General features: G+C 44.0%; 3 protein-coding genes across 8 annotated transcripts in view; all 3 read right to left on the reverse strand.

Moving 5' to 3' along the window:
• Positions 1–29,154: 29,154 nt before the first annotated feature.
• Positions 29,155–82,262, reverse strand: LOC121861590. The gene is made up of 6 exons (XM_042359474.1): positions 82,031–82,262; positions 80,689–80,723; positions 74,103–74,214; positions 47,961–48,033; positions 35,118–35,264; positions 29,155–29,722 (listed from the first exon to the last, which is right to left on the reverse strand). The coding sequence occupies exons 1-6, from the start codon at positions 82,118–82,120 to the stop codon at positions 29,610–29,612; spliced, it is 570 nt and encodes a 189-aa protein (XP_042215408.1). The 5' UTR covers positions 82,121–82,262; the 3' UTR covers positions 29,155–29,609.
• Positions 82,263–86,930: 4,668 nt separating this feature from the next.
• On the reverse strand, positions 86,931–131,704 carry LOC121861556 (protein stoned-B-like). Its single transcript, XM_042359427.1, has 11 exons — positions 129,424–131,704; positions 128,913–129,105; positions 128,276–128,448; positions 127,176–127,344; positions 106,205–106,329; positions 104,845–105,119; positions 103,601–103,787; positions 103,252–103,420; positions 95,357–95,528; positions 94,646–94,755; positions 86,931–91,047 (listed from the first exon to the last, which is right to left on the reverse strand). The coding sequence occupies exons 1-11, from the start codon at positions 131,702–131,704 to the stop codon at positions 90,525–90,527; spliced, it is 4,377 nt and encodes a 1,458-aa protein (XP_042215361.1). The 3' UTR covers positions 86,931–90,524.
• A 17-nt stretch (positions 131,705–131,721) lies between these two features.
• Positions 131,722–144,179, reverse strand: part of LOC121861557 (protein stoned-A-like) — an 88,340-nt gene continuing 75,882 nt past the window's right edge. For all 6 annotated transcript variants that reach the window (XM_042359429.1, XM_042359431.1, XM_042359432.1 and 3 more), the window contains exon 2: positions 131,722–135,593. In XM_042359429.1, the coding sequence (XP_042215363.1) occupies positions 131,722–135,570 (3,849 nt within the window). In that variant the 5' untranslated portion in view covers positions 135,571–135,593. The remainder of the gene's footprint in view (positions 135,594–144,179) is intronic.

The raw sequence follows: 144,179 nt of genomic DNA on the forward strand, positions 1-144,179 counted from the left end.
ATGGTCGTTGTAGTGCTTTTCTTTACCCGTTACACAACTCTCACCATGCTTAATAATATTAACTATCTTCATGACATTCTTATTGTTATCAGTGATTGCGGAATTCACGATGTTATGCTCCACCTACACACAGCCTGTTACTAGACTAACCCCCACCTCCTCTATTCCCCCACCCCCCCACACACTACAGTGGGCGACATCTGTTGGCCGGCCATAGCATTTCCCCCAGCTGTTTCGAAACTTCAGACTCAAGGCAATTCGAACCCTCACTGTGGCTGGGTAGTGGACACGACTTTGGTGCACGATAGTACATAAATGCCTATCTTATCTATGCTGCCTATATCCAGAGTTTTGACTAGAGAGTCTCGGCTGTCATTTCCATCCTGGCCCCGTCGCCACTCTTCTTTCGCCATAGGACTTTTGGGGGTTTAGGGGTTTTGGTGATGATGAAAAGTATGATGATCTAGATGATGGCTGTGCGTTAGTTGATTTATGTGGTGAGGCAGGAGAGCAATCTGCAACCACACGTCTTGGCTCCTTCTTTTCCTGATATAGTGGTACAGGTAGGTGCAACATCTGGGGAGGGAGAATTGCAATGGATGCCTGACAACCCAGTTGGCCTTAGTAGCTTGTCCATCTTACACTGTCTTCATCCGTCAGTGTAGTCGTTGGGTCCATGTGTTGTTCACCTCTTCTGCCGTTGGGGTCTTACTGGAGCTCTGTAAGCGTGTCTGTCTGATGCGGGACTCCACCACAGATTTTTCGTTCCGGGCTCACTCCCGTAGCCTTATACCTACCAAGGTTAATCCGCAAGGCAGTAGGGAAGTGGTTGGTCGACGCCAGGGTGTGTCCACATGCTGGTGTGCTTATGTGTAGTCCCTCTTGGGCCCAATGCTGCTCCGAGATCCCCTACTGGTCTTGTTTAGGGCCGCGAGGTACCCAGTCACAGTGTGTTGCCACAGTAGAAGTCTTAATGGTGAAAAGACTGTGTACTGGCAGGGAAAAACTTACGCAAGGCTGCTTCACTGTTCAGCACGAGGCCATCCAACGGCGGTAGCCGAAAGCGAGAGGAAGCAAGTAGTGACTGCACCTTAACACTAACATAATGCTGCCACACATTACACACACACACACACACACACATTTGTATCACTTATGTTACGTGTACATCATTTGTAAATCAAGAGACCCATTCCCCAATTATGTAATTGTATATTTTCAGCCTTCCGGCTGCCATGCTCTTTCAATAAACCGTTAATTATTATTATTTATATTATTATTACACACACACACACGCAGCTTAATGTCTTTTTACACAAGCTCAGTCGTCTTAACAATAGACATACCAGGGAAGGAAACGAACCTACCTGGGAAAAAAAAGGCTAAAATTACAAAGAAAAACAATAGACCAGTCCAAGAAGAAACGACCTACCTGGGGAGGGAAAAAAAGAGACGAAATAAAAGAGAAAACAATAGAGTAAAGAACGAGTTCCCCCATTCTCTTGGTCAAACATTACCTGAAAACCTCTCATATTTGTTCTTCGCTTTCTCTTCCATCTGGTTGTCCAAAGGTAAACACCCTCACTACCTGTCCTACCTGGCCTGCCTTGTCCTCCCTTGTCCTGGCCTGCCTTGTCCTCCCTTGTCCTGGCCTGCCTTGTCCTCCCATGTCCTGGCCTGCCTTGTCCTCCCTTGTCCTGGCCTGCCTTGTCCTCCCTTGTCCTCCCTTGTCCTGTCCTGGCCTCCCCTGTTCTGACCTCTTCTGCCTGCCCCACCTGTCATGATCTGCTCTACCTGTTCTACCTGTTCTGGCCTGCCTTGTCCTAACTGTCCTCCACTGTCCTGTCCTGCCTTCTTCTAACCTGCTCTGCCTTTCCTACCTGTCCTGGCCTGCCCTGCCCTACCTATCCTGGCCTGCCTTGCCCTACCTGTCCTGGCCTACCTTGTCTTACCTGTCCTGGCCTGCCTTGCCCGACCTATCCCAGCCTGCCTGTCCTACCTCTCGTGGCGCTTCGTGTCCAACCTGGCCTTGCCTTCCTTGTCCTATTTATCCTCCTCCACCACCACCCTACACCACCCTCCACCACCATCCTCCTCCACCATCACCATCCACCACCACCCACCCTACACCACCACTACACCACCCTCCACCACCATCCTCCCTCAACCAACCATCACCACCCCTACACCACCCTCCTCCACCACCATCATCTACCACCACCCCTACACCACCTCCACCACCTCCCACCACCTCCACCACCATCCACCACTCCTCCTCCACCACTGTCCTCCATCATCCACCACCACCACCCCACCACCCACCCTCCACCACCACCACCTCCACCACCACCATCCTCCATCACCATCCACCACCACCTCCACTCCACCATCCTCCTCCACCATCACCATCCTCCTCCACCACCCACCACCACCCTCCACACCACCACCCACACCATCCTCCACCACCACCACCCTCCACCACCATCCTCCTCCACCATCACCATCCTCCACCACCACCCTCCCCACACCACCCCTCCACCACCACCCTCCACCACCATCCCTCTCCACCATCACCATCCTCCTACACCACCCTCCATCCCACCACCTCCACCATCCTCCTCCACCATCACCATCCTCCCTCCACCACCACCCCACACCACCCTCCACCACCACCACCTCCACCACCATCCTCCTCCACCATCACCATCCTCCCACCACCTCCACACCACCTCCACCACCACCATCCTCCCACCATCACCATCCTCCACCACCACCTCACCTCCCGCCACCACCACCCTCCACCACCACCACCCTCCACAACCACCATCACCTCCACCACCACCCCACACCACCCTCCCTCCACCACCAACCTCCACCACCATCCTCCACCATCACCATCCTCCATCCTCCCACCACCATCCTCCACCACCACCTCCACCCCACCTACCCCTCCCACCCTCCACCATCACCAGAACTCCACCACCATCCTCCTCCACCATCATCATCCTCCACCCCACCCCACACCACCCTCCACCACCACCACCCCCCCCACCATCCCCACCCTCCACCTCCACCACCACCACCCTTGCCACCACCATCCTCCATCACCACCACCACCACCACCCTCCACCCACCACCACCAACCACCACCACAAACCCACCACCACCACAGCCCTCCACCACCACCACAACCTCCACCACCACCACACCCTCCTCCACCACAACACCACCCTCCACCACCTCCACCACCCACCACACCACCCACCACCCTCCACCACCATCCTCCTCCACCTCCTCCACCACCCTCCACCACCACCACCAGTGTCCCTCCACCACACACCTCACCATCCCTCCTCCACACCAGTCCTCCACCACCACCACCTCCATCACCACCTCCACCACCACCACCCCTCCACCACCACCCTCCACCACCACCATCCTCCACCACCACCACCACCACCACCCTCCACCACCACCTCCACCACCTCCACCACCACCACCACCACCTCCACCACCTCCACCACCACCCACCACCACCAGTCCCTCCACCCCACCCTCCACCACCCACCACCTCCACCACCACCACCACCACCAAACACCACCACTACCACCCCTCCACCACCACCACTCCACCACCACCACCCCACCACCTCACCACCCTCCACCACCACCACCCTCCACCACCACCACCCCACCAACCTCCACCACCAACCCCACCATCCTCCACCACCTCCACCACCATGCACCACCACCACCCCCCTCCACCTCCATCCTCCACCACCACCATCCTCCCCCTCCACCACCATCCTCCTCCACCACCATCCTCCACCCACCACCATCCCCACCCCCACCACCCCTCCACCACCACCACCCTCCACCACTACCACCTCCACCACCACCACCTCCACCCTCCACCACCTCCACCATCCTCCACCACCACCACCATCCTCCCACCACAACCACCAGTCCACCACCACCCTCCACCACCACCATCCCCACCACCACTCCATCCTACCACCACCACCACCGTCCACCACCTCCACCACCACCACCCCCACCACCACTCCTCTCACCACCACCCTCCACCATCACCACCAGTGTTCCACCACCTCACCCAGTGTCCCCTCCACCACCACCAGCACCTCCCCACCTCCTCCACCACCTCACCACCCTCCACCACCTCCACCACCACCACCTCCACCACCACCACCTCCCTCCACCACCACCACCACCACCAAACCTCCACCTCCACCACCCACCACCACCACCACCCACCACCACACACCCACCTCCACCACCACCACCCACCACCCCTCCACCACCCAACACCCACCACCACAACACCACCACCACAACACTCCACCTCCACCACACCACCACCCACCACCACCACCCTCCCACACACCACCCCTCCACCACCACCACCACCCCTCCACCCCACCAGTACCCTCCACCACCACCACCACCCTCCACCACCACCACCACCACCACCACCACCACCTCCACCACCTCACACCTCCACCACCACCAACCCTCCACCCACCATCCACCCCACCACCAACACCCACCACCCACCACCACCATCCACCACCACCACCCTCCACCACCCACCACACCCACCACCACCATCACCACAACCCTCCACCACCACAACCCTCCACCACCACCACCTCCACCCACCCCACCCTCCACACCCTCCACCACCACCACCACCCCACCACCACACCACCACCACCCACCACCACCACCACCTCCCACCACCACCTCCACCACTCACCCACCTCCACCACCTCACCACCTCCACCACCTCCACTCTCCACCTCCACCTCACCACCTCCTCCACCACCACCACCTCCACCCACCACCCTCCACCACCACCTCCCTCCACCACCACAACACTCCACCACCACCACCTCCACCACCACCACCTCCACCACCACCACCACAACACCCACCACCACTACCCCCCCACCCCCTCCACCCACCCTCTACCACCCTCCACCACCACAACCCTCCACCACCACAACCTCCACCTCCACCACTCTCCACCACCACCACCCTCCACCACCACAACCCTCCACCACCACAACCCTCCACCTCCACCACTCTCCACCACTCTCCACCACCTCCACCTCCACCACCACTTTCACCATCTTTTTTACCTGTTGTTAATTACTTGTACCTGTCTAGAGGCTTTTTGCTTAGTGTACAGTGGTGCCACCTACTCTAGTCTGAAGTGGAATATGTCAGCTTTGTGGTGAATTCTGTAAACAAAGCTTGAGGTGGATTTGGGAAAGTTTGTGTTGGATTAATTGAAGCTTGAGGTGGATTTGGGAAAGTTTGTGTTGGATTGTGTAATGTTTGTGGTGGATTTGGGGAAAGATTTATATCATTTCGTCAAGAATGTAGGTGTAGGCGACTCAAAATGTAAACAAACATAGATCACCTGAAGATTACTCCACAGTATATTTACCTGATTATCGAACTTCCTAACGATAGCTAAGTTTAGTTAGGTTAGGTTAGGTTAGGTTAGGTCAGGTTTAGTTGGGTTAGGTTAGGTTTAGTTGGGTAAAAAATTAGACCCCAACCAATATTTTGGGGATTTCTATTAGTTTGGCGTCTGAGGTTCATACTTACTGTAGGTATGTACGTGATCCAATTGTCACCCCCCCTCCCAGGAGCTGAGATACGGGTACCGAGAGCTACAGACGGACATCCAGCACGAGAGCAAACGTCTACATGAACAAAAGTGGGCCGCCTTGGTGTGGGAGGCAGCCAACAATTACCGCGATTCTGCTGCATTCTGGAAAGGGATCAAGCGACTGATGGGTTCCACCTCTAGCACGGTCCCTTACCTGCTCGACCAAAACAACGTAAAAATATTCGAGGAAGAAAACCAAGAACAACTACATCGGCGATATTTACAGAAGATCTTTACCATTAGTGAACAGGAGAACGAGGGCTTCAACAGGGAGTTTGAGGAGGACATTTTAGGTCAGTTGCAGGACCATCAGCACCTGCTCCAGCCGCTCCCACGGACTGACTTCACTAGACTGGTGGACGGAAGCTACCTGACGGAGCGCATAGTTCCTGCAGATGCGTCAGCCGTCATAAAAGGGTTTAATAACAAATCACCTGGTCAAAGTCACATTAACAAGAAGATCCTGGCGCAACTCCCCGACAACATGATAGAGAGTCTTGCTCATATATGCAACGCCTGCCTCGCCTCTGGATACTTCCCTAAGATGTTCAAAATCGCCGTTATTCGCCTCATAACAAAAGCAGGGAAGCCTCCAAACAAAGTCGAAACTTTCGACCAATATCGCTGCTAGAGGTACCTGCCAAAATCTTCGAAAAAATAGTCAACAAGCGATTGCGGATGTATCTGGAGGACGAAGACGTGCATAATCCCATCACTTTAGGTCCGAACACACTCCAGGTTGTAGATTCCACGAAGCTCCTCGGCGTCACCATAGACAACAAACTAAATTGGAAACCACACGTCAGTGAAGTTGTCAAATCTCCAGTTTCCGTCTCCACCTCCTCCGCCGACTCAAGTCCCTCGGAGTTCCTGCACCCGAGCTCCTCAGTGTTTACACAACATTCATACTTCCCAAGCTCACCTATGCCTCCCCTACCTGGTCTTCTCCCTAAATGCCACACAACGTAAACACCTAGAAAAAGTGCAAAAGAGGGCATGCAAGATTATTCTCTCCTTCCTACTCCACATATCAAGAAGCGCTCAACACACTGACCCTTTCGACTCTCACTGACCATCACCACGACCTCATCTGCAAATTTGGTAAGAAGCTTCTACACCATCCTCGACACCGGCTCCTACTACCACCTGAGATCCCTAGCCCGAGAATTGCTGTTCGACACCACAACCGCATCCAGCCCATACGTGCACGAACTGATCGCTATAAGAACAGCCCAGTCCCAACCATTGTAAGAATTATCAATAACTTGTAATAGACCAGTGTATTCACTCCCAGTAAATACTACTTCTTGCACTGTCACTATGTTGAAATGCACTGTAGTTTGAGCTTTTCCCCATCTAGTTATTATATATCTTATTTGTATCACTTATGTTACTTGTATATTATTTATAATTCGAAACCCATTCCCCAAATATGTAACTGTATATTTTCAGCCTTCTGGCTGCCAAGCTCTTTCAATAAACCGTTAATTATTATTATTATTATTATTATAATCCCCACCAGTTCGGCTTCCGCCAGTACCGAGGCACATCCACCGCCATAGCTCAGGCCTACGAGCAGATCGCCAATGCCATGACTGGCCGCCTGCAGTGCAATATAGTACTGAGGGACGTCAGCAAGGCGTTTGACAAAGTTTGGCACGCAGGGCTGCAGTATAAGATCGTACAACTGGGGCTACCCGAAAATCTGACGCGCCTGCTGTGCAACTTCATTATGGACCGCAGAGCCAAAATCAGGATGTAAGAACATTTTGGAGAAGATTTCTCACTATCGAGCGGCGTGCCTCAGGGCTCTTGTCTCTCACCAACCCTTCACACACTCTACAGGTACACGGCTGACCTGCCACCCCCAATCGTCGGCAGCGAGTACGTCATGTATGCCGACGATGTAACACAGATCGTCACCTGCCCAGGAAGGTCCACAGCAAGGATGGCGCGACTCACTGCTCGGGCAATAGAGGAAAATAAAATGGAAAATAAAAACAAACAAAACGAAATTCGAGGTCATACCCATAGCCAAATTCAAGCCGGCCCCATTGATGATCGACGACGAAGAGATTGAGTACTCTAAACAAGGCAGGTTGCTCGGCCTCATCATTTCTCGGACGGGCATCATTCCCCACGTGAAGGACAGACTAAATAAAGCCAAAGTCGCCGCAGCCAAATTAAAACGTTTTAAAATGATGCCTGAGAAGATACAAGTTCACCTGTACAAGGCGCTGGTGAGGCCTGTGTTGGAGCCCCCACATATACCACTCGTCCCACTCGGGAAGACTAGACTACAACAACTACAGAGCTTCCAAAACAAGTGTTTGAGGTCAGCCAGTGGCCAAGCGCCACCCTACCAGGAGACAGTGGAAACCATCCACCTAAGAAATAAAACAGAGGCCCTCAACTTCAGGTTCCATCGCCTAGGGAAGAAGGTTTGGGACAAGCTCCTGGACGACTTTCACAGCCCAGACCACATACGCGGGGAAGACATCAACAGAGGGAGACCCCACGCCTGGTGGCCCCGGAGTCTGCCCGCCCTACAACAACCCAACCCGCGACCCATCTATGTCCGCCACAGTGATCCACCTTAGATTAAAACTTAGATGATATAAATTCACATTTAACAAGTCACAATCAAGTGAGTCCATAACGTAATACAGTATAAGATGTTAATAAACTTGCAATTGTAAAATCAATCTAGCCATTGTCTACTAAAATAACTATTGTGCAACCTCATTCTAAATCCTAGGTTAGCTTAGTTAGCCAACAAACTCTGTAATATGTAAAACAAGGGGTGTCGTCCCCCTCTGTTTAACTCATTAAACTTCTTTTCCAACCTTTCCCCCCACGACTATATGTTGTGACTTCTCCATCCCTCATGTCTGGCTGTGCCTTGAGCCCCAGCATGCCTTCCATCCTTTCCCCACCTTAACCTAAAAAAAAAAAAAAAATGAATCCTGGCTCACACAACTTGGCGATTTATCTCCGATGAATGCCGATCTTGGTGTTAGATGAAAATCCATCTCGTCCACAACAATAATGTTGGTTAACTCATTCCCTTGGTGTAGCCACCAGAACACCCCTCCCCCTCCATCTCTCCATGCGGGAATGGTCTCATGATCCACAAGCCAGCTGCAGTTGTCACAGTGTTTGTGACACATGAAATACTGTCTAATATTTACGAGAAATTCACTGGTGCAAGTATTAGTGGCCATTAACATTACCTTCACAAAAGTTAACATGACTTAGGATAAGTTAATTCTTAAAAATCTAGCATAAGAGTTTCACAATTGGGTTATAAAAAATGGGTGGTCCAATGAGACGTCCTCACACCAATTTACCACTCACCGATATATTTCTACAAACATATAAAAACAATTGTATATTGTTGATTTACATTGTTCCACACACACACACACACACACACACACACACACACACACACACACACACACACATCTCCCTCCCGTGAAGGTATAAACATTTTCACACTGACACTCCTAGGGTATGTGTCGTGAGTATTTAGAAAAAAAAAGGTCAACCCTTGCTAGGTGAAGACTTAACAAATGCACTTGCAAGGTCTTGTACACCTGAGCTGGGCCCGGCAACAAGAGCACTTACCACCCTTGTCTGATGTACATCTTCTTCGGCTCCTGTAGGATTACATCTATCTGACACACCTCCACAGCCGTCCTTCTCGTGGTCCACTAGTCCACTGTCCTCACTCTCTTTCCGCCCAAACTGACCCACGATGACTTATGGCTTGGTATGTCGTCCTCCGAGCGTGAAACTGCCTTGTATCCTGTGTGCCACTAATACCACAAGTACCACAGTGTCATTAGTATCATAGTAACACAAGTACCACCTTACCACTAGTACCACAGTACCTTTAGTACACGTATACCAAAGGGCAAATTGAGGTAGGTCAAGGGTGTCTCGAATGTCAACAAAGATGGAGTTGACAGGTGTACCAAAAGACGTTCTGGTTATTCTCAAGTAAAACGTAACACTGTGGTACTAGTGACACTGTGGTACTAGTGACACTGTGGTACTAGTGACACTGTGGTACTAGTGACACTGTGGTACTTGTGACACTGTGGTACTAGTGACAGTTACTTGTGGTACCTGTGGCACTGTGCTATTTGTGGCACTGTGGTACTAGTAATACTGTGGTACCTGTGGAACTAGTGACACTGTGGTACTATTAACACAGTGGTATTAGTGAAACTGTGGTAGTTGTGGTACTAGTGACGCTGTGGTACTAGTAACACTGTGGTACTAGTGACACTGTGGTACTTGTGGTACTAGTGACGCTGTGGTACTAGTGACACTGTGGTACTAGTGAAACTGTGGTACTTGTGGTACTAGTGACGCTGTGGTACTAATGACACTGTGGTACTAGTGACCCTGTGGTACTTGTGGTACTAGTGACGCTGTGGTACTAGTGACACTGTGGTACTAGTGAAACTGTGGTACTTGTGGTACTAGTGACACTGTGGTACTAGTGAAACTGTGGTACTTGTGGTACTAGTGACGCTGTGGTACAAGTGACTGTGGGTACAAGCACACTGTGTATAAAGTGACACTGTGGTACTAGTGACACTGTGGTACTTGTGGTACTAGTGGCACTGTGGTACTAGTGACACTGTGGTACAAGTGGCACTGTAGTACTAGTGACAGTGTGGTACTAATGACACTGTGGTACTAGTGACACTGTGGTACTTGTGGCTCTGTGCTAGTTGTGGCACTGCGGGACTAGCAGAACTTTGGTGCTTGTGGTAATTGTGGTACTGTGGTACTAATTAAACTGGCATTTTGGTATTTGTGGCACTGTGGCACGTCTGACACTGTGGTACTAGTTAGACTGTGGTACTTGTGGCACTGTGGTACTTCTGGCACTGTGGTACTTGTTTCACTGTCGGACTAGTGACACTGTGGTACCCGTGATACTGTGGTAACACTGACACTGGTACTAGTGATATTATGGCAATAGTAGCACTCTGGTAATTGTGTAACTGTGGTACTAATACCATAGTGTCACTAATACCACGGTGCCATAAATTGAGAGATTTTAGAATTCTGATGAGATAAGGTTGAGACGATGTTGTTGGCGATGTTAATTTCCGCCGACCCTCTTTGATGTGAGTGATGGAAGGTGCCTCTCTCTCTCTTCTCTCTTCTCTCTTCTCTCTCTATCTCTCTCTCTCTCTCTCTCTCTCTCTCTCTCTCTCTCTGATACACAAAAGTACAGTAAGTTGCTCCAGGGACAAGAACGCGTGAGTGGCGGCCTCTTCAACTATGGTGTTCATCCTTACGTGAAATTATTCATCACGTCTTAGTGTATGTTAATACATCTTAAGGTTGAGAGGCAGACAGACAGACAAGCGGAAAGAGACAAAGGGAGAAAGACAAGATGATGATAATGAGAGAGAGAGAGAGAGAGAGAGAGAGAGAGAGAGAGAGAGAGATCAGGGGCGTTTTGATACAAATAACAGCTATAATCCCTTGGGACTCAAATTAATTTGATGCTAGCAACCACCACCATTATCACCATTCACATCACCATCATCACCACCATCATCAACACCATCACAACCACCATCACCACCATCACCAACAACCCCATCACCACCACCAACATAACCACCAGCCCATCACCATCAGCACTACCATCACGAGCACTGTAACCACCACCATCACCACCACCATCACTTAAAACCGCTAATTTCATCTCAATTTCCGTTTCTTCCATGGCAGCTGAAAGTAACTCTGGTGGAGAGAGAGAGAGAGAGAGAGAGAGAGAGAGAGAGAGGCATTTAGTTCGCTATTAAAAGCACACAATTATATTGGGTAATTTAGTTTTATCACCAGTAAAACTTTGACAACAAACCAAGCTATGGAGTCACAATTTGTAAAACAAACAGAATTCCCCCAAAAAACAATCCCAGCTAAAGCAAAGAGGAGTCTTCCTGAGCTAAAACACGGAGAATCCCCACATCTAAAGACATAAAGTCCACGGGAATTAATCTTCAGCTAAAACGAGCAAAATCCCCGGAAAAGATTCAAATAACCGTAGCTAAGGCAAGTAGAAGTAAGCCCCCACCCCAGCAGCTAAAAGTAGAAGTCCCCGCTCACCCACGCAGCTAAAACAAGAAAATGCCCCCACCCCCCTTTCACCTTCCCCACAACTAAGGCGAGTGGAGTGCAGGTGGGGAAGGGGTTAGGTCAATGAACCCCAGCTAAAACGAGTAGAAGTCCCCAGGATCGTAGGTTGGTACTGGCCCAGGTACAATAACACCACAACACAGGATGGTTAATAATAGGAAGTCACACAAGGTTGTTCCTCCGCCTCGGAGACTAACCGACCCATCACAAACAAGTCTCTTTGTTACACCAGTCAAACTGATGATAATATTCACCTCCTCTCTCTTATTCTCTTTATCGTGGATTCTTCTTCTTGTCTTTCTTCGTCGTCGTCATCATCGTCTTCTTTTACTTCTTACCATATCCATTATCATCATCATCATCTTTATAAATTCTCCTATATTTGTTTTTCTTTTCTTGTGTTGTTTATTTTACATATACATATTCCCTTATCAATCTCTCTCTCTCTCTGTCTCTCTCTCTCTCTCTCTCTCTCATTATCCTTCCTCGCCTCCAATAGGATATAATGATTCACTCTACCCAGTTCCTTGGTAGTGTCCTTCACCAAGTAGAAGATGGACAGTGTGAGGCTGGGTGGGTAAAACTCATGCTAAAAGGACTTCACTTCAGTGTGTCATGATAAACTATTGGTGGGCAAATACAGGAGATATGAAGAGGTGTTAGGCATTGTAGGTGTGTGACAGACAGACAGACAGAGATATAAAGATGGAGAGAGAGAGAGAGAGAGAGAGAGAGAGAGAGAGAGAGAGAGAGAGTACAGTATTATGCGTCTTCCAAAGCTTCTGAAGCCCTGGGGGTGTATGTGTATGATGAAGTGTAGGTTATGGTGTAGGCTATGGTGTAGGTGAAGATGTAGGCTATGGTGTAGGTGAAGATGTAGGCTATGGTGTAGGTGAAGATGTAGGTTATGGTGTAGGCTATGGTGTAGGTGAAGGTGTAGGTTATGGTGTAGGTGAAGATGTAAGTTATGGTGTAGGCTAAGGTGTAGGTGAAGGTGTAGGTTATGGTGTAGGCTATGGTGTAGGTGAAGATGTAGGTTATGGTGTAGGCTATGGTGTAGGTGAAGGTGTAGGTTATGGTGTAGGTGAAGATGTAGGTTATAGTGTAGGCTGAGGTGTAGGTGAAGGTGTAGATTACGGTGTAGGCTAAGGTGTAGGTGAAGGTGTAGATTATGGTGTAGGCTAAGGTGTGGGTGAAGGTGTAGGTTATGGTGTAGGCTAAGGTGTAGGTGAAGGTGTAGATTATGGTGTAGGCTAAGGTGTAGGTGAAGGTGTAGGTTATGGTGTAGGTGAATGTGGTTTCAGCCACACACCTTCACCTGCACAATTAACACCTTACACTCAGGCTCCCTCCTCCAAATGAATAGTCCTGAGGCAAGAAGCTGCTACACCATAAACATCCTTAAGGTTGACAATCCCTCTTGAATGCCATGACCAAGCAGGACATCTCGCTGGTATTAAAGAACCAATTAAGGTTATCAAAAGATGTCTGATAGCGCTGGGAATTAATGTTAAATTGACCAGATAAATTGTTGACGAATTTTGGTGGTGGTGGTGGTGGTGGTGGTGGTGGTGGTGGTGGTGGTGGCTGTGGTGGTGGTGGTGGCTGTGGTGGTGGTGGTGGTGGTGGTGGCGCTGAGACTCTACCCTTAATGTGTTGGCGACAAATACTACAAATATCACCAGAGACTTTATAAAAATCATTGACCCGGATTCTTCCATATTCTTAGTATGTAAAATCTTCATAAATTATGACAAATATACCTGTCTGATAACTTATGACGTAATATAACCAAAATATATCACCTTTACTATAACAATTATATCAATACTCCTCAATAACTCTTACTAAATAAACTTCAATATAATTTATTGGATATTTTTATTATTAAACTTAAGTCAACAATTTGGGTATATTTATGTTATGTGAAGACTGAGGAAGGTGTAGCGGGGCCGACCATTGACTGAGCTGAGGTCATTAGTGAGAGATGAGGAGACTTTTGTTCTGGCGGCCTGTTGATCACTTGATGATTACTGGTGAGACAGAATTAGTGTACACCTGAGACAGAATTAGTGTACACCTGAGAGATAATTAGTGTAAACCTGGGAGAGAAGTAGTGTACACCTGAGAGATAATTAGTGTACACCCGAGAGATAATTAGTGTACACCTGAGAGATAATTAGTGTAAACCTGGGAGAGAATTAGTGTACACCTGGGACAGAATTAGTGTACACCTGAGATAATTAGTGTGCACCTGAGAGATAATTAGTGTACACGTGAGAGCGAATTAGTGTACAAGTGAGAGAGAATTACTGTACATGTGAGAGAGAATTGTGTACACCACCTGAGACAGAATTAGTGCATTAGTGAATAGTGTACACCTGAGACCTGAATTAGTGTAGACACCTGAGGACGAGACAGAATTAGTGTACACCTGAGACAGAATTAGTGTACACCTGAGAGATAATTAGTGTAAACCTGGGAGAGAAGTAGTGTACACCTGAGAGATAATTAGTGTACACCCGAGAGATAATTAGTGTACACCTGAGAGATAATTAGTGTAAACCTGGGAGAGAATTAGTGTACACCTGGGACAGAATTAGTGTACACCTGAGATAATTAGTGTGCACCTGAGAGATAATTAGTGTACACGTGAGAGCGAATTAGTGTACAAGTGAGAGAGAATTACTGTACATGTGAGAGAGAATTAGTAAACAGGCGAGAGATAATTAGTGTACAGGCGAGATAATTAGTGTATATGTTAGAGAATTATTGTACAGATGAGAGAATTAGTTTACTGGTACTAATAGGAGTCATTACTAATAGCTGCCAGTGCTAATCGATGCAGTCCTAATAGGTTCAAGACTAATAGGTGCCAGTCGTAATTAGTGCCAGTACTAATAGGTGCCTCTATTAATAGGTGCCGGTAGTAATAGGTTCAATTACTAATAGGAGTCAGTACTAATAGGTGCCAGTACTAATAGGTGCCAGCCCTAATAGGTGCCAGTCCTAATAGGCGCCAGTCCTAATCGGTGCCAGTACTAATAGGGGCCAGTGTTAAAAAATATATTAATAATTAGACAATAGATATTATTTAGATGATTTAAAGGAAGGGAGCGTAGTCTTTGTTCAGATTGGTGGGGGCAAGTTGTTCCACACCTTCACACCATGATATTTTATGGAGGTGTGGGACTGAGAGGAGCGCATGGCGGGGTGGTGTCTTAAGTTATATCTAGTTATTCCGGAACTGGAAATAATTATTCTTAATCACTCGATAAACAGGTTTATAAACAAATAGGGCACAGCAGTATGTGTTAATATCCTCGAATTTTAACATTTTCGATTTAGCTTATTTTTCGTTAGTGTGATTTTTTTTTTCAAGTTGGCCATTGTCCGCACAACTCTCTTCTAAGCAGTGACCAGGGGTTGTGTTTTTGTGGAGCCGGGGGCCTCCATAGTGTGTGACTGTATTAAGTGTTGGTAAACAAGATCATCATAGATTTTTTTCATTGCTGCAAGAGTGAGTGACTGACGCGTGTGATACAGGATAACACACTGTTTATTGACCTTTACTGTGAATGACTTGGATGTGGTTTCTCCAGTTTAGGCATTTAGCATTGGCTCACGTTTGAGGACTGTATTACCAAGGTACAGGGGGTCCAAATCTGGTGGTAAGTGTTTTATTCTGTGAAAGATTGTGTAGTGTTTTTTCTCTCGAGATTTACGGTCAGTTTATGACATATTACAAAGGTCCTGACTTTAATCAATTCAGTGTTCATAGTCCATCCAGGAAAGGATATCTGAGTGACTGGCATAGTGATCACTATCGTCTGATAATTAGTTGTGTTTGACGAGTGTGCTGGAGTGGACTATATATATCATTTATGTACAACAAGAACAGTACAAGACCGAGAACTGAACCTTGAGGGCGCAATACTAAATAGGTGAGTAATCAGATCGATGAACATTATAGCAGACATACTGCTTCCTGTTAGACAGTTGAGGTAAACCAACTGTGGGATAGGCCCCTAACGCTGTAATGTCCAAGTCATTACTAATAGGTGCCCATACTAATAGATGCCGGTGCTAATAGGTGCCAGTACTAATAGGTGCCATTCATAATAGGATCCAGTCCTCAAAGGTGCCAGTGCTAATAAGTGCTAGCACTAATAGTACTAATATGCGCCAGTATTAATAGGCGCCAGTACTAATAGGCGCCAGTAGTAATAGGTGCCAGTACTAATAGGTAGAGTACTAATAGGGACAGGACTAATAAGTGCCAGTAATAATAGGTGCCAGTTCTAATAGGTGCCAGTACTAACAGGTGCCGGAATTAATAGGTGCCAGTACTAATAGGTAGAGTATTAATAGTTAGTGTACTAATAGCTGCCAGTACTAATAGGTGGCAGTATTAAAAGGTAAAGTACCAATTGCTGCCAGTATTAATAGCTGCCAGTGCTAATAGGTCCAGTACTAATAGATGACAGTAAAACAGGTCCAAGTACTAACAGGTGTCAGTACTAATAGGTGCCAGTACTAATAGGAGTCAGTACTAATAGGTGCCAATACTAGTAGGTTCCAGTACTAATAGGTGTCAGTATTAATTGGTGCCAGTACTAATAAATGCAGTCCTAATAGGTTCCAGTACTGATAGGTGCCATTACTAATTGGTGCCAGTACTGATAGGAGTCAGCACTAATAGATGCCAGTACCAATAGGTATCAGTACTAATAGGGGCAGTCCTAATTGATTCCAGTACTAATAGGTTCCAGTTCTAATAGGAGTCAGTACTAACGGATGTCAGTACTAATAGGAGTCAGTAATTGTAATCGCCCTTAAGGCGTTGGACACGAAGAATATAATTCGTTCAAAAACCTGTCAACAACAATTATTACGACGTAAGTGAACATCATTTTGATATAACATTCCTTAACATAACGAACTTAGCACAATAATACAACTACAGTGGGATATTAAACACATTCCTTAACATAATGAACTTGACACAATAATACAGTGGTGAGATCTCGTATATGCACTAATGTTCCGTAAACAGACTTACGTGTCACGGGTCTAAGGAGAGGGAGGGGTGTTCCCTGTGCGGCTCCAAAGTGTTTTCTGACCCTCATAGCAGAGTGAACTACCGAGGCACCAGGCGGCATCTTGTTCTTATTAACAGATCAGCAAATTCCAGCGTCTCGGTCATGTAAACAACCGCCCGGGACCTCCACTCACCACCTCTCTCTACAACTTCACTACTCAGTCACCGCCGAAACTTAAATATCTCCTGGTTTTTCCTCATGGGCGGCAACAGTAATAATAGGTGCCAGTATTAATAGGTGCCAGTACTAATAGGTGCCAGCACTAATAGGTGCCAGTAATACTAGGTGCCAGTACTAATAGGTGCCAGTACTAATAGGTGCCAGCACTAATAGGTGCCAGTAATAATAGGTGCCAGCACTAATAGGTGCCAGTACTAATAGGTGCCAGCACTAATAGGTGCCAGTACTAATAGGTGCCAGTACTAATAGGTGCCAGCACTAATAGGTGCCAGTACTAATTGGTGTCAGTACTTAGAGGTGCCAGCACTAATAGGTGCCAGTACTAATTGGTGCCAGTACTAATTGGTGCCAGTACTAATAGGTGCCAGTACTAATTGGTAGAGTACTAATAGGGACAGGACTAATAAGTGCCAGTAATAATAGGTGCCAGTTCTAATAGGTGCCAGCACTAATAGGTGCCAGCACTAATAGGTGCCAGCACTAATATGTGCCAGCACTAATTGGTGCCAGTACTAATAGGTGCCAGCACTAATTGGTGCCAGTACTAATAGGTGCCAGCACTAATAGGTGCCAGCACTAATTGGTGCCAGTACTAATTGGTGCCAGCACTAATAGGTGCCAGTACTAATTGGTGTCAGTACTAATTGGTGTCAGTACTAATAGGTGCCAGCACTAATAGGTGCCAGCACTAATATGTGCCAGCACTAATTGGTGCCAGTACTAATTGGTGCCAGCACTCATAGGTGCCAGTACTAATAGGTGCCAGTACTAATTGGTGCCAGTACTAATTGGTGCCACCACTAATAGGTGCCAGCACTAATAGGTGCCAGCACTAATATGTGCCAGCACTAATTGGTGCCAGTACTAATAGGTGCCAGCACTAATAGGTGCCAGTACTAATAGCCAGTACTAATAGGTGCCAGTACTAACCCAGTAGTACCCACTAGTATCGTAATAATTGGTGCCTAACTAGGTGCCAGTACTAATAGGTGCCAGTACTAAGGTACCAGTACTAATAGGTGCCAGGTACTAATAGGTGCCAGTACTAATAGGTGCCACTAGTAATAGGAGTCAGTAATAATTGGTGCTAATCCTAATAGGTGCCAGTACTGCCAGGGTGCTAGTACTAGGTGCCAGTGGTGTCTAGTAGTACTAATTGGTGTCAGTACTAATGGGTGCCAGCGCTAATAGGTGCCAGTACTAATAGGTGCCAGTACTAATAGGTGCCAGTACTAATAGGTGCCACTAGTAATAGGAGTCAGTAATAATTGGTGCTAGTCCTAATAGATGCCAGTACTAATAGGTGCCAGTACTAATTGGTGCTAGTCCTAATAGATGCCAGCACTAATAGGTGTCAGTAATAATTGGTGCTAGTCCTAATAGATGCCAGTACTAATAGGTGCCAGTACTAATTGGTGCTAGTCCTAATAGATGCCAGTACTAATAGGTGTCAGTAATAATTGGTGCTAGTACTAATAGGTGCCAGTACTAATAGATGCCAGTACTAATGGGTGCTTCTTGATAAGTTCCAGCACGAATAGGTGAAAGTACTAATAGGATTCAGCCCTAAAAGGTGCCAGTAGGGAGGAGGATTAAAAAGCTTATTTTGGGGAGGATGTGCCGAGCTAGTGTACGGCAGTTCCCGGCAGTCACCCAACGTCTAATGTTTGAGGCAGAGTGAGGGATACGCTTCCAGACGTGACGTCGACACACCATAGAAAACGGAAGTGGTATTAGGGATCACTGCTGCAGCTACGTCAAGGTTTATGAAAAATTTGCTAGTGTAGCCTAAGTCTAGTATCCTCTGAGAGGGATACTAGAGGAGGTCCTATAGCTCTCATTTACTAGCTCGGCACCTCCACCAAAAATAGGCTTTTCAATCCTTTAAAGCCTTTATTAGATACGTAGATGGACATATAGATAGATAATTGGACAGACATTCAATAAAATTATCTTCGTACAACAGCTGAGTTAACAGAGAGCATGAACATACATACATACATAATAATGATTGTCCCTCATGATAACGAGGATGGCCGGCCCAAAAGCCACCTAGGCGTGAATTTGTTTAAGGTGTAGAAGCTGTCGCCAACACAACAACCACACCCTAAGTTAACGAGCTGAGTGACCCAGTGTCAAGGAATAGTCCGAGAAGACTGGATAACTCGCCAACTACACTGCCTAACCATTACCCCGGAATACGATCCGCAAATCGATTAACATTAAGGTTCCTAATTACTGCTGGGTAGATAGAGGCAAATGGCATAAAAAAAATTTTGACCATAGTTTCACCCTGCCCGGGGATCGAACCCAGTTTCGCTTGCTTGCGATGAGAGCATGCTGGTCATTACACCACAGATCGCCACATATAGAAATCCATACATGTAGTACAGTAGGTAGCTATCAAACAGGGAGGTACTACCGCCTGGGAAGGTATTGGAAGCATAATTTGTTGTCTAATGGTAGACCCTGCTGCCATATGGCATCACGAAAATTGTGACCAAGTCCCAGGTTGCTGATCTGACTTTCTGCCTCATTTACACACAATTGTGGGGTCTCAATTGTTTCTTTTACTTTGTCAATACAACATACATATATCGTCTCTCACTATTGATATTTTTTTAATTTTTGTATTTCTTTATGGTTCTTTATTATTATTATTATTAAATTATCAGTGTTGTTATTATTATTATTTAATTTTTATTTTTTTATTTTTTATTATAAATTTTATTTACTATGAACTAATTATTATTATTACGTCCACCCCCAGGCCCCGATGTGGGTCAGTGACCTGTGCCCGGGTGGGCTGTAGTGGATCTCTCCCCTACAACTGTGTAGCCACATTCCAATGCGACAGTACCCTAGCAACCAGCGAGCTGCTCACGGGGGAGGGGGGACACCACCTGCTACGTCTACCCTAGCAATGGAATCAAGCAACCGGCGAGTTCCCACGGGTTTACTTCCGGCTGCTGTGTATATAAGCTCTCAGTCTCTCCATTGAGATGCATTCTGCCCTACGTTCCTGAACACGAAACACCTCCTCCAAGCAAGCTCCTCGCTGTCCAGCTCTCATTCAGCCTGGAGGACAGCAACACGCAACATCTCCTCTAACGAAGCTCCTGCACAGATACCTCCTAAAGCACGCCACTCACCGAACGTGTCTTCTGAGCAAGCTTCTCACCACACGGCATCTCCAGCACCAGACTGTCTTGTATATAATATATTTTATATAGGAAAACCACCACCTAGAGTTTCCATCCATCCCATCCTGAGTGCTAGACAACATAACATCACGAAACCCTACAAATGGTGACCCCGGAAAAACGCACTCACACAGGATGGAGGACGGACGGATCTCTCTACCGACTTTCAACCACAACGTCGAGGACTGGTTAGATCATGTGGAAGCAATCCTCATCAGCTCACAAGCTACTGACGAGCAAAAGTACGGTGCCCTGCTATCCTCCTTGCCCACGGAAGTCGCCACGCATGTATCACAGACTCTTCCAAATCTCCAAAAAACAACAAATTCGCCACCCTGCGGGACGCCTTAAGAACGCATTACCGACGGACCCGCCCCAGTCTCCTGCAGAACCTATCTTCTATCTCCCTTGGAAACTCAACACCGGGACTTCTCTGGGAGGAGATGTGTAGGCTGAACTCCCGGCACGCAGACAGACTTCCCGAACCCATCCTGCGCCAGCTTCACACACAAAAGCTTCCCACACAAAAGCTTCCCACACAAGTACGTATCACCCTGTCCGCAGTAGATTACTCGACGACACCTGAACTTAACGCAACCGCGGCAGATAGAATATTCAACGAATACACTGCTGTGTGCCATGCTGCCGCAAACCACTCAGTGGTCACACCTCCACTTAGCCCCGGTTTCGTCAACAAGATCAACGCTCCTCAGAGAAGTAGCATTCCGCCAGACAAGCAAGACACCAGGGACCTGTTGCAAACTTTGAACCGCAGGATGGACACCAGTGAACAGCTCTGCTCCTCCATGCCTGCTTCTTCTCCTGTTCCTGCCCCACGCACTGTGTCCTACCAACCCCAACACTCCCGTCCTGCCCCAGACCCCGCCGCCAGCCCCCAGCACAATGTACCTACCTTCTGTTGGTACCATCAACGTTTTGGCACTAAAGCGAGACGCTGTGAGGCTCCCTGCAACTACACGGCGAAGCAACATCGATGGAGACTGGTAGGCGCCATAACCTCCGCCACTATCAAGCAGCACATCACACGCCTTACTTCTGACCTTGACCACTTCACTCCTGTTGCCCGTCACGACCTACTACAAACACTACGTCAGGCGGTTTCTGCATTCAAGGCTACGGCGCCACGCCAGCCTTCCCACCGCCCTGAACACATTCATCCCGCACCTCCTCCGCCAGTCTACCCACCATTGCCACTTAGAGCACCAACTCGCCCACAACATTTCTGCATACCCTCTTTTCATCCTCAGGTACCTACTGCTCCTGACGACCCCGCAGCCGGCCCTAATGACCCAGATACCCCACCCGGCCCCCCTCCACCTGCGGTGATAGAAGCACCACATTCCTCGCCGGTACAACCTTCTCCTATCCACAACCCTCCTTCTCCCTCTGCTTCTCCCACAGATCTCGTGCCTCCAGACAGAGTCGTCACCCGCAGCGGCCGACTGATCCACACCCCTGCCCGTTATGTCTCACATGTGAGATACAACCCTGCCAACAACAAGTCTCCTGCAGCGCCCGGAGGGGAGGGGGAGTATTGTAGTGGATCTCTCCCCTACAACTGCGTAGCTGCATTCCAATGAGACAGTATCCTAGCAACCAGCGAGCTGCTCACGGGGGGGGGGGTGGTCACCACCTGCTACGTCTACCGTAGCAATGGAGTCAAGCAACCGGCGAGTTCCCACGGGTTTACTTCCGGCTGCTGTATATATAAGCTCTCAGTCTCTCCATTGAGATGCATTCTGCCCTACGTTCCTGAACACACATCACCTCCTCCAAGCAAGCTCCTCGCTGTCCAGCTCTCATTCAGCCTGGAGGACAGCAACACGCAACATCTCCTCTAACGAAGCTACTGCACAGATACCTCCTAAAACACGCTACTCACTGAACGTGTCTTCTGAGCAAGCTTCTCACCACACGGCGTCTCCAGCACCAGATTGTCTTGTATATAATATATTTTATATAGGAAAACCACCACCTAGAGTTTCCATCCATCCCATCCTGAGTGCTAGACAACATAACATCACGAAACCCTACAGGGGTAATACCTGTAAAAAAAATGTATAATAATACACTAAAGAAATATGTGGTATGAGGAACTACAGAGACAACTATTTGGTGATTTAGAGTATTTTTTTAATATGGATATTTATTTTTGTAAGTCCCGAGGAGGAAAAAAGTATATTTTGTGGATTCAAAATGGGTTTGCTACCAGCAAACGCAGCCCGGCCCGGGGAAAGGACGCCACTTTTTGTTTTCGTTACGAAAAGGCGCGCTAGCGGGACCAGCAACAAGTGTGTACCAAGTATTTTGTGCTCTATTAGGGTGTGTTTGATAGGTTGAGCATAATGAGTGTTATGTGAAGAATATGATGAACGCGTGGAGGTAGTTTGTAAGCCAGAATAAGGCTAATAAAGGCATTTCTCTACAGACATTCATCCTCCACCACCCCTGAATGAGTTGGCACCGAGCGTCCACCACTTGTTATGCTGGTGGGTTAGGCTTATTGTCATGTCTTGTTTAGTTCCTACTAATGTGCTGTGCCAATATGTGATTATGACAACAGTTGATGCTTGTTTTGTATGTACAATGTATAATGACTAGTTATGTCTGATCTAGGTCCCAGCCTTTCCTTCCTCGGGTGATTTCTAGAGTAAATAAAGGAGATAATTACAAGTGTGTGTCCTATCCCTGCTATGGGAGCCCGCTGTTCTGTTCATGCTACACATACATACATACATACTGTTACGAGTTGGGGATTTAGAATATAGTTAAAAGTCTACCCAGATCCCAACAGGCAACAGCAATAAAAAAACAAAGACAATCGGACTATAAAAGGGTAGACAAAGGATGCGAGTTTTTGTTGTGTATAATAAAGTACCATAAATTCCTTAACAAAATATTCAGCTTTCTATAATTTACCCTTAACCATACTTAACCTAAACATACGCAACATTGGCTTAACAGTATATACATATTTATACAACATACAACAAACAGAAGCAAGTGGAGGTGGGAGGCAATATAAGATTACAAAATACTCAAGTGCAGTGCTGAGATGGCTGACGAGTAAGGCTGAGTATTGAAGAAGATGGTAGGTAGTCACTGTGCCATAGGTTTCCAGGATAGGAGATCCTAGTGTGGTCACTTCCCAGAGTGAACTGAACTCTCCTCGATCTGGAGCTGATGAGGAAAACTTGGAGGAGGTGACGCAACAACCAGGATATGGAGAAGGGAAACCCCGGAGTGGTAACTAAGACTAGTCATACTCGGGTTTCGTCCCTAGATGGCGTTGCTCGTGGTTCTGGGTAGGTAGATCATGACAATAGATGGCGTGGTTCGTAACAATACATACATACATACGAAGTTTGACACAAAAAAAACGAGACTGATGCTGTAACTCTTTTTATTTGCCAAATAAAGAAAATCACCTGTAATCGCCTTCAAAGTAGTTCCCTTCTTACTTGACACACAGTTGCACGCGATGCTGCCACAGTTCAAAGCAATTCCCCAGATCATGTTCTGTAAGGCTATTGAGGAGCTCCGTCGTTTTTGCTTTCACCTTTTACACCGACAAAAAAAAATGGTTCCTGTGAGCACGGACTTGATCTTTGGGAAGAGGTAGAAGTTGCAGGGAGCCACTTCTGGTGAATAGGGTGGGTGCTCAAGTACAGTGATGTTTTTATTGGCTAAAAGCTGCTTCACAGACAAAACGTTGTGGGCTGGTCACCTGACAGCATTTTTTGAATCATTTTTGCACAAACCTTTGTCATGTTCAATTCTTCCGTTAGAATGCGTCGAACACTTTCCCTGTCTAAATTAACTTTCTCAGCTATTGCTAGAACACCCAACCTACGTTTTTTTCTAATCACATCTCGCACTTTTTCAATGTTGTCATCGGTAACTGCCGTGTGTGGACGGCCTGGGCGGTCATCATCTTTCAAGGTTTCTCTGCCTTCCGAAAATTGTTTGTGCCATTCAGAAACACGTGCACGAGACATGCAATCTTCACCGTAAGCCTCAGTCAATAATTGAAAAGTTTTCGTCGCGAATTTCTTAAGTTTAACAAGAAACTTGATAACTCGTTGCTCAGTTTAGCAATCCGACATTTTCCGATGGAGCGTAAGTTTACATCTATACAGTACTTCAACACGAGTCCACTTGTACTGAGTGAAGCAATCTAGTTGAGCCTTGTTACACTGTGACATGTTAGAACATGGTCAATAATCGTCTGTTTGTCCCTCCCCTCCCACTCTTGGTTCCTGAGTTGTAGGGTCAGTCTCGCTATTTTTGTGTCGGACCACATACATACATACATACATACATACATACATACATGCATACTGTAGTCATAATATTAACTTTATCTTCAGGTATATGCTGTTTGTGTATTTATAATATTTCTTATTTCTGTCACTGAGTATGTTTTATCCCCTTCACCACTGATCGGCTCGTTAGTCGGTCACGTCATGTTACGCACTGTTGGCAAGTACTGAATGTATCTGAACCAGCTCTAGTGCTTGTCAAGTCTGAGTTTCAAAAAGCTTACACTCGGTGCCGTCACATCATTCTTTAACAGATTGTTCCATGAGTTCACAACTCTCTCTCCGAAAAAGTTATCCCTCACAGTTTTCTGGACTTGCGACTTCAACCTTGAGCTGTGACCCGTTGTGGGGCGAGCGTCCGCCCGCTCCAGGTAAAGACACTCGACTGAGTAATGCCCTTTGAGATGTTTATACACCTTGATTAGGTCCCCCTTGCCTGTCTGTAGTATAAGCTAGGCAATTGCAGGCGCTCTGATCTCTCAGGGTAGCTAAGGTGCCGAAGTGATGGCACCAGCCTGGTGGCCATCCTTTGGATATTTACAATCAACTGACAGTCCCTAGCATATCTCGGGGACCAGACAGTACTCCAGATGGGGAAGCACTTCACTCTTGAAGATCGTTTCAAGGGACGGGCCGTCTAGATTTCTGAACGACCTTCTTATAAGACCTAATAATTTAGTTGCCTACTTCACCTACTTTTCGCAAAGGCCCGAGAACTTCAGCTCATTGTCAACATACACACCTAGGTCCTTTTCACATTAAGTCTCAATTAATGCAGTTTCTTCGCCCCGCTGGGACAAATGGTACGCCTCTTTACCGTTGGTACGTTCCAGGTGCATCCTCTTACACTTCGTAACATTGAATTTTAGCAACCATTTCTTCGGCCATTCTTGAAGCTCACAGAGATCCTTCTGCAGTTATTCACAGTCTGCTTGGTTCTTAATTTCCCGAAATAACTTGGCGTCATCCGCAAATATTTGTAGGGGGAATGTATAGCGTCTGGCATGTCATTGATGAAGCAAACAATCAACAGCGGGCTCATTACACTGCCCCATGGTACTCTGCTTGTGACGAATACACATGATGATTTCGTGCCATTAATCACCATACACTGCTTACGGTCATGGAGAAAGTCTTCGATCCACGCTAGGCCACTTCCCAGAATCCCGTCCCCTTCCATTTTAATTTTCAGCCCTTCATGGGGTATGCTGTCGAAAGCCTTGGCAAAATCTAGATATACAGTATATTGTCGACAATGCCACCCTGTTCCAGAATTTAGGTCCAAACATCCAGTACCTTGAGTAATTGTGTTAAGCAGGAGCGTCCCAGCATAAAATCGTGTTGGTAATCCTTTACAAGGTTGTTTCGCAGTAGATGTTCCATTATGGCATCTCTTAGAATGCTCTCAAGTACTTTACAAACTATGCTGGTCAGGCTCACTAGTCTATAGTTATTCGTGGAGTGACGCTCGCCCTTCTTGAAGATAGGACTCACATAAGCCATTTTCCATTCACTGGGGACCTTTTGCTCATCCTCGCATTTACAGAACAGGATCTTCAGGGGCTCAGGAAGCTCGCTGCACAACTCTCTTAGCACTCTGGGATGTACCATGTCAGGGCCGAGACCTTTGTGAACCTTTAGCTTTGACAGTTTATTCCTTGTTGTCATGGTAACGTTTGTGTAGTTAGTCCGTTCAACACTTAATTATTCATATTATGCTATAGCGCCCACAAAACATGTGAAACATTTGAGTCTTCCAGTAGAGACGTCCGTTCTCTATCCGTTTCAGGATGCTGTAGTTCTTCCATTTTCTCTCGTATACTCGCTTAGGGACTCGGGTATTTTTAAATACCTTATAGGGTGTTCAGGACATTCGAAATTGTGAGCGAATAAATTTATTGTACAGTCAATGATGTTTACCTACCGTGATAGGAAATAGTCTAGATGTATTAATTATATGTTGGAGGTATCCTGTATTTTATGTGTAGATTATTTTGTGTTAAGAGATTACGTGTTGGTTACTCTTTCGGTCAGCTGTAAATCCTATGTTTCGTGTATTCGTACGTGGCGGCAGTTCGAAACTGAACTCCTACTGTTTTGATATATGAACATTAGAGAATCCGATGGAAACATAGAAAATGTTGTCAGTTTTGTATTATAGAGATTAGATAATTGTCTGAAATGTAAACACAAAACGTACTTATCGCTCGAGTTTAACGGAAAGTCTCAACTTATCTCTACCTCAGAACCTTCCACATTACTGCCAATAACAACTCCACGGCAGTACTCAGAAACTTGTCAACAAGGTAGCTATATTGCATATTCCACAATCACCTGTACTTGATGTACCTGTAGGAAACATATACACTGTAAATATACATAGAGTACGCTTGGGATCCAACAACAACACAGAGAACCTGAGAGATTGCTCTCGTTCATAGATCAGGACTTGTAGCACTGGTATTCCAAATAAATACCTGCTTTGCTACTCTGTTACATAGCCAAGAAAACGTGGCGGCCTTCACACTACCCTGTATGTTAACCCCAGAGACTCATACCATTGGAGATCACATACCAGAATACACACGCGAAATTACGACCCACGCACTACTCAGAGGTGGACCCATACCAACAGTGACACTGCCTGAGCTGGTGTTGTTTACGTCGCGGGGTCGACCATAGGTGGAAGGTGGACGTGTCTGGCGCACGTCCTTAGTAACCGACTGGTTCCCCACATAACCGTGTTGCTTCCAAGAAATTCACTTGCCAATATTTGTTTTCGGTGTCCCTAGCAGTTACTAGTACTGTATCACTAATTGCTGTTGTCATGGTCACATTGACTGCTGGTCTGTTTTAAACCTGCTGATTCTTATTATATTTCACGTCCGCAAAACATCCCTAGGAAGAAACGTGTTTTACACCAAGGCTCCCTCCGTAAGTCCGCCTTGTGAACACCGTTGCCAGTTCAATCTTGAATTAGTTTATGTAAATCAACTAAAGTAATTCGCCAGACCCGTGTCAACTGAGGGTCATCCTTGAATGTGTAGCAGTTGATTTGTTTGTGATTTTTGTCATTGCATGAGTAGCCACCTCTGGCAATTTATGGGGTATATAAACCCATGCCGAGGAGGAACAGCCTTCCCGGTAACGCTCCCTACTTTGTCTCAGGTATGTAAGCATGTGTTCCCCGCCAATATAGCCATTCAGTATGACTTAGTCAATTTTGTGAGTATCAGTGTTCATGTTGTAACAGTGAAATTGTCATTTACTCAGTGTGAGAATTACTAGTAACGTAAATGTCGCCTGTCGTTGCCAGACGAAAGATTGTTGTGATTGAGTCATCCTCATGCTTCCCGTAACGCTCCCTACTTTGTCTCAGATCCAGTGTGTGGGTTATTTGAACACCCCACCGGCTGCCAGGAGTCGGTGGCTTCCTAACAGTTAGCTGTAGTCGCCGATTCGGTAGGATTAAACTGATCCAGTCAACATCGTGGGGTTGGACCCCAGACTGTCACCACGTGTCCGACTACACCCGACCATAACAGCGGTCGTCAGTTGTTGAGTGTTCTACCCTGGGACACTCCTGGCAGTTATATGGTCCACAGTGTTTGTTGTATATGATTGGGGATAATTATCTGGAATATAAGTATCCTATATTGGGTAGTGAACCAATGTGAACTTGTTGGTATCAGCATTCACGTGTTGTGTGTTGTGAGTGCATCTCATATGTACTAACAAAAGTCTAGTGAAGGTATCAGATGTAAGTTTGTCTGGTAATGTAATGTAATGCCATGTAACACCAGTAAGGTTGTGAGAAGTAATAGTACAGTATCTAATTGAATTGCAGTTGAGTAAAGCCGAGTTGTATGTTAATGACATCTTTTTCCCTACTTTGATTTCATTTAATAAACCTTTTCTTAGAGTATATTAGGGGTATTTCTTTTTCCCAGTATCCACCTTTATTCTGTCCAAGTGACCTTGATACCAGAATTACAGTATCCATGTGCCTGGCCCTCGCCATGCTACCAAAAGAACTGAGGTTATGAAGTAACCATGAACTGAATATGTAGACAGAACAAATGAAGGAAATAAGACAGAGAGAAGTAAGAACATAAGGGTGGCCTCGGTGGTTCAGTAGTAGAGTCGCCGCCCTTACAATGGTGGCAGAGTGTGCTCCCACCCTTACACTGTCTTAAATAAATTCCAACAAACTGCACCACCAAACTGACACAGTTCCTTCACCAGAACAACCTTTTTGACTATAAATTTACTGCCTAATTTCTGTCAAGCCAAAAAAAAAAGAATTCTTGACCAGTTATTATTTGATAGTAGAAGAAACAAAACAACCAAATCTAAACTGTCCTTAATCTTCACTATCTGGGTTAATAAACAAACAAATATGAGCCAAAAATGTTCACTGAATGGAAAATAAAAGAAGTGTGATCCTACATTTTTATTTAGGGAATGGTTTTGGTTTGGTTCAGTAACATGGAAACATCCAGCTCATTAGAAAAGGTGAGATGTTTTGTTGGAAGTGTTAGTTAAACAAACATATCCTCTCACTGAATTAGGTATTCTGCTCTTTAATTTTTTTAGTAAAAGTTATCCAGTTTTGAAGAAGTCTTATATAATTTGAAATAATCTAATTCATACACGTTTTGGGAGTTAAATAACTTAACTCCTTTGTGTACATTCACTTATACAGTTCTGTATATGAAATATATTGCTATTGACTAGTTGACTAATATATCTACTGAATATTCAAAATTTTAACATTTTTGTTGCAGATAAAAACATTGTTACATTTCTTTTCTGTTTCTCAAGAACTTACCAAGATGTTTTTGAAAGAATCATCAACCCTGCTGACCTGATATGTCGTGTGAGTTGTCTCTTAGGTGGAGAAGGTTTACCCCTTGAGTAAAGCAGATGATGTTGGACCACTCTCAGGGTCAACAGATGTCAAAGGTTTGGTTCCGGGAGCCTGATCAATGTCTTCATATTGAGTGTGTTTGCGACTAGCTGTGGAAAAAATTTTTGGAATTATCCTGCAGTCAAAAGTAAGGGAGATCAGTACTGTATAAAGTTGAAACCAGAGGGATAAATGTTATCTGATATAGGTTAAGTCAATATTACGACTAAAAATATGACATTTGGAGTAAACTGGTTAAGAAGTAGTAAAGATGTTACCAACAGTAAAGATACTGATCTCTCCTATGCAAAACAGTATAATGCGCCTCTTGATAATAAGGAAAGGGATGTAGCGACCCTGTTGAAAAATAGAGTGCATGTATAGGTGATGGAGCGTAAGAGAGGCATTCCCAGAATATCATGAATAATGTCAAAAAATGGATGAGAAATTAGTTGTTCTGTGAGAGACAGATAGAGATAAGAAAATTAAACATAAGAAAAGGAAGGACACTAAAAAAAATCCTATACTCCAGCTCAGGAACTACAGAGCACTTTACTTTATCCTCTTCGCCACTGATCGGCTTATTAGCTGCTTGGGCAGTCAGTCACATCTTCATTATGCACTGTAGGCAGAATGTATGCACTGGCTCCAGAATGTATCTGTACTTGTGCCAGTTTTGGTCAAGTCTAGTCATGAATGAGCTCCCACTCGGTACCGTCACAATGCTTTCTGCTTGATTGTTCTAAGAGTTCATGACTCTTAATTAAAAAAAAAGTTTGTCCGGACAGTTTTCTGAACTTATTATGGCTTCTTCAACCTAAAGCTGTGGCCCCAGGTGGGACAGGCATCTGCCAGCTCGAGGTAATGTCATGGGCACATTGACGGCTAGTCTGTTTTAACTCTGTTGATTCTTATTATACTCCACGACAGCAAAACATGAATGGGTAGCTGGTTAGCTATCCCTAAGAAGAAACGCTCTTTTCCCTCCCCAACGTTTGCACCAAGGATCCCTCCCAGTAAGTCCCGCCTTCGAAGACAGTTGTCAATGCGTTTTTATTCCACTTTCTTCTGGCAAGCTCAATCTTGGATTAGTTTATGTAAACCAACTTTAGTAATTCGCCAGACCTTTGTCAACTGAGGGTCATCTTTGATTGTGTAACAGTTGGTTTGTTTGTAATTTCTGTCATTGCGTGAGATAGCCACGTCTGGCAACTCAGGGGTTTATAAACCCTGTGTGAGAAGGAGGGAGCTTCCCGTGAGCTTCCTTCTCCCGTTGTTCCTCAGGTATGAAGACAGTGTTCCCCGCCGATATAGCCATTCAGTTTGATTTAGTCAATTTTGTGAGTATCAGTGTTCATGTTGTAACAGTGGAATTGTCAGTCACCCAGGGTAAGAAGTACTATAAAGTAAATGTCGTCTGACCTTGCAAGACGAAAGATTTGTTTGTGTTTGAGTCCATGCTTCCTCCCGTGATGCTTCCCTCTCCTGTTGTTCGTCAGATCAAGTGTGGGCTCTTTGAACACCCACCGATTGCCCCAGAGTCGGTGGCTACCTATCAGTGAGCGATATATGGACGATGTCGTTGATTCGGCATGATTAACTTGCTCCAAGTCCGCCTCGTGGGCCTTAGACCCCAGACTGTCAACACGTGTCGGAGTACAGCCGACCACAACAACGGTCGTCAGTTGTGAGCCACCAGTGTCCTACCCTGGGACATGCCTTGAAGTTATATGGTCCTCCGTGTTTGTTTTATATGTTGGGGATAATTAACTGGAAATAATTATCCCATGTTGGGCAGTGAGCCCATGTATAAGTTGTTGGTTTCAGTAATAACGTGTTGTGTGTTGAGTGCATCTCACATGTACTAACAACAGTCTGTGAAGGTATCATATGTAAGTTTGTCTTATAACTGGATGTAATGAAATGTACCTAGTAATGTGTGAGAAGTAAGGTTGTCCACTTGGGACTGAGTCAAGCCACGGAGTTGATCCTAGTAACTGTAATGAAGTGTATCACCAGTAATGTGGGAGAAGGCAGAGTACCCACTTGGAATGGCATGTGAGTAAAGCCAAGGAGTTGTCAGGTGTCTATATGTAATGTGAGTAAAGCCAAGGAATTGGTCCTGGTAACTGTAATGTAATGTAACACCAGTAAGGTTGTAAGTAATAAGAGTACAGTATCTGAGTAATTTGCAGTTGAGTAAAGCCTAGGAGTTGCACCTTGGAGTTGTATGTTAATGATATCTTTTTCCCTACTTTGATTTCATATTAAAAAACTTTTTCTTAGGGTATATTAGGGGTATTCATTTTCCCACAGTAGTTCACCTTTATTTCCGTCCAAGTGACTTGATATCAGAATTACCATACCCATGTGCCCTAGACCCTCGCCATGCTACCAAAGAACTGAGGTTATGTAGTAACCATTGAACTGAGTAAGTAGAAAGAACAATTGGAGGAACTAAGAAGAACAAGAGAAGTATGAGTAAGACAAGGGGGGCAGCTTGAGTTGAGAAATACCCCCCACCCCCTTACAGTCGGATCACTGACTAAATAATGATCTCAGAGGTGTTTATAAACTATTATTAAGTTACTGCCAATACAGTATACTGGTTCCTTGCTAAGCACTGGCTTTTCTAACACGTTTTTGTCTTTACACAGATTTTTGAATGGCGATTGACCTTAATTAACACTCTTGATTATTAATGGACACACAGTGGGACAGTTCAAATTTCACTGGCTATGCCGGATGTTATCAGAGAGGACCACGCCCAGTGCTGTCAGCGCTGGCCGCCAGTTGGCGCGTGCATCGATGTTTACTGTACAAGTTTGGCACCCGTTTGTGAACACTGAAGCTCTCTCATGCATTCCAGCTATTTTGTGCTTTTTTGGTTGGATATTTAATAATTATGCCATATCCTAATAAAAAGAAACAAAGTAGATGTCCTCAAGATAAAGGCAAGTTAGTGAAGAAGCATCATGTGTTCACACTTGAAAAAAAATAGGTATCGTTAACTCAATGGAAGATGGGAAATCATTTACTGCTGTAGGATTGCGTTATTATGTCAATGAATCGACAGTGAGAACCATCTGCAGGTTTAAGGAGGAAACAAGGCGTGCATTTACCGATGCTTCCCCACGTTCTGTGACAAATGCTGTGCATGTACTTAAATATCCATTTGTTCTCAAGATGGAAAAAGCAATTTTCATATGGCTTCAAAGTTGTTACAAGGGGGTGCTGGTGGCAGAGTCGTACCGCTCTTGCCTTCACAAGCGAGATGTCACGGGTTCGATTCCCGGGCAGGTGGAAGTTGTTTGGACATACTCCCTAGCCCCCATTAGTCCCTGTTCACCTCGCAGTAAAGTAGGTACCTGGTGTAAATCGAAAGTTGCGAATTTGTATTCAGGGACAAGTTGTTGGAGCTTCCAATAACTTGATGACATAAACCATTGACTTTTCAGGCTTCTACGCCCTTAACTCATGAGACATAAAGGCAAGCATGAACTTAACATGCTTCCCTGTTGGGCACCGTAAACGCTTCTGCGCTTCACCTTACACAAGGATGTAGGGGGTGCCCAATAAATAAAAAAATATATAAAAATTAAACTTTTCATTAATTCACAGTGTTTCAGGCCTTTTTTTTTACGTATTGTACTGTATGCAGTGGTGAAGCAGTTAGCCCATCAGCCCTTGTTTTTGACTCATGAGTTGTGTTATATTGGCCCATTAATCACTATCAACAGAGAAGTGTTCTGGGAAGAAGATAAGGGTTTACATAAGAACATAAGAAAATAAGGAGTCTGCAATAGGCCGGTTGGCCTGTGCATGGCAGCTCCTGTCGAGGAGTAATAGTACTTTCAGAAAAGAAGACTTCGGGCATTGCACGAGTTGCATAATTTTATACGCTCTACTGATATTGAAATACAGTACAGTGATGGATTAATTGGTGCAGAGCACTTCCGGAATGAGAGATTTCCGGGTAATGAGAGGACTCTCTCAAAGCCGGAAAAAAATCCTTCATCCCTGGAATTTTCCTTGTACAGTAACAGAAATATGTTCTCGGAAGTTCCAGAAATTGCCCATTACATCATCTCTTGAACCCGGAAAAATGCCTCCCATCCCCAGAATTTTCCGGCTGTTGGAAAAATGTTCTCAGAATTTTCCGTAAAATGTACTCTTCGTAAAAGCGTTCCCAAAGCCAGAATTGTCCGGAAAATTCCGGCTTTGGGAACGATTTTCCAAGAAAATTTCAATTTCGGCTATTGGAGAGTTCCGGGTTTGAGGGAGTCCGGCTAACGGAGCTATTACTGTATTATAATTTAATCTAGATTCTAGAAGATTCAAATAAGATCGATATACTGTAGTTTTAATTGGTAAAAAAAAGTTAATACAGTAATATATAAAAATAAATTTCAATAAAGTCCTCTCTCTTATTATTTCTGTGCACAGGATATAGAGTACAAGTAAGTCCCCGTTTAACATAGTCCCAGACAACGTTGTTTCGTTATAACGTCACTACTCTTTAGATACCCATGATTCCAACAACGTCCCGACCGATTCATTATAATGTCGTCACGGACTACATTGTATGGCGCATCACCCTCTTTCATCTTGGTGCGCTACGCTTTCTCGCGGAGAGTCATAGCGTCCCCAGTCTTCGTAAGATTCCACAGCGTGCGTGCGTGCTTAAGTGTTTTTGCTCTAAATACTGTACTGTAACCATTCGAAATGGCTTCCAAGCGTCCGTCTAGTGTTAGTGATGCTAGTGTTGTGAAGAAGCAATGCAAGGCCATTAGCCTTGCTACGAAAATGGAGGTTTTAAACCTCCAGGTCTCAGTGTCTCACCACCCTCCTCCTCTCCACTACCCACCACACACTCGCTCCACCTCTGCCCATCAATAAGTACAGTACAAAATTATTTTGTTTATTTATCTTTTTGGGTGTATAATATATATTTTCTATAAAAATTCCATATAATTTATGTATATGTAATGTATTTTATGGGGAAAAGGGAGGCTGGGGAACACAACTGTAGAGTATTTTATAAAATTCTTATGGGGAAAATTGATTCCGTTGACGTTGTGTTTTTCAAGAACGTACCCATGACGGTAAACGAGGACTTACATTTGATTTTTTAAATATAAATTCATTCAGTACATGATTACATATATAAACAGTAACCAAGGATGACACATAAAATACTGCATGTATTTGTGATCATTATTTCTTATGTGGTCCTCATTCCAATGTTGATTCTTAAACCCTGAATTCCCCCTTATTGGCTTATATTTGCCACACGTGAGCCTGATTAATGTAGCTAAACTGTTTATACTTTTTCTTCCTAATATGGCCCACTACTAGAAAGTGCTTAGAAAAACTGCCTAAGTGCTTCACATTAATTCCCTTTGCAAATAGAATCGCTAGATTCTTTTATGCTAACACTCACATACAACAAGACTCCACCACACAAGCTCACTAACCAAGTACAGGGGTCTCTTAAATACTAACCAAAAATACCCTCAAAGCCAGAAGGTAGACTGTGGCCCCCCACCTCTCTGGCCCGGTCCTGCACAATACGGAAGAGCAGAAAGCTGGAGATAGGACGCAATACTAAGTTCATCACAGCCATTGCTCCCCCAAACTTCATTGATCCAGCTGAAATAACAAAGTTTGAGTGATATTATATAGACTTTTAATGATGAAAAAGTTTCATTGCAGGAGAAAGTGCCTCACTGAGAAAAAAGGAAAAAATATTACTGGGGGTTTTGGTTAGTTTACTTACCCTCTTAGCTCATGTAAAACAAACATAAATGCTTGTTTGTAATTGCAAAATAATCATAAATGGAAACATTTATTATTTACTGTGAAAATTTAAGTTATTGTAGATGCTATCTATGGACAATTGGACATTTAGAAAACTAAAAACAAAGTAGTACAGAACTGAAAGATGAGGCAAAGTAACACTAGACTTCTTATCCTAATGAAATGTATCTAGATTAACTTAAACTCAATGAACCTTCTTAACAACACAAATCTAGACTAACAACTGTACATAACATAATTCAAGTAGTACAGTACAGGGATTTGTACAATGCATTACTGCCTATCTCTGTCTGTCCATTTATCTATCTATTTTACCTACTGCTTCCACAGAATGTTATTAGAAAAACAATACATCCACTGCTTCTATGTACAGTAGTGTACACAAATAGACTTGGGAGTTAATTGACTTGAAACTTATGTACACTGACGCTTTCCCTGACAAGAGAACAATTTGAAACTCTACTCAAGAACCATCAACTGGATCTAGTAGGTGTTGTGGAAGTGTGGTATAAAAACAGGAGGATCGACCCTGAGGATTGTGAGTTTAATATAGATGGATCTGACTCATTTATGAACCTCTCGCAGCAACCTGTAAGAGGGGTGGGCTTATTTATGTTAGACAAACTCTTAGAGCAACTAGGTGAGGATGGTTTTGTAGAGTCGACGTGGTGTATAATTATACTGAAGAGACTTGCTCATTGTTGGGTGTATTTATAGATCCCTGACCTGCAGTTTATTGAACCAAGAGAGCTTTCAGGCCTTAATAGACTATGCAACAGCATTCAACTCTAGCCACCTCCTTCTCATGGGTGACTTCAACTATGGGGGCATCGACTGGAGGAAGGAGGTTACAGTATACTGTACCAAATAACTGCAACAATCCTGCAGAAACGAGAGCCAAATCCTATTCCAACATGCTAAAAATCCAACTCTGTATAGAGGAGATCAAATGGCCAAGCCTCTGGATCTCATCATCACTAATGAGGAGGATTTTCTTATTTATTTTTTATGGGGATTAGCCCTCCCAGGCACAGGTCACTGACCCACATCAGGGCCTGGGAAGTAGGGGGAGGGGGGGGAGGGGGGGTAAATAAATTGAACCAAAAATAAATAGAGAAATGGAAAAACAAAAACAAATCAAGAGTGAGAAATGATACACATGTAATGTTGTCAAAGAAAGAGAAACAATGGAGACCTGCAATTGTGTGCAAATGAGGCAGAAAGTCAGATCAGAAACCTGAGACTTGGTCAAAAAAATTCGTGATGCCATATGGCAGCAGGGTCTACCATTAGACAACACATTATGCTTTCAATATCTTCCCAGGCGGTAGTACCTCCCTGTTTGACAGCTGCCTACTACCAATTGGAACATTTAGCCCCTGCTGACACGAGCCATTGTGTGATGTTGTCCTTCACATTTGATTGTTACTTGGTACATAATGAGAGAAGGCCAAGGTTAAAATATTAAAATGACTATTATGACAGGATGAGGGAGGAAATGAGAGGTATTCACTGGCCTGGCTCATTGAGAGTAAAGTGAACTACTGTATTTGATTGATAAATGTATACCCTAGGACTGCAAAGAGATTGTGACACATGAATCATGTGGCGGTTAACAAAGTTGAGAAAAAAATATCAGAATTTCAAAAGATGGGTCGTGACTATTGATAAACAGGACAGAAGAATGTATGCTCGGTCTAGGAACGAAGACAAGTCAGAGTGCAGAAGAACTGAAAAAGATTTCAGAGGCACATTATAAACAAGGCCAAGTCAAACCCCCAAAGCTTTCTTTAGTTACACTAAATCGAAATTAAAGATGCGTGGGCATATCAGACCTGAGTTTTGAAGACTGTATTTATGCAGACTCAGGCCAGGAAAAGGTAGAGGCATTATTTTCTTTCCTTAAGTGTTCACAAGAGAATGTAAACAACCTCCCTACATTTGAAGAAAGATGTTTGGCACAGCGCTGATGCACAATGAGTTCTACGAAGAGTGTATTAGGAACAAGATGTTAAAGCTAAAGGTTCATAAGAGCCCTGGCCCTGATAGTGTGCATGCCAGAGTGCTAAGAGATTGGTGCGACGAAGGTGCTGAGCCCCTTAAAATCCTATTCTGTAGATGCATGGACTAGCAAAAGGTTCCTAGCGACTGGAAAATGGCATCTGTAAATCCTATATTAAAACAGGGACATCGTTACGGCACAAATAATTATAGGCCAGTGAATAAGACCAGTATAGTGTGTAAAGTACTAGAGAGTATTATACGAGATGCCATGGTGGACCATCTACTACGAAACAACCTTGTAAAGGATTGCCAACATGGTTTTAGGATTGGGTGCTCCTGCTTGGTTGACACAATTATTCAAGGTGCTGGATGTGAGGACAGAGGTCCTGGAGCATGGTGGCAATTTTCCATAACCACCAGCAGTTGCTTTATGTGGTGATTATTGGCAAAACATTATCATATTGTTACAACCCCTCTTTTTCACTGCTTACCCAGCTTCTACCACTGGTTACCAGCGGCTAGGGTCGTACGTACAGAAGCAGCAGATATCTCACAAGCGTTATCGAATTACCACTGGCTGTCCCGCCAGTCTCCGGTAATTTCCCAACAATCGGTATCGGTGTACAGATAACCAACAGGCAGGTAGATTCCCACCAGGTCACAGAAACACACATGTGAACTGTAGTCTTCTTTAATAAGCACTGATTCTTCACAACACTGTTAACAGGGTAGTTGCTTCACAGCTGGACTTCTCATTTCGAATATATACAGTAGTCGATACACTACCAGTGTACAATTTCTTAGTCTTTTCACTTTACATTGTTCATAACAATGTCTGGGAGATTCTAGAACGTTCTACCCTGATCGAGGCTTACAATAATAAGTAAATCATAAAAGAATGATGCAATACATTCTAGAATATTCTTACATAATTAATAAATCAATATATTCAAGAAAATTTCACCAAATTTGTCCAAATAGCTGCTGCATGGGACAGAAAACAATCAAAACGCCTAGTTTACAAAATTACCTCCTCCCTAATCCTTGTGTCGTTCCGACACACGTATTCACTATATACATAGTAATCCTGAAACTTGGCAGGTCTCTTCTTCCACTGCTGCTACTGACGTACTGAGATGTCTTCTGAGTCCTCCCTTGGCGCAGCAGCATTGGTCACATCCTCAGATTGGTCTGCCTCTCCTGTCACGTCCAATTCAGCTAAGAGGGAACAGTGCTCCTCTTCCTTGTTCATGGTCGGGTTCTCCGGATTGGTACGGCCTTGTGTTCTTCCAGGATCTTCTGTCTGGTCCTCGTCGGTGGTAGGTGACTGGCCCATGATACTGCCACAGATGGTTAACGTGGACTACCTACGGCTGAGCCTTCCTTCCTCCCCTGATCCTGTAGGTCACATCAGAAAGGCGTTCCACTACAGTGTATGGTCCTTCCCATGAACTCTGCAACTTCAGTGACTGACCCTTTTAATGCAGAGGGTTATACACCCAGACCTTATCACCGTGTAACAGACCTGACTTACTTTGACATCATGGTTGCACTTCATCACTTCACCCGAGAACTCCAGAGCTCCTCGAACTTGATGGTGAACCTTTGTCAACCTTTCTTGGAGGTTTTTTATGTAATTGGTGGTTTCTTCAGGAAGTTCTTCATCTGGTGGTCTTCCTGTCAGCAGGTCCACTGGCAGCCGCAGTTCGTGACTCAGCATCAGTTTTGCCGGTGTGTATACAGTTGACTCGTGGGCAGCTGACCGATATGCCATCAGCAGAGCAGGCAACTTCTGGTCCCATTCTGTCTGCCCCTCAGCACAGTACTTGGCCAGTTCTTGTCCTAAGATCCAATTAAATTTTTCTACCATTCCGTCAGACTGTGGCCAAAGTGGAGTGGTCCTAGTCTTCCTTATGTCCAACAGTTTACAGCACTCGCTTAACACAGCCGACTCAAAATTTCTGCTTTGGTCCGAGTACAACTCGTGGGGCACACCAAACTGGCAGAAGAACTGGTCCACCAGCACCCTAGCAACAGTCGTGACTTCCTGATTTGGGATGGCATAAGCTTCTGGCCACTTAGTGAAGTAATCCATGACCACACAGATGTACCTATTACTATCTGTAGTGAGTGGCAGAGGTCCTGCAATATCCACGGCTACCCTCTCCATTGGTGCACCTGCATAGTACAACTGCAATGGGGTACGCGTATGTAGCTTTGGTCCCTTCTTGGCGCAGCGGACATCGCATGAAATGCAACATTCTTCCACATCCTTACGCATGTCAACCGAGTAAAACCTTTGCCGCAGGCGACTCACGGACTTTTTCACTCCCAGATGTCCATTGGTTAAATTGTTGTGCATCTCCGTCAGGATCTCTGACCTCATCTTCCGGGGAAGTAATGTCTGCCAGAACCTGTTGAGGCCATTGGTAGTCACCCACTGGCACTGCAACAGACCATCCTTCAGCCGAAGAGCATCCCACTGCGCCCAGTAGTTTTTAGTCATAGGACTTGCTCCAGAGATCGTCTCCCATGCTGGCCGCACTGAGCTCTGGTTCATCCACTCAACCATTGGTCGCACTTCTTGGTCTTCCAACTGCAGCTTCTCAAGGCCTTCCTCAGCTACACTTCTTGGGAACTGCCTTTCTCCTACAATATTGCTGACAATCAGGTTTCACCACTCCCAGACGGGTATGCAAGGCATCGTTCACCTTGCGTAGCAATCGCACCTCTGATCTTGTGGGAATAACTACTGTCTGCCTAGCTGTAACCTTAGCACTTGCATGCTTCACAGTCTTCAGTGGTACTCACTTTCCTCTAATTCTCAACTACATCGAGCCAAGGTCCAGTTGACACTTACGACGTAGGAGGTAGTCCAGACCCAGGATGCAAGGGTCTGCTATATCAGCTACATAAACCTGTAGGGTTTCTTCTTCCTCTCCCAGCTTGAGGCTGATATCCACTGGTCCCTTTATTACTGCGCATTGTCCAGTTATCCCACACAGTTGCTGCGACATCTCAGGCAGTTTTCGATAACTAACCACGTTCGGCCCCACAAAAGTCTGCTCTGAGGTTGTGTCGATCACCAATGGACACATTTATGCCATCGATTTCACCTTCAATCTGGACACAGCTTACAGTGACTCGGTTGTATTTTGTCAATAGTGGGGCTCTGGTGAGACAGGCTGGTCATTGCCCCTCAGCACCAGCCATCTCTAGTGTCCCCGCCTTAGTTGGCTGCTCTTGTTGCCTTAGAATTCTGTGGGCACTTAGTCTTGAAGTCTCCATCTTCTCCACACAGCCAACATCTTCTCATCTCCATGTTCTCCTCGGTATTGCCCTGCTCTCGCTCTTGTTTCCGCTTGTACCGGTCCTCCCGTTTATGCCCAATCTTTTCGCAATATCAGCAGGTTTCTTTAAATCTCTCCATATCTTGTATTTGGCCCTTTCGTGCTTTAAACCCAGAGCTAGATTCCGGCCAGAAGCTTCGAAAACTTGACCTCACGTGAGATTCAGACTCCAGAGCTCTAGCCAAAGCTTCCTGTAAAATTAAAGGTTGTGATTGCTTCACCTGAATCTTGAGCTGCGTGCTGTCCAATGCGTCCACAAACTGGTCCCTCAACAACACGGCTAACAGATCAGGTGATGCTCCAGGGTACGCCCTATGAGCCATACTTTCCAGGTCTTGAGCCAGTTGTTGCAGAGTTTCATCTCAATTTCGGGTACGAGTACGGAATCTGGCTTTGTAATCCTTATTTTGGTGCTTGGTTCCATACCTTCGTTCCAGTGACATGTAACTGCTACGCTCTTCTCCTGCCAACTGGCTGAGAACCTTCATAGCCGCGCCCTGAAGACTCGTAGCTAATTTCACTGCACGCTGCTTGTCGTTCCATCCGTTTTGTTTAGCCAGTAACTCAAACTGTGCTTGGTATGCTTCCCAGGAGACCTTGCCATCAAATTCCTATGGTTTCTTCTTCACTAGCTCTCTTGGATAGTTGACCACTTCACTTGACGTAGCTTGGGGTCTGATTTCAGGTGCTCTGTAATTTAGCTCAACACTTCCCTTTTCCACAAGCTCATCATATTTTCTAGAATTTACACAACACGATGCATTTCACTCTGTGTGTGCACAAACAATGTTTCACGCACACCGTCACAATTTTAGAGGTCACTAAATCTTGGCTGATACCCTGCTGTTAGACATTTCTCCAGAGCTTCTATCCTGCTACTGACTTTCTGTAGCTCACTATTCACCACTGTTAGCTCCTATCGTACCTCTGTGATATCACCACTCACTTTTTGTTTGTGCTGTTTCAACATTTCACCCACTTCCTCTTGCACCTCATGAAACGCATCATTCCATCTGTTACACGTGACTTACAATGCCTCATCCCGTTCCTGAATTTTCTTGTCGATCTCTCCCTGCATCAATTGCAGTTGTTGCTTCTGTTCTCTCTGTTCCTGCAGTTCCTGCAGTTCCTGAATTTTTACTTGCAGCTGCACATTTTCATGGTTCTGCTTTTCTCATTGTGATTGTAGCTGTTCTTACAACCTTGTTTGTTGCTCCTTCTGTTCTTGTTGTGATTGTAGCTGTTCTTGCAGCCTTGTTTGTCGCTCTATTTGTTCTTCTCGTTGCAATTGTGCTTTAAACCATGGAAATCTCCCCTTGTCAGACCTGGTTTCTGGTCTGGACACCTTCACCTTCCATCTTGACTAATATCTCACTGCTAGGCTATCCCACTCCTGACACCAGTGTTACAACCCTCCCTTTTCACTGCTTACCCAGTTTCCACCACTGGTTACCAGCGGCTAGAGTCGTATGTACAGAAGCAGCAGATATCTCACAAGTGTTGTCGAATTACCACTGGCTGTCCCGCCAGTCTCCGGTAATTTCCCAACAATCGGTATCGGTGTACAGACAAACAACAAGCTGGTAGATTCCCACCAGATCACAGAAACACACTTGTGAACTGTAGTCTTCTTTAATAAGCACTGATTCTTCACAACACTGTTAACAGGGTAATTGCTTCACAGCTGGACTTCTCACTTCGAATATATACAGTAGTCCATACACTACCAATGTGCAATTCCCAAGTCTTTTCACTTTATCTTGTTCACAACAATTCCACAACAATAATCTCTAGTTGTTCTACTTGGCTTATTCTTGACACTCTGAGCAAAGCGATCAACTCACTCCTAGCCTGCTCGCTGGTGTGTATATACGCCTCGTCAGATGCCCCTCGAACATCTTAGCATCACCCAGAGATGTCTGGGAGATTCTAGAACGTTCTACCCTGATCGAGGCTTACAATAATAAGTAAATCATAGCAAAAAAAAAGATGCAATAGATTCTAGAATATTCTTACATAATTAATACATCAATATATACATGAAAATTTCACTAAATTTGGCAAAATAAGTGCTGCATGGGACTGAAAACGATCAAAACACCTAGTTTACAAAATTCTAATACAAAATTATGCCTCGACATAACAAAATGTACCCATGACAAGAGGGGTACTACTGGGCAGTGTACTGAGACCATTGTTGTTTGTTTCATAAACTATATGCCAGAATATATACACTCCTCCATTCAATTGGTCACAAACGATGTCAAGTTATTCATGGAAATTTATAGTCAAACGAACTGTCAAGTACTACAGTAAATTATCTCTCACCTTCAGGAGTGGTCAAAGGAATGACTTAAGATTCAGTATTATGAAATACAAGATGTACTTAGGTCTTACCAACAGTAAACAGGCGTATCACAGGTCCCAATAGGACGAAGAACAGCATTAACCAATACCAAATTTGAAAAGGACCTGGGTGTGTATGTTGTTGTGAAAAGTATTGTAATGTATGTACACTCGCAAGAAAAACGTTTCGAACACCTGGGCATGATGGATGTGGGGATGAGCAGAATGGGGCTTGTCATCTAGGAATAGTTTCAAATTCTTTGTGTATTTTTTTAAGATTGCATAGTGCTTATAGCATTTGAGTAGTTTTGGGTGAGAATGTACTTATGACTAAATAATTCTCTACTAAGTATTAAAATATTAAGTAGTATGTAATCTTAAAAAAAATGGTTATTTCAATAAGCAAATCAAGTAAATTAGCTATGAAATGACTAGGATACTGTATGTATCAACTGGTGGGAAATGGAAGATTGTACCTTCTAAACTACACTTTGTATGAATACCAAATTTAATGGAAAGCTCATTACAAAATTTAATAATAAGTTTACTGAATAAAACGATTATAATTTGTAGTTTAGAAGATAATTAAAATTAAGTGTAATAGTTTCCTGCCATTTTTACATGGCTAGAGGGACACTAACGGAGACGAGCCAGGGAATGCGTACAAGCAACACGGAACATAGGAAGTTGACGCATTCCAACTTTTGCCGAAAATATCTATAATCCACTATATGTTTTAGTATCTTCTAGCAACTAATTAGTACAACAACACAGTTTATTAATATGAGGATACCAAGACTCTCAATCATGATGTATCTACTATAGAACGCTACATGTCCAAGAAATCTCCACAATGAACATCTCAAGCAAAGAGTTTATTTAGGCTATCAAACCTGACTGTGCTGATTCAGGTGTCAATATATACGGACAATAGAGTCGGGATAATGTTTTGGTCATTACATTTATGATGGTTTAGATAATCTTGGATTATAAAAAGGTAACGAGGCAGGGGTCGACAACATCGGATGCCATGACTGATTAGTGACAGACTACTCCATATATTTTTTTAACTAAACAGTAATTTTCAATAATTCGTTCCAGTATTTGTTAGTGTATCCGTGGTATTTATTAGCTGCCATGGAGGGTCTCGTATTTTCATGTACTGTATTATGTGTTACCACGGCACCAGCAGTCTTACTACCAATGTACAGTCGGGATCAAAAGTCTTGAACACTTGACAGTGTTTGACATGTAAGTACCCGAAGATCTCAGGTATTAAAGAGAGTTTTATCCCATTTTGTGGTTCAGGCATAATATGTGATGACAAGTAGTGTTATTAGTATATCCCTATCATATATGTATAGCTTGGAAGTAGATGCTAGATATTGTTAAGTGTTCAAAACTTCAGACCCCGACTGTACATGCATAAATCACTATTCCAAATTCCCGACATATGATGACAACAAATTGAACTTTTCGGACCATTGTGAGAAGGCCTTATTAGAAGGGCATTTGGATATCTAGTTGCTTCAAAAGTAAGGTGCTCCCACACTTGCAGTTATGTCACATTGTCTGGTCCCCGAGAGATGGTAGAAACAGTTAGTTGATTGAAAACTTCTAAAGGAGGGCCACCAGACTGATGCCTACACTTTGGCGCCTCATTTACTTAGAGAGATTACAATGCCTGCAGTTGCCTAGCTTATACAGTACTATAGGCGGGCAAGGGTGACTTATTAGAACTTTATAAACATCTCAAAAAGCACTACTCAGTCGAGTGCTCATACTTTGAGTTGGGAGATGCCTGCTTCACTTGGGGTCACAGCTTAAGGTTGAAGAAACCAAAAAATCAGAAAACTGTCAGTTCAATTTCTCTTGGAACAATCTGCCAGATAAGGTTGTGACAGCACCGAGTATGAACTCATTTAAGACCAGACTTGACCAACACTGGTGCAAGTACAGACAAATACCATGGCATAACACATTTACTGTGGAAGACAAATACCACGGCATAGCACATTTATAGTGGAAGACAAATACCATGGCATAACACATTTACTGTGGAAGACAAATACCACGGCATAACACATTTACTGTGGAAGACAAATACCATGGCATAACACATTTACTGTGGAAGACAAATACCATGGCATAACACATTTACTGTGGAAGACAAATACCACGGCATAACACATTTACTGTGGAAGACAAATACCATGGCATAACACATTTACTGTGGAAGACAAATACCATGGCATAGCACATTTACAGTGGAAGACAAATACCATGGCATAGCACATTTACAGTGGAAGACAAATACCATGGCATAACACATTTACAGTGGAAGACAAATACCATGGCATAGCACATTTACAGTGGAAGACAAATACCATGGCATAACACATTTACAGTGGAAGACAAATACCACGGCAAACACATTTACTGTGGAAGACAAATACCATGGCATAACACATTTACTGTGGAAGACAAATACCATGGCATAGCACATTTACAGTGGAAGACAAATACCATGGCATAGCACATTTACAGTGGAAGACCATGGCATAACACATACAGTGGAAGACAAATACCATGGCATATTTACACAAATACCATGGCATAACAGTGGAAGACAAATACCACGGCATAACACATTTACTGTGGAAGACAAATACCATGGCATAACACATTTACTGTGGAAGACAAATACCACGGCATAGCACATTTACAGTGGAAGACAAATACCATGGCATAGCACATTTACAGTGGAAGACAAATACCATGGCATAACACATTTACAGTGGAAGACAAATACCACGGCATAACACATTTACTGTGGAAGACAAATACCATGGCATAACACATTTACTGTGGAAGACAAATACCACGGCATAGCACATTTACAGTGGAAGACAAATACCATGGCATAGCATTTACAGTGGAAGACAAATACCATGGCATAACACATTTACAGTGGAAGACAAATACCACGGCATAACACATTTACTGTGGAAGACAAATACCATGGCATAACACATTTACTGTGGAAGACAAATACCACGGCATAGCACATTTACAGTGGAAGACAAATACCATGGCATAGCACATTTACAGTGGAAGACAAATACCATGGCATAACACATTTACAGTGGAAGACAAATACCATGGCATAGCACATTTACTGTGGAAGACAAATACCATGGCATAACACATTTACTGTGGAAGACAAATACCATGGCATAACACATTTACAGTGGAAGACAAATACCATGGCATAGCACATTTACAGTGGAAGACAAATACCATGGCATAGCACATTTACAGTGGAAGACAAATACCATGGCATAACACATTTACAGTGGAAGACAAATACCATGGCATAGCACATAGTATTTATAGCAGAAGCAAATACCTGGATAACACATATTTACAGTGGAAGATAAATACCACGGTATAACACATATTTACAGTGGAAGATGAGTTATAGCAGGGATTCTCAACCAAGTGGGAATTCCCCCCAGGGGGGGAATTCAGGTTTTCAGGGGGAGGGGGGGAACTGATTCGGGAGCAAGAGATATGTTCGATGAGAAATCAATCACAGAATTTTGGCCCTTGATGTGCGATTCCTACCCAAAAGTGGCAGAAAGAGCTATCCGTGCATTGCTTCCGTTTGTGTCGACATATCTTTGTGAGTCAGACTTTTAAACTCTGTTGCAAATTAAAACGAAGCAACGTAGTAGATTATAGGTAGAAAATGACCTGCGTTGTGCCCTTGCAAGCACTCCTCCGCGTATCCCAGAATTGGCGAAGAAAAAACAATCACAGGTTTCTCATTGACTGTAATCTTCATCTGAATAAAATTAATTATAAATTTACAATATCCTGGTATTCTATTGAACTTTTTGTTTATTGCATTATGCTTCAGTTTGGTCTGTTAAGTAATTCATTATAAATTTAAAAAAAAACTATTTTACTTTTATTCAAGTTTTATAAATCCATCAACGTTTTCAATTGGCATTTAATTTGTAAAACTCCACTATAAAAATAATCCATGTAAAATTGTAAATGTATATGTACTAATATGGAAAAAATAAAGGATTTTCAGTATTATATGCATATTATTAGGAATGCACTTTTTGAGGCAGACAATCTTGGAAAGGAGGGGGGAATGACATTCTGACATATGGTGAAAGGGGTGCATGGGGCAAACAAGGTTGAGAACCACTGAGCTATAGCGACCATAATTACAGTGGAAGGTAATACATGTATTGTACATTTAAAGTGGAAAATGATTACCACAGCAGATCACATATTTACAGCACATAGAATAAATGTCAGAAAATAATAGGAGAGTCTGTGTTGTTCTTCACTCTCCACTATGTATTTAAAGGTCTACAAAAATTGAATGAAATGTGCAGTCTGCAAAAAAACGTTCTGCATCCCTTGGTCTGATGGCCTTTGCAACGATCTCTGACTGAGGCCATGTTAATTTGGTAAATGTTGGTATTTCTGGATGTGTGCTGAATTGTATAACCAGTATGATGTATTTTTTTTATCACATATAGTTAATACAGAGAAATTAACAGGAATCACCTATGTAAATGAGTGTTCGGAATTCTTGGTCCAGTGTGTCATACTGTATAACACCATAAAGGAGAAGATAATTTTTTTGTTGACTGTGCATTGCACTGATAATTATCGTTTTGCAACATTTCGATCTCATTCCAAACTAATGCTAATTAAGAAATGGTGACCACATAAAAATTGTATTGATTCTTTATCATAACCCTTATCAATAACCTCCAACATAATTTAGTTACCCAATACTTACTCATTAATAATGGCCAATACAGTGCGAGGTTCACAATGTCGAACACAATGGAAAGGAGGTTGATGCACATCGCCTGGAAGAGAACAAGTAAAAATCAACATCAAATTCTTCCGTACCAACGCTTCAGCAAAAGTGATATTTTTTGTTAAGACGTATATTGTTTATATTTGTAATATAAGCTAAAATAGTATCCCACATTACCATTTTATTTACCATTGAATCAATTTGTGTGTGTGTGTGTGTGTGTGTGTGTGTGTGTGTGTGTATGTGTGAGCGCGCACAGGGAGGGTAGTTAATGCATCTAGTGTGGTAGCATTATGTTAGTATTAAAGTGAAGGCAATGCTTGATTCCTCTCACTTTCAGATACTGAAGCTGGCTAGCCCTCGTGGTGAACATGAAAGCAGCTTTGCATAAGTCTTCCCCAACCAGTACACAGCTTCTTCACCAGCAGGAATCCTGCTGTGCCTCCTCGTGGCAACACACAATAATTAGGTGCCTCTCAGCCTCAGGGTACACCAGCAGGGGACATCAGAGCAGCAGTGGGCCCCAAGGGATGGCGCATAGGCATGTGGACACGCCCTGGCATCCACCAACCACTGCCCTGCTGCCTTGCAGATTAACCTTGATAGGCATAAGGCTACAGAAGTAAACCCTGAATGAAATATCTGCAGTGGAACCCTGTATCAGGCAGACATGGTTACAGATATCCAGTAAGACCCCAATGACGAAATAGAAGGAAGAGGTGACTAACACGTGAACTCAAAGGCTACACCGGCGGAGGAGGGAAATGCAAGATGGACAGGCTACGGAGGCGAAACCTAACAAACGGGGCTATCGGCAGTAGGGTGTGTCATACGGAGGCGAATTTTTTTTTTTGAGTTTGAAAAATCGGCCCATGATATTAATGATGTAGTTCTATGTGCAGAATCATGTGATATCTTCAGATTTGAAAAGTTGTCATTTTTTGCTAGGTAAATTTTAACTTGAAATCTTATGAAAATTCAGTATTCCCACCCTTTTACCAACACCACTAAATAGCTTATTTAAAGTAAAGTAAATGTATCAGGTTAATTTATTAGGATGAAATTGATCCAGAATAGTGAAACGAATGATCTTGACACATTTATTAAATTCAATATTCCTTTAGAAAACAAAATCATCAAATACAAAAACCGGTTTACTACTACGACCGGTGTTGCTGCACCATAGAGAACATGTCTTTCTTGCTTCTGTTTCTACTCATCACCTCCCTGCTGACCACCTGAGCTCGGATGTAGCCTTCCCTCCTCTCCTGGCTGTACACGTGACTGCTGGCCTCGCTCACTTGCTGTACACAACGTTCTATACTCTGGGTGTGCGAGGGCCAGGCAGGGACATGCATGGGGTTGTCCAGGAAAGCTCTGACTTGAACATTGGTGAGGCTGCAGGTAAGAGGGGGCTCACTGCCAGCCTGGATGTTTTCCAGATCTATGAGATCAGTGAGGGTCTTGGCACCTAGATTGACTTCAGGAGTCTTCCTGACCCTGAAGGAATCGTCACCAACTGATTCGTCATGCCCAGATCCTCTCATAAGTCTCATATCCAAGATCTTTTTGACTGCCACTCTTCTCTCCTCCTCATCCTTACTGCAGAGCATTGTCTGCAGAACTGCCTCAGGATGAGCATACCAGGAAGATCTCCTCACAGTCTGCTCCACAATCTGAACAACCTTCCTTGGCTGACTCCTCAGGAGCTCAAGCTGGAAGAGAACATGCCTCGGACCTTCGGAGAACGATGACTTGACCTTGGTGTTGAACCAATTTGGCAAGTAGACACTCACGATGAATTGGACAATAAGTCTCAGGTTGTGAAACTGGTTCCCTTTCAGATTATGATGAGCGACCCAAATTCTGCAGAACCTGAGAGCCGTTGTGGGCCACCTAGAATGTGAGACTGGACCTATCTGCAGGTAAGCAAGTCTATCAGGCATGACCCCAGTTTTGATGGCACTGCAAATCATGTAACCATAGTACTGGTCAGTACTCAGGTCGTCAAAGACAGTATGTGCAAGCTCAACGAGTGGAGGGCCAACTGAGATTTTTTCAAAGCTTGGATTTATGTCTAACTCAGTGGCAGAGTCCAGCATCTTGCCAAGAGGACCAGACCATCTGTTGTTTGAAAGAGTCTTGCCATCCAGCTCCTGGATCAGATGTCTGAGTGGCAACTCGTTGGTGTGGAGGTCACAAACAATCCAGACCAGCTTCCTCCCAATCTTCCGCTTTTATCCACTGTATGACCCCCCTTTGCCAATTCCTTCTTAAAAGTTCGTAAGTTAGTTCTGTCCCCTCCAATGGCCTGCAGGGTCTGGTCTATTGTTCCTCTCTGAGCCAGCGTCTACAATGTTAGGTCTGCCACTATCTCAGCTGGTTTCCTGATGTCATTCCTTTCTGGAGTGAAATAAATACTTCCCCTCCTGGTTCACTGCAGCAGGAGTAGTGTTCCTCCTTCACCATGGCAGGGAACAACTTGTCAGAATTTCCAACTTTCATGAACACTTTAGTGTCATCCCTTCTCCCATCAAAGAACAAACAATTGATTCCATTTTCTCTTATCCCCTTATCAAACTCCTCTTCTAGGTTACTGACAAGTTTCTCCTGAGCTTTCCTTACTTTGTTATGATCTATCACCAGGTGAACATCATCAGGTGTTATCAAACCACCGTCAATCCAGGCAGCTGTTGCTATCTCTGCAGTTTCTCTGAGACCAGTGTGGTGTCACATGCTGGCCAGAGCTCTGCTCGGGATATCTTTCCTATTTCGAATCTTATGCCTGGAAGGTTTGGGATCATTATTTTCTGGGTTAGGGACAAAGTCACCATTCTCCTGTTCAGCACTCGGATCAGCCATGGGGAAGTCATTAAACTCTGAATCAGCTTGACTCCAATCATCGGCCATTTTTACCTCACCCTGTGCCTTCTCAAGTCTCTTTTCCTCGGCAACTCTTCTCCTCTTCTGTCTCTCTGTGGCAGCCTCCTGTCTCTTGGACTCCGAAATATCTTGGCTAGAAATCATGAGAGCCCCTATACTGCCAGTCTTCTCTCTCTGTGCTTTGACAAATGCCAGTTCGATCACAGGAATCTTCAGTTCACGCTTGCAAATACAGGAGATGTGGGCCTCGGATTTATAGTCTTACAGTCACGATCGCATCCAAACTCAGGACAGAGAACAATTGGGCACTTGCAACAATATGTCAAATAACTGGTCCAGTTGCTGCTAAAGCTGTCCTTAACTGCAAGTTTTCCTCTCCAAGAGAGATATTCTTTGCCTTTTTCCCAACTGGCTAGCAGTCTCCTCACTAATCTCTTCTGACTTGTTATGACTGGAGGCTTGAACTGAGCGTTAGCTAGAGGTACTGTGCCAAGACAGCTTTTTAAATATATTTCACTGGCAATGTCTTTGTTTGTGTAAGTTCTTTGGTTCTTTTCACTGATTTGCCTGATTAAAACACCGTATCTCAAAGCATCTCTCAATGTAGGCAACTCCGACTTCAGGAGCTCTCTCCCAGACCCAAGATAGTGACTGAGATGGCTGGATTTTTGGTTCCTCGTCCTGACACAAGCAGCCATCGCAAATATTATCAACTTATAAATGCATCAGAATCTGAAACAGAAAAAATATTGTTAGTTGGGTTGTTAAAGAATGAAGTCAGAAAGCAATGTTCACTATTTAATTGTAATGCACTAATGCAGCTGTACGTTAGATTTTCGATAAATTTCACGCTAAAATTTACCTAGCAAAAGGTTGCAAAATATTGAAACTGAAATTATTTTCTGTTTATATACACTAAAATCTACCAAAAAAGTGATGGGCCATTAGTTTTAGCTGATCTTCCCTCCTATGACACACCCTAATCGGCAGTCCATTGCAACTCTACCTCTCCCGAGTCGTTGCAGCTACCTGCACCACTGGATCAGGAAAAGGGAGAGTCAGGATATGTGGTTGCAGCCTGTGCTCCTGCCTCACCACATAAATCAACTCAAGCATAGCTATTATCCAGCTCATTATATTATATTTCTCATCATCATCAAAACCCCAATACCCCCAAAAGTTCTATGATGACAGTCGAGCGGTGACTGGGACAGGCAGAGATGACTGCCGGGAGTCTTTAGTCACGACTCTGCACATGGACGGCATAGATAAGATGGTCATTTATGCACTGGAATCTTGGCAGCAGTGTAATCCGGTCTTTTCTGTGTGATTGAGCAATGAGCAGCCCATCGGGATACCAAAGCATTGTGTACACGATGGCTGCTCTTGCATATAGCCCTTAGTCCGACTGACTACCGAGGCAGACAAGCGCCAGCGCCGGAAAGACGCTGCTACCTCCCCTCCCACACTAGAAGTAGCCCTTCACATGTGTAACATTTGTGGATGGCCCTGCCAGTCCCGCATTGGCCTCTCGAGTCACATCAGAGCTCACCAACGAAGGTGACATCTCTAATAACTGATAGCATTGTATCATAGCTGGATGTCGTCATACTCGATTCCTAGTGACAGCAAAGAAGGTAGTAGTAGTAGTAGTAGTAGTAGTAGTAGTAGTAGTAGTAGTAGTAGTAGTAGTAGTAGTAGTAGTAGTAGTAGTAGTAGTAGCATTCACACATGGAGTCAAGCATCGTTGGAACTACCTGATGCGTACCATCCCTGAGATCCGACCCCTCCTCCACCCTTTGGAAGAAGCAATCAGTGTCAAGTTCATTCCCAAACTAGTGAAACACCACGACTTAACCCCAGTAGAAAGAACACTTCTTGCACTTCCACCAAGACTGGGAGGGATGGGACTAACTAATCCAGAGGAGATTGCTGACTCTGAACATCAAAATTCACTTAAGCTCACGGCAGCCCTCACTGACCACATAATAGCCCAGAATGCAACAGGGGAAGTGGACACCAGCGAAGTTAATAAGATCCGTAGATCCATTACAACAGATCGGCAGCACTGCCAAAATGACATGTTGCAGCAACTATTGCTGCAGGTTCCAGAAAATTTGACAAAAAAAGTAGCTATAGCGCAGGAGGTGGGCGCCTCGAACTGGTTAACTACGTTACCGATAAGGGCAAATGGTTTCAGCCTTAACAAACAAGAATTTACAGATGCCATTGCTCTAAGGTACGGTTGGCCAGTAGATGGTTTGCCCTCCCAATGCGTGTGTGGCTATTCCTATGATGGCGATCACGCCATGGTTTGCAAGAAGGGGGGCTTCATATGCATGAGGCATGACGAGGTAAGGGATCTCACAGCAAATATGTTGAAGGAAACCTGCCGGGACGTCATGGTAGAACCGACCCTCCTTCCACTGGATGGCGAGATCCTCCAACACAGGACTTCAAACACATCTAACGAAGCCCGTGTGGACGTCAGTGCTCGAGGATTCTGGACGCGGGGACAGCGAGCCTTCTTCGACATCAGGATTTTTGATCCCATGGCCGTTTGTCACCGTAACCTAGCTCTCGATGCTGCACATAGGAGGAACGAGAACGACAAGAGAAGGGCATATGGGGAGAGAATTCAAAATGTCGATCAAGGCAGCTTCACTCCGCTAGTGTTCACAACCTCTGGTGGGATGGGCCCAAGCGCAAGATGTTTCTACGCCAGACTCGCGGAGCTGATCTCCGAACAGAAGCAGCAGCCCAGAAGTTATGTCACAGCCTGGATGAGATGTCGACTGTCCTTCTCTCTCCTTCGGTCGGCTTTGCTCTGCCTCAGGGGAACGAGAGCTTCTGCCCCTACTCCGTCAACTGCTGCAGATATCGACTATGAGGCTACAGTCACCGAATGCCGCATCGATCTGCGGCTCAACTAATTTAACACAGATAGGATAGTTGCTTATGTATTAGGATATTTAATATTAAGGTAAATAAATGGTGGCGAAGGTGTGGCTATTGGGGGAGGCTGGAGGCCACGTTAAAAAAAAAAAAAAAAGTAGTAGTAGTAGTAGTAGTATTGTGTGTGTGTGTGATAATAATAATAATAATAATAATAATAATAATAATAATAATAATAATAATAATAATAATAATAATAATAATAATAAACAGTTTATTGAAAGAGCATGGCAGTCGAAGGGCTGAAAATATACAGTTACATAATTGGGGAATGGGTCTCTTGATTTACAAATAATATACAAGTAACATAAGTGATACAAATAATATCCCAGTAACATAAGTGATACAAATATTATATATAATAACTAGGTGGGGAGAAGCTCAAACTTCAGGGCATTTCAACATGGTGATAGTGCAAAAAGTAAGATTGACTGGGAGTGAATACACTGGTTGATTATAAGTTCTTGATAATTTTTACGATGGTTGGGACTTGGCTGTTCTTATAGAGATCAGTTCGTGCTCGTATGGGCTGGATGCGGTTGTGGTGTCGAACAGCAATTCTCGGACGAGGGATCTTGGGTGGTAGTAGGAGTCGGTGCCAAGGATGGTGCAGAAACTTCTCACCAAATTTGCAGATGATGAGGCCGTGGTGATGGTCAGAGAGAGCCGAGAGGGTCAGTGTGTTGAACACTTCTTGATGAGGAGTAGGAAGGGGAGTGAATAATCTTGCATGCCCTCTTTTGCACTTTTTCTAGGTGTTTACGTTGTGTGGCATTTAGGGAGGAAGACAAGGTAGGGAAGCATAGGTGAGCTTGGGAAGTATGAATGTTGAGTAAACACTGAGGAGCTCGGGTGCAGGAACTCCGAGGGACTTGAGTCGGCGGAGGAGGTAGAGACGGAATCTACAACCTGGAGTGTGTTGGGGCCTAAAGTAATGGAAGGGGGTGGGACAACGTCGGAGGAGAGGTTGATGTGCATAATCATGGTCTTGGTATGTGGAGATGTTCGGGGTACTTAGTTCTAACTACAAGGGCGAACATAAACACCTGTAGAGTTTTGTAGGTTCTATTCAACAGAAATATACAGGGGTGCGCTTACAAGCGCAGGTAGTTCCTACACTCCTATGTGGGTCAACTGACCTCACTCTGACCTCTCAGGCGACATGTGGTAAGTAGTATACTAGCAGCTTCCAGATGTCGCCAGGCACATTTATCTAAGCGTGTGGTGACATGAAACAGGGGCATTGCCACAAGCTACTGACTAGAGAAATAATGTGTATATATAGAGTACATACATGGTATACATACAACATACATAATATACATACAGTATGGTTGATGGTGACGTGGTTGTTGGTGGCCCAGTTTTGGAGACTGTTCAAAAAATCCTAAAGGGCGGTATAGTAGGGAGCAGAATTGTTGACTCTGATCCCAATGGTGGAGTCGTCGACATATTTCCAGCGAGAAGTGGTTTCTCTTAGGGCATCATTGATAAGCATAAAGAAGCATAGTGGTCCCATCTTGGTGCCTTGGGGGACGCCACAGGTGAGTGACTGAAAGGTGGAGACAGCCCCTCGGAAGCGTACAGCTTGGCGTCGGTCACTGAGGAAGTCTGTAAGCCATGGAATAAGACTTCTTCTAAACCCGAGGTTGATAGCTTTGTTGATGATTAAATTGTGGTCGACGAGGTCAAATGCCTTGGTGAAGTCAATGAAGGCGACAGCTACAGACGTTTTTCCAGATGGCGGTATATGTAGTCGTGTAAGCTGACACGACAGTGAGTGGTGGGGGAAATTTTCATATTACCAAATTGCTGAGGATCTACGGCGCCTGCAATATCAGTATAAGCCCAGTCAAACACAAGACTTTCATAGATTAAGTTGGGTATTGGGTTGATTGCAATGGGTCGTAGCTGATTTAAGGATTGTGGGCTGGTTGACTTGGGCTCTGGGGAGAACTTCTTGAAGAGTTTCATTGGTAAGTCAATGGGGGTGGTGGAGCGTTTTAACTTCAGTTTGTCCAGACGTTTTGCTATTTCAAATTCTTCTACTAAGTCAGTGGGAAAGGGGGCTAGTAGGTAAGCCGGGAGAGCGTCTGGCATATAGTAGCGAAATGGTTATTTGAAGTCAGGGTCCACAACTGGGCCTCTTCCACTGACACTGAAAGGATAGCCATCCTCGCGGGCATTCATGAGGGGGCGACCTATGCTCGCAACTGAACGCCGGAACCTCCTTATAATCAGTGACAGCACTTCCACGCTAGCGAGGCTCAAATTACCCTCCCCCTCCTCCCAACACACCCTAGCCGCCGTCGCCGGACTAGAACAGGGGATCATCACTACGGAGGACCATCACCACAAGGTGGAGCATCACCACAGGGGAAGCATCGCCACAGGGGGATCATCACCACAGAGGGATCATCACCAAAGGGAACATAAGAATGGAGGAAACTGCAGCGGGTGTATTGACCCATACTGGGCAGTCCCGTTTATACACAACCCCTATTGCTCATATAAGCATCCAACCTATGTTTGAAGCTATCCAGCGTATTCGAGTTAATGATGATATTTGGTAACTTTTTCCATTCATCCACAACTCTGTTTCCAAACCAGTGTTTACCTATTTCACGCCGAAATCTAAATTTGTCTAATTTAAAACCATTCTTACGAGTTCGCTCCTGGTTGGATAGTTTGAGTACCTTTGTAATGTCTCCTTTGTTTATCCCTGACTTCCATTTATACATCTCTATCATGTCGCCCCTTACTCTGCATCTCTCGAGGGAGTGAAAATTAAGATGCTTTAACCTGTCTCTGTATTCAAGGTTCCTAATGCCCGGGATTAGTCTTGTCATTCTCCTCTGGATTCTTTCCAATGATCCTCTATCCATTCTGTAATACGGTGACCAGAACTGAACTGCGTAATTCAGGTGAGGTCTCACAAGCGCTAGATATGATTTTAAGATGACCTCGCTAGTCTTGTAACTAACACTCCTTTGTATGAACCCAAGTACTTTATTAGCCTTGTTACGAGCAAAAACACATTGTTTACTTGGCTTAAGATTCCTACTTATCATTACTCCTAAATCTCTCTCGCAGTCGGATTCCACAATGGCATCGTTGTTCATCCGGTAACTGGTTTCCCTGTTTACATCTCCTATACTGAGTACTTTACATTTGTCCACATTGAATTTCATCTGCCATTTTTCCGACCATTCGAAAATTTTTTTTAGATCTTCCTATAGTTTTGCAGATTCCTCGTCAGATTTAATTACTCGTCCTACTTTAGTGTCATCAGCAAATTTACTTGTGTTGCTGTCTATGCCGATATCTATGTCGTTTATGTATATTATAAATAATAATGGTCCAAGTACTGAGCCTTGGGGAACTCCACTACTGCTGTTGCTCCAATGGGACTTAGTGCCGTTTATGCTCACTCGCTGTTTCCTGTCCCGTAACCACGCCCAAATCCATTTAAGGATATTACATTTGATGCCATGCGCTTCTACCCTTCGCATCACCACGGGGGAGCATCACCACAGGGGGAGCATCACCACAGAGGGAGCATCACCAAAGGGGGAGCATCACCACAGGGGGATCATCAACACAGGGAACATCACCACAGGGGGAGCATCACCACGGGCGGAGCATCAACATGAAGGACACATCACCATTGGGGGAGTATTACCACAGGGGGAGCATCACCATGGGGGAAGCATCAATATGAAGGAAGCATCACCATAGGGGGAGCATTACCACAGGGGGAGCATCACCACAGGGGGAGAATCACCATGGAAGAATCATCACCACAGGATGAGCATCACCACAGGGGAGCATCACCACAGGGGGAGCATCATCACGGGGGGAGCATCAACATGGAGGAAATGTCATAGCATCACCACGGGGGAGTATCACCACAGGGGGAACATCACCACAGGGGGAGTATAACATGCGTAAATTGAGAGTTACAAGTAAGTAAAGTAAGAATTACTTAGTAATAGAATGAAGTGAGGAAGATTTGGTAGCGTTGCCGATTAGTTATTTAGACTGTGTATTATATTCATAGGGGAAATTTTCTAAACACCAATTCTAAGTACACCTATGTATTAGTTAACTTCATCATTATATTGACGTTACTAGACAATGACTCCCGGGACAAACATGAAATGGATACTTTTCCCACCGTAAGTAACTCACCCTAACGGATCGCTCAGACAATGACTCACGTTTGACCTGAGGGAAGCCCAGTGGTCGGGGACCGTCTGCACGTGCTGCTGAAGAGAGTACTTTTCTATGTCTCCTGTGGGAGACTCTACTAGCTAGGACTCAGTGCTGAGATTGGTGAGGGAAGTCTCCCTCCACCCTCGACTAGAGACGAGCGTGACTCCTGTCTTCTTCTGAGTTCTGTCTCTCCCTGTCTGTCTCCGTCTGTTTCTGTCTCTGGGAAGGAGCTGTCGGCCCTTTCCCTGTTCTAATAATAATAATAATAATAATAATTCCTCGTGGAAGGAGCTGCAGGCCTCTTATATTGGTAGTGACAGGCCGGAAGATGTCGTCACTAATCTGGGTGTGTCTGACCAGGTGACAGGTGTACTGGCTGGAGGGAAGCTTCTTGAGTAACACGGTCATGTCGCCGGGTTAGCTAATGACGCGGTGGTGAGAATTCTGGTTCATAGTGACAGTGACCTCTCTTGGGTCAGGTCTTAATCTCACTTTAATTACGAAGGGTGGGTCAACTTACGAGGGTCTACACATCTGCGCTTCCGGTCACTGCTGTATGTGCTGTTCTTCTCTGGGCTGTAAACTGTGGTCTGATAACAATCATTACACCTCCCGCCAAGACCAAAGCTTCCATACCAGAGAACTGATGACACAGGTAGACAGGTAGTAATCAAGGTAACAGCATGTGTAGTATCAAGAATAGCCCCTGAGGTAATAATGCATCCTCACATTTTACAAACAATAACATCATATATACTGGTATGTATGTTTTTCTTCTGGTTTGGTTTGATCTGACAAAACTTACTATTGGGGCATCACCGCGGGTGGAGCATCACCACGAAGGAAACATCACCACAGGGGGAGCATCACCATGAAAGGATCACCACCACAGAGGGAGCATCACCACAGGGGGAGCATCACTACAGAGGGAGCATCACCATGGATGTATCATCACCACAGGGGGAGCAGCAACATGGAAAGATCATCACCAGGGGGAGCATCACCATGAAGGAAACATCAACACAGGGGGAGCATCACCATGGAAGGATCATCCACACAGGGGGAGCATCAACATGGAAAGATCATCACCACAAGGGAAGCATCACCATGAAGGAAACATCACCACAGGGGAGCATCACCATGAAAGGATCACCACCACAGAGAGCATCACCACAGGGGGAGCATCACTACAGAGGGAGCATCACCATGGATGTATCATCATAAAATGAGGATCATAACCACAGGGGGATCATCACCACGGGGAGCATAACCATGGAGGGATTATCACCACCGGGGGAGCATGACCACGGGGGGATCATTACCACAGAGGGAGAATCACCACAGGGGGAGCATAACAATGGAGTTATCATCACCACAGGGGGAACATCACCATGGAGTTATCATCACCACAGGGGGAGCATTACCACAGAGGGAGCATTACCACAAGGGGGCATTAACATGGAGGGAGCATCACCATGGAGTTATCATCACCACGGGGAGCATCACCACAGAGGGAGAATCAACATGGAGGGAACATCAAACATCACCACAGGGGGAACATCACCACGGGGGGGAGCATCACCAGGGAGCATCACCACAGGGGGAACATCACCACGGGGAAGCATCACCACATGGGAGCATCACCACAGGGGAGCATCACCACAGGGGAGCATCACCATAGGGGAGCATCACCACAGGGAGAGCATCACCACAGATGGAGCATCAACATGGAGGGAGCATCACCACAGGGGGAGCATCACCACAAAGGGAACATCACCACAGGGGGAGCATCACCCCAGGGTGAGCATCACCACAGAGGGAGCATCAACATGGAAGGAGCATCACCACAGGGGGAGCATCACCACAGGGGGAGCACCACCACAGAGGGAGCATCAGCACAGGCAGAGCATCACCATGGAGGGATCATCACCACAGGAAGAACATCACCATGGAGGGATCATCACCACAGGCAGAGCATTAACATGGAGGGATCATCACTACAAGGGGAACATCACCACAGAGGGAGCATCTGTATGTTATGTATCTATGCTACTGTGCCAAGTAGCAACCTTGTAAATAAGCTACTGTGCCGAGTAGCATTTATATATATAATTACGTGGCAACACTGCACGTGTTATGTGGCAACATTGCCCCGAGGCTGCCATATGGCAAGGCAGTCTCAGTCTGACTGTGTGAGCCGTGCATGGCACACGCTAGTCACCACTTGTATTTCTCCTATCCCTTAATAAACGGACTTCAGTGTTACCCGGTGTTTCCCTACCCATCACTGCATTCTTCAGGGAACACTTGTAACCATCATGGCGCAGTGACTAGGATCTGTGGACTTTACAAGTGTGTGAACAATGCCGACGGTTACATTTGCCGGCGATATGCGCGTCGACTCATAGTGTGTTGTGTTGTGTTGCGCTGTGTTTCTCCGCGATGTGCAGTGTTGGGCCGTCACAGTGCTTTTTAGTGACGGTGGCAGTGTTAGTGTCAGTGTATTAGTGTGTGTCAAGAGCTGAGAGTTGAGCATTGGCCTGTTTTTTAGTGGTACCCACGGAGCACACGGTATGGCATACCCTTATCAATGTGATACACATTCCGGTGACACTGGACGAAACCACCCCTGCCGCCTCCCCATTCAACGGCGGCTGGCGGCCACCACGGCGTGCATCTGCTGTCCAGACACACACACACACACACACGCACGCACTCACCACGGACAGAAACAGTGGACCATATATGGTTTTTGCTTGGTTTATGTCATATATATGTGTTGAGCTGTTGAGGCGCCACTTTATATAATGCTTAAACAGTGCAGCCCACGCACAAGACGGAAGGGTGACAACGTCAAGATGGGGAGACACGACTTCACCACCTTCTTCCTCCACTGGCGCAGGATTTCATCCTCAATTCTCCAGCAGGACGATACGCTACAATTCTGAGGTGATGGATCGGTACTGGACGAGCGACGAGAGATGGAACTTCAGAGGGAGGAGACACGAAGAGAGGAGGAAAAAGTCGCTTTTGATGCAATTATTACATTCTACGCTAACTCCACCTCACTCTGCACTAAGGCGCCAATATCCTCCTCCGTCACACCAGCATCTCCAGGTACTTTGCCTCCAAACAGCCCCAAGGCATCTGTTCAACCCCACCAAGGCCTGCCACCAGACGCCACGCTTTCAGCTGTGAGTGGAGGCGGTATGCTGACAGATTATCTAATGATGGTAGGACTTGACAGCATGCCTCCAAAACAAAACAGCCCATCCAACTGCGGATGTGTTTTGTCGCTGGAGACCCAGAGAGTTTTGGGAGCACACGCGTAGTGCCTCCATTCTGCTATCTTCAGTGACGGATGTGTCGACCTTTTGCAGGAGCACGTTATGGGTCGAACATCGAAGCTGCGCCGCTGCTTCACCAGCTGCAAGCAGGCGGAGAACGAATCCTTTGACGACTTTTTTTGCACGCTGAAGAGTTTTTTTTCAGAGGAGATCGACGTCTGCAGTGCACAGCTGGAATGTGAGGAAGCCCAATCAAGCATCGATCTTTGGCAGGTGTCAGGGTAAAGAGCGAAAAGTAGCTAATTTTATCCCGCTGGACGCTTCCTCCACACCCAGGTGGTAGTAACGAATGTCGGTCGTACGAGGCCATCAGTCCGCCACCGCCTTATGGGGTTCTACCTGCTGCGAGAGCTACCCGCACAATACAAGAAGGCGGCAGAGGGCGGCTAACAACGTGAAAGGCTGCTGCACGTTCTTCCACCCTCCGCCTGGTGCTTCCTGTTGCAGCTGTGGAAAGCAGCATGGGTTCCTCAAGAGAGGCTGGCGTCACGGACAAAGATTGTGTCGGGATGGCCCGGCGGCCACTGGCTCCAGATACAGACAGGTGCCCTGCACGAGGTCAGCAGGGTACAGCCCGGCGGTCGCTATGGACACTATTTACGCGCGCCGCCAACCCAAGCCCAAAAGCCCGAGACGCAGGAGGAAAGCAGCGACTTCCTCGGGTGGTTCGCGACGTAAGAGTCTTCCAGATGGGCCCACGCAGCCCCAAACAGCAGCGCGAGTCACATCAGAGGTGAATCAATCACACGCCCCAGGACTACCCTTCCCCACCATCCGCGTCACACACGGTGATGTGTCGGGTCACATCGAGGATATGACTTATACCCGCTTTATTACCACGGTGGATACATGAACCTTCCAGAAACTGGGCTCGTCAAACGCGACCTGGGGACCACCCGCCAGAGCTGCAGTACTCATAATGCTGACGGTTCCCAGATGCTGATGCTGTGGGCCTTTCGCGGAGATCAACAGGCTACAGGTCGTGTCACGGATGGATCGACGCAGCCTACCTCGCTACACCCTTTGGTTAAGGAGCACTGCGAGTTAGGCGTGGTACCAGAGACTTTCTCGAGCAGATCAGCGTTTCCGGTACACCGCCAGCAGGGTGCGCGGTGAGTCACCGAGAGCGACGCGCCTGCACCGCCGCGCCAGAGCTGCCCAGAACCCGGCGTCCACCCCACCCGCACAGGACGCCCTGCTCCAGATCCTGCGGTCACCCTGGCGTTCCTGCGCGCACGCCAAGGCCTTTGGCGAATGACTGGCAGACCACAGGACCCGAGAGCTGGGTAACCGCCGCGCCGTTTCACGTGCCCAGGACGCCAAGGCCGGCGACGACCGTGTCTGCCTCTTCAGCTGCTGGAGACAGTTCTTGTCCGCGTCTTACAGGACCTGACGACGACACGTCGCTGGGACAGTGGCATAGTGATGGGCGTCACGGTCGTGATTACACAGGATGCCGAAAGCGCCGTGTCTGGTGGAGGAACTGTTGCCAAATGTCCCACACTTTCGTTGCTGGCTCCCCCACCGAGGACGAGTCACCCACACTCACGAGAGGATCCGCCAGTGCACCTCGACGCTCGGAGCGACTTTTAGACTATAGTCCGCCAAGACAAAGACTATGGAGCGTGAGGGGGAGGAGATGGTGTTAGTGTATCTATGAAAAGCACAAAGCAAGTAGCAACTTTGTAAATAAGTTACTGTGCCGCAGTAGCATTTATATGTATATAATTACGGGCAACACTGCACGTGTTATGTGCAAACATTGCCCTGAGGCTGCCATAAGGGCAGCAGTCTGTCTGACTGTGTGTGAGCCGTGCATGGCACATGCTAGTCACCACTTGTATTTCTCCTATCCCTTAATAAACGGACTTCAGTGTTACCCGGTGTTTCCCTACCCATCACTGCATTCTTCGGGGAACAACACTTAACCATCAGCATCAACATGGAGAGGGCATCACCATCGAGGGACCATCACCACAGGCAGAGCATCACTACAGACAGAGCATCAACAGGGAGAGATCATCACTACAGGGGAAACATCACCACGGGGAAGCATCATCATGGGGGGATCATCACCGCATACAGAGCTTCAGGATGGAGGGAGCATCACCACGGGGGGAACATCACCACGGGGACGCATCACCACAGGCAGAGTATCACCATAGAGGGATGATCACCACGTGGGCGCATCACCACGTGGGAGCATCACCACAGGCAGAGCATCACCATGGAGGGATCATCACTACAGGGGGAACATCACCATGGGTGACCCTCACCACAGGCAGAGCATCACCAAGGAGGGATCATCACCAAATGCAGAGCATCAATACAGGGGGAGCATCACCACAGGGGAGCATTACGACAGTCAGAGCATCACCAGACAAAGCATCACCATGGATGGATCATCACTACAGGGGGATCATCACCACGGGGGAGCATCAACTGTAGGGATCATCACTACAGGGGAGCATCAATATGGAGGATCATCACAGTGGGAATATCACCACGGGGGGACCATGAAGAGATCATCACCACAGTGGGAACATCACCACGGGGAACATACACAGGCGGACACACAGGCAGAGCATCACCAATGAGGGATCATCACCAAAGGCAGAGCATCACCACAGGGGAGCATCACCACAGGAGCATACACAGTCAGAGCATCACCACAGGCAAAGCATCACCATGGATGGATCATGGAGGACCACGGGGCCACAGGCATAGAATCAACATGGAGGGATCATCACTACTTGGGCAATACCACAGGGGGAAGGGGGCATCACAATGGAGGGATCATCACTACTGGGGGAGACATACACGGGGAGCATCACCACAGGCAGAGCATCACCACAGGTAGAGCATCACCATGGGGGAGCATCACTATAGGGGGAGCATCATCACAGGGGGAGCATCACAGGCAGAGCTTCTCCATGGAGAGATCATCACCACAGGGGAGCATTACCACAGGAGCATCACCAGAGGCAGAGCATTACCACAGGCAGATCATCACCATGAAGGGATCATCACCACAGGAGCATTACCACAGGGGAACATCACCAAAGGTGGAGCATCACACTGGGGTAGCATCACCACATGCAGAGTATCACCACAGGAAAAGCCTCACCGTGGAGAGGTTATCACCACAGGAGGATCATCACCACAGGGGAGCATCACCACAGGGGAGAATTACCACAGGGGAGCATCACCATGTAGGATCATAACCATGGAGGGCCATCACCACTGGGGAACATCACCACAGGGAAGCTTCACTACAGGGAGAACATCACCATGGAGGGTTCATCACCACAGGGGGAGCATCACCACAGTCGAAGCATCACCTCAGGGGAGCATCACTATGGAGGATAATCACCACAAGGAGCATCACCATGGAGGGATCATAACCACTGGGGATCATCACCACAGGAAAGCATCACCACATTGGGAGCATTACCACAGGGGAGCATCACCAGAGGCAGAGCATCACCACAGGCAGAGCATCACCATGGAGGGATCATCATCACCACAGGGGAGCATTACCACAGGGGAAGCATTACCACAGGGGAACATCACTATGGAGGGTTAATCACCAAAGGGGAGCATCACCATGGAGGGATCATAACCACTGGGGATCATCACCACAAGGAGAGCATCACCACAGGGGAGCATCACCATAGAGGATCATCATCACCACGGGGAGCATTACCAGGGGAAGCATTACCACAGGGGAGCATCACTATGGAGGGTTAATCACCAAAGGGGGAGCATCACCATGGAGGATCATAACCACTGGGGAACATCACCACAAGGAGAGTATCACCACAGGCAGAGCATCACCATGGAGGGATCATCATCACCACAGGGGAGTATCCACACAGGGAAGCATTACCACAGGGGGAGTATCACCACAGGCACAGCATGAAGGATCCTCACCACAGGGGGAGCATTACCACAGGGGGAGCATTACTACAGGGGGATTATCAATACAGGCAGAGCATCTACATGGAGGGATCATCACCACATGTGAGCATCACCATGGGGGAGCATCACCACATGCAGAGTATCACCACAGGCAGAGCCTCACCTTAGAGGGGTCATCACCACAGGGAGAACATCACCACGGGGGAGCTTCATCACAAGGAGAACATCACCTTGGACGGTTCATCACTATAGGGGGGGATATCACCAAGGAGGGGTCATCATCACAGGGGGAGCATCACCATGGGAGGAGCATCACCACAGGGGGAGCATCACCAAAGTGGTAGCATCACCTCAGGGGGAGCATCACCACAGGGAGAACATCACCATGGAGGGATTATTACCACAGGGGGAGCATCACTATGGAGGGATCATCACCACTGGGGGATCATGACCACAAAGAGAGCATCACCACAGGGGGGAGCATTATCACAGGGGGAGCATCACCCTGAAGGGGTCATCAATACAGAGGGAGCATCACCGCAGAGGAAGCATCACCACAGGGGATCATCACCATGGGGAGCATCACCACAGGGGAGCATCATCACAGGGGGAGCATTACCACAGTGGAAGCATCACCGGGGGTATTATCACCACAGGGCGAGCATCACCCTGGAGGTCATCACCTCAGTGGAATCATCAACACAGGGGGAGCGTCATTACAGGGGGCGCACCACCACAGGGGGAGCATCACCGCAGAGGAAGCATCACCATAGGAGACATCATCACAAGGGGAGCATTACTACAGCGGAAGCATCACCACGGGGGGGGAGAGACACAACAAGGTTGAGCATCACCAAAGGGGGAGCATCACCACAGAAGAGATTCACCACATGGGGGAGCATCACCACGGGGAAGCATTATCACGGGGGAGCATCATCACGGGGAGCATCACCATTGGGAGAGCTTCACCACAGCGGGAATACCATCATGGGGAGTAACAGTAGGGTGTGTCATACGGACACGGAGGCGAATTTTTTTTTTAGTTTGAAAATCGGCCCATGGTGGCTAATGATGTAGTTCTATGTGCAGAATCATGGATATCTTCAGATTTTGAAAAGTTTTCATTTTGCTAGGTAAATTTTAACTTGAAATCTTATGAAAATTCAGTATTCCCATCCTTTACCAACACCACTAACAGGCTTATTTAAAGTAAAGTAAATGTATCAGGTTAATTTATTAGATGAAAAATGATCCAGAATAGTGAAACGAATGATCTGACATTATTTATTAAATTTACGAGTCTTTTAGAAACAAAATCATCAAATACAAAAACCGGTTTTACTACTTACGACCCGGTGTTGCTGCACACCATAGAGAACATGTCTTTTCTTGCTTGTTCTCTTTACCATCACCTCCCCCTGCTGGACCACACCTGAGCCTGGATGTAGCCTTCCCTCTCTCCTGGTTGCACACGTGACTGCTGGCCCTGCTCACTTGCTGTACACAACGCTCTATGCTCTGGTGTAAGTGAGGGCCAGGCAGGGACATGCATGGGTTGTCCAGGAAAGCTCTGACTTGAACATTGGTGAGGCTGCAGGTAAGAGGGGGCTCACTGCCAGCCTGGATGTTATCCAGACCCTATGAGATCAGTGAGGTCTTGGCACCCAGATTGACTTCAGAGTCTCTCCTGACCTCTGAAGGAACTGTCACCAACTGATCTGTCATGCCCAGATCCTCCTAAGTCTCATATCCAAGATCTTTTGACTGCCACTCTTCCTCCTCCTCATCCCACTGCAGAGCACATTGTCTGCAGAACTGCCTCGGGATGAGACATAACAGGAAGACTCTCCTGCCAGTCTGCTCCACACCTGAACAACCTTCCTGGCTGACTCTCAGGAGCCTGCTGAAGAGAACATGCCTCGGACCTTCGGAGAACGATACCTGACCTTGGTGTTGAACCACCGGCAAGTAGACACTCACGATGAATTGATAATAAGTCCTTGTGGCCAGTTGGTTCCTTTCAGTTTATGATGAGCGACCCAAATTCTGTAACCTGAGAGCCGTTGTGAGCTACCGAATGTGAGACTGACCTATCTGCAGGTAAGCAAGTCTATCAGGTACGACCCTAGTTTGATGGCATCGCAAATCATGTAACCATAGTACTGGTCAGTACTCAGGTCGTCAATAACAGTATGTGCAAGCTCACGAGTGGAGGGCCAACTGTGATTTTTTTCAAAGCTCGATTTACTTTCTAACTCAGTGGCAGAGTCCAGCATCTGCCAAGAGGACCAGACCATCTGTTGTTTGAAAGAGTCTGCCATCTCAGCCCTCCTGGATCAGGATGTCTGAGTGGCACCCCTGTTGGTGTGGAGGTCACAAAATCCAGACCAGCTTCCTCCCAATCTTCCGTTTATCCACTGTATGACCCCCCTGCCAATTCTGTGTTCGTGTTGCTGGTGCGTCCTCCAATGGCCTGCAGGGTCTGGTCTACGTCTCTGGAGCCAGTTCACAATGTTATCTGCCACCATCTCAGCTGGTTTCCTGATGTCATCTTCTCTGGAGTGAAATGCCACAAATATTCCCCCTCCTGGTTCACTGCAGCAGGAGTAGTGTTCCTCCTTCACCATGGCAGGGAACAACTTGTCAGAATCTCCAACCTCTATGAACACTTTAGTGTCATCCTTCTCCCATCAAAGAACAAACAATTGATTCCATTTTTCTCTTATCCCTTATCAAACTCCCTCTTCTAGGTTAATACTGACAAGTTTCTCCTGAGCTCTCCTTACTTTGTTATGATCTATCACCAGGTGAACATCATCAGGTGTTATCAAACCACCGTCAATCCAGAGGCAGCTGTTGCTATCTCTGCAGTTCTCTGAGACCAGTATGGTGTCGCATGCTGGCCAGAGCTATGCTCGATATCTTTCCCATTTCTGAATCTTATGCCTGGAAGGTTGGGGATCATTATTTTCTGGGTTAGACAAAGTCACCATTCTCCTGGTCAGTACTCGGATCAGCCATATGGGGGAAGCCATTAAATCCTGAATCAGCTTTACTCCAATCATCGGCCTTTTTACTCACCCCTGGGCCTTCTCAAGCTCCCCTTTTTCCCTCGGCAACTCTCCTCTTCTGTCTCTCTGTGGCAGCCTCCTGTCTCTTGACTCCGGAATATCTTTGCCAGAAATCAAGAGAGCCCCTCATACGGCCAGTCTTCTCTGTGCTTTGACAAATGCCACAGTCTGGATCACAGGAATCTTCTGTGTCCATACGCTTGCAAATACAGGAGAGGCCCTCGGATTTATAGTCACGATCGCATCCAAACTCAGGACAGAGAACAATTGGGCACTTACAGGCATCATGTCAAATAACTGGTCCAGTTGCTTGGCAAAGCTGTCCTTAATCGCAAGTTTTCCTCTCCCCAAGAGAGATATTCTTGCCTTTCTCCCCAACTGGCTAGCAGTCTCTCACTAATCTTCTGACTTGTTATGACTGGAGGCTTGAACTGAGCGTTAGGCCAGAGTGTACTGTGCCAAGACAGCTTTGGGTCATATCATCACTATAATGTCTTTGTTTGTAAGTCTTATTCTTTTCACTGATTTGCCTGATTAAAAACAATCAGATTCTCAAAGCATCTCATCGTAACCTGACTTCAGAGCTCTCTCCCAGACCCAAGATAGTGACTGAGATGGTTGATTTTGGTTCCTCGTCCTGACACAAGCAGCCATCGCAAATATTATCAACTTATAAAATGCATCGAATCTGAAACAGAAAAAATATTGTTAGTTGGGTTGTTAAAGAATGAAGTCAGAAAAGCAATGTTCACTATTTAATTGTAATGCACTACGCAGCTGTACGTTAGATTTTCGATAAATTTCACGCTAAAATTTACCTAGCAAAAGGTTGCAAAATATTGAAACTGAAATTTTTCTGTTTATATACACTAAAATCTACCAAAAAAGTGATGGGCCATTAGTTTTAGCTGATCTTCCCTCCTATGACACACCCTAATACCACAGGGTTGAGCACATACAAGAAGAGCATCCCCACAGGGGATGCATTACCACAGGGTTGAGCATTACCACAAGGGGAGCATCACCACAGGGGGAGCATCACCACAGGGAAGCATCACCCCTCTTGTCCAAGTTTGACTCTAGTGGGGGCAATGAGAGTAACATACGTACACTCGAACCATATTCTCTTGCCCTCCTGGGTCAGTGCTGGAGGTTAGTACAGTGTCCTTTCTGGACGGGGGCCCACTCTATCACGAGGCAACACACGCACGAACACACACAGTCATAGTACAGCTGTATAGATGATATTATGTATAAATATTGTATATGGCATTTTATACTCTTCATTATCTTCATTATATATGAACACGAAGAAAAATTACCATAGGTTGTAGTTACGAAAGTATGAATGGAACGTCACAAGTGGAGTTCCCCAAGGCTCAGTACTTGGACCATTATTGTTTATTATATACATAAACGACATACAGGTAGATATCGGCATAGACAGCAACATAAGTAAATTTGCTGATGACACTAAAATAGGATGTCAAATCTGACGAGGACTCGGCAAAATACAGGAAGATCTAAACAAATTTTTCGAATGGTCTGAAAATGGCAGATGAAATTCAACGTCGACAAATGTAAAGTACTCAGTATAGGATATGTAAACAGGGAAACCAGATACCAGATGAGCAACGATGCCATAGAGAAATCCGACTGCGAGAGAGATTTAGGAGTAATGATAAGTAGGAACCTAAGCCAAGTAAACAATGTGTTTTTGCTCGTAACAAGGCTAATAAAGTAATTGTCATACAAAGGAGTGTTAGTTACAAGACTAGCGAGGTCATCCTAAAACTGTATCTTGCTTTGTGGAGACCACACCTGATTACGCAGTTCAGTTCTGGTCACCGTATTACAGAATGGATATAGAATCCTTGGAAAGAATTCAGAGGCGAATGACAAGACTAACCGGCATTGGAACCTATAGAGACAGGTTAAAGTATCTTAATTTGCACTCCCTCGAGAGACGTAGAGCGAGGGGCGACCTGATAGAGGTGTATAAGTGGAAGGCAGGGCTAAACAAAGGGGACATTACAAAGGTACTCAAACTAACCAACCAGGAGCGAACTCGTAACAATGGTTTTAAATTAGACAAATTTAGATTTAGGCGTGAAATAGGTAAACACTGGTTTGAAAACAGAGTAGTGGATGAATGGAACAAGTTACCAAATATCATCATTAACTCGAATACGTTGAATTGCTTCAAACATAGGTTGGATGCTCATATGAGCAATAGGGGTTGGGTGTAAACGGGACTGCCCCGTATGGGCCAATAGGCCCGCTGCAGTTTCCTCCATTCTTATGTTCTTATGTTCTTAAAGACTTCCAAACCACCCAGTGAGTCCACACAACGTTTACAGCGCTTCCACCACACCCCATCTATATCTTTTATTTCCCATCATTCGCGTAACTATATGAAAAATCGTGTTTAATTTAACTACATATTTCAAAAACCTTAAATTACATGTGGGTCAGTCACTCATTTGACACACTTATAGAATAATACTTTGACCATCCCACCTGGGCACATGGAGGCCCACGGTAACTCTCACGGGGCAACATACGCACGAACACACAAGTTATGATATGAACCCTTCCAGGCTTCACTATCATTATCATGTTATGTTCATCGTGCTCTGTGGTGATGCTTCCCCGTGGTGATGCTTCCCTGTGGTGATGATCCCCCTGTGGTGATGCCCCACCTGCCCCACTTGTGGTGATGGTCCCCCGTGGTGATGGTCCCCGTGGTGATGATCCCCTGTGGTGATGATCCCCTGTGGTGAGTATGCCCCTGTAGTGATGCTCCCCCTGTGGTGATGCTCCCCATGTGGTGATGTTTCCCCTGTGGTGTTGCTTTCCCTGTGGTGATGATCCCCTATGGTGATGTTCCCCTGTGGTGATGTTCCCCATGTGGTGATGTTCCCCCTGTGGTGAAAAAACCCCATGTGGTGATGTTCCCCCTGTGGTGTTGCTCTTCCTGTGATGATGCTCCTCCTGTGGTGATGCTCCCCTTGTGATGATGCTCCCTCTTTGGTGTTGCTCTCCCTGTGGTGATGATCCCCTGTGATGAAGTTTCCCGATGGTGATGCTCCCCCTGTGGTGATGCTCCTCCTGTGGTGTTGCTCTCCCTGTGGTGATGCTCTTCCTGTGCTGATGCTCCCCATGTGATGATGTTCCTCCTCTCCTCGCCACCCTTATCCTCCTCTACTCGCCACCTTTATCATTCACCTCCTCGCCACCTTTATCCTACTCTCCTCGCCACCTTTATCCTCGCCATCTTTATCCTCCTCTTCTCGCCACCTTCATCCTCCTCTACTCGCCACCTTTATCCTCTTCTCCTCGCTATCTTTATCCTCTTCTCCTCGCCACCTTTATAAGAACATAAGAAGAACAGGAGTCTGCAATAGGCCGTTTGGCCTGTGCATGGCAGCTCCTGTCGGGAGTTACTACCGCCTTCTATCATCCATGAATCTATCCAGCCTCCTTTTAAAATTTTCAAACGTTCCAGCATTTACTACAAAGTTGCTAAGCTTGTTCCACTCGTCTACTACCCTATTTGTGAACCAGTTCCTTCCTATCTCTCTCCTAAACCTAAACTTATCCAACTTAAATCCGTTGCTACGGGTCCTATCCTGCTCGGATATTATAAGAACCTCATCTATATCTCCTTTATCTTTCACCCACTTAAATACTTCTATCATATCTCCTCGCACTCTTCGTCTTTCTAGGGAATGCAAATTTAGTTTCTTTAACCTATCTTGATATGGAAGATTTCTAAGTCCCGGAATCATTTTCGTCATTCTTCGCTGCACCGACTCCAGTGAATTGATAACCATTCTATAATAAGGGCACCAGAACTGAACCGCATAATCGAGGTGCGGCCTGACTAGAGCAAGATATAGTTGCAATAAGACCTCTGCACTCTTATTACTCACACTTCTAGATATAAAACCTAATACTCTGTTTGCCTTATTTCGAACATTAACGCACTGTTTTCTAGGCCGTAGGTCCAGGCTTACAAGTACCCCTAAGTCTCTTTCACAAGTCGACTTCTCTAGGTTGATGTTGTTAAGGCTGTATACATTGACAGTATTTGTTCTTCCAATATTAAGTACGCTGCACTTGCTGGTGTTGGATTTCATTTGACATTTTTCTGACCACTCCTGCAGTTTATTTAAATCCTCCTGTAGTGCATTTGCATCCTGCCCTGAATTAATCTGCCGCCCTCCTCGCCACCTTTATTCTCCTCCCCTCGCCACCTTTATCCTCCTCTTCTCGCCACCTTTATCCTCTTCTCCTCACCACCTCTACGTGACTCAAAACTCTCCATAATTAAATATAACCATCATTATCACTTCACTAAAATAAACACTGTAATAAGTGTTCCCATCACGTTAACCATTGAGCAAGACTTCACCATTATTATTAAGTCACCTAGAATGTTTCCATCACTGACCACAACCATTAAATATACGAGAATATCACCATCATTATCATCAATATAACTTTCACTATCACCATCACTAATTACAATTTCAAACTCCAGAGTATCACAACAAACATCACCGATATAATAATAATAATGGTTGCCCCTCGTGTAACGAGGATGGCCGGTCCAAGGGCCACCCAGACGTGAATTTGTTTAAGGTGCAGAAGCTGTCGCCAACACAACAACCACACCCTGAGTTAACGAGTTGCATGACCTAGTGTCAAGGAATAGTCCGAAAAGACCGATGTAAAGGCCTGGGACTTAGGGATAGAAATCCCTTACCAGACTAATCAGGTTCTTATTTAAGGAAAGTCAAGGACCATGGTTTTCTGAGGAATAACAAACAACCGTTTGAGATTGACATCTCTTTACTATAAAAAATATAACACAAAACTCTGACACCACTCAACAAACATCAAATAACAACGGGAGTCAAACAATTAAGGCAGTCAACAGTTAATGGAGTCAAACAATTAATGGAAGCAAACAATTAAAGGGAGTCAGCAATTAATAGAATCAAACAATTAATGGGAGTCAACAACTGAAAGAATCAAACAATGAACAGATATTTCCTACGGCAGTGGCCCTGGGGGAAGGTTCTGGAACAAGGTGATCCACACTCGGGGTAGGGAAGCTTCCATTCAACTCCACACTCGAGCGACGTCTTGAAATGGCAGGAGAACACCGGGGCACAGACGGAATGAGATGAACTGACGGTCGTGGTGTGTGGTAGTGGTAGATGACCAGAGAATTGACAGTCGATAGGTGAAGGTCTGGGAACACAGCCCACGAGTCCAGGACCTATGATGAGATCACAACCAGACGGGGTAGCTAGATAGTGACTGTATGGCGGCTGGGTTGAATCTGCCGGTGACCCAGATAGTCTCTGCCGTTCTCACCTCTGTCCAACCGCCCCAAGTGTCGTCCGCACCAGCAAACGAGAGAGTTAGCAGCGGTAACGAGCACGAAGATCGTTTCGGCCCTTACAATGGGAGAACTCGCCCACTGCACTGGCCAACCATTACCCCGGAACAAGATCCGTAAATCATTAACTGCTGGGTAGACAAAAGGCAAATGACGTAAAGAAACTTGCCCATAGTTTCACCCTGCTCTGGGATCGAACCAGAGCGCGCTCGCTTGCGAGGCGAGTATGCTGACCATTACACAGTTATAACCTATAAATAATACTATCCCCATAAATATCAGGATTAAGCTAACACACTATATTAAGACTCACCATGAAGGGAGCCTCCTCAGACTCCCGCTGGTGTAGACTCCAGATGATGGTGAAGAGGAAGAAGCTGTTGTAGACGATGAAGCTCTGGGGCAGACACCCACACGGGCTGCTCCTGCAACACACAGAAAGGGAATGTGAATGGGATTTTAAAACGTTTTATTTACTCGGGAGTTCTTTTGCATTGGATTTCTGTCTTTTTGTGTTGTTGCTCTGATTTAATTTATATTGAAAAGTGGCGCTCAGCAACTAGAAACCAATTAAATTTATAGGCACGAAATTAGATGTTAGTTGTTCGGGTTCAATTTTGATCTGAGAGTCGATTCAGGCCGAATATGAGAAAGTGTTCTCCAGTCTGACCCTACGAAATATCACACAGGTTTTCTTCGGGGATTCCGGTTTACACCTGTACTAACACTGGACAATGAAGGTACTAGCAAAGAACAGACCTGCTAGTAAGCTATTAAGTGGTAGAAATGATAAAATAACTTAAAATGTCGAGAATAGTTTTGGCCATAACTGTATGTGTGTGTGTGTGTGTGTGTGTTAATTTAACAGTATGAGTAAGGTTGGAGTTCTAATTACTCGTGGTCAGACCGCATTTATGGATGTTTTCTTCTGATATTTTTTAATGCTTAAAAGGTTTTTTTTTCACTTCACCTACTATCCCCAAGGAGGAAGTTGAAAAAATACCAATGCTCAATTAGTATTCTCATTTAGCACAATCTGTGGGGCGATTTCAGATACAACCGTTACCAAATTCTTGCTTACCATTTGATATAAAACAAAAATTTCCGCATTTCCACCTTTCACATTTAGCACTTTCTCTATCCACTTTTCAGCTGACCCAAAATCACTACGAACCCAGAAAAAAGTTGTCATTGCTATAAATAATAACCTTGATGCATCTCCTTTCCACCTGGTTTCTTGTACATAAAAGGCATCCACCTTTCTACGGCCCAATGTCTCAACAACCATATCAGTTCTTCCAACTCCGAATTCAACTTCACCAGGTTGCTCCACTTCTGAATCTCGGGGCTCGTGGAGCACCAGTAGAGGCGGCAGGACTCTTGTGGATGACTGTACCTAGATAGTGAGGGTATACAATGTACCTAGACAGTGAGGGTATACAATGTACCTAGACAGTGAGTGTATACAATGTATATAGACAGTGAGGGTATACAATGTACCTAGGCAGTGAGGGTATACAATGTATCTAGACAGTGAGGGTACACAATGTACCTAGACAGTGAGGAGATACAGACTGTACCCAGACAGTGAGCGTATACAGGCTGTACCTAGACAATTAGGGTATACAATGTACCTAGACAGTGAGGGTATACAATGTACCTAGACAGTGAGTGTATCAATGTACCTAGACAGTGAGGGTATAAAATGTACCTAGACAGTGATGGTATCAATGTACCTAGACAGTGAGGGTATACAATGTACCTAGACAGTGAGTGTATCAATGTACCTAGACAGTGAGGGTATAAAATGTACCTAGACCGTGATGGTATCAATGTATCTAGACAGTGAGGGTATACAATGTACCTAGACAGTGATGGTATACAATGTACCTAGACAGTGAGGGTATACAAAAAATGTACCTATATAGTTTTATCCTCTTCCCACTAATCGGCTAGTTAGCCGCTTGGGCGATCGGTCACGTCTCTGTTACACTCTGTTGGCAAGTACTGGGCATGTACTGCTCCTGAATGTATCTGAACCTGCTCAAGTGTTGGTCAAGTCTGTTCTTGAAAGAGCTCACACCCGGTGCCGTCACAATACTTTCTGGCAGATTTTTCCAAGAGTTCATAACTCTCATTCCAAAAAAGTTACTCCTCACAGTTTTCTGGACTTGCGGCTTCTTCAACCTTGAGCTGTGACTCCTTGTGGGGCGATCGTCCGCCAGCTCCAGCTAAGGACACTCGACTGAGTAGTGCCCTTTGAGATGTTTATATACCTCAATTAGGTCCCCCCCTTGCCCGGCTGTAGTATAAGCTAGGCAATTGCAGGCACTCTAATCTCTCAGGGTAGCTGACGGGGTGACAGTACTCCAGACGGGGAAGCACCTCACTCTTGGAGATAGTTACGATATCTGAACGACCTTTTAATAAGACTTAATAATTTAGTTGCTGATTCACCTTCTCACAATGGCCCGAGAACTGAGTTCATTGTCAACATACACACCTAAACAATGGTAAACTACTGACCCCTAATACGATTGCTGGTATCAGGTTTTAAATTGTAAACAGGTTGTGTAACCTGATGCACGCTCACAAACCTCACGAAGAAGTATTACCAGCAAGAATATCGTCTCGTGACACCGACACTGGGAACACTTGTAACTAACAGGCAACAACAGTGAGTATATTAGGTACCGTTCTGCTACGTCTTCTGTATTAAATTATGAAGACGTGTAATAAGATTTACGTTCTGTTAAGACTGCCATTGAAATTAATTTGTTATTGATGTAAACTGCAAATAATAATAAAATTACGTTGAAATTATAAACCGACAACTGCCAGGTGATGGATCCTTGAACCCTACCACACCATGAGTCACGAGGTATATATAGACGACTCATTATAGTGAATGTAATTGACCTAAAAGAAATTACAACAAATTATTTTATGGTGATTTTATATTAGTTTGGGTGTATGCAACACCATACTAAAAGTCCTTCATAATTGGCCAATGGGAAAGCAGGAAAATTGGCAGATCCGAAATGGCGAATGTCCTAGGCTGCCATAAAACCCCCAAATTGCCATCAGATGAACTTCTTTTGCCCATCAAACCAAGTGTTAGGGCATTGCAAAGACGTCAAATAAAGTCAGATGTAAACATTATGACTTCATTACACAAAAATTGCCAAACTGGTTTTTAAAACCAAATACCCAACATAATAATAATAATAATAATAATAATAATAACAATAATAACAATAATAATAATAATAACAATAATAACAATAATAATAATAATAACAATAATAACAATAATAATAATAATAAAGCTTTATTCAGTAAACAATAAACAGGTTAATACATTGGTTTACTACTTCAAATGGATTATAATGTTAATAATATCAATGTTATGAAAATAATAATAATGATAAATACACCTCAATAAAAATAGGACTGTACTTATACTGATGATTTCAGAGACATTATATCTAGCATGGAATTAATTTGGAATATAATTATCACAAAATGTAGTATATAATAGGAATAAATTTCACAATGAGAATGATGTGACCATAATGCAGTAATATGAGATTTATAATACAAAATATTACACTGTGCAGTGATCCGTTAACACTAGGGATAAGAAAGTAAATAATTGTAATTAGTAATATTATTAAAATGATAAATATATATTAGTGTAATTTTGATGGCGGAAATAATAAAATTCATAATAGTAATAATGCAGAACGGTACAATTGCACATTACAAAGCAATAATACAAATAGGTAGTAATAGTAATACTATTAACGATAGAAATAATATCACAATAAAATTAATACCTGTAGTGTACTATCAAAGATAAAGTAACTAGTTTACTTCATCATTTAGTACAATGAAGTTAATGTATAGAAATTGTGCATTAAAATCTATATCAGTGCAGTGATCAACAAGGTCAAAAGCCTTCCTGAAGTCAACAAGGGCAACGGCCAGTGTTGTCTTACGTTTCTGCAGGTTTTTGTGCAGGAAATCCAGGAAACTAACTATGCAGTGTGATGTAGAGGAGGTCCTCATATTGCCAAATTGCTGTGGATCAATTGACTGATAAATACTAGCAAATGCCCACTCAAAAACAGTCTTCACAGAGTTGACTGGGTATGGGGGTAATCGCAACTGGCCTGAGGTCGCTAGGGGACTGTGGGGTGGGGACCTTGGGGATAGGGGTGACAAATGCGGTTTTCCATTCATTAGGGCATTTGCTTTGTCTGAGAGATGCATTAATAATAGAACAGAGGGGGGTGGCAAGTTCGACTGCAAACTCCTTTTAAATTTTGATTGGTCAATTGGGGTCGTGGAGCGTTTGGATTTAAATTTCAGGAGTTTGTTGGCGATTTCATATGGTTGAACACTGGGAGGGGGGAGGGGGAAGGTAAGTAAGCCGGGAGGAGAGTGAAGTCAAGACTGGGTAAGGTATGACATATGGTAGCAAAGTGGTTATTAATTATCTCAGCTGCCTCCTCACTAGGTAAATGAGATGAAAAGAAGTGTGGGAGACTGACTGTTAAGACCACAGAGATCTTTTACCTTAGAGTACCACTGACCGATGCCGACCTCCTTGAGGCCGTGCACTTTCCTGGGATAATAAGTCTTCTTGGCTGACTTGATTTCCCTGATGACCTGGTTACGTAGACTTTTGTACAGGCGGTTGTTGGTGTAGTATGCCTTGTTGCGCTGCTCAATAAGTCTTTTGATACGGGTTGTAATCCACGGGACATCATCGGGGTGGATCCTCAGTGTCTTGGCTGGAAAGAAGTGGTGGTAGGCTTTGGTGATAGTGTCCAGGTAATTGTCCCACTTGTTCTGCACATCGTCTACCGTGATCACTTCAGTCCAGGGATACCGGGTCACCCATTGTCCGAAACGCCGCATGGCAGAGTCATTGGTAAGTCCTGGTAACAATTGGCGGTCGTGAGATGGTAGGTGTAGGTGACCACAGTACAGACAGGTGGGGGCTGCGCCCCATGGGAGGCAGCGGCTGAGAGGGAAGGTAGTGGTTGCCGAGATCAGTCATGATGAGGTCCAGGGTGGCATTCCCATGTGTAGGAAAGTCAAATATTTGTGCAAGGTGGAGGTGTTGGGTGATGTTGCTGATGTCTAACTCATTAAAGTCACCTCAGTACATTGGTGGTTGGTGCGCGGGGGGGGTGATAACAAACACAAACAATGAGAGGGGCAAGCTGGCAGGGGTGGGAGTGACCTGAACCCACAAAGCTTCTACATCCTCAGGTACATTAACACCTAGGTGTGAACAATTTGCCACGCCTCGGTAATCGCCACAATACCTGCACCAACTGACTTCACTGTGACACTGACCTTACACCACCTTGTTGCATAAAGATGTGACATTGGACAGCAATAGGGATGGTAGGCTGTACCATAGTCGCGGCACTTCATAGCGAGCACACTGTCTTTCAGGCACTGTCTTGACTTTCTTATGCTTGCTCGGAGTGATGATAGGGATTCGTCTGGGAATGCGGCGACCCCGTCTGCAGCCACGGCTGTGAAAGATTCTCAGCTCCTTTAGTAGAGTGATGGTGTGGGGTGGAGGATAGCCAGCACCAGACTTCAGCCGGAACAGGTCGGTGCGACGATATCGCTTCACTGGAACGCACATATTCACAAGTCTAGCACTCACAGTCACTGACACCTTAAAAGTATGCACTGTCTTCCCGTAAAAGTACTGAACTGCCTTAAATTAGCTACAGGTCGACGTGATTACCTTGGCTGCTGCGGAGCGCCAGTGGACACGTCCTCACTCAGTGAGGTCACTAGCTGTAAATGCTCTCTTGTTAATATATGGCAATGTGCCACTTTTGGTTGAATCAGTGAACTTTTATTAATGTTTGTGTTCAAGTTCTACTTGGTTACTGACGGCTCCATGAAACAGTCTTCACAGATGCAGTTTACTGGGAGACGTCTGTATACTGATGCAGCAGGAAACAATCTGTCTCACATGATCACGAAACCTCGTGCTATGTCATCTAACTACTCGGACACCCAACTTTATTCACACCGCTAGGTGGCAGCATTCATGCACACGTCAATCACGCCACTAGAGGACAGTCACAGCACTCGTGCACACGATCATTCACGCCACACAGTGGTTCACTCGCTCGGCTCGTTCGCATTACTGTACATAAACATCACACAATTTGGTGTTTTAATGCATTTGAATTTGGACTATTTTATGTAAAATTTCGGTGTGAACTCTGTATTCATAATTTGTGGTCAATAAAATATATATTTATCTATCTATCTATGACAACATGCCACTTCTTTAGCTGACAGCAATACTCTGCTGTGATATGGCGATAAGCTACTTCTCTCCAGTTTCCATTACCACTGTAAGGTGTGACAACAAACCACTCTTCAAAAGCACTACTCTGTAGGCACCACCAATACTCGAACATAAGCTAACATAACATACAGTAAAATCCTGCTGCTGTCACTAGTAGTCTCCTCACTATTACCTTTGTCACAACATGGTACCACTCATATCTGTGTCACCTTATATCCAATACCCAGTACATAAAAAAATACCCTCATAATTAGTGAAACTATAATTAGTGAAATAATTACAAGGGTCATTAATAACCATACTCAGTTCAATGTTTTCTTTTACCCCAGACCCTTAATCATCAAGTCCCAAAGTACCTACAGTGGAATTTCAACAAAATTTCAATTTAAGAAAAAATGATAAAAACCAAAGGCATTTTTCCTCCAAATTGGAAAGTTGTGGTATAAACTTCTCCAATGCTTATTTCTAACTTAACCAACAAGGAAGAGTGGTGGCTTGACCGAGGTACTGTACCACCGCACAGCCAAGAGGGAGTGTCGCTTACCACACTGTGAGGATGAGATGTACGAAGAACGTCCCCTGTGGAGAGAAGGAAAATTATTATATCTTCATTACCCGCCTTAGGAACACCCACACCTACACACACAACCTACCCGCACCCACGAACACAACTCACCCACACCCACGAACACAACTCACCCACACCTACAAACACAACTCACCCACACCTACAAACACAACTTACCCACACCCACGAACACAACTCACCCACACCCACGAACACAACTCACCCACACCTACAAACACAACTCACCCACACCTACGCACACAACTCACCCACACCTAAAAACACAACTCACCCACACCTACAAACACAACTCACCCACACCCACGAACACAACTCACCCACACCTACAAACACAACTCACCCACACCTACGCACACAACTCACCCACACCTACAGCCCACCTGAAACACAACCTGCTCACACAAACAGTGTGGCTCCAAGTCCCCTCAAGCCGGGCATGGGTCGAACCCAGTGAACCCTATTTGGGTTCGGCGCTGACGTCTGAACAACTTTGAAATTTCAACAACAGCTATGTAGTGACCCTCAAGAATATTACCCGAGGTGCTGGAGCGCTTCTTAATGCCCAATTATTTAATTTATTATTAATATGTTATTATTATTACTATTATTATTATTATTACTATTATTATTATTATTATTATTATTATTATTATTATTATTATTATTATTATTGAGTATCCGGGCGTAATAATTTATCTCCCAGATGTTTTCAGAGGTTGTCAGTCCTATCTTTAGTGATAGCCAAAACAAAATATGTCATGTTGTGACTTTAAATATTGTATCTGGAGGCCATAACTTACAGGACCGTCGGAGCTCCTGTATCGAAATAAACTCTGTTACAGTAAGTAATTCTATCCTGTTTGTTATTGTCAAGGTGGTTTTATAGCTTGAAATGTTCAGGATGTTAATGTTTGGTGGTTGTTTCCAAAAGTACATGATTAGTCAGTTAAGGCAATGGAGGTCAACACAGGGATGACTGCACTAAACGAAGTCCGTCAGCAGGTCGATATCTATTCAGACGAATGGTACAGTACGTGTTTATGTATATAACACAGTTATTAAATTAGATAAATACACAAAATCAGCCATCAACAGTCCAACTGGTCATAATTCGAATCATTAATCTCGTTTGAGATCAGTAGTGGTACATTTACATGGCAAGATTGTTTATGATCCATTGATATTTGTTTTACCTTTGGTGTTGACGGTTGAAGTATGCACGGACGGAAAACATGCATTCCTACTCCCTCCCTAGACGGCAGAAGACAAAGAGTAAAGTTGGGGATATTTTACTTACGAAGAGTATGTCGAGTCGGTCCTGGTGGGAGAGAGTCGTGAAAGACACTCTTCTAAAGAAACTTATTCCTTGCTTAATATGTTCCATCATAACAACAGTGAGGGGGACGACCACACTAACTGATATATATGCTTCAGGCTAAAGACGTATTGTATATGGCAGGTTAAGTAAGGTCCCCGCCACACACACACTGAGGTGTATCTTAGTACCCAGCCAGAAGGTGACTGGCTCAGTAAGTCTGGCTCAGCTGACAGCTGGCTGGCTGCTCCACACACACACACACACACACACACAAACACTTAAACATACACACAGACGAACACACGAGCGTAGAAGTATTATTAAAATTAATAAGCCTAATATACATTAAACCAAATAGGAATAATTGCGGAATAACAATAATTTATATAATTTCCTTTGCTTTCGAAAATTCAAACTGGTCTGTGTATATAATCGTAATACACATGGTGAATACATATCATCACTACTAGCTTATCTAACTCATGCTAACTTAACTTCACCTTGTTCATGGTTTGGGATTTGCTGGTCATTTGCCTTTCGGTCTACATCACCTACCCTCATTTATCCATACTTTCGTTGGGATAGTAAACAACGTGTAGTGTGTGCGGGTCGGTGCATGCATGGGTGTCTGATCAACATCCTTCACGTACCGCCACCTTCTTCACCACAGTCACTCCCGAAAGTCCGGGAGGGAGGGGAGGGGTTCAGGTAGTGGAAGGAAAGAAGGTAGCGCTCAGCTGTCATGTGACCAGAGTGAAACACTACCCGCAGACGTAACCGACATCCTACCCCTCCACCTCTCCAGAGTGGGGGGAGTAGAGGGCACTGGTCACCTCAACACCACTGCTATAGAATATATCTTATGAACGTAAGTAAAGTATTTATGATAAGAATTAAACAAAATTTACAGTAAACAATATCATGTATATCGAGGGATATAAAGTTCCTGTTACTAGATGTGTATTAAGAAGCGGCTTTTGTCTGGTTAACTAAATCCCTGAACGTTAAGGATTATTATGAAATCTCGTACCGTTGGCTCCGTCGCTCAACTCTAATCTACGCAGAGATTGGCAATTCGGCAAACTTTCATATGCCAGGGAATTTCATTTAGAGGATCAACATCTGGAGTAGGGCTGTGGGAATTGAACACCAAGCCGTGTGGAGTGATGCAAGGTTCCATAATATTGAATATAAAGATTGATGGCGCTCGCTGGATTATCGCGTGCTCTTCGTGGGTGAACGCACATTTTCGACATCTACAGTAGTTCGTGTTTGTAGTGGGTGCCGCTGAGTGAAGTATACAATGACCTATACATCTGGTAGTGGGTTGCCCATCATACCACGCAGCTGTGGAGCCGAGTCTGACATATTTTATTTTATTATTATTATTATATATATATATATGTATATATATATATATATATATATATATATATATATATATATATATATATATATATATATATATATATATATATATATATATATATATATATATATATATATATATCTTTGGGATTAACCCACCCGGGCACAGGTCACTGACCCACATCAGGGCCTGGGGGCGAAAATGTAATAATAATAATAATAATAATAATAATAATGATTCATATTAAATACAATTTTTAATAAAAAATACACAATCAAAAATAACATAACAAAATAATAATGATAACAATAATAATAGTAACACTGTAATAATAATAACAATAATAATAATAATAGTAAGTGAGAAAAATAATATATATATATATATATATATATATATATATATATATATATATATATATATATATATATATATATATATATATATATATGTTGTGTTGTCAATAGTACGTGAAACAATTGAGACCCTGCAATTGTGTGTAAATGAGGCAGAAAGTCAGATGAGCAACCTAGGACTTGGTCAAAATTTTTGTGACGCCATATGGCAGCAGGGTCTACCAATCAATATGATAAAGTTGTGAGAAAAAATGCATATAAACATTTGTTTTTATGCATTTTACGATCCATTCCTCCCTCATTCACGTAACTTTAATCCATTAGGGTTTGCAACAATGTCTCACACCCAGCCACACACACGCCTCGCCTCGTGACGCGGGAAAGCTGTTCACTATGCTTCACCACACGACCCGTCACTCACAACTCACCTCAACCACCTCACCGTCCCTCTCTCCCTCCCTCTTCTGTCAGCTAGTGCCCCTCCTTCCCATCTTCATCTGTCTGTTAGTATCCCATCCCACCTATCAGTATTATGACCCACCTACCAGTACCCTGATCTACCTCTGCGTTCCTAGACATCTCTGCCGGACACTATTCATAAGACGAGCTAGAGGAGTCTAGGCTAGTCTAGACGTGAAAAAATTCTTTAACCCTTCACTACGAGTCACCACTTTCAGCATTTTACTTGGCTAAGCCCCAAGGGATTAAAGGGTCAGTTTAGGTGACTGGTTTTTGTTTATATATATGCAGTAATTTTTTTTTCACACTCATATACTTCAAAAACATCGCGCCAATTTTGAATCCCTGATATGCCCTTAAGGACTACGTTTTCTTTTAAGAAGGATGCTTTATCAACCCTATGAGGACGATGTTTTAACCCCTTTCGTCCCCAAAGGGGTAAATCATCGTAGTGTAACCTAATTTATTTATAATTGATGAAATAACACGAACATAACGCCCTAGAATTAATTTTACTAGGCTAATAAAATTAATCTGACGTAACCTAGCCACATATAACTAAACCTTAAGTACCCGAGCTAAATCTAACCTAATTTAATCACATCCAACCTAATCAAACCCAATTTAGCCAAATTTATGAACAAATTGTAACTAAACTAAACCAACCTCGAGGTACCCAAACCATATTAATCAACACTTAACTTTACCAATTCTAACCAAACCAAACTTAAACTAAACCTAACTCAATGAAACATAACTTAAACTAAACCTAACTTAATGAAACATAACTTAAACTAAACCTAACTTAATGAAACATAACTTAAACTAAACCTAACTTAATGAAACATAACTTAAACTAAACCTAACTTAATCAAATCAGACTTAAATTAAATATAACTTAACTAATCCAGGAGTGCAGCTGTTGAGTGGATACAGCGCTCGCCTCCTGTTCCAGGGATCGGTGGTTCCATCCCCGGGTGCTCATGTTCACCCACCTGTAAATGGACACCTAAGTTTACAACATGGGGAAGTGGATGTGGTCGAGTGCAGTACCGGCCATGCTGCCTCCTTGTGTACCGAAGGCTTAGTATACAGTGTGGTGTATGAACACTCATGTCGATGGAAACCGCTTTTAATGAAACCAACTTAAACTAAGCTTAGCCTAATAAACTAAACCAAATTAAAACTAAACTTAGCCTGACCAAACTAAGTTTATAAACATAGTCTAACCATGACCAATCTAACCTATAGCTCGAGGAGTATAAATAATTTTGGTGGTAGCGCGTCAGTAATCTCCTGGCGGAATTCTACCGCCAACGAAACCCGAGACAAGGGAACCCGACAACCACGGACTCACGGGATAATTACGTTTTCATTAGGTTTGTTATTCTGTCGTTTCTGCTGCTTAAAATATAACTATATATGACTTCTGCTGTCAAAGTTGTGGGATCAAGAGACATGAATGATGACCACATGCCCTGGTTGAGTCATGAAGTATTCGATAGTGCCATAGTTGGTGTTTAGAGGGGGGTGGGGAGGTGGTCGTGCCCAGTTTGATTTAATAGAAATAAGATTGTGATCAGAAGACCCTAAGGGGGCAAAAATTGAGTATGAATAGTGTGAGGAGTTAGAGGTAGAACAGAGATCAGGACTGTTAGTAAGTTGATCGTGTCGATCTGGAATGCGTGTTTAATTATTTGTTCCAGATCATTAAGTAAAAAAAAAAAAGAGTGCCTCAGCTCTACCTGGGTCATCCCTTGCAGAGCCAAGCCACTCTCTCGGTGTTGGGGTGTGTGGATAGCAACGACTCATGGCAAGAAGTGCGACAGTCAAAGAGTTTCATGTACAGTAGTTGGTAGAGTTGGGAGAGCAGTATAGGAAACAAAGAAAAACAGTCATAGTTGGTAGTGATATTTTGAACCAGATGACATCATAAAGAGAAGCTTCAAGATCCTTGGGTCGAGCTATAGGTGTACGTGTGTTGCAGTAGGCGTATACACCTCCCTTAGAACGGAAGTAGGTATAAAGGTTGTAGTTAGAGACTTGAAAAGGTTTGGGTGAAGCTGCTTTGGTCAGTTGAAGTTCAGATAGTAGTAAGAGATCGGGGAAGAGGTTAATAGATGGTGCTCCACAGAAGAAAAATTGGATCTCAGGCCGCGAATGTTGGAAAAGTGAAGTGTGAAAAAAGCCGATCCTCCTGCAACCGCTGTGACGTCACTTGAGGCCCCAGTAGTTTGATGATGATCAGGTAGGCCCTGGGGTCCAAAACCTTCCCGTCCGGTGGAACCCATCCGAAAAGGCCCGCTTTAATATTATTGCCAACTGATATCAAAGGAGAATAAAAGAATAGAAATAATAAAACAGATTAAGAGTGAAAAAAGTTATATATGTTGTGTGTCAAAGTAAGAGAAACAATTGAGACCCTGCAATTGTGTGTAAATGAGGCAGAAAGTCAGATCAGCAACCTAGGACTTGGTCACAATTTTCGTGATGCCATATGGCAGCAGGGTCTACCATTAGACAACACATTATGCTTCCAATATCATCCCAGGCGGTAGTACCTCCCTGTTTGATAGCTGCCTGCTACCTACTACCACAAGTTTAATATCATTTCCTTACAATTTTGTCACAATAAGTATAAAACAAATGAAGTGTAATAACGTGTGCTAGAAACGAAAGGATAATTATACACAAATTCGGTCCAACATTTCACTTTTATTTTGCCCTTGTTATTGGCTACATACAGTACACACACGCTCGGGACGAAACTACAACATAGATAGGGAGACACCCTACATCACATCACCTCAACTCCTGTCAACGTTAAAATTCCAACGAGGTCGTTTATTTCCCGAATGTGATAAGGGATGTCTGCAGTAAGGGGGAATGGAAGTTAATACAGAGAACGTGGTCCGGCAACAGCCTGTTTTAGGGTAAACTATGTATTTTTTTAACTTCTGGTAATGAATGCCTATGTTGCCATAGATACAATGAACAATGGAAGATTTCTTTTTATACATAAATTCATATAGTAGTTATATGCAATCTGAATGCATTTATTTGAATGTGCTGTATACCTCTTTACAATGTGTATGTCATGAGAATGTGTGAAATCTCATTTACACGGAAAGGAAAATGTCAAAAGGTTTCCACATTCACGTTTTGTCGTTCCAGACACTGTACACTTGGTGTTACAAAATCTCCTCCATTATGAAGACAATATCTGTCGAAGAAAATAAATAATTTCAACACTACAACAATCTGCAAACGCTGAACACGGGAGAATAATGTGGTAACATCCATTGATAGTCACGATACATTCTGTTGTGAAGAAGACACTTTGAACTATATACATCTTCATACTCTAGACTATCCTTAACCCTATTGACTAGACATTGCACTCATCCGACCCAGCCACCTGGAGAGTCCCTGCCGTCGTGTTGTGAGTGCTCCTCGCCTCACTTACTGCTGGTGTGAGTATTACTTACAACTTATGAGAGACTAGTTTATTATCCTCCGTCAGCAAGTGTTAAAGCCGAGAGTACTCACAACAGACGGACATGGTGTTACCTCCCAGATAACGTAAAAAATAACGCCTGAGAGCAAATTAAAAATAATACCTCATTACGAGAATCAGAATGTTTGACTTATTACACACAAGAGGTGAGTCACTTGTTGACACGGTAGTGGTCACCACAGGCACACAGGGGCGAGCGACCCCGTGGACCACAACACTTTATGTACACAATAACACGTTAGTACGTTTGGTCTGTTTCTTCAGATTATCACTAGTAAGGACTTCGTTCGCTGTGTGCATGGTGCTCCGAAATTCTTCCCTGTTCACGAAGTAACTGACCAAAGACTTTATTACAATATCATACATTAAGCTTCGTTCTCAGGGCGCACATCACTCTCATTCTTTACTAAGTTCCGTGATATGCTGCATGGACCACCCACCACGGCGACACCTCAGGCAAGTATAAACACACTCTTTGTAAAGAAATGGAATTCAGTTTACATCGAGAAGGTCGCTTTACCTACTTACAGAAACTAACAATATCATGGTCTCCCACGAAGATATCAGGTGCCTGCACTCACTGGGGTGACATCTTAAACATGGTGTCAGTAGTAGCGGTTTAGCATTGGTAGACCCATCCTCCCTATAGTAAGATATAAGGTGGCACCCAAGTGAATTGTGACAACTGATAATAAGTATCTCCTACTTCTTTGGTATGTTGCTGCAATACGTCGTTCTGGCACTCTGAGATCACCAGAAGTTTTAACGTCAAACAAATCAACAAAACACAAGTAATCTAACACTAGAAATTCTCTTAGTATTTACACCAACAGCAGCAAAGTATGTGAGCACGTGCACCGTCGATACAAAACTGACTTTGTAATCCCTGTTTACAAAGAGACAGCCCGAGACAACATCACTTACAGGACAGGTCGGCTCCTACCTTATGAGAGTATACAACGCACTGTGCTCATAATGTTTTACTACTTTAACACTTTTACAATATATTGATTTAATAAATTAGTGTGAAAGAGGAGGTTTATACTCTCATATAATAGCGGCCCCTAAGTTGGCCCCTAAACCCATGTTGTGCTCGACGCTACCATGAGGTGTTCTTGTGTAGGCTAGTGATGAAGCGTGAGACAGAAAAGAGTCCTTTGTGGGATACAGTTATCTTTAAAAATTACTAAGAGAGATTAAGATATGTGGTGTATAAGAGAAATGCAGTAATGCAGAATAAGTGGATTATAAGGATCCTCGATACACGAGAGCTTAGAGTAGGTAGAGTAAAGAAAGGGCCTTAGAACATTGGGGAAGTGACAAGAGAGAGGTAGAGTGATGTAGGGTAAATCATTAAGTAGAGGTGGATAGGTCGTACAAGTGGGAGAAGCTTAAAAAATTCAGTTCCCTGAATAAGAAGACAAATGCTAATGTCCTGGTACAGTATGCAATGAAAATACTATAAAACAAAGACCATACAAGCCTTAATCTCCAAAACATTGAACTAAGTAAAACGGTACACAGAAGAGTTTATAAACAGAATTTGTGACAAGGAAAACGAGTTTGGAAAATATTATGCGCATGTTTCATTGCAATAATGTCAAGAAAGACTTATAGAATATGGAAGAAAACACGACATAAAAGGCCCAGATTAGCTTATACAACAAGGTTTACAATGATAAGAGTGAGTGAAGAGAAGGAGTGTAGCCTAGCACGACACAATGGCCTGCTTGAGAAAGACTAAAATGGGTCTCACAGCGCGGTAACCACTTCTCTCACTGCTTACATTTCTTAGGTTTTTCTTCAGATCACAAATCCAAAAAATTCCAAATACTTAACATGAAATTTACTGCATGCGATATATATTAAAATTTGTTTAATGTAACAACTAGATTTGAGTTTTTTTTTATAGTCTCGCCTATCAATGACTTACATAGCAGAGAAGCGACCGTCGATAACAGGGTAACTCATGAAATAAGATATGTGTTCTGCACGCGTTTCAACCTACTTCAAACAATAGTATAGTTAAGATAACTAGACCACTCACCTTATGACACAGACGATGAGTAGTGAACCACATTCGGAAAAAGCTCTCAAGGAAGCTCCCACAAATAACCTATCACAGTCCTGGCCAGTATTATGTAGACAGGCAGATAAGATAAAAGAGACGAAACATGGAGTTCCTTTTCATCTCGTTGAGTACTCTTTCTGAAGTTGCGGTTTTTTGTATATAATTTTCATATAGACAACAACTACGAGGAACTGTCCCACTGTGGTATGAGGCGAAGGGTCACGCCCTCCGACACAATGATATCGATGTTCTCGTTCACAATACAACACACGACATGGAATTAATTACTGCACCTTAAGTCATCATTACAAGTGCCGAGCAATACTTCGGCTTAGTTTGTCGAGTCTTCATTAGCCTTTGGCACAAAATAATAATACGAAGTTAGGCACTACAAGACATTTTTTCTGCAAAAAAAATTTCGTATGCATGTGCAATTATGTCAGATTCGGCAATTTCTCAGAAAGTTTTTTTTTATAGTTGACCCTGATGCTCAATTACAAACACGTGTTTAATACGAGCACCATACAATATTAATATGAATTCTGCTTTCCAAGAACGTGTACAATGTCTTGGTCAGCGCAGCAGTCATCAGTAGCCACACAAGCATGTCTTGAAGCCTTCATGTAAAACCCTGTTATGTTAGAGCAGCTCCGGCCTAGGAGGCGGAGTCAGCCTTGAGATTGGCCTGTATAAGGCAGAGGTTAGGAGGAGTCTTCACTACTGGACTCATGGTTTTGTGGTTTTTGTTGTTGTTGTTGTTGCTCTTGTTGTTTGCGCGCAGCTTCTTCTTTCTGCTGTATCTCCGGGTCTTTCATAGTGGCGGCGACATAGTCAGCTGGACCAGACCCCGAGGAGAACTCCATTTCGATGCGGTACTCGTGGCGAGCCAGGTACCTTACGTACTTCTCTGGGGGGTCTTCACTGGTGACGGAGACTGAGCGCATCACACAATGGCTAACAGTAGTGGCCGGCATTGTAAACTCCACGTAGCAGTATTTGTCCAGGGACTCTGGCATCTGGTCATAGGCGGTGAGATTCATGTGACAGGAGAAGTTGTGCATGGTGTATGCCCCCTGACCCTCCTTGGGTAGACGAGACATCCTCCACACGATGGCTCGATGCTGGTGCTCATACTTGGCTTGACCTGAAGTGACCTCCATCAGCGCTGAGTCCGCGGTTTCTACAGTACCCATCAGCCGTTCAATTCCTTTTACTTTACCCGTTCTGTTGAGATAATTATTCAATTAGGTAAAGTAAAAGTATGTTAAAAATTTGGGCATACTGGCCATTGAATTTTTATGAGTTTACAAGATAATAAAGTTGACAGTATAACAGGTAAACCTCAAGGAAGGTCAGGAATAAGTTAAGATCATAAAATAAACGAAGAATTGTGTATTAGTATGGACACTATTTATGTCGATACACTAACAGTTACATGAAAGTTTGACATGATACAAACACGAAGGGACCTGAGGAAGTTAAATGAAACTGATATCAATAGGAACAAGTGTTATCATAGAAGGGAATAAATAGTGTAGCTTTTCAGTTAACAAGTTATATATAAATTAAATTGAATATATTGCTAGATATAACAAGAGTTGTAAACAGTGGATAAACTGTAAACAAGAGTGAAAACCGCCTCAGCTGGAAAGAAATCTAGGCACTGATATCAGGAAGAATCGAACAGCAAATAATTGCTAAGGGTTTGGAATTTGTAAAATTTCGGTATATATTAAATAAGAATCAATACTTTTTGAGAAGAAAACCCTCACACCTTTGATACAAACAGAGAGTAGTCCCGGAGAGTAAGGTATAGCCTACACTTCAGTAATGCAAGAGTGACAGGCGTACAGAAGGAAGGCGGCCTTGAGGAGTGCAAGGTAGTGAAATGAACTTCTTAAACACGAGTTAGGGTGAGATACAAGTGGAGATACAGTAGAGTGAGTGAATGTTGTGGGGTGAGGTACAGATGATAAAAACAATACGTAAAGAGGATCTGTACAGTAAAATGACAAACCAATAGCCCATACGATAGGTGAAGGCCAGTAATTAGAATATACAGAAGGTAATAGTGTGTGTGTGTGTGTGTGTGTGTGTGTGTGTGTGTGTGTCTCAGACCACTGTGTGTGTGTGTGTGTGTGGCTCAGACCACTGCGACACTGATCATCGGCTCGTCAGAGTCAATCTCTCCCTTCATGTCGCCCCAAAACGGCAAATGCAGCAAGCCTCCAGAAGAGGTACTAACAGTACACTAAGCGTTTGGAGGATCCAGCGGTAGCACATGCGTTCATAGAGCAACTCAAACATGGGCTGATAAACAACCCGACAACAAACAACCCAAATCCCAGTGTGGAATGGAGTATTCATGACACTGTCATGAGAAAAACCTGCAGAGAGACCCTCGGCCAGAACGAAAGAATACATCAGGACTGGTTTGATTAAAATGACCCGGAAATCAATGTACTCGTCGATGATACACGTGCTGCTTTAATTGACTTGCAGATCAACCCTCAGTCTCGGACCAAAGCTGATACCTTCTGCAAGAAGAAAGCTGTGGCCCAGCGCAAACTTCGCAATCTAAAGAACGACTGATTTAAAAATAAAGCATGTGAAACGCAAAAAACTTGCAGATCACAACAAGATACGCTATTTTTTCAATTCCACTAAAACATTTTATGGACCAATCACCCATAGTGCAGCTATCCCTCTGCTCATCCGATGGTAACTCCCTAATTAAAGACGATGAAGGCCTCCTTCAACGCTGAAAAGAGCACTACAATTTAATGCTCAACCAAAACACCGATATGGATGTCCTCACTACCCAGCAGGTCCATCAGCATCCAGAGCTGACCCAAACACATGAAAAATAACAAAGTCTCAAGGCCTGATGAAATCCCAGCCGAGGTGTATAAAGCAGGAGGACCTCTGCTTACCAGCCGTCTACAATCTCACCTGAAGAATATATGGGAAAAGGATGAAATCCCCCTAGCTCTTAAAGATGCCACCATCGTCAATATTTATAAGAACAAGGGAGACCGGTCAAACTGTTTCAACTACCGCGGGATCTCGCTGCTGTCCGTAGCTGGCAAGATTATCGCCAGAATCCTCCTAAACAGACTTCTTCCCGAGGAGGAAAACTTCCTCCCAGAATCTCAATGTGGCTTTAGACCATCACGTGGCACCACTGACATGATCTTTGCTGTCCGTCAGATACAGGAAAAGTGCAGAGAACAGCGTCGTGACCTGTACATGGCCTTCATCGACCTAAACAAGACCTTCGACTCAGTCAACAGGGAAGCCCTCTGGCGGAACCACAGCCGTTTTGGCTGCCCACCAAAATTCATCGCCATTGTGAGGCAACTCCTCGATGGTATTGAACAGTTGTGTCCTGTACAATGGCACCCAGTCTGAGTTATTCCCCGTCCAAACAGGGGTAAAACAAGGATGTATACTGGCACTAACTCTCTTTTCCATTTTCTTGGCTGCCTTCCTTACTCGTGCCAGTGCCAATTTAGCCGGCGGGGTGGACATCAAATACCGGGTGAAGGGGGGTGTTTTCAACATAAGACGACTCCAGGCAGGAACAAAGGTGTCAGCAGCTTCCATTATTTAACTTCAGTATTCAAACGACTTCACCCTTGTCACTCACACTGAACACGACCTACAGGAGATCCTGAACACCAACACAGATGCGTATGCACACATCGGCCTAGAGGTGAATGTACGTAAGACTCAGATTCTCTTTCAGCCTGCCCGTGGTTCAGCCACACCTCCACCATCCATCCAGCTTAACGTTACTGCCCTTTCTAATGTTACCCACTTTCGGTATCTCGGCTCCCACCTGTCCACCACTACAGACATCGATGAAGAGATTCAACATTAGATCAGTTGTGCATCTCAAGCCTTTGGCAGACTCCGTACCCGTGTCTTCAGCTGTCGGGAGCTGAAGTTATCTACAAAGTTGCACGTATATTGATCAGTGGGCCTCCCCACCCTACTATATGGCAGCGAGACATGGGTCACATATAGGAAGCACCTCAAGGCACTTGAAAACTTTCACCAACGTAGTCTACGTTCCATCCTCCGAGTTCGCTGGGAAGAAAAGAGAAGAAATCCCAGTATTCTCGCTGACATCAACTGTAGGAGCATTGAGGCTACCATTATCCATGAACAACTACGCTGGACTGGCTATGTTACCAGCATGGGCGACAGTAGACTGCCAAAGCAGCTACTTTACAGTCACCTAAAGAATAGTAAACGTAACGCTGTCGGGAAACTGAAAAGGTATACGGATAGTCTTAAGCGAAACCTGAAAAAGTGCCAAATCGACCATCTCACCTGGGAGACAATTACTCCACACCGTAACGCTTGGCAGAGCACCACTCGAGAAGGAGTCAATACTTTCGAGTTAGCCAGACTTTCTTTCTTCAAGGGCATTAGCCCACCCGGGCACGGGTCATTTTTAATGACCCACATCAAGGCCCGGGGGGCGAAAATATAATAAAACAATAATAATAATATTAATTATGCCCCGCCCCGCCCCGCCCCTCCCGCACTAGATGTAGCCCCCTACATGTGCAACATCTTGAACGACCCTGCCGGTCCCGTGTCGGCCTCTTTAGTCACCTCAGAACTCACCAACCTAGGTGATATCCCAAATAACTCATATCATTGTATCATAGTTGGATGATCGTCATACTCGATTCCGAGCGACAGAAAAGTAGTAAGTAAGTAGTAGTAGTAGTAGTAGTAGTAGTAGTAATAGTAGTGTGTGTGTGTGTGTGTGACCTCCTACATCATGTGGTAAAGTGCTATGTTTTACCTCCTGTGTGCAGATTTGACAGAGCCATATCTGAAGTGCTTCTCGACCCGGAACAGGTAAATCCAGCATTCGGGAAGAGGGAACCTCACCACTACGTCCTCACAAGGAACCTGTAACATGCCAGTAATAATTACCTCAAGCTTGTCAGGAAATATAAGCAACATTACTGTAAACTTCCAGATACAGTATGTACAGTAAATGTTAAATCTCTATGTTGGTATTCTCATTTACTATGTTGCTCAGTTTCACATTGAAGATCTACAAGTAATTATTTTATTTATTTTCATGAAAAGTTTGAAAGTGATTATAATATATAAACAATGGTTTTAATAAATTCACATATAAAAATAATTTTGCACTCTTTTGTTCTAATTTTAATCATTGTGTAAGAGCTATCGCTGACACCTTTAACAAAGTCATGATATGACCAAGACATCGGGACGTTATATTATTACTGTGCTTTAACGACTAAGATCTTTAAGCCTTTAAGCGTGTAACAAGGTTTGTAATCACACTAGTCCACCAACAATTAAAAATATGAGAGATAGAACTCTCTGAGTGGCTACATCTCAGATGGCAGCCACTACTATGACACGTCAATGTTCTTTACCTTAGGAGACTACGGCTATGAAACGTTTACGCTATCATGAATAATTTTGTGCCGTAGTCTCCCAAGAAGAAAGAACGAGAACTCTTGGTATAATGACCAACCTGTCCAAGCTTCCTGCCGGAGAAGCCCGGGACGAGGATCTCGCAGAAGATGTCTACCCGGCGTCCTTGAATGGTGACCTTAGTCTTCACTTGCAAGGGCAACTCTCGGTTCTTCGGTGGTCTCACGCGGAACCTTATGAGTTCTATGTAGCAGGCGTCGGGTGGCTTGAACCTGGGTGGTGGACGAGGTATGTGAGCGTTAGGCGACTAAGAAAAGTCCATAAAACTGTGGTAGATTCAAGCGTTGTCGGGATAGATAGAAATAGAAAGATAATTATTCAGTAAGTTCGTCGGACAAGTTTACATTGATTCATCATGTTCATAGACATTGCAAGTCTACAATATACACTCGCAAATTAAACTATCTACAAAATGAACACTGCGACTACTGTTGTCTCGTTCGGATTGTCAAAATCCTTCGACTGTTTTGTCATATTGTCTAGCAAGAACTATGCAGATACGTTTTGTAGCGAGTGTACATACACTAAAGGTATACAAACAATGCACAATGGCAGTTTAGGTAAACAAGTAATGTACCAAGATAGTGTAGTATATAAATAAAGTACAAAGACAGTGCAGGAATAAAAACAATGTGCAGAGGCAGTTCAAGTAATCAAACAATGTACGGTCACAATCCAAAGTTTCGACACCCGTTCCTGGCTGGGTGTTCGCCGAGGCCAGGGTTGAGGTAAGGCTGGGTGATCGGACGCAGACTAGTTCAGCAATGTGGTAACGAGGCACTACGATGGTGAGGTTCACATTCCACCACCACAACACTCCGAGACTCATATCACACGAGCACAGGAAGGAACTTATTACCATCTTTGACATGACATGAACTTGCATAACAAATGCATTCATAACATTGTTGTCACACATAACAATAACATGTTAAGATTGGAGCATGAAAAACTTTGCCCGGTCCCAAAACACTGACTTGGAACCACTAGATGCGAGTCCTCGTATCACACATGAATCATCAGGGCAGCATGTATAAAGGGTGGCCGGCGGACGAATTTCGTCAAGAGGGAGTGAGCGGTCAGTCGACAAGGTGAGGCCTATACATGTATAGATATTACCATAACCCTGGAAACATTATGGTTTCACACATACGAGGAATTCATATAGTCATGTCTACAATATTTAATGGTGTATCATTAACTACATTGGAGTATTTGGGCTTGGAATGTTGCAATTCACATTAATCATTGTATCACCCAAAAAATTTTTGTCTGGTCCAGAGCAGCGATTTTGCCGAAGACCTCGACCCTCAGCGTAGATGCCTGGCAGTGTGCCATCATTAGTGACTACTTCTTGGTCACTTGCCTTGTTTCCTGTCTACTGCTGCTTTTAGTTTTTAAATTTCACTTCATAATGTCTCGGATTATGAGAGTTACGGCACAGAGGACACCAACATTACAACTAGTTACGCATATGATTTTTTTTTTTTCACCTGAATGATAAATATCTATGACGTCCTAATCATGGTGTTTGGTAACTTGGAGTGAATTTCCAACAGGATACTTTGAGTCCATCAGCACGTGATGTTTATCAATATTCATATTTCATAACTGGGTCGAGAACAGCCCAAGTTTCTCATGCCTCACTCCTAACTTGCTATTGTTATGTGTGCCAACAATGTTATGAATGAAATTTTGTTATGCAGATGCATGTTATGTCAAAATTCGTAAAAATTTCCTTCCATGCTCGTGTGCTGTGAGTCTCGGAGTGTTGTGGTGGTGGAATGTGAACCTCACCATCGTAGTGCCTCGTTACCACATTGCTGAACTAGTCTGCGTCCGATCACCCAGCCTTACCTCAACCCTGGCCTCGGCGAACACCCAGCCAGGGGGGTGTCGAAATTTTGAATTGTGACCGTACATAGTACAGGTATACAAACAATGTATTTGAAGTAATATCGTGGACAAAAGTTCGCTCCTTCCCAAACTGAAGCAGTATCGACCCGCACAGCACACCCACACCAGATAACAATCAGGGTAAGTCAGTTCGGAGACTCATTCCCGTGTCTCAGTTTCACTACAGGGAGCGAACTTTTGTACACGATAGTACATAGTGCAGGTATACAAACAATGTACTGTACATAGTGCAGGTATACAAACAATGTACTGTACATAGTGCAAGTATACAAACAATGTACTGTACAAAGTGCAAGTATACAAACAATGTACTGTACAAAGTGCAAGTATACAAACAATGTACTGTACATAGTACAGGTATACAAACAATGCACTGTACATAGTGCAGGAATACAACCAATGTAGTGTACATAGTGCAGGTATACAAACAATGTACTGTAAAGAGTGCAGGTATACAAACAATGTACTGTACATAGTGCAGGTATACAAACAATGTACTGTAAACAGTGCAGGTATACAAACAATGTACTGTACATAGTGCAGGTATACAAACAATGCACTGTACATAGTGCAGATATACAACCAATGTAGTGTACATAGTGCAGGTATACAAACAATGTACTGTACATAGTACAGGTATACAAACAGTGTACATAGTGCAGGCATACAGTATACATAGTACAGGTATACAGTGTACATAGTACAGGAATACAGTGTACATAGTGCAGGTATACAGCGTACATATTACAGGTATACAGTTTACATAGCACAGGTATACAGAGTACATAGTGAAGGTATACAGTGTACATAGTGAAGGTATACAGTGTACATAGTGCAGGTATACAAACAGTGAACAAAGTGCAGGTATACAGTGTACATAGTGCAGGTATACAGTGTACAGAGTGAAGGTATACAGTGTACATAGTGCAGTGTAAATAGTGCAGGTATACGGAGTACATAGCGCAGGTATACAGTGTACATAGTGCAGGTATACAGCGTACATAGTGCAAGTATACAGTGTACATAGTGCAGGCATAGTGTCCATAATGCAGGTATACAACAGTGTACATAGAGCAGGTATACAGTGTACATAGTGCAGGTATACAGTGTACATAGTGCAGGTATACAGTGTACATAGTGCAGGTATACAGTGTTCATAGTATACAGTGTACATAGCGCAGGTATACAGTGTACATAGTGCAGGTATACAGTGTATAGTGCATAGCGCAGGTATACAGTGTACATAGTGCAGGTATACAGTGTACATAGTGCAGCAGTGTATACAGTGTACATAGCGCAGGTATACAGTGTACATAGTGCAGGTATACAGTGTATAGTGCGGGTATACAGTGTAGTGCAGGTATACAGTGTCCATAGCGCAGGTATACAGTGTACATAGTGTATACAGTGTACATAGTGCAGGTATACATAGTGCATACAGTGTACATAGTGCAGGTATAGCGTATACGCAGGTATACAGTGTACATAGTGCAGGTATACAGTGAACATAGCGCAGGTATACAGTGTACATAGTGCAGGTATTCAGTGTCCATAGCGCAAGTATACAGTGTACATAGCGCAGGTATACAGTGTACATAGTGCAGGTATACAGTGAACATAGCGCAGGTATACAGTGTACATAGTGCAGGTATATAGTGTACATAGTGCAGGTATACAGTGTACATAGTGCAGGTATACAGTGAACATTGCGCAGGTATACAGTGTACATAGTGCAGGTATATAGTGTACATAGTGCAGGTATACAGTGTACATAGCGCAGGTATACAGTGTACATAGTGCAGGTATACAGTGTACATAGTGCAGGTATACAGAGTACATAGTACAGGTATACAGTGTTCATAGTGAAGGTATACAGTGTACAAAGTGCAGGTATACAGTGTACATAGCGCAGGTATACAGTGTTCATAGTGAAGGTATACAGTGTACAAAGTGCAGGTATACAGTGTACATAGCGCAGGTATATAGTGTACATAATGCAGGTATAGTGTACATAATGCAGGTATACAATGTACATAGTGCAGGTATACAGTGTACATAGTGCAGGTACACAAACAGTGTACATAATGCAGGTATACAGTGTACATAGTACAGGTATACAGTATACATAATGCAGGTATACAAACAGTGTACATAGTGCAGGTACACAGTGTACATAATGCAGGTATACAAACAGCGTACATAGTGCAGGTATACAGTGTACATAGTGCAGGTATACAGTGTACATAGTGCAGGTATACAGTGTACATATTGCAGGTATACAGTGTAAAAAATGCAGGTATACAGTGTACATAGCGCAGGTATACAGTGTACATAAGGCAGGTGTATAAACAGTGTACATAGTGCAGGTATACAGTGTACATAGTGCAGGTATACAAACAGTGTACATAGTGCAGGTATACAGTGTACATAGTGCAGGGATACGGTGTACATAGTGCAGGTATACAAACAGTGTACATATTGCAGGTATACAGTATACATAGTGCAGGTATACAGTGTACATAGTACAGGTATACAGTGTACATAGGGCAGGTATACAGTGTACATAGTGCAGGTATACAGTGTACACAGTGCAGGTATAAAAACAGTGTACATAGTTCAGGTATACAGTGTACATAGTGCAGGCATATTGTGTACATAGTGCAGGTATACAGTGTACAAAGGGCAGGTATACTGTACAGTGTGCATATTGAAGGTATATAGCGTACATTGTGCAGGTATACAAACAGTGTACATAGTGCAGGTATACAGTGTACATAGTGAAGGTATACAGTGTACATAGTGCAGGTATACAGTGTACACAATGTTGTTTATTGCTCGAAACAAGCATAATAAAGTACTTGGGTTCATACAAAGGAGTGTTAGTTACAAGACTAGCGAGGTCATCTTAATATTATATCTTGCGCTTGTGAGACCTCACCTGGATTACGCAGTGCAGTTCTGGTCACCGTATTACAGAATGGATATAGAATCCTTGGAAAGAATCCAGAGGAGAATGACAAGACTAATCCCGGGCATTAGGAACCTTGAGTACAGAGACAGGTTAAAGCATCTTAATTTGCACTCCCTCGAGAGACTTAGAGCGAGGGGCGACCTGATAGAGGTGTATAAATGGAAGTCGGGGCTAAACAAAGGGGACATTACAAAGGTACTCAAACTATCCAACCAGAAGCGTACTCGTAACAATGGTTTTAAAATAGACAAATTTTGATTTAGGAGCGAGATAGGTAAACATTGGTTTTAAAATAGAGTAGTGGATGAATGGAACAAGTTACCAAATATCATCATTAGCTCGAATACACTGAATAGCTTCAAAAATAGGTTGGATGCTTATATGAGCAATAGGGGTTGGGTGTAAATAGAACTGCCCAGTATGGGCCAATATGCCCGCTGCAGTTTCCTCCGTTCTTATGTGCTTATGTTCTTATGTACATAGTGCAGGTATACAACAGTGTACATAGTGCAGGTATACAACAGTGTACATAGTGCAGGTATACAACAGTGTACATAGTGCAGGTATACAAATAGTGTACAAAGTGCAGGTATACAGTGTTCATAGCGCAGGTATACAGTGTACATAGTGCAGGTATACAGTGTGCATAGTGCAGGTATACAGTGTACATAGTGCAGGTATACAGTGTAAATAGTGCAGGTATACAACAGTATACATAGTGCAGGTATACAGTGTACATAGTGCAGGTATACAGTGTAAATAGTGCAGGTATACAACAGTATACATAGTGCAGGTATACAGTGTACATAGTGCAGGTATACAGTGTAAATAGTGCAGGTATACAACAGTATACATAGTGCAGGTATACAGTGTACATAGTGTAGGTATACATTGTACATAGTGCAGGTATACAGTGTACATAGTGCGGGTATACAGTGTACATAGTGCAGGTATACAACAGTATACATGGTGCGGGTATACAGTGTACATAGTGCAGGTATGCAACAGTATACATAGTGGTATACATTGTACATAGTGCAGGTATACATTGTACATAGTGCAGGTATACAGTATAAATAGTGCAGGTATACAACAGTGTATATAGTGCAGGTATACAGTGTACATAGTGCAGGCATACAGTGTACATAGTGCAGGTATACAATGTACATAGTGCAGGCATACAGTGTACATAGTGCAGGTATACAGTGTACATAGTGCAGGTATACAGTGTACATAGTGCAGGCATACAGTGTACATAGCGCAGGTATACAGTGTACATAGTGCAGGTATACAGTGTACATAGTGCAGGCATACAGTGTACATAGCGCAGGTATACAGTGTACATAGTGCAGGCATACAGTGTACATAGTGCAGGTATACAACAGTATACATAGTGCAGGTATACATTGTACATAGTGCAGGTATACATTGTACATAGTGCAGGTATACAGTGTAAATAGTGCAGGTATACAACAGTGTATATAGTGCAGGTATACAGTGTACATAGTGCAGGTATACAGTGTTCATAGTGCAGGTATACAACAGTGTACATAGTGCAGGTATACATCTAATGGTAATCTGTAAGCCCAATAAAGCCATTCTATCTTTATTTCCTTCAGGGTCGATCTGTAAATGAAGTTACCGAGTACCGACACATTACATTACATATGAACAAATGAGTTTCGTGATGCATTCATTCGTATGTATAAACGGGCTTACTAGTGGATTTATACATAACCGATGTATAAATTATCTTACTAATGTATTTGTAGAATAAAATGATTTAATGAACTTACTAAATGACTTATACATTGCAGGTGTATAAATATATGAATGGGCTTACCATTATATATTTTATATATTACCGAGGTATATGTATAAATTTTGGAGGAAGTAGGTACTAAGCAGCTACCAAACAGGGAGGTACTATCGCCTGGGAAGATATAGGAAGCATAATGTGTTGTCTAATGGTAGACCCTGCTGCCATATGGCATCACGAAAATTGTGACCAAGTTCCAGGTTGCTGATCTGACTTTCTGCCTCATTTACACACAATTGCAGGGTCTCAATTGTTTCTCTTACTATTGACAACACAACATACATATACTGTATTGTTTCTCACTTTTGATGTTCTTTATTTATTTTTTTTATTTCTTTATTATTATTATAATTATTATTATTATTATTATTATTATTATTATTATTAATACAGTGTTGTTATTATTCTTATTATCATGCTTATTTTATTTTTTGTTTTCAAATTGTATTTTTTATTATAAATTTTATTTACTATAGATTATTATTATTATTATTATTATTATTATTATTATTATTATTATTATTATTATTATTATTATTATTATTATTATTATATTTTCGCCCCCCAGGCCCCAATGTGGGTCAGTGCCTTGTGCCCGGGTGGGTTAATCCCCGTAAAAAAAAGAAAAAAAAATACAAATGTATACATAGATTAAAATATAATAAAGAGCTTTAGTAAATGTCAAATATGCATGAAGGCAGAAGTCAACATTTTGATTGTGAAGGAAGTGTATGCTGCCAAGTTTATCATGAATGTGAAACTATCATGAATGGTAGACAGCTCCAGCTCATAATGTAGGAAGATGTATGCTTTAGGCCGGTTTATTGTTATCAAAGAGTTATCGCAAGAAGACAAGTCATATTAAAGTACTTTTGATATTATAACAGACTACACACATACAGATCTATATATATGAGAGAGAGAGAGAGAGAGAGAGAGAGAGAGAGAGAGAGAGAGAGAGAGAGAGAGCTTTAAGGCAGCGTAAAGCACGAAACTTCTATTCGTCATGGCAAAGTTTGGTCCGCCCACGCTTGCAATATGAAGAAAGTGCAGCGAAATTTGAGTGTCTATTTCATTTAACAGATTTATTGATGATGACAAACGATAATCACTACTCGTAAGTATCTATGTACCACCTATCTTGTATGTTCACTGAGTACCCATCGTGATCATGTACACCGTCGCAGGAAACACCTCATATGAGCGTTGATATATAATGTACACTCACTTGATGTGTTGAGTCGTTTCAAACTCCTCGCTATTGACACAACAGTGGAACTCAACAGCCTCAAGGCGGATCCACTCTTCTGTGACGACTGGGATGATGTCGTGTCGGCCCACCACCTCACGCCCTTGTTTCCTCATGTCGTTAATACCCAGGTCCACTTCTGGCATACCTGCAACACCACACGCAGTACAGTAGGTATTACTTGTGAACCATGTATTAAAATATGTTGTAATCTCTTACACAACATAGGTCAATAAATGTAAAAGCGATTGGAATCTTTTTACTCATAATTCATGAAATATGAAGAGAGTACGAGAGATAAGGTGTGTGCTGAAGGGGGTAGACGAACCTGAGATGAAGCCCAGGAAGAATACCCTGACCCTGGCGATCATCCTGTGAACAACATTCTTAGCGTCTTGCTCCACGTAAATCTCATCCACCGCCGTCAACTGCACCTCTTCCGACTTGTAGTTAAGGGCGCGGTCTCTGTGTACGGTGAGGATGAACAGCTGCTCCTCTACAAGCGACGCGAACAACTGGACAAACAAGAAGAGAGAGAGGGAGAGAGATTTTGATGTCTTTCAGTTTTTACTTCCACGCTCGGTAGGTTTCCTGTTCTCTTCCTTTACTCAAAGAATAGCAGCTGTTAATATGAGTACTGTACTTTTGTTGTGTCTGGCTATTTCTGTTGTCCCTGGCTATTTCTGTTGTCCCTGGCTATTTCTGTTGTCCCTGGCTACTTCTGTTGTCCTTTGCTATTTCTTTGTCGATGGCTATTTCTGTTGTCCCTGGCTATTTCTGTTGTCCCTGGCTATTTCTGTTGTCCCTGGCTACTTCTGTTGTCCTTTGCTATTTCTTTGTCGATGGCTATTTCTGTTGTCCCTGGCTATAGCTGTTGTCCTTGGTTATTTCTGTTGTTCCTGGCTACTTCTGTTGTCCCTAGCTACACCTGTTGTATTTGGCTATTTCTGCTGTCGCTAGCTATTTCTGTTGTCTCTAACTATTTCTGTTGTCTCTGGTTATATCTGGTTATTTCTGTTATCCCTGGCTTTATCTGTTGTCCCTGGCTTTATCTGTTGTCCCCGACTTTATCTGTTGTCCCTGGCTTTATCTGTTGTCCCCGGCTTTATCTGTTGTCCCCGGCTTTATCTGTTGTCCCTGGCTTTATCTGTTATCCCCGACTTTATCTGTTGTCCCTGGCTTTGTCTGTTGTCCCTGGCTTTATCTGTTGTCCCTGGCTATATCCGTCGACTCGGGCTGTTTTTGTTGACCGTAGCCATTACTGTTGTCCCTGGATATTTATGTTTTCACTGGCTACTTCTGTTATCCCAAACCATTTTAAGTTATCCCAGACCATATAAAATTGTCCTGGACCATGTTAAGTTATCCTTGAACGTGTTAAGTTATCCAAGACTATTCTAAGTTATCATAGACCGTGTAAAGTTATCCCAGATTATTCTAAGTTACTACAGACCATACAAAGTTATCCAAGACCATTCTGAATTATCCCAGATAGTAAGTTATCCCAGACCATAGAAAGTTATCCCAGTTCACCATTAAATTATGCCAGGCCATTTCTTACGTCCCCTTTACCTTGAGGTCTTCGTAATTCTGGGTGCCGAGTTTGAGGAGTTGAGAGATCTGAGGGGCGTGCTCGACGGGCATACCCAGCTTGCGCACGTCGCTGGCAAACTCCTTCACGTGCTCGTAGTCGCCGGCGATGGCGTGCTGAGCAAACTTGGAGATCCTGGTGGTGAGTCTTTCTGCTTTGGAGACCTGGCCGGGTCGTACACCAGGGCGCTCCTTGTAGAAGATGTACTGTACTTTGACGGTGAAGATTTTGCCGAACTGATCAAATTGCTGGGCTCCTGTGATGATGGGCAGAGGGATGAGGTTGTACCGGGAATGGCACCTTCTCAATTGTAATATATATATATATATATATATATATATATATATATATATATATATATATATATATATATATATATATATATATATATATATATATATATATATATATATATATTCCTAATTATAACAGCTTATTTCAACCTGGTGATTAAACACCCTAACAGTACCCGAGGGAGCCAGATTAGGTTGGGTTAGGTTAGGTTAGGAGTAGGTAAGATTAAGTTAGATTATGTTAGATTACGTTAGGTTAGTTTAGGTTAGGTTAAGTTAGACTGGGTTAGTTTACAATACATTAGAGTAGGTTAGAGTTGGTTTTTCTAGCATTAGGGTGTTTTAACCTGAAGGTGAACTAAGGTCGTTGGGGAGGGGGGGGGGGACTCTAATCTTCAGCTGGTCTGGATAAAAGTATCAAATATTTCTCTCACCATTATTTCAACTAACAGGTCACATTAGCTCACTCTACAGAAGCAAGGTAAGGAAAGTGCTGTAAGACTGAGGCTCCAGACGTAAACAGATATGACAGTTCTCAAGTTGACACACAGAAAACATCATATACTACGAGGTGATGGGTGGTGAGGGAGAGTGATGGGTGGTGGGGAGAGTGATGGGTGGTGGGGAGAGTGATGGGTGGTGAGGGAGAGTGATGGGTGGGGGAGTGATGGAATGGTGAGGAGAGTGATGGGTGGTGGGAGTGATGGGATGGTGAGAGTGATGGAGAGTGATGGGTGGTGGAGTGATGGGTGGTGGGGAAGTGGGGATGGTGGGGAGAGTGATGGGATGGTGAGGGAGAGTGATTGGTGGTGGGGAGAGTGATGGAATGGTGAGGGAGAGTGATGGGTGGTGAGGAGAGTGATGGGTGGTGATGGAGAGTGATGGGTGGTGGGGAGAGTGATGGAATGGTGAGGGAGAGTGATGGGTGGTGAGGGAGAGTGATGCGTGATGGGGAGAGTGATGGGTGGTGAGAGAGAGTGATGAATGGTGAGAGGGAGTGATGGATAATGAGGGAGAGTGATGGGTGGTGCAAGGGGAGGAGACTGACCTATATCAGAGACAGAGTAGCAGGCCTGAAGAGGTAGCTCCTGGAAGGGGTCCTTGTCATCCTTACTGTTGAAGAGCTGCAGACCAGAGCCGTCCGTCAGCTTAACAAACACCTTCTTCCAGAACCTGCGGATGAACCCAGATGATGTCAATAACTACAACTGACTAAAGAAATAATTTAAGTTTTTGTGAACATTCGTCCACGGTGCAATTGGAGATTTGCACTAGTTAGCCAACATTGTAAACTCGAACAGTACTGTAGGAAAAAGAAGAAGATTAAAAGAATTTTATGGATGGCCATCGACGTCATGTTGGGTTACCGACTTAGCTCAACAATTCCATAACGTCAACATATTACAACAGGCATTGACACTGATTAGCATACTGGCACCACCGTTGTGCAGTGGAGAGAAGACTACAGAAGCATTTACATACCTGTGTCGTGTGTGTTTGTGTGTGTGTGTGTGTGTGTGTGTGTGTGTGTGTGTGTGTGTGTGTGTGTGTGTGTGTGTGTGTGAGTGTCCTGGCTCCCAGATGATGTTTGACTCACAGAACGGGGGTCTGGCTATACCTTCTTCTGGAAGGGTAAGCCTGCTGCAGAGAGGAACCGCATTTAGGAAGTTTGCTTTGCCATTCGCCAGTCCATCCTACATAGGCTAACTGAAATGCCTGTTGGGATCAATGACCGTCTCATGACGCTCCGAGTCCCACTGAATCACTCACGCCATGCCCTCCTCATCATTGCATAAACCCCAACACTGGATGCAGTAGATGACATCAAGGAGGCCTTTTATGCCGACCTTGATAGAGTGCTAACATCTATCCCCGGAGAAGGTAAGATTATGCTCCTTGGTGACTTCAATGCCAGGGTTGGCAGATGTGCTAACTTATGGCAGGGAACCACAGGGGGAAATGGAGTGGGCAAGTGTAATCCCGCTGGCCTATTCCTCCTCAGCAAATGTGTTGAACACAACCTCACTATCACCAACACCTTGTTTAGGCAAGCCGACAAGTTCAAGGGTTCTTGGCAACACCCACGATCCAAATATTCGCATCGCATTGATTTATATAATTGTCAGTGAAAGAGATCGCCGAGATGTCCTCATCACCCGAGTCATGTGTGGCTTAAACCATTGTAACACAGATCATCGGCCCGTCAGAGCCAAGCTCTCACTTCACACCAAGCGTCTGGAGGATCAAGCGGTAGCACATGCTTTCAGAGAGCAGCTCGACTATGGGCTGATATATAACTCAACAGCAAACAACCTAAATCCGAGCGCTGAATGGGGGATCCTCGATGCTGTCATCACAAAAACCTGCAACGAGACCCTCGGCCAAATCGAAAGAAAACACTAGGATTGGTTTGATAGAGGTAACCAGAAAATAAATGTAGCGTCAATGATAAACATGCTGCTTTCACTGATTGGTAGAACAGCCCTCAGTCTCGGGCCAAAGTTGGGACCTTCCACCAGATGAAAGCGATGGCCCAGCGTGGACTTCGCAACCGAAAGAACAGATGGTAGAAAAATAAAGCGTGGGAAACGCAAAAACTTGCGGATGTACACAAGATAAGTGAAATTTTCAATTCCACTGAAACAACGTATGGATCAATTATTTATGGAACGGTTCTACTCCGCTCATCCGACGGAAACTCGCTAATTAAAGACTTAAGGAAACATCCGTCAGCACAGGAAAGAGCACTACCATTTGTTGCTCAACCGAAACACCGATGAAAATGTTCTGACTTCCCAGCAGGTCCCTCAGCATCCAGAGCTGACCCACTTCAGCTATCCTCCATCCAGGGATGAGGCAGAGCTACTGCCGTTAAGAAGATGAAATATAACAAAGCCACAGGACCTGATGGAATCCCAGCTGAGGTGTATAAAACAGGAGGACCTCTTTGCCAGCTGTCTCCATTCTCTCCAGGAGAATATAATAATGGGAGAAGGAGGAACTCCCCAAAGATCTTAGAGACGCCTTCATAGTCAATGTTTATAAACACAATGAAAACCGACAGACTGTGCCAACTACCGCGGGATCTCGCTGCTGTCCGTTGCTGGCAAGATTATCGCCCGAGTCCTCCTAAACAGACTTCTTCCTGAGGCGGAAAACTTCCTCCCCAAATCTCATATTGACTTTAGACCATCACTTGGCTCCATTGACATTATCGTTGCTGCCCGCCAGATACAGGAAAAGTGCAGAGAACAGCGTCGTGACTTGTACATGGCCTTCATCTACCTTACTATAGCCTTTAACCCCTGTCAAAAGGGAAGCCCTCTTGCAGACCCTCACTCATTTCGGTTGTCCACCAAAATTCATCGCCATTGAGAGGCAACTCCACGATGGCATAAACGGCAATGTCCTACATAATGGCACCCAGTCTGAGTTTTTCCCCATCCAAACAGGGCTAAAACAAGGATGTGTACTGGCACCAACTCTCTTTTTTATTTTCTTTGCAACCTTCTTCACTTGTGCCAGTGCCAATTTGGCCGGCAGGGTGGACTTTCAGTACCCGATGAAGGGACTTTTCAACATAAGACGACCCCAGACCCTGGCAGGAACAAAGGTGTCGGCAACTTCCATCACTGAACTTCAGTATGCAGACGACCTCACCCTCATCACTCACACAGAACGTGACCTACAGGAAATCCTGAACACCTATGCAGGTGCGTGTGCACATTTCTGCTTTGAGGTGAATATACGTAAGACTCAGATTCTCTTTCACACCTGTCCCAGGTTCAGACACACCTCCACCATCCATCCAATTTAACGGTACTACCCTCTCTAATGCTACCCACTTTCAGTATCTCGGCTCCCACCTGTCCACCAAAGTGGACATCGATGAAGAAATTCAACTTCGGATCAGATGAGCATCTCAAAGTCTTTAGCCGACTCCGTACCCGTGTCTTCCACTGTAGGGAGCTGAAATTATCTACAAAGCTGCACGTACAGTATATCAGTCAGTGGCCCTCCCCACGCAGCTGTATGGCAGCGAGACATGGGTCACACGGGAGGCACCTCAAGACACTTGAAAAAGTTTACCAACGTAGTCGACGTTCCATCCTCTGTGTTTACTCTGAAGACAAAAAAAATAAATGCCTGTATTCTCGTTGACACCAATTGTAGGAGCATCGAGGCTACCATTATCCATGAACAACTACGTTGGACTGGCCATGTTACCTACATGGACGATAGTAGACTGTCAAAGCAGTTACTATACCTGCACAGTCACCTAACGAATGCCAAATGTAACTCTGGCGGGCAACAGAAAAGGTATATGGAGAGTCTTAAGACAAACCTGAAAAAGTGCCAAATCGACGCCCTCACCTGGGAGACGATCACTCCACACCGTAACGCTTGGAGGAGCACCACACGAGAAGGTTTTAATAATTTCGAGTAAGCCCGACTGCATACCGAGGCAAACAAACGCCAGCGCCGGAAAGACACTGTCGACCCCCCACCTGCACACTATGTAACCCTCCACAAATGCAATATCTGTGGACGGCCCTACCGGTCCCGTATCGGCCTCTCTAGTCACCTCAGAGCTCACTAACGAAGGAGACGTCTTTAATAACTCATATCATTGTATCATAGTCTGATGATCATCATACCCGATTCCGAGCGAAAGGAAAGTAGCAGCAGCAGTAGTAGTTGCAGCAACTGTTGCTGCAGGTTCCAGAAAATTAAAAAAAAAAAAGTAGCTATAGCGCAGGAGGTGGGCGCCTCGAACTGGTTAACTATGTTACCGATAAGGGCAAATGGTTTCAGTCTTAACAAACAAGAATTTACAGATGCCATTGCTCTAAGGTACGGTCGGCCAGTAGAAGGTTTGCCCTCCCAATGCGTGTGTGGCTCTTCCTATGACGGCGATCACGCCATGGTGTGCTAGAAAGGGGGCTTCATATGCATGAGGCATGATGAAGTAAGGGACCTTACAGCAAATATGTTGAAGGAAATCTGCCGGGATGTCATGGTAGAACCGACCCTCCTTCCATTGGATGGTGAGATCCTCCAACATAGGACTTCAAACACATCTAACGAAGCCCATGTTGACGTCAGTGCTCGAGGATTCTGGACGCGAGGACAGCGAGCTTTCTTCGACATCAGGATTTTTTATCCCATGGCCGCATGTCACCGTAACCTAGCTCTCGATGCTGCACATAGGAGGAACGAGAACGACAAGATAAGGGCATATGGGGAGAGAATCCAAAACGTTGACCAAGGCAGCTTCACTCCCCTAGTGTTCACAACCTCTGGTGGGATGGGACCAAGTGCAAGATGTTTCTACGCCAGACTCGCGGAGGTGATCTCCGAACAGAAGCAGCAGCCCAGAAGTTTTGTTACAGCCTGGATGAGATGTCGACTGTCTTTCTCTCTCCTTCGGTCGGCTTTGCTCTGCCTCAGGGGAACGAGAGCTTCTGCCCCAATTCCGACAACTGCTGCAGATATCGACTACGAGGCTACAATCACTGAATGCCGCATAGATCTGCGGCTCAACTAATTTAACACAGATAGGATAGCTTCTTATGTATTAGGATATTTAATATTAAGGTAAATAAATGGTGGCGAAGGTGTGGCTATTGGGGGAGGCTGGAGGCCACGTTAGTAGTAGTAGTAGTAGTAGTGTGTGTGTGGAGCGAAAAAATAATAAATGTTTATGATATTTATATCTTTACCATAGCTTTTGGGGTAAATTTCTTTAGAGTACTTTAAATCGTTTGCCTTAAGTTATTCTCATTAACTTTGGAAACATGACAGAACTTCTGGCACAATGGTTGTGCTGTTTAGTCGATTTATCCCCAGGAACAAGACAAGGCGGAGTATGAAGGAAGTGAAGTAACCATATAATGGTTAATGGCAAAGGAGTACCATGAATATTACCCCAAAACTAAGACTATTGACGGTAAAAAGCGTTCAAACTTACCCTGACCAAGCCGACCCTAGGACAGTTAAAGTTATGTTTGAACAATGCTTCTTTCTTTGAAAAGTATATTTACTGTACATAGATTAACGGTTAAGAGGTCTTTCGTTCCTGGAAGTTCTCTAAAACTGGCTGTACAGCGCGTCAGTTACCTCCCCATAAGAGGAAGGAGGTATGTTGGTGAAATAAATGACTCCTGACTTTTGAGGAATAAAGGCAGTATTCCACTTAACTACTGACTCATGATTGTCTTAGATAATAATGTCCTCGAGTTACCTCATCTTACTAAACAGTTATCACTTCCATCAAATAATAAAACAAAACAAAATCATCTGTGTTCATCCAATAATTTTCTGAGATAACATAACAAAACTAAGAATTTTATAAAGATCAATGTGGGCTAAGTTTTGACACTCGTTCCTTGAACACAGTAACTATCTAGAGTTTAGTTAGTTAGTGAGTTAGTAACTTTGTTAGTTAGTGAGTTCGTTAGTAACTTAGTTAGTTAGTTGGTCGGTTATGTTAAAATAGACTACAGTTTGGTTACCACTGCCCTGCATCGATAAACTGTATGACGTATATTATCACGACCTAAGCACAAGGACCTAGTGTATAATCTCATGTGTATGGATTTGGGATTCACGGGGATTCACGGGGGTTCACTGGAGTTCACTGGGGTTCACTGGGGTTCACGGGGGCTCATTGGGGTTCACGGGGGCATACTGGGGGCTCACTGGGGTTCACGGAGGCTCACTGGGGTTCACGGGGGCTCACTGGATATCATTAGGATACACTAGTGACTGGATTTTCTTGGAATTCAGTGGATCATAGCTGTTTATAATCCAAGAAGAATTAGTGTATCGCAGTATGTATTTTTTTTATCTGTCTATGGAAAAGGAAAGTTAAAACTTCAAAGTAATTCAAGAATGCTTACGAAACTTATATAATTATTGACATGGTAATTTATGTCTACAGTTATACCTCTCGGAGGGCCTCAGAATCACAAGGCCGCAAACGCCACCGCAGGGGAAATTGGAGTTAGTGGTACCAACATATTCTCTAAGATGAGTTCTGTCTTGTGGAGTTTGGATTTGAGGCTTTGTGTTACTCTCACATGATCGAAAATAGCAATAAAATACATTGATTTGTGGCTGAGGAGTAACAAACGAAAAACTTTAGGGGGTTGTTTCTCACTTTTTTAAAAAACGACGCATGCTGCCTTGCGATTCTAATTTCCAGGGACATTGAGAAATATGGATTACGGTAATGATCAACGTCAGTGGTTCTAAAGCTTCAGGGGGTTATTGTTTGGGGTCCAGCAAGCGACGCGGATAAAGTATTTTTTATTGTGTTTAGTCAGCCAATACAAGCCTGTCCTGACCTGACTGATAATGTTTTTTTGTCGAGTGTGACATTACACAGCCAATAATCAATTCTTGGTCATCCTTCTTCATGATGTACTGAACCTGGAAATGACCTTTTCTCCTGTTTTTGCTGATAAAACCTGTCGCAGCATGACAGTCTCATATTCACATTGTATCTATGTTCAACCAATACTTGTCATTACGTAGTGATTATCATTTATTAACATTTCTATGGGATTATTCCTTACAGGTAAAGAAGTTCAGCAGATGATGATAGTGTCATATTTCTAAAGGTTGAAGAACTAATCCAACCCAAGCTGTCCAGTCCTACCCTAGGGTCTTAACATGTTAGGTCTGCGTGACTCGTGCTGTTTATTGTCATCAAGAGAGACTTTAAAAAATCCCAGATCTATTCTCAGAAACACGGTGTCACGCGCCAGGTTGCCAGGCGCTCAGAATCCCAACGTGATGAAGCAGTGTGAGATTCATACAGCATCTCTAGCTGACATGTAATACAGTCTTACTTCATTCCGCAATGAGGAGTAAAACAACTGTAAAATGGCAAAAGCGTTCAAGTAACTACTAACTCTTACATGATATAGTCTAAAGCATAGCAGCAAATACTCAGCTCATACTGATGTATACTAGACGGTCATGTTCATTCTAACACATATACAGTACATATCACATAATAATGACAGAGCTTGAGCAGACCTAAGGTTGACTTAAACGTTTCACACGCGTACATAAAAAAAAATTGTGCTGTATCATAAGTAACACAATTGCAATATAATTTTGTTCTTTTAACTATTTCATCGATTCACTGTCAATACTCTACCTAAAGTGTTCTTCATGACATAAAAGAAAGGATCATAGGATGGTGGATATGTTTTATAAGTAGGCGTAAACAAACAACAATATTAGGAAAGGAACACTCGCCAGCTAATCGTAGTCTAAGTGTGAATTAGAGAAGACTGTCTATAAACATGTTACTATCTGTTTGAGAGGAAGGACCAATCAATAGCTAGTTAACAAGAATCTATTCAATAACTAGTCACTATTTTTTTAGATCTATTTCGAAAAGAAGGTCCAATCATGAGCTAGTTACTGTAGTGTGCCGTCACGGGAGGACCACTTATGAGCAAATTAGTTAGTTACCAATCAGGATACTTCCAGGCCAGTACTAATGTGTTCACAGTATGCCTACAGCTGATGGAAGGATCACTGTACATTGGCTTTCGACATAGTAGTTACTTGTTTTTTTATATATATTAATTATTGGATTGATTACGTTTCTCGGTGCAAATTATTATTCCGTAACGTTTTATTATAATTAAGTTTTTGATATTTTCTGTAAGATAAGGCATCACGTTGTTGTTGAGAAAGATATCAAGTTATAAGGATTGTTAAGGCCCTCCTCTCACCGCTTACCCAGTTTCCACCACTGGTTACCAGCGGCTTGGGTCGTATGTACAGAAGCAGCAGATATCTCACAAGTGTCGTCAAATTACCACTGGCTGTCCCGCCAGTCTCCGGTAATTTCCCAACAATCGGTATCGGTGTACAGACAACCAACAGGCAGGTAGATTTCCACCAGGTCACAGAAACACACATGTGCACTGTGGTCCCCTTTAATAATCACTAATTCTTCAATACCTCTCACTTCGTATATACAGTATAGTCAGCACACTACCAGTGTACAATTCTTTAGTCTTTTCACTTTGTATTGCTTACAACAATTCCACAATACTTGTACAACAATTAGCTTCAGTTGTCCTACCAGGCTTGTATTTCACACTCTGAACAGAAACGGTCAACTGACTCCAGGCCACCAGCTGCCGCTTATACAGTATACCCCATCAGGCGATCCGAGAACGCCCTAGCCCAATCCAGACAAGTCTGGGAAGTTCCAGTACGTTCTACTCTGATAGAAGCTTACAATAGGAAGCAAATCATAACAAAAATGGTGCAGTACATTGTATAAAATTCTTACATTAGTAATACATCAAAATATACAAGAAAATCTCCTCAAACTTGCCATAATAACTATTGCTTGGGATAGAAAATAATCAAAACATCTAGTTCACAAAATTTACAATACCAAATTATGCCTCAGCATTAGAGTATTTATGATATTTTACTTGCGGTGAAAATAATAATTTGTGAATATTTTCGGACATTACCATTATTATTTTCTTGTTTTAATAATTGAAACATATTATTAACCCTTTGAGTACGACGACTTATCCCCCTGAGCCTAATGTTATCATATATTGTCTCATTGCATTTGAAGGCCTAAGTCATCGTACTCAAGGTATTGATTCATCGTACTGGAGGCATTAAGACATCGTACTCAAAGGGTAAAACTACCATACTCACGCGGTTAATTATTATACTGAAGGGGTTAAGTCATTGTACAAATCATCAAACTCAAATGGTGAAGTCATTGTACTCAAAGGGTTAAGTTATCGTATTTAAAAGGTTAAACCATCGTATTCAAGGTGTTAAGTCATCGTATTCAGGTTATTGAGTCATCAAGTAGTTAAATCAACGTCCTCAAGGGTTTAGGTTATAGTACTCAAGGGTTTAGGTTATCTTTCTCATAGGTTTAGGTTATCGTACTCAAGGGTTTAGGTTATCGCACTCAAGGGTTTAGGTTATCGTACTCAAGGGTTTAGGTTATCTTTCTCATAGGTTTAGGTTATCGTACTCAAGGGCTTAGGTTATCGTACTCAAGGGTTTAGGTTATCGCACTCAAGGGTTTAGGTTATCGTACTCAAGGGTTTAGGTTATCTTTCTCATAGGTTTAGGTTATCGTACTCAAGGGCTTAGGTTATCGTACTCAAGGGTTTAGGTTATCGTACTCAAGGGGTTAAAATTATATCATATCCTGCTGAGTATCTATGGCAGACGGTCACTAACTAAACTAAACTATTAATTCGTTCCTACGTGCACATTAACACTACATCACACTGGCGTTCTTGTACAGTATATCTTAGCCTTACCAAATCTCACTTAAGCAAAGCCAATTTAACTTCATTTAACCGAACCAACCCTTACCAAAACAAATTTAACCTAGCCTTACCAAACCTAATTTAATCTAATCTAACCAAACGTAACCTTATCTAAACAGCTCTAATCTAACCTAACCTAACTTACTTAATCTAACCCTAACTTAATCAAACCTAAGTAGACTTAACGAAATATCACCTAACTTACCCTGAATTAACTCAAACTAACATCTTGTAACATAACTGAACTTAACCAAACCAAACTTAAACTAACCCAATTTAACTTTATCTAACACATCCTACTTAACTAGCCTGACCGTACTTAATTTAAACTAATCTAACATAACCTGACAAACTTTGCCTACACAACCAAACCAAACGTAACTTTACCTAATCAAATCTAATTTAAATCAACCTAACCTAACCTGATTTAACTTTACCTAACCAAACTTAAAACAACTTACTAACCACACGTAACTTAGCATAACACAGAGAGAGAGAGAGAGAGAGAGAGAGAGAGAGAGAGAGAGAGAGCAACTGTAACTGTAAGGCGAGAAGGATGGTAGAGAATATAATAGAAATAAAAGAGAAAGAATTATTTGATGATTTGGGAAGAAAAAATATTAAACAGTTTACAAAGATGATTACAAAGAGTGTGTGTGTGTGTGTGTGTGTGTGTGTGTGTGTGTGTGTGTAGGCAAGCTGACAAGTTCAAGAATTCGTGGCAACACACACGATTCAAACACTGACATCTCATTGACTACATTATTGTCCTCATCACCCGAGCCATGCGTGGCTCAGACCACTGCGACACTGATCATCGGCTCGTCAGAGCCAAGCTCTCACTTCACGTCGCCCCAAAACGGCGAAGGTAACAAGCTTCCAGAAGAGGTTCTAACACTAAGCATTTAGACTTTAGAGGATCCAGCAGTAGCACATGCCTTCAGATATCAGCTCGAACACGGGCTGATAAACAACCCAGATCCCAGTGCCGAATGGGGTCTTCTTGACACTGTCATGTCAAAAAGCTGCAGAGAAACCCTCGGCCAGCCCGAAAGAATACACCAGGACTGGTTTGATGAAAATGACTCGGAAATCAATGTACTCGTCATTGATCAACGTGCTGCTTTAACTGACTGGCAGAACAAACCTTAGTCTCGAACCAAAGTTGATACCTTCCACAAGACGAAAGCGGCAGCCCAGAGCAAACTTCGCAATCTAAAGAACGACTGATTTAAAAATAAAGCATGTGAAACGCAAAAACTTGCAGATCAATGCAAGATGCGCGAATATTTCAATTCCACTAAAACATTTTATGGGCCAATCACTCATGGCGCAGCCCCCCTCCGCTCATCCGATAGAATTCCCTAATTAAAGACGAAGAAGGCATCCTTCAGCGCTGGAAAGAGCACTTCCATTCGCTGCTCAATTTAAGCACTGATGTAGATGTCCTGACTACCCAGCAGGTCCCTCAACATCCAGAGCAGACCCACCTCAGCTATCATCCATCCCTGGATGAGGTAGCTACTGCCATCAAACAGATAAAAAATAACAAAGCCACAGGGCTTGATGGAATCCCAACCGATTTATATAAAGCAGGAAGACCTCTGCTCACCAGCCATCTCCTCTCTCTCCTGGAGAACATATGGCAAAAGAAGGAAATCCCCCAAGCTCATCAAGGGAGACCAGTCAGGCTGTAGTAACTAGCATGGGATCTGGCTTCTGTCTGTAGCTGACAAGATTATCACCCTATTCCTCCTAAACAGACTTCTTCCTGAGGCGGAAAACTTCCTCCCAAAATCTCAATGTGGCTTTAGCCATCACGTGGAACCATTGATATGATCTTTGTTGCTCGCCAGATACAGGAAAAGTGCAGAGAACAGAGTCGTGACCTGTACATGGCTTTGATCGACCTAACCAAAGCCTTCGACTCGGTCAACAGGAAAGCCCTCTGGAGGACCCTCAGCTGTGTCCTACACAATGGCACCCAGTCTGAGTTCTTCCCCATCCAAACGGGGGTAAAACAAGGATGATGCACTGGCGCCAACTCTCTTTTCCATTTTATTGGCTGCCTTCTTTACTCTTGCCAGTGCCAATTTAGTGGGTGAGTTGGAGATCCAGTACCGGATGAAGGGTTTTTCAACATAAGACGACTCCAGGCAAGAACAAAGGTGTCTGCAGCTTCCATCATTGAACTTCAGTGAGCAGATGACCTCACCCTTTCCGCTCGCACTGAACACGATCTACAGGAGATCTTGAACACCTACACAGATACTTATGCACACTTCAGCCTTGAGGTGAATGTACGCAAGACTCAGATTCTCTTTCAGCCTGCCCCTGGCTCAGCGACAACTTCACCAGCCATCCAGGTTAAAGGTACTACCCTCTCTAATGTTACCCAATTTCAGTATCTCGGCTCCCACCTGTCCACCAAAGTGGACATCGATTAAGAGATTCAACATCGGATCAGATGTGCATCTCGAGCCTTTGGCAGACTCCGTACCTGTGTGTTCAGCTGTAATTATCTACAAAGTTACATGTATACTGAGCAGTAGTCCTCCCCACCCTGCTATATGGCAGCAAGACATGGGTCACATACAGGAGACACCTCAAGGCACTTGAAAACTTTCACCAACGTAGTCTACATTCCATCCTCCGAGTTCACTGGGAAGAACAAATGCCAGTATTCTCGCTGACACCAACTCAAGGAGCATCGAGGCTACCATTATCCATGAATAACTATGTTGGCCTGGCCATGTTATCCGCATGGACCACAGTAGACTGCCAAAGGAGATACTTTGCAGTCACCTAACGAATAGTACATGTAATGCTGGCGGGCAACTGAAAATGTATAAGGATAGTCTAAGACAAACCTGAAAATGTGCCAAATGGACCCCCTCACCTGGGAGACGATTACTCCACACCGTAACGCTTAGAGGAGCACCACACGAGAAGGTGTCAATACTTTCGAGCTAGCCCGACTGCAATCCGAGCCAGACAAGAACCAACGCCGGAAAGACACTGCCGTTGCCCCTCCCGTGCTATATGTAGCCCTCCACATGTGAACGACTTTGCCGGTCTCGTATCGGCCTCTTTAGTCACCTCAAAACTCACTAATGAAGGTGACATCCTTAATAACTCATATCATTGTATCATAGTTGAATGATCGTCATATTTGATTCCGAGTGACAGCACAGTACAGTAGTAGTAGTAGGCCAGACCGGCGTGGGTGTGGTGTAGTGTCCTCCCTGATCTAAAGTGTTATTGCAGAGGACATATTCGGAGTGTGGGAGCGGGAATTTCACAGTGTGTCGGTGAATATCGGATGTCACCCTAAGCATTGTCACCGAAGGTTCTTCTCATCCCTTACGGCATTAATCGCAAATATTCCCTGTGTTCACCGTCGATCACCAAGCGAGTTTGTGAGTATTTGGATGAGCGGCTACTACAGCTGCCAGGTGCCAGTGCCAGTGTCGATAGGCCTACTTTGGCAGGGGTGGCATCGAGAGTCTCGCCCTTATGGGGCCAAGTGCTCTACGCTTGCGGTAGCCCCACCCCCAAGTAACGGTCACTCCCTGTAGTGTCGGCCGACCAAGTGAGTATATATAACTAATATTACATCAGGGCGACCACAGACACAGTGGTTATTTCTGCCAAGGATATATAAACAAGTGTTAGGTGTAACAATTCTTGCTCACAGTGTATCATTCTGATGTGTGGATTGTCACCCACATGGGGGTGGCCGACACACTCACGCGCGCACGTATGCCCCTACTACCCGGACACAGCAGTCCAGCCTGTCACCTCTCTGCCCTTTACTCATAAGAACTAGTTTCTTCTTTTGTATGGGACCAAAGCAAGTCGGAGGCGGACGTAACTGTCGCCCAAGGTGCAGAACACTATGCCGGGTAACAGACATTGCTGCGTCTGTGCTAGCCAGTTCCAAAATTGCACTAGCTGTGAATGTGCGAGAAACAACCGACCATGTGTGGTTTGCAGAAAGAGAAACAATTGTCGAAACCCACAAGGCAGGGAGCCGGCACAGGAGGCCACAGTGGATATCGCCGGGACCCAACCGCCCGATGATATCCTAAATGACAACAGTGAGTCTACTCAACCTGAAAATGAGGTACTAATAAACGCTGCTCCAATAGTAGCTGATGTCCACGAGGTGAATGAGAGACAGCCACCACAGTGGAATGGCATGTCGATGGAAAATGCTGACATATGGGTTAAAGAAACTTACTCAGAAACTGTCAGGTGGTCGCCAGCTAACCTGTTTGAACAACCCAAGTGTGCGGCCACCAAAAAAATGATTCGGGAGATGATTCACCTCATAAGTGAGTACATTCAGGACTGCTTCCTTATCCCTTTAACTCTTCAAATACTGGCAATAATACCACATCTATTCTGTCAGAGGACACACGCAAAGACTAAGCACAGAGAAAATGTAGCAGCAATGAAGAGAAGATTGACAATGTGGCAGAATGGGTCCCTTGATGATCTCCTATGTGAAGCAAGAACACTGCAAGAGAGACTAAAATTTATAGGAGACGGAAAGCAAGACACCGATGACGTTGCATGAAAATTTGGAAACAAAATGCGTGTGGTAAAAGTGTCTTTGGCAGTAAGATCTCTCACAGAGGAAGCCTCCGGTGGGGTTCTGCCAATAAACAGAGACACATTAAAACAACTAAATTAAAAACATCCCCCTGCAAGTGAAGACGAAGGCATCAAGTTCCAGGGTGACTATATCCCACCAAATGCTGTGCTGTTCGAGAAAATAACAGGAGGGATGGTGTGGAAAAAGGCACTGAAGACTCAGGGAGGTACCGGCCCTTCAGGTCTGGGTGCAAACGGGTGGAGAGTCATCCTCAGCACTAAAAAGTTTGGCCCCGTAGCAAGTGATCTCTGCACTGCCATTGCCGTCCTTGCAAGAAAGCTGTCATCCTCGTGCTGCCAACACCTTCATGCTCTGATGGCCTACCGTCTCATTCCCCTGGATAAGAATCTAGGATGTAGGCCTATAAAGGTGGGGGAAGTGCTGAGGCGGATCATCGGAAAATGTATAATGGAGGTGGTAAAGGATGATGTCAGGGCAGCAGCAGGGAACCTGAAAGTTTGTGCTGGCCACCAGGCCGTTCTCTTGGTGGACGCTTCTAACGCATTCAACATACTTAACCGCAAGGCCGCACTGCACAACATCAAGATCAAGTGTCCAAGCTTTGCAATGTATGTTGAAAACTCCTATAGGAATCCATCAGACCTTTATATAGTAAACAACAAGGCTCTAAGAGGGGATACCATCATACAGTCAACAGAGGGAACAACACAGGGGGACCCTGTTGCAATGGCAATGTATGCAATAGGCCTATCCGTACTCCAACACACAATAAAATTTGAAACAACCGAGGTCAAGCAAGTGGCGTACGCTGATGACCTTACAGGAGCAGGAAAAGTGGAGGACATCAAAAAGTGGTGGGACCTGGTAACATTACAAGGCCCACAAATAGGGTACCACCCAAGCGCCAGCTAGTCCTTCCTCATTGTGGAGCCAGAACATTATGAACGGGCAATGGAGTTGTTCGGTGGAAGTGAGGACAAAATAACAAAGGATGGCCAAAGACACCTAGGCGCAGTAATCGGCACGACGGATTTCAAGACCGAGTACGTAACGGGAAAGGTGAATGAGCGGATTAGGGAAATCCAAGCTCTGTCTGAGATTGCTAACACAGAGCCACATGCAGCTTTTGCGGCATTCACCCATGGAGTCAAGCATCGCTGACACTACCTGATGCACACTATCCCTGTTATCAGACCCCTCCTCCACCCTCTGGAAGAAGCTATCAGCGTCAACTTCATTCCCAAATTATTGAAACACTCTCACTTAACCCCAGCAGAAAGATCACTCCTTGCACTACCACCGAGACTGGGAGGAATGGGACTGACCAATCCAGAGGAGATTGCTGCCACCGAACATCAAAACTCAGTTAAGCTCACAGCAGCCCTCACGGACCACATAATAGCTCAGAACGCAACAGAGGAGGTGGATAACATTGAAGTGAACAAGATTCGAAGGTCTATATGACAGAACGACAGCACGGCCAAAGTGATAAGTTGCAGCAACTGTTGCTGCAAGTACCAGAGAATTTGAAAAAAAAGTAGCTATAGCGCAGGAGGTGGGCACCTCGGACTGGTTAACTACGTTACCGATAAGGGCAAATAGTTTCAGTCTCAATAAACAAGAATTTACAGATGCCAATGCTCTAAGGTACGGTAGGCCAGTAGAAGGATTGCCCTCCCAATGCGTGTGTGGCTCTTCCTATGACGTCGATTATGCCATGGTGTGCAAGAAAGGGGGTTTCATATGTATGAGGCATGACGAAGTAAGGGATCTCACAGCAAATATGTTGAAGGAAATCTGCCGTGATATCAGGGTAGAACCGACCCTCCTTCCATTGGACGGAGAGACTTTCCAACATAGAACTTCAAACACATCCAACGAAGCCCGCGTGGACGTCAGTGCTCGAGGATTCTGGATGCGGGGACAGCGAGCCTTCTTCGACATCACGATTTTTTATCCCATGGCCGCATGTCACCGAAAATTAGCTCTCGATGCTGCACACAGGAGGAACGAGAACGACAAGATAAGAGCATACGGGGAGAGAATTCAGAACATTGATCAAGGTAGCTTCATTTCTCTAGTGTTCACAACCTCTGGTGGGATGGGACCAAGTGCAAGATGCTTCTACTCCAGACTCGCGGAGGTGATATCCGAACAGAAGCAGCAGCCCAGAAGTTATGTTACAGCCTGGATGAGATGTCGACTGTCCTTCTCTCTCCTTCGGTCAGCTTTGACGTGCCTCAGGGGAACGAGAGCATCGGCCCCAGAGCCGACAACATTTGCAGATATATTGACTATGAGGCTACAGTCACTGAATGCCTCATAGATGTGCGGCTCAACTAACACAACACAGCTAGGATAGCTACTTATGTATTAGGATATTTAATATTAAGGTAATAAAATAGTGGCGAAGGTATGGCTATTGGGGGAGGCTGGAGGTCAAATATCTAAAAAAAAAGTAGTATTAGTATTAGTAGTAGTAGTAGTAGTAGTAGTGTGTGTGTGTGTGTGTGTGTGTGTGTGTGTGTGTGTGTGTGTGTGTAATAATATTAATAATAATAATTACCGGTTTATTGAAAAAGTTCTGCAGCCCGAAGGCTGAAAATATACATTGGACATAAATGACTTATTAAATGCATTGACATTGGTGGTTTAACAAAAGCCTTCATTAAAGGAAGGTAAAGGAACATACAGTGAACATGCAGATTAATGTTTACAGTGGAGGTCACGTCGGTCACATAGGCTGAGGTATTGAACAGCAAACACGTAGTGTAGTACCTCCCTCACAGATGGTGTTATGAGGGACCTGACGTGGTGTAGTACCTCCCTCACAGATGGTGTTATGAGGGACCTGACGTGGTGTAGTACCTCCCTCACAGATGGTGTTATGAGGGACCTGACGTGGTGTAGTACCTCCCTCACCGATGGTGTTATGAGGACCTGACGTGGTGTAGTACCTCCCTCACCGATGGTGTTATGAGGGACCTGACGTGGTGTAGTAACTCCCTCACAGATGGTGTTATGAGGACCTGACGTGGTGTAGTAACTCCCTCACAAATGGTGTTATGAGGGACCTCATGTGGTGTAGTAATTTCTTCACAGATGGTGTTATGAGGGACCTCACGTGGTGTAGTAATTCCCTTCACAGATGGTGTTATGAGGGGCCTCACGTGGTGTAGTAATTCCCTCACAGATGGTGTTATGAGGGGCCTCACGTGGTGTAGTAAGTCCCTCATAGATGTTGTTATGAGGGACCTCACGTGGTGTAGTAATTCCCTCACAGATGGTGTTATCAGGGGCCTCACGTGGTGTAGTAATTCCCTCACAGATGGTGTTATGAGGGGCCTCACGTGATGTAGTAATTCCCTCACAGATGGTGTTATGAGGGGCCTCACGTGGTGTAGCAATTCCCTCACAGATGGTGTTATGAGGGACCTCACGTGGTGTAGTAATTCCCTCACAGATGGTGTTATATGAGTGAGGTGTGGTCCCATTCCTCCCTATCGTGGACGGATTAACACATCGCTGCTCGTTGTTGAGTTATCACCGGGTACCTGGGACCTCACTGTGTGAAGGTTAGCCAGGGTACGACTCAGCTGTTACTGTTGAGTTGTTCTCACTGACTTAAGCACTGTTAAGCACTGTTCAACACTGGTTCCATTCCTTTCCTAAATGAAATTGTAACTTTTGGAGAAAACTCGATATTGCGGTGGGGAGGAGGAGTTCAGGGGAGGGAGTTGGTATGGATCAACTTAACAGTTGACCTGGCTGCTCTCAGAGGAGCCAGGTACGTCTTGACCCTTCAGTGGTCAAGGATGACGTGTGTGTGTGTGTGTGTGTGTGTGTGTGTATATAAGAATAAGAGCGAGTTAATTTAGGTAGGGCTTTGGATAAGTTCCATATTGTTTGGGTAAGTTCCATATTGTTTGGGTAAGTTTCATATTGTTTGGATACGTTTCATATTGTTTGAGTAAGTTCTAGATTGTTTGGTTAAGTTCCAGAAGGTTTTTGGATGCGTACCGAACTGTGTTAGGTTTAGTTTAATAAAGATGAAGAATAACTATATAAGGGTCTCCCTTAGAATGCAAAATATGAGTAAAAGAAAATGTTTATGACGGGAGACTTTGATAAATGAATCTGTACGATGGTTTGATAGGAGTGACGTGATTATACGAATATGTGTACAGTAAAACATCTATTTAACGAACTATATGGGGAGGAAAGTCCATTATAATGAGGGTCCATTCGGTATGAAGGGTCCATCTAACGAACCATATAGAGATGAAAGTCTGTTAAATCGAGGATCTGTTAAATATGACCCCCCCCCATCTCACGGATTATATGGAGAGAGAAGCCAATATATGGAAGTTTCACTGTACTGTATATCGTCAATAGGCCATTGACTGTCAACAGTAAATATAAAGAGAAGTTCGTAAGTATCTCCGAAAATATGGGAGATTGAAAAAGAAACTTTATGAGTGAAGATATAGATTTTTTTTCTAAACTAGATAATGAATACGCTGTGAATGACTTGTGTATTCACGAGTAAGGTGGAAAGTTAAAAATGGCAAAAACTGGTCTAAACTGGGATATTAAAGCAGAAAATAAAATGAAATTGTTTGTATGGGCTAAGCTGTAAATATTGTATGTCGAGAAGCCGCAATACAGACCAAAACACACGAACAATGCAAATGACTTTCTTTTAGCATATCAGAAAAAAGGAGAAATATTAAAATAGTAACTGATGTAACAAATGTGACTGTTTTGCCAGCAAGTAACAGTCAACAGGTAACATGCATCCATCCTACACAGGTGGTAAAGGTCATCTAGGTGTTCCTTCAAGTGATGGAATATCGAGATCCGTTTACGAAATCTACATAAAATAAACAACATATCCAGACAGATTTAATTCTACTCCTAATCAGTCTCATTTCAACTAATATTGGGGACATAACCACTAGCCAATCGAGAATGGTAAAAAATAAAACAGTGGCTAGCTAATTACCACACTGGGCAGAGAAGGTAGCGGTCAGCATCGAGTACAGTATATGGTTCTCACTAATGAGGTGAAGTTCAGATTTGATTTATTTATTTTTGGGGTCCAGCTAAAGCATTGTCCAGGTTATAGTTTGGCAGGAGGAGAATAGCGCTTGCGAGACATGGTTGGTAAGAGAGGCGGCAACATGGGGTCGTGACACTCTCCTTTACATCCCTCATCTGAACCCGCCAAAACCTCAACTCACAAACCCCTTCAGGAAAACAACTTATCTAAAACTTACGTATGCTAAGTAGCTTAAATACGATAAAAGGATCAGCTAATGCAGGTCTCATTCCATTTCAGTTTGACTTGTTATTTTCGTTAGGGTTTCAAGAGGTTCAAGAGGGATTTAGAGGGCTCGGTAAAGGTTCCCATACTCGCCGCTCTCGTATCACTCATCACCCAAACATAACAGTTGCTTACTTATGCTTTTAGTCAATGTGATATATATTGAAAACATCTCTAGAAAAATAACAGGGAATAATTAGTGGCAGATATAGTCGTTGGCGTCATATGTGTTATTACTGCACTTCAACAACTAAGGCCTTTAATAGTGTTTAAGATTACCAATTACACTCGTCCATTAACAAATACAAATTATAAAAGATAGAATTTTCTGGATTTTTTTACAATTATAATCATGAAGTAATAATAATAATAATAATAATAATAATAATAATAATAATAATAATAATAATAATAATAATAATAATAATAATAATTGGAAGTATATCGTTTCCATTTTATTAATTTTCAAAAACAAAGACTAAGTTTAAGAAGATAACAGCTATCTAGCCATATTATCAACAAGTTACTCTAACTTGTTGAACAGCCTCAGCGAAGGGGCGTGAACAAAGTTTTTTTTTTATAAGCTTACTGACTGTAGATACGTTACAACAGTAGGCGCTTAGCTTTATCTACTAACTGTATCTCAACAGTTATATACCAGTTACTAATTGACTAGAAACTGCTACAAACACTTGGAATATTTACTGACTAACTGTACTGAACACGTAGCAGAAGTTCAACGTTGAGAGATAAGCGTTAAGACGGTTAACGAGGGATGTGGCTGTTGAGAGGTTGTAACAGCAAGACGTTGATAAAAGGGAAGAGGTAAATATTAAAGACGAATGTGTCACAAGTACCAAGGGAAGCTTCTATTGTAATGAATAAATTAATCGTGAACTGAAGAGTTCCATCTCTTTTCTCTTCAGTTTTTCATTGTTTTTAGAGTTTATATACACAGGTGTTATGAATTAAAGGTTGGTTAAGTAGCTTCACGCAACACTGCTATAGAATTTGATTTAGAATACTGCACTGTTTACTGAATAAAGAAATTGCAATACCATAGATACATATTTTGTCCTCTAATGCAGGTGTGTTAAGGATGAGATAATCTACACTAGTTAACTATTGTGAGCGCCACTGGTAGCAGTAAAACTCATGAAGCTGCGTGGTAGAACTGAGAACGGTGATGAAGAAGGGCTCAAGCCAAAGCCATCACGTTAGTAATAGTTATCAATGCCATTAAACCAGCTGGATGGGTGAGCCGTGGACTAAGCTACAGCGAAACAAGGAAGGAGCAGCTAAATAACTTCTCTGACCTGTTCGTCAAACCTCCATGTCCGTCTTTCTTTTGGAAGTGACCAATACTGGCGAGTCCAGGGGAGAACAAGGTGTTAGTTCCCCCCGTCAGTGCACTCTTTCTCTCTCTATTGATTATTTCATTTTACGCATTTTACCATTATTCATAATACTTCTTGCTATTGAATTAAGAATTTTGCCAAAACTACTGTCAATCAAGATAATTTAATGTTACTGTCACATAACTGTATTAATAAAAAAAAAATAAATGCTATATTTTTGGTTATGTACAACTGCAAAAATTATGTTGGTTCATAATTATGATTTCGAAAGTTTGAAAAACAGAGTGACGTCTCAACTACAACATAGAAGTAACAAACTTAAGAGACATAGTGTGAAGCCACGCAGATAATGATGTAAGACACTTCACCTTTGTCCTGTAATCTTCTTCTTGTTGGGCTGGCGGAGGTGCATCTCCCACATGGGCGCCGGCAGCTGAGTCCTTGGGTAGGGCTCCAGCGGCTGAGACTGATCTTCTTCGAACAGTGGCGTTGGCGGCGTCTCCTGCGAGTCAGTTCGCTCCAGCTCCCCGGGACGCGCTGTGGAAAGATCTTTCTATGTAAGACATAGAGTGAACATCCAACTGTTGACTAAACCATACATTGTAAGATGTCAGGTTATCAAAGTGTTGACAGTCGTAAGATGTCAGAAGATGTGAGGTTATCAAGGTGTTGACAGTCGTAAGATATGAGGTTATCAAGGTGTTGACAGTCGTAAGATGTCAGAAGATGTGAGGTTATCAAGGTGTTGACAGTCGTAAGATGTGAGGTTATCAAGGTGTTGACAGTCGTAAGATGTGAGGTTATCAAGGTGTTGACAGTCGTAAGATGTGAGATTATCAAGGTGTTGACAGTCGTAAGATGTGAGGTTATCAAGGTGTTGACAGCCGTAAGATGTGAGGTTATCAAGGTGTTGACAGTCGTAAGATGTGAGGTTATCAAGGTGTTGACAGTCGTAAGATGTGAGGTTATCAAGGTGTTGACAGTCGTAAGATGTGAGGTTATCAAGGTGTTGACAGTCGTAAGATGTGAGGTTATCAAGGTGTTGACAGTCGTAAGATGTGAGGTTATCAAGGTGTTGACAGTCGTGAGATGTGAGGTTATCAAGGTGTTGACAGTCGTAAGATGTGAGGTTATCAAGGTGTTGACAGTCGTAAGATGTGAGATTATCAAGGTGATGACAGTCATAAGATGTGAGGTTATCAAGGTGTTGACAGTCGTAAGATGTGAGGTTATCAAGGTGTTGACAGTCGTAAGATGTGAGGTTATCAAGGTGTTGACAGTAGTAAGATGTGAGATTATCAAGGTGATGACAGTCATAAGATGTGAGGTTATCAAGGTGTTGACAGTCGTAAGATGTGAGGTTATCAAGGTGTTGACAGTCTATCCCACAGTGACCTCTCTAGGGTGAGGTTAGGTTCAGAGACCCAGACAGATTGTGCTATATGTTGGGCATGAGAGGTTGACTCACCGGTAGCATCAATGGCCGCCTCAGCCACATCTTCAGCCCCTCTGTCAAATGGATTGAATCTGGGTGTTGTATCGATGAAAGCAGTGGTGCCAGCAACTGCGGGGGGCGGCGCCAACACTGGGACTGGTGACACTGCCCGTGGGGAAGCTCCTGACGCCTCTAGCCCAGCAGGCCTGCAAACACACCAGGATGATAATAACAATAATAATAATAATAATAATAATAATAATAATAATAATAATAACAATAATAATAATAATAATAATAATAATAATAATAATAATAATAATAATAATAATAATAATAATAATAATTATTATTATTATTATTACAATAATGATTATAACAAAAACAATTTAGACTGAGTGTATACATCATTAAATTTTCAACTGTCTCAGCCAAACTAAAACTTATATTGCACAATATAAATATTTGACATTTTGGTAAAAGAATATTGTTATGAGAGATAAAGGTTATGAGTAGAACTATTTTTTGATAATTCATTATATCTGAAATAGGCGATAAGTGAAAGCATGTAAATGTTATGTTGATTCAGTTTGAATTAAAAAAAAAAGATATTGAAACAAAATAATAGTTGGGGTGAGTAAGACGAGCCCCAGGTGCTGAAGGTACTGACTTGATAACCACACTCATTGGTCCCTCGTCCGAATCTGCCGAAGTCTGTCGTGCAGCTCGACGTGGGGTGGACTGTGGGACGGGCGGCGGCTCGTTCATGGCCAGGAAGGCGTCGAAGGTGGCACTATCACCAAAACCGAACCCTTCAGTAGGTACCCCACCTGGTCCACCTGTGTCGCCCCAAGGTGAAGATGCTGTGGGGGAGGGAAGAAAGATATTAATGGTAATTCTGCTTGATTTTTCTAAACAATAGTGCAGTCATGTTGATAAGAAAGACTTAATGTACTGTATATATAGAATTATTTAAACTAAATGGAATGATCTGGATATATATTTCCTTCAAGCAAAATATTAAAATTACCAGGAGTTTTTTACGTGAGCTGATTTCATCTTTTTAGTATTACTATAGGAAAGATGCCCCCAGGTTATTAGTTTTCCTCCATTTCTAGTTCCTCTTATATTGAAGACCTAAACACTGACGAAATATGTTGTGGGCCGTTTTTAAAACTCACCTCGTACTGAAGAGGCGAATGGGTCGACATGGAGCTCGTCTCCCTCTTCAACGACAGCACTGTCGAATCTGGCAGAGAAGGCGTCAAATTCTTCATCCGTGGCAACCTTCACCCCACCAACAGAAGTGGGAACTGCCTTCACGGGCAGCGCTGTGGTCGGTACTTTGGACGGGGGAGCAAATGGATTGACCATCGTATTCCCATCACTCTCAGCGAAGATATCTAATGATGGCTCATCACCTCCTCCAAATAAGCTCATGCCGACATTTGGTGCTGGGGCTGTAGAACCAAAGAGAGCTGCCCCGGTGGAGTCTGCTCCTGGTGGTACTGGAACTGTAGTTGGTTCACTTCCAAAAATATCGAAACCTGAGGAACCAGTTGAGGAAGTGTTATTGAACAGACCCGCCGCAGGTGATGCTGGAGGCGCAGGCTGAGCAACTTCTCCAAAGAGACTGCTTGCTGGAGAAGCTGGAGGCATATCACCAAAGAGACCAGCTGCTGGAGAAGCTGGAGGTTCAGGTTCTGAAATGTCGCCGAAAAGACTTGCAGCTGGAGGAGCTGTTTGTGGTGCGCCGAAAAATGCATCATTATTAGTCGTAGTGCTCGAATATGAACTCGACGTATCTCCAAATAATGCTGATTCAGAGTCAGGTTTGGAGGGCTCTCCGAAAGCGTCTGGAATTCCAAAAGCATCATTTTCTCCAAAAGCGGTGGAGTCTCCAAATGCATCCATCGCACTATCCTTTGGCTCACTCGTGGAAGACGGAATATCCAGTATACCAAACGCATCACTAACATCTGTTTTGCTCTGATCTCCTAAACTATTGATTTCACTCGCTGATTCGGGTTGTGTAGGTTTTACTGGGGTGCTCAAGTGACTCGACACTTCTGGAGAATTTGACTGTTCGCTGTTCACTGTTGGAGGAGCTGGCTCAGGAGAGCCAAACGCTTCCATGGCTTCCACCTTTTCTTCGTTTGCTGAAGATGAATCCTGGGTCTCTGTACCTAATACAGGTATTTTGTTAGCTTCTTCATTAATGTCCTGATAAGTTGCTTCAATCACAGTGGGTTCACTGTCAGTCTGCTCACTGGTCTGTTCGGGGGATACAGATTCTTCCATTTGCGTTGTTTCACTTTGACTGTCAGGAGGAAGGAAATATTCTGAAATTGCAGGCGTTTCACTTGAGACAGATTCCTTGTCAGACGGGGTGAGAATACTCGAGGCCTTGCTTACCTCTTCTCCAGATAACACACTGGCAGGTTTCGAGTCATCAACAGGAGCACCAGAGAGGAGGTCAGTGGCAGTCTCTTTATCCGCTGCACTCTTTTCAGCGGATAAAGCTGACGACAATAAGTCATCAGATAATAAATCAACTTGCGGTGATTGTTTTCTTTGAGGCATATTAAATAAACTAAGAATATCTTGGTTGGTTCTGGGTTTTAAAGGTTGAGAGTCACCAAAGAGGTCAAATTCATCTGAGGTAGCAGGTGTAGGGTGCGGTGCTGTATTGGTAGTAGCCTTAGTGTCATCCATCTCGGGGTCACTCATGTCTATAGTTTGACCAAAGATGGCACTGAACGCATCAGGGTCCTTTTGGGGAGAGGTCACGTGTATGTCTGGTGTGGGGCTGCGAGAGTTGGCTGCGCCACTCCCAGGTGATGGACATGGAGTTCTGGTTGTGTTCAGTCTTTCATGTAATGTGTCTGTAGTTGCCTCCATGGCCCCTATAACAGTTTGTAGAAGATCTTTTGTTTCTTTGGATGGAGGTGGAGGCCTTGGTGGTGGTGGTCTTCCTGGGGCTGTGGTGACCTCTTGTGCAATGGGACCGTCATTCATCAGATCAACAATGGGGGAGGATGGTGCAGGCGGTCGGGCTGGAGGCATTGGGGGATGGTGGGCCACCTGTGAAACCGCTGGAGGCGACACTGGACTGCCGAAAAGATCTTCTGAAACTTCATTTACTTGGGAAACAGGTGTGCCAAAGAAATCTGCCTGGGTTTGTGGCGTTGCTTCACTAAAAGGCTGTGATATATCGGAGGCAACAATACCAAAGGGATTCATGTCGGTGGGGTACGACACCGGGTCCCCAAAGAGACCGGCAGCAGCGGCATTAGAGTCATCAATCTGATCACTGAATGGATTGATGCCAGTATAAGTCGCTTCAGAATAGTCAAATGCCCCTCCCATAAGGAAGGGGTTGATGGCAGCATCTCCAACATCAGCTGGTGGTGCGGGGTCGTCGAAAAGGAAAGGATTCTTCACGTTCCCACTGAAATCCATTTTGGCGATCTTGAGATTCAAAGAACGTTAGAAGTATCAAAGGGATCCTGAGAGGCACTCAGTAGTTCCGTTTCAAGGTATTTTAGTTCAACTTTGCTTGGCGCAATGTCAGCAGCTATTGATGTATCGAATGGATCGTAATCATCAAGAGTGGTTTCCACTGACTTTGCCTGCAGTGCCTTTATAGGCTGGTCAGAAATATTATGGTCGTCAGAAGAATCCAGAAGATTCACTGGAGTTGCCGACTTTTGAACTGGAAGAGGTGACCGCTTTGGGGTTTTGTTCTCTTCTCGAGGATCGAATTCGTCGTCACTCAAGTTCCTTTTGGTTCCTGAATCGGAAAGAAGTTCAGACTCGAGAGTTTTCAGTTCAGTATTACCAAATCTATCAGCAATTGATGTATCAAAAGGATCGAGCTCTACAGGTTTCTCTCCTCTTGTCTCTGGAACTGGTTGAAGGGTCGGTCCTAGGCCTGGTGTGGGTGATGTGCTGAGGAAGTGATCAGTCGTGAGCGTTGATGTATCACTAGATACTGAGAGTGAATTGAAACCTGTTTTGTCACTCGAGGCTAATTCGTTTTCTTTTGAAAGTAAAGATTCTTCAAGAACTTTAATTTCGGTTTTACCAAGTTTGTCAGCAATGGAAGTATCAAAGGGGTCGAAGTCTTCGGGAGTGGTTCCTTCTTGAGGCTCCTGAGCTACGCTAAGGCTTGGTTGAAGTGGAGCGCTGTTGTCAGTAGGAGTTGCAGCTAGGAGACAAGGAGGTGGACGTTCTGGTCTCTCAGTTCTCTCAGGCTTTGCTGAAGCTAAAGGCTTTACAGTTTCTTCTATTCTTGGATCAAACTCGTCGAAATCGTTTGATAAAGGGAGTTCCTTAGCTGACAAAAATTCGTTCTCCAGGTGCCGAAGTTCTGTCTTTCCAAATTTTTCAGCAATGGAAGTATCGAATGGGTCAAGTTCCTCGTCTGTATTTACTGATTTTAACTCTGTAAGAGCAAGGAGTTTGAAGTCTGTTGGAGTTCTTGCTGGTGAAGCAGTTAACAAACAATGGGGCAGGGCTGGGGATGATGGCTGAGAAGGTCTTAGGGGCTTGGCTGGGGATGAAGGTCTAAAGGGTCTTGGGGGTCTGGTTGGGGCCTCTGTTTCCGCCCGAGGATCAAAGTTTCCCTCGTCTTCAACCTTTTGAGAAGATGAAGTCACGAGAAACTCACTCTCGAGAACTTTCAGCTCAGTCTTTCCGAATTTATCGGCAATAGATGTATCGAAGGGGTCAAAGTCGTCAAGCTGGCTTTCAGAGAACTCGGATGCTGGTTCAAGTGCTGGCTGAAGAGGCGTCACTTCGTCCAAGGGTGTAGCTGCTAGGAGACACTTAGGAGAGGAAGGTAGAATAGGTTTGATTGGTAACTTGAGTACTTTGCTTCTAGGATTACTGGCAGTAACTGCACCTACGTCCTGTGTGCTTTGTTGAGTCGACAAAAATTCATCCTCAAGGGATTTGAGTTCTGTTTTCCCGAAGTTATCAGCAATTGATGTATCAAAAGGATCAAATGCGTCGTCTTCTGGAACTTCGGTAGTTATAGCTGCAGGTCGTAGTGATGGATTAGTGTCTGTGGGTGTTGTAGCAAGAAGATGGACTTGAAATACTGCAGGACGAGGCGGGGGATTCTTCTTTACCTCAGGATATTCCTGCTTTTCTGTCTGCTGTACCTGATCTGGCTGAATAAGAAATTCAGCTTCTAAAGTCTGTATTTCAACTTTGGCAGCAATGGATGTATCAAATGGGTCAAAGTCATCCACTTGAGAATCCTGAGGAGCGAGAACGGGAGCTGAGGTTTCTTCGTTCTCAGTGCTAGTGAGTAGACACGGAGCTGCTGGTCTACTTGGGAGTGAAGGTCTGACAGGGACTTCTGTTAGAGGTTCTTCTGCTCTGGGGTTGAAATCAAAGTCAGAGTTAGTCTTCTTTAGAGTCTGTGCAACTTCTGCTTCTGGGCCACTGATTAATTCAGTCTCAAGAACTTTCAGCTCAGTTTTGCCGAAGCTATCAGCAATTGAAGTGTCGAATGGGTCAAAACTGTCAGATTTTTTTAGCCGACTTTCTAACTGTGGCTGTAAAGTTTCACGAAGATCGCTGTCGGGCTCTGTTAAAGCAAATGGATCTACCGGCAAATGTTTATCTGCTATCGAGGTATCAAACGGATCTTCTGGTTCAGTAGTCTCTTCGTGGGTGGTGGGCGCTGTTGGCCGTGGAGGTGGTGGCTTCGCGGGTCTGACTTTCTGTTTCTCTTCTCTTAATGCCTCGTCAGCAAACCCAACGTCAAATGGATCCTTTACCTCAACAGTAGTATCCTCTGGTCCTAGTACTTGAGCTGCAACTGAAGTGTCAAATGGGTCGTCCTCAAGTTCTACTTCTTTTTCCTTAGCTTTAGCAACTGACTCAGCAGCCAAAAAGGCAAATTCTGCGTCAAACTCGTCTTCAATGGCGTCCTGATCAGCAACCACTAGAGATTCGTTGGTTACTTCAGATTTGTCTATAATATCAAATTCAGCAACAAGATCCTTCAGATCAAGATCTTTGCCGTTATCGGGTTTTGTTTCTTTAGAATCTTGATCCTCTCCCAAAGATTCTAAAAATTCACTTAAGTCAACTACTTTGTTCTCGCCCTCACAACCATTGTTGACAATTACGCTGGTAGATTTTTTGTCCTCGTCTTGTGTAGAAGGAACGACAGGTGAGGAGGACCGAGGGGTGGCACATAAGACAACACCTGGTTCAGGAAGATCAACGTCTAGGTCTCCAACACAGAAAATGTCAATGATATTAGTTTCTTCTGTTTTCTGATTATCCTCTTCTTTTTCACTAGTTTCGCCAGTCTTTACACCATTCTCATCATCATAAACGCCAGAGAGCAAGTTAATCTCTTTTTGTATCACTCTACGGCGTTTTGAATTCGCGATAGTTGTGGACTGTTCGGCGCTTTGGACATTACCAGTCAAAACTTCAACTGCGCAACCAAGATTCACAAGTTTCTTTTTCTTTTCTGGTTTCTTTGTTTCGATTACTTTTGGCCTCTTGGGCTCATCGATATGAAGAACTTTATTGACAACAGAAGTGTCAAAGGGATCCGGTTCGTTTGGATCAGCTGATGTAGGGCTGTCTGGGATGTAATGGAGTTTCACCTGACCGCTCTCTACATTATCAACGTAGGTGGTATCAAAGACCTCGGTGAAATCATCAAGGTCAACGTCAGGAAGGTCTTCTATGAAGTGAAGTGGTGCTGGTTCTGACTCAGGCTCAGGTTCTGGCTGTGGCTCTTCTTGACGTTCTTCCTCTACCTCATTCCCGTCATCGATACCTCCTGCCTCGAGGTCAACCCACTTCTTCCCGCCGCTTGGAGCTACAGGAGTGACCGAGACGGAAGTAACCTCGGTGGTGGGTTCGGCTGGTTTCTCCTCCTTTTTATGGAAAAAACTCGCCTCCTTGATGTGTACGAGATTATCACTAGTCTTCTTGAGGACAGTGTCGGTGGCAGCGAAGAAATTCCTCCAGTCGTTGTCTCCGCCACTTGAGGATGACTCTTTAGCGTCTGAAGCAGCTGTAGCGCCTTCAGTAGTCGCTGAGGGTTCCTGCTGGAGCTGCTCTGGCTCTTCGCTATTCTCCTCCTGCTGCTGCTGCTGCTGCTGCTCCTGCTGCTGCTGCTGCTGCTGCTGCTGCTGCTGCTGCGGCTGTTGCTGCTGCTCGGCAAGACGACGTGCGTTCTCCTCCTTTTCTCGTTTATACTTTTCTAATTCCTCTGGGGTAAATAACTCATCATTTTTTTCCTTCTTTCCTTTGATCTTCTTTTTGATTCCTTTTTTTATTTTGTGCATCGTATTCCGTCGATGGAGAGAACCTGAAAAAGGAGAAAGCACAACATTAATATTTTTACTTCACAAACTGGTACTACAAGTGCTGATGGGTGTAAACATCAAACAAGAACAATTATAAATTCCAATAATAGAAAACACTAACATGTGTATGTGTATATATATATATATGTATATGTATATATATATATATATATATATATATATATATATGTATATATGTATGTATGTATGTATATATATATATATATATATATATATATATATATGTATATATGTATATGTATATATATATATATATATATATATATATATATATATATATATATGTAATATGTATGTATATATATATATATATATATATATATATATATATATATATATATATATATATATGATTATATGTTCAAAGTCCGCGTGTTATATGGACTAAAAATGAAGTATACATGGTACCTCGTGTTTCATACCAGCTGGATTCGGTAAAATGCTACTGACATCCACATAAGCAGCATGGGCAGTTCCCAATGAGAGGTTCACGGTGCCATCAGCTCGATGAACAGGCTTTGTGTGAAATATCACATAGTCTAGAACTGCTTTTAGTGCTCTTGTAGTATGGTTGGTAGAATTCCCTGGTCCCATGCATTAGGTCAAGGGTTCGAGTCCTGGCTGGTGAGGTCATTGATTATATGTTCAAAGTCCGCGTGTTATATGGACTAAAAATTAAATATAAATATATATATATATATATATATATATATATATATATATATATATATGCTGATAACCACAAGGAAAAAAGAAAACACGAAGTTCCCAAGCGCTTTCGTGTAATTCACATCTTCAGGGGTGAGTACAGTCTGTACTCACCTGAATGTACTTATATTATCCTTACTAATGCACCTACAGTGATTTACTTGCATATATATATATATATATATATATATATATATATATATATATATATATATATATATATATATATATATATATATATATATATATATATATATATATTTCATGTAGATCCACAATGACAACGTGGATAAGATAAATCTTGAATAAAGACGAAAGCTAAGGTACTCCGTTGTTTCCATCTTCCCGTGTGATTTTATCAAGATATATATATATATATATATATATATATATATATATATATATATATATATATATATATATATATATATATATATATATATATGCAGGGATGGTGTATGATGGTGCATTGATTCCACTGTATATGAAAAATTGTCTCCATGTCCTTTCAATGTCAAAAGTAAATTACGGTGTCAAAGTGATTGGCGTGGCGTCAGCGGCCTCCCCTGACAGCCACAAAGCACCACAATTCCAATTCCACACAACAATGGCCGTCCAACCTACACTGCAGGCTGTACCATCTACCTATAAACCAACCAATTACATCAACACTTGACGGCAAACAACTGATCACAGAAGAACAACGAACCAATCGTGCTACAAACCAATCACGGAACACCTATCACTAAGCCTCAACCAACCACAGGGTACCAATGATCCTGCTATCAACCAATCACACGACACCAATGAACTATAATTGAACATCCTACCAACCAATCACAGGACACCAATGATTTTGCTATCAACCAATCACAGAACACCCTTTATGCTGTTTCCAATCAATAACATATAAATGACCTTGGAGCCAATCAGGTACAGAGGAAAAAATATTAGCCACTCAAATTGACCAAAAGATACTGACACATACAGAAATATTATTGGACACCATAGACCAATTGGCCATCTCTCCACCACTGTCTCCATCACCTCTCCACCACTGTCTCCATCACCTCTCTACCACTGTCTCCATCACCTCTCCACCACTGTCTCCATCACCTCTCCACCACTGTCTCCATCACCTCTCCACCACTGTCTCCATCACCTCTCCACCACTGTCTCCATCACCTCTCCACCACTATATTCATCACCTCTCCACCACTATCTCCATCAGCTCTCCACCACTATCTCCATCACCTCTTCACCACTATCTCCATCACCTCTCCACCACTATCTCCATCACCTCTTCACCACTATCTCCGTCAGCTCTCCACCACTATCTCCATCACCTCTCCCACTATCTCCATCAGCTCTCCACCACTGTCTCCATCACCTCTCCACCACTATCACCATCACCTCTCCACCACTGTCTCCATCACCTCTCCACCACTATATTCATCACCTCTCCACCACTATCTCCATCAGCTCTCCACCACTATCTCCATCACCTCTTCACCACTATCTCCATCACCTCTCCACCACTGTCTCCATCAGCTCTCCACCACTATCTCCATCACCTCTCCACCACTATCTCCATCACCTCTCCACCACTGTCTCCATCACCTCTCCACCACTATCTCCATCAGCTCTCCACCACTATCTCCATCAGCTCTCCACCACTGCCTCCATCACCTCTCCACCACTGTCTCCGTCACCTCTCCATCACTATCTCCATCACCTATCCACCACTGTCTCCATCACCTCTCCACCACTATATTCATCACCTCTCCACACTATCTCCATCAACTCTCCACCACTATCTCCATCACCTCTTCACCACTATCTCCATCACCTCTCCACCACTGTCTCCATCAACTCTCCTAACTTCATCTCCATCACCTCTCCACCATCCCTATCACCTGTCTCCATCTCTCACCACCTCCATCGCTCTCCACACTATCTCCATCCAGCTCTCCACCCTGCCTCCATCACCTCTCCACCCTGTCTCCGTCACCTCTCCATCACTATCTCCATCACCTATCCACCACTGTCTCCATCCCTCCCCACTATCTCCATCACCTCTCCACCACTATCTCCATCAGCTCTCCACCACTGTCTCCATCACCTCTCCACCACTGTCTCCGTCACCTCTCCATCACTATATTCATCACCTCTCCCACCACTGTCTCCATCAACTCTCCACCACTGTCTCCATCAGCTCTCCACCACTATCTCCATCACCTCTCCACCATTATCTCATCAGCTCTCCACCACTGTCTCCATCACCTCTCCACCACTGTCTCCATCACCTCTCCATCACTATATTCATGCCTCTCCCACCAGTCTCCATCACCTCTCCCACTGTCTCCATCCTCTCCATCAGTATATTCATCACCTCTCCACCACTGTTTCCATCAGCTCTCCACCACTATCTCCATCACCTATCCACCACTGTCTCCATCAGCTCTCCACCACTGTCTCCATCCACCTTTCACCACCTCTCCATCACCTCTCCACCACTGTCTCCATCAGCTCTCCACCACTATCTCCATCACCTTTCCACCACTATCACCATCACTGTTTTCCCACCACTGTCTCCATCAGCTCTCCCACCTCCATCAGCTCTCCACCACTATCTCCATCAGCTCTCCTAACTGTCTCCATCAGCTCTCCACCTGTCTCCATCACCTCTCACACCCTGTCTCCATCACTTCTCATCACTATATTAATCATCTCTCCACCACTGTCTCCATCACCTCTCCCCTGTCCCATCAGCTCTCCCCCACTGTCTCCATCACCTCTCCACCACTATCTCCATCAGCTCTCCACCACTGTCTCCATCACCTCTCCCCCACTGTCTCCATCAGCTCTCCCCCACTGTCTCCATCACCTCTCCACCACCACCATTAAAATCATCCCTTCCTACCACCATCATTATTATCATTACCATCTTCCTACTACCATCATCACCCACATTATCACCATTACCATTTTCTCTCCATCACTTTCACTATAAATCACCATCATCCTTCTCTTCAACACCACCACCATCACCACCGCCACCACCATCACCACCGCCACCACCATCACCATCGCCACCACCATCACCACCGCCACCACCACCACCACCACCATCGCTCCTTCACCACCATCACCTAACATGGGTGGCGGGGGGATGGGTAAGGAGTGGGTGGTGGTTGAAGGAAGGGGGGGGTGGCAGGTGAGGGGTGGGAGGGAGGCGGGTTACTGTCACAACATGAAAGTAGGAACAATGACATTGATTATTGGTCACCAGGTACGACTTGTGTGTGTGTGTGTGTGTGTGTGTGTGTGTGTGGAGAGGTAACTAAAGGAAAAATTTTAAGCTGATAGGTAAAATTATCCATATGTTCTCTCTTATCTTCCACCTCCCCATGACGCTGTTGTATACAAAGTATGAATCTTAACACTCACGCTGATTCACCTGCACGTGTTGGGTCTGACATCTTTAATATTTGAGAGGGAAAACTCGTATAGTCTTCCTCTGAGAGTTCCTTTGGCCTCCTGACACTAGACACATCCTATAGTTCACGTTACATCACAAATGGCATCTTTCTTTACGTAAAATATGATATTTACACTTATATAATCATCTGTCATTAACACATTTAAATACTCTAAATGATACTATTATTTTGAGGACAATATGTTGTAATCATATTTCGTAAGAACTGTAATCAGTTTATGGTTACAGAAGAAAGTAGTGGGGCGAGGGGCAGAGATGGTAACTAAGGTAGGCAGTGTGTGGGCTTAACTTCCTACCCCAGGTTATGGTAAATCAGGTTAGGTTGCTTAAGGGTACTTGACACGACACACACACACACACACACACACACACACACACACACACACACACACACACACACACACACACACACACACACACACACACACACACATATGACTGAATAACTCCAGAAGTCCAGAAAATACAACGAGAGTAATAATACCGACTAAGCAGTGTGGCTGACGTGAAGTTTTCCGTGAACGAGAGTTAAGTTTACAGGGAAGCCATCACTCAGGACCGAGGTGACTGACTGACTGACTGCCTGAAAAAAAATTCTTCTGTGAATGCACAAGCAAGCAAACACACACGCGAACACGCACACATATATATGCACACATATACATGCACACACACACACCCTGTATGTCGTAAATGTGTGTTTTTAGCTCAGTGTACAGTATTGACAATCAGCAATCAAATAAGAGCTCCCAGGGCTCTCTCTCTCTCTCTCTCTCTCTCTCTCTCTCTATCTCTCTCTCTCTCTCTCTCTTTCTCTCTCTCTCATATTTTCGAAGTGAAGATTTTCCTTGCTGGGAGGGGATCCGGTACCTCCCTATCGCTTACACACCAATCACGTATAAAACAGTTCCTTGGTATTTCAGATGCAAGCCTTTCTGGTTGCTGTTTCGTAGCAAATGTATCTTCTATGTAAATGGCCTGGTGGATCTGTTCTTCTTACTGTGCATCTAAAACCCCCGCGAGTAGTCAATGTATAACAGTGCTCGGAGAGGAGGAAGGCGACGAGAAGGTGTCAGAGGCTGGTGTCCATTCATCTCCCGTCTTCTCCTTTTCTTGAGTTCCTTTCACTTTCTTTACTTCCTATGAAATGGCTTCTCGGCGTTTTCTTTAAAGGGTTGTGGCAACATTACTCTTATCCGTGCACGAGAATCATATGTTAATCTTAAACAAGATTCTAGAATGAAAAACATACTGGAGGTCTTCAAGGGCGTCATGTTCTCTACAATGCTTCTTAACAGCCAACATTTAACCTGATTAATTACATTATTTTTATCGGTAGTTTCGGTACACATGTGTCGTGTTGTTAATGAAGTTTCTAGCTCAGGTTTATCAAGAGGTCATGAACAGTTCCAGATCAGCCTTTGGCTCATTACGCTTTCGGTTGTTCTTAAAATGTTTCTCACAAACTGCATTATCTCTTAACTCCAACAGCCACATGTAAAACGCTTTCGGTAAACGTACTCAGGACGACTATGTTTTGAGATAATGTTACACAATGTCGGATCACTTGAATTTAAAATATCTGAAATATCTCCAAGAAAAGCGTTCATACAGATGATAAAGAAGATTCACTTTTCCTACGCGTGAACTTCAAAGCAGACAGACACATTGTATAAATTATAACAGCTTCTATATCTCCTTTAAAATGAATGGACTCTCGATTCATAACTTGGCGCTTGTAGAGTGACGAAGACTCAGTGCATGATAAAGCCGAAAAATGATTGAATGCATGAAGCCATCAACTGCAACGTCATCAACAAAACAGCTCAAGTCTTTGTCTTTACCACTCACTCAAGACAAACCAACACAACAACTGTGACCCTGACTAAGAGATACATTACTCATATCCTCTTATAAACTAGAGAGAAGAGTCTCACTGCAGCTTCGGCAACATTTTGAAAGTAATTTCTTATACTGCAGCTTAAGTGAGTTTCTTTTGCTGTTTTCTTACAAGTTACCGAGACAATTTGAAGTACAAAGCTTTGAGAATCCGTGTCCGCATTTCTTCACCTCTCGTGAGTAAAGATCCGCACAAAACAAAATCCGTGTGCGTTTTCTTGTTTTCGTTTAACTCGGAAATAAATGGTAAATTTTGTTTTGTTAGCATAAATTTCTTTTTACACAGATATCCAAGCCCCCACCTCACTTACCGTTTCATTTTCATTGCCATATATTATATGACGCCTTCTCTTGCTGTCTAGTCTACAAGATTTAAACGAGATGTGTTCAGAGGCACAGTGAAACTAATGGGGTAGTATATTTTTCCGGAAACTTTGGTACATTTTCCTAAAAACCATTTCGGTGTTCAAGCGTTATCCATTTAAACAATCGTATGTCCTTCGAAATATATTTGCTTCCAATACACGTGATTAAATCAGAACACAATTCCCAGGATATTGGGAAGTGTGACGAGGTTCAATATACTGTACTGTAGACAGCGTCAGGTGGAGGCCACCATAAACAACACCACACACCTCCGTAAGTTTATCGTCCACACCCAAGAATCTAGTGAGCTAAGGCAGGCAGACGGTGTTGGTATCTTTGCAGGAGTTAATTTCGCTATATATGAACAACCACAAACGACCTCATTCACTCCCCTGTCTACCCGAAAGCGAAGCAGGTCGATGTTAAATAAGAAACTTTCTTCCCCTGACTGGTGATGTGAAAAATCACCTTATTTGATTATTCAAACTGCCAAAATTGTCGTGAAAAACTACCATAACTGGGTATGATTATCTTGTTCCTGGTTACAAGGAGGGATATTTGGACGTACGGGCTTTGAGAATCCAGGGCTGGAGCTGGTGGTGGTGTCACGTGAAGCTCTCCGGGAGACACACAACAGAGGCATTCATTGAGGCGACACGCTCTACCCTCTAACAGTCTTTCATTACCCTCGGTGTGGACCGCCGCCCGGGCCTTCCTATCTAGTGTAGTAATTGCATCCTATTTCGGGATTAAAAATTTTCACAACCAGGCAACAGGAAAAAAAGACCCTGGTAGCATTGACCTATTAACAGATGATGTCCGCGCGGTGCTGAACATCACACACACCTAATCGATCAACACACCGAGGCCTCACACCACTATTATCCATCACTCTATAAATTTCGTATTATTTATCTCTTGTGACATAAATAAGCTGGACACAATGCAGTTCTATATTTTGCTACTATCAGTTAATGATTTGTTTATTTATAACTCAACACAACTATTGTGGCAGGATCATAGTGTCTGTACGTGTGTTGTGGAGATGGCTGGCACAAACTCCTGGCTTCTCTCAACACATACACTGCTCTCGGATGCTCTGTGTACGTACAGTATGTAATGTGCGTGTGTGTGTGTGTATGTGTGTACGGAGAGAATCCGCATATATTGAGTTGGCTTTGTCATCCGCCAACGCATCCTGCACAGGCTAACTGAAATGCCTCTTGGGATCAACGAGCGCCTCATGACGCTCGGGGTCCCACTGAATCACTCACGTCATGCCTTTTTCATCAGTGCGTTCGCCCCAACACTGGATGCAGAGGATGGCATCAAGGAGGCCTTTTACGCCGACCTCGACAGAATGCTAACCTCTATCCCCAGAGTAGATAAGGTTGTGCTCCTTGGCGACTTCAATGTCAGAGTTGGCAGAGATGTTGACATTTGGCAGGGAACCATAGGGAGAAATGGACTAGGCAAGTGTAATCCCAACGACCTACTCCTCCTCAGCAAGTGTGCTGCACACAACCTCACTATGACCAACACCTAGTTTAGGCAGGTCGACAAGTTAGAGGGTTCGTGGCAACACACACGATCCAAACACTGGCATCTCTTTGACTACATTATTGTCAGAGAAAGAGATCGCCGAGATGTCCTTAACACCCGTGCCATGCGTGGCTCAGACCACTGCGACACTGATCATTGGCTCGTCAGAGCCAAGCTCTCACTTCACGTCACCCCAAAACGGCGAAGGCAGCAAGTCTCCAGAAGAGGTTTAAACACTAAGCGTCTGGAGAATCCAGCAGTAGCACATGGTTTGAGAGAGCAGCTCGAACATGGGTTGATAAACAACTCGACAACAAACAACCCAAACCCCAGTGCCGAATGGGATATTCTCAACACTGTCAAGACAAAAAACTGTAGAGACCCTCGGCCAGATCGAAAGAATACACCAGGACTGGTTTGATGAAAATGACCCGGCAATCAATGTACTCGTCAATGATAAACGTCCTGATTTAACTGACTGGCAGAACAAACATTTGTCTCGGACCAAAGCTGATACCTTCTGCAAGAAGAAAGCGGCGGCTCAGCTGGA

This window comes from Homarus americanus, unplaced genomic scaffold (assembly GCF_018991925.1).
Source record: "Homarus americanus isolate GMGI-L3 unplaced genomic scaffold, GMGI_Hamer_2.0 scaffold24260, whole genome shotgun sequence".
Classification (NCBI taxonomy): domain Eukaryota; kingdom Metazoa; phylum Arthropoda; class Malacostraca; order Decapoda; family Nephropidae; genus Homarus; species Homarus americanus.

Excerpts from the sequence above, each read along its gene's own strand:
- LOC121861556 (XM_042359427.1), bottom strand. The coding sequence starts at position 131,704 with ATGGATTTCAGTGGGAACGTGAAGAATCCTTTCCTTTTCGACGACCCC. Across the intron at positions 127,345-128,275 it reads GGCGGCCATTGATGCTACCG|CGCGTCCCGGGGAGCTGGAG; the intron begins GTGAGTCAACCT and ends ATCTTTCCACAG. Across the intron at positions 95,529-103,251 it reads GAAACGACTCAACACATCAA|GTTCAAGCCACCCGACGCCT; the intron begins GTGAGTGTACAT and ends TCCACCACCCAG.
- LOC121861590 (XM_042359474.1), bottom strand. The coding sequence starts at position 82,120 with ATGATGGAACATATTAAGCAAGGAATAAGTTTCTTTAGAAGAGTGTCT. Across the intron at positions 35,265-47,960 it reads GTATTGGCCATTATTAATGA|CTGGATCAATGAAGTTTGGG; the intron begins GTAAGTATTGGG and ends TTGTTATTTCAG. Across the intron at positions 29,723-35,117 it reads TGGCTTTGAGGGTATTTTTG|CTAGTCGCAAACACACTCAA; the intron begins GTTAGTATTTAA and ends TTTTTTCCACAG.